At 48.4% G+C, this 142,840-nt stretch overlaps 2 protein-coding genes, 3 long non-coding RNA genes, 4 other non-coding genes and 1 pseudogene across 17 annotated transcripts; 1 reads left to right on the forward strand and 9 right to left on the reverse strand.

The window, feature by feature from the left end:
• Positions 1-17,738: 17,738 nt before the first annotated feature.
• Positions 17,739-18,691, reverse strand: LOC140897242 (olfactory receptor 14A16-like; annotated as a pseudogene).
• Positions 18,692-35,804: 17,113 nt separating this feature from the next.
• TTC5 (tetratricopeptide repeat domain 5) lies at positions 35,805-49,260 on the reverse strand. Of its 2 annotated transcripts, none has more exons than XM_073308537.1 (10): positions 48,673-49,260; positions 40,505-40,637; positions 40,048-40,259; positions 39,595-39,745; positions 39,004-39,095; positions 38,838-38,894; positions 38,227-38,373; positions 37,918-38,132; positions 37,493-37,637; positions 35,805-36,666 (listed from the first exon to the last, which is right to left on the reverse strand). In XM_073308537.1, the coding sequence occupies exons 1-10, from the start codon at positions 48,673-48,675 to the stop codon at positions 36,547-36,549; spliced, it is 1,275 nt and encodes a 424-aa protein (XP_073164638.1). In that variant the 5' UTR covers positions 48,676-49,260; the 3' UTR covers positions 35,805-36,546. The 2 variants fall into 2 exon arrangements, with proteins under 2 accessions (XP_073164638.1, XP_073164637.1); XM_073308536.1 differs by lacking the exon at positions 48,673-49,260 and adding an exon at positions 43,095-43,233.
• A 4,048-nt stretch (positions 49,261-53,308) lies between these two features.
• On the forward strand, positions 53,309-57,608 carry LOC140896624 (uncharacterized). Its single transcript, XR_012154600.2, has 2 exons — positions 53,309-53,840; positions 54,995-57,608. It is a non-coding gene; the product is annotated as an uncharacterized LOC140896624 (long non-coding RNA).
• A 1,574-nt stretch (positions 57,609-59,182) lies between these two features.
• On the reverse strand, positions 59,183-68,760 carry LOC140896623 (uncharacterized). 3 transcript variants are annotated; one of them, XR_012154596.1, is made up of 5 exons: positions 68,691-68,760; positions 65,077-65,158; positions 62,264-62,394; positions 60,340-60,417; positions 59,183-59,371 (listed from the first exon to the last, which is right to left on the reverse strand). It is a non-coding gene; the product is annotated as an uncharacterized LOC140896623 (long non-coding RNA). The 3 variants fall into 3 exon arrangements; XR_012154599.1 differs by lacking the exon at positions 68,691-68,760 and adding an exon at positions 67,957-68,173; XR_012154598.1 differs by lacking the exon at positions 68,691-68,760 and adding an exon at positions 67,926-68,173.
• Positions 59,647-59,794, reverse strand: LOC140897430 (small nucleolar RNA SNORA79). Its single transcript, XR_012154729.1, has one exon. It is a non-coding gene; the product is annotated as a small nucleolar RNA SNORA79 (small nucleolar RNA).
• LOC140897431 (small nucleolar RNA SNORD126) lies at positions 60,690-60,767 on the reverse strand. The gene has a single exon (XR_012154730.1). It is a non-coding gene; the product is annotated as a small nucleolar RNA SNORD126 (small nucleolar RNA).
• Positions 68,761-86,139: 17,379 nt separating the features above from the next.
• On the reverse strand, positions 86,140-89,158 carry CCNB1IP1 (cyclin B1 interacting protein 1). The gene is made up of 3 exons (XM_073308538.2): positions 88,862-89,158; positions 87,323-87,656; positions 86,140-86,339 (listed from the first exon to the last, which is right to left on the reverse strand). The coding sequence occupies exons 1-3, from the start codon at positions 89,156-89,158 to the stop codon at positions 86,140-86,142; spliced, it is 831 nt and encodes a 276-aa protein (XP_073164639.1).
• A 2,019-nt stretch (positions 89,159-91,177) lies between these two features.
• Positions 91,178-110,231, reverse strand: LOC140896621 (uncharacterized). 6 transcript variants are annotated; one of them, XR_012154591.2, is made up of 6 exons: positions 110,017-110,231; positions 106,611-106,692; positions 104,042-104,173; positions 102,158-102,235; positions 96,740-101,191; positions 91,178-93,822 (listed from the first exon to the last, which is right to left on the reverse strand). It is a non-coding gene; the product is annotated as an uncharacterized LOC140896621 (long non-coding RNA). The 6 variants fall into 6 exon arrangements; XR_012154590.2 differs by having other exon boundaries at positions 91,178-93,555; positions 93,687-101,191; positions 110,017-110,229; XR_012154589.2 differs by having other exon boundaries at positions 91,178-101,191; positions 110,017-110,119.
• Positions 101,465-101,612, reverse strand: LOC140897429 (small nucleolar RNA SNORA79). Its single transcript, XR_012154728.1, has one exon. It is a non-coding gene; the product is annotated as a small nucleolar RNA SNORA79 (small nucleolar RNA).
• Positions 102,491-102,568, reverse strand: LOC140897432 (small nucleolar RNA SNORD126). The gene has a single exon (XR_012154731.1). It is a non-coding gene; the product is annotated as a small nucleolar RNA SNORD126 (small nucleolar RNA).
• Positions 110,232-142,840: the final 32,609 nt, after the last annotated feature.

Below are 142,840 nucleotides of genomic sequence, written 5' to 3' on the forward strand. Positions count from 1 at the left end.
AATACGAGTTGAGTTAAAACTACGAGTTAAAACAATTACTTTTAAGGGAGAGCTGGACAAATATATGAGTGGGGTTGTATGATGGGGTTTCTTGTGATGGGGAGGGGGACAGGGTTTAGCAATCCTGAAGGTCCTTTCTGGTTCATTTCTGATGTTCCTAGAAGCTCATGCTTCACAGTTTCAGCTGGACACCTGCAAGGGGTGATGAGGGATTTCCCCTCCCCCTCAGCACCAAAAAATATTCTATTTTTTTTATGAGAGGGGTTGTTTGTGTTCTTGTCTTCTTCCTCCAAAGCATCAGGGATGGCCACTGCTGGAGAAGGGAAATTGAATGGGGGTGGGCATGGCTCGGAGGTGGCACTGAGCATTCTCTGTTGCAGGTGCTTGGCTTGCTGATTTTTGCTCACATGCTCTGGGTCTAACTGGTCACCATATGTGGGGTGGGGAAGGAATTAGCCCCCCAGTCAGATTGGCAGTGACCTTGGGGGTTTTGCACCTTCCTCTGCTGCGTGGGATGCAGCTCACTCATCAGGATTATCTGGGTTTATCTCACTTAATCCTTTCCCTGCTATTGTGAGGCTCTTGGTTCACATCAGTCCCTGCTATTCTCTGCCTGTGGCACATAATAATTTAGTCACCAATGGACTGTCCTATTTTGGTCTAAATTTTGGTCTGCTGGGTGGTGTTGGTGGCTTGTGATTTACAGAAGGTCAGGTGAGGTGAGGTGGCGATCCCTGGTGGGCTGGCTTAAACTCTAACCAATGAGTCCCCACTCCCAGATCCCCTGCTCTAACCCACTAGAGCCCACTGCCCTCCCAGAGCTATGGATAGATCCCAGGAGTGGTGACTACCCATCCCTCCCTGCTGTAAGCCACTGGACCCCACTGCCCTCTGAGAGCTGGTAAAAGAATCCAGAGTCCTGGCTCCCAGTCCAGTCCTCTGACCACTGCACCACATACCCACTGCCTGTGCTGTGTCAGTTCTAGGCATTAACGGAGGCTGTCCATCCCTGAGGGGTGTCCATCTGTTATCTTTCATGGTAGTTAGACCTGATTAATAAATCACGCAGACCAGACTATAAATCCCTTGGCATAATTAGCTTGTTTTAATGTCTGAACATTTCTTGGTCTGGGTATTGATGATTTGGGTCACTGGCAGAGCCAATTTAAGAGCTGAGCTGAAGTTACCGCTGGTTCCTGCTTGAAAAGTTGAAGTCAGGCAATTAAAAGGAAAAGTTATCTGATCTCCTGAGAGAGCTGAGGGCAGAACCAAGTGCTAGGAGAAGGGTGGGGGCTGTGGGTCAGGACTGGGTGGGTCAGGACTGGGTCCCCACCTGGTGGAGAGGGCAGCTGTGTCTCCAGGGTCCATTCAGCTCTTGGTCTCTGGCAATGAGCAGAGCTATTCAGTCTCAGGTTCACATGGACCCCTGCTCTGCTGGGAACGAGCCCACTCATTACACATGGGCCCCACTGCACAGAGCAGGTGGGCATCACTACTGAAAGGGGGTCTAGTTCATCAGGATTCAACACAAGGCGGGTGGGATGAGAGACCCCTGTCCTTGGACTATGCTCCACACTCAGGCACTGTAGAACAGACCCAGCATAGAAATGAACGTTCAGCTACTGTCCTGAGCAGCAGGAAGCCTCCCACTTCCCAACTGATATCGGAGTTCCAGGGGGGATGAACCCAGCACCTGACAGCCCATGGAGGGAGTGGGGGGCGGAGCGCTTGAAAAGTTCACATGACCCTGTTGTCATTCCTGCACGCCCCACCCCCAACCCCCGCCGATCACAGTTACCAGGCTCCCTCCTGTGTCCAGAGACATAAGAGGCTAGATCCACACAGGAACTTGCACCCAGTGGTGCAGCATCTGACGTTTAGGTTCCTGTTGCCCAGTGCAATCCAGAGCCCCCAGGTAGGTGCCCAGGCTCCATAGACCACACACGGGGATAAAGAGGCACCTATAGTCGGGAGCTACCCAAACTAGCCATAGGGAAATGCCAAGGAGAGGGGTGGGGCCAAAGCCCCATCCTTCAAAGGGTCGCAGGCATCTGTAATCAGGATTCGCAGCCGGGACCCCTCTCCGGGAGTAAGGCATCTGGGCCGAATGTGCAAATTTGCCTTAATCCTTCTGTGAATGATCTGTATGGCTCTGTACCGATCCCCTTGGCAGCGCTTGCCCCTGGGGAAGGAATCAGTTCTCTCCCTGGGACATGACAGATCAAGCCAGGTATTGCAGACACAGAGCCACTAGGACCATCTGGGCTGGAACCAACCCATTGGGATGGAAGTCCCTAGCAAGACACTGAGAACCCCAGGGACTGAAGACAAACCCTTAGCTGCAGAGGTAGCTGAACATGTGACCGCAGCCTGGCTGTGTCCGAAGGACAAAGACACTGGGGGGCAGATGGCTGTCAATGAGAGCTGGACTCACACAGACACAACGTGTGTGCTGGGGACAGAGGGCCAAAGACAATGGAGCATTGAGGAGCAGGTCTACGGGCCAGACACACTTTATATAAACAGAGAGCAGGACTCCGGGCCGGACCCACTCTCTACACGCACAGAGAGCGGGGCCCCAGGCCAGACCCACTCTGTACACATGGAGAGCAAGGTCCCTGTGGTAAAGGGAGGGGGGAAGGGTAGCTCCCTTTTATGGACGCCCAGCCAGCCAGTTAGCTGTAAAATCCCTCTTGGTGTCTGTTCTCTGCTTGCTTTATCTGTAAAGGGTTAACAAACCAACAGGTAAAAGAAAAGGAGTGGGCACCTGTCCAAAAGAGTCAATGGGAAGGCTAGCACTTTTTAAAATGGGAAGAAAAACTTCCCCTTTGTCTGTTGTTCTCCAGAGAAGGAGACACGGAACAGCAATGCTGTAAGCAGGATAAAGTGTCTGGGGTTTTCCTTGGGGTATAGTTGGGGCCTTCATCTTCCATACCTAGAAGGCAGGGAATGTTTAAATAGACACGATCAGGTTTATTTCTTTATTTTGGCTTGTGGCTCTCCTCCGTTCTAAACCCCAGGTGCTTTTGTTTGCTTGTAACTTTTAAGCTGAACCCCAAGAAAGTTATTCTTGATACTTAATTTTTGGAATTGCTCTTTTAATATCTAGCAAAAGCCTAAGTTCCAGATGTATTTTCTTCCTTTTTGTTTCTAATAACATTTATATTTTTTAGGAACAGGATTGGATTTTTGGTGTCATAAGAGGTTTATGAATGTTGTTTGATTAGCTGATAGCAACAGCTAATTTTCTTTGTTTTCTTTCTCAGCTCTTCCCGGGGGCGGGGGTGTGTGTGTGTTTGTGTGTGTGTGTGAAAGGGCTTGAGGGTTCTAAGGGTTTTGTTTTTTTGTTTGGTTTTTTTTGCATTTGGATCATGGCAGTGTTTACCAAGCCAAGCTCAGAAAAAAGGTGTAACCTTGGGAATGTAATACAAGCCTGGAGTGGCAAGTATTAATTTGTAAAATCCTTGCGGGCCCCCACTTCTGCACTCAGCGTGACAGAGTAGGGATTCAGCCTTGACAGGGGCAATCATCACTGATGAAGGATCCAAGGCAGAAATTTGGGCAAGAACTGCACAAACAACAGCAGCAGTGGCAAAGCTAACCCTGTGGATGAGGTTGAGGCCAGGCACCGAAACCTTAGAAAATCCAGTCTTCCCAAAACGGCACCGTCAGGCCAAGTTTTCCTCCAGCAACATGGGGATGGGATAATCATCATAGACTTCAAAAGTCCACATTCCTGACCAGCCCTTGTACTGGACCGGCAACCTGGCTGTAGGCAAGTCAAAAGAGTTTGACTGGAAGGGTTGAATCATCACTTGGACCTCTGGGTCGATTAAGTTGGGGTCCACTAAGGATTGGTGAATAGCCGACACTTGTGCTCCGGTGTCCCTCCACGCTGTAACCTTTTTCCCACCCACACTCACAGTTTCCCTCTGCTCTGAGAGTATCTGGTGGCATCTGGGCCTGAGGACCTTCGGTGTGACCCCAGTGCAATGAACTGTAATCTGTTGGGGTTCTTGGGGCAGTTGGCCTTTACATGCCCTGGCTCATTACATTTAAAACATCGCCCACCTGACGGGTCACTGGGGCAAGGTGGGTTGCTGGAGAACGGTGTGGTGGGATGATAAAGTGTCTGGGGTTTTCCTTGGGGTATAGTTGGGGCCTTGGGCTGCCCCCGGTAGTAGGGTATGGTCTGAGGGTGCCCCTTCTGGTATCCACTCAAACTGCAACAGAGTTGTTCTTCTCTCCTCCCTCCACCCATTTTCTTCCGGTTTGCCCTGCCTCTCTGGCAGTCTGGGACTGCTCGTATTGATCAGCATAAGAAGCAAGACTTTCTGGTGAGTCCATTTTCTTATCCCATAAACACTGTTTTATATCATCCTTGGACATATTCAGGAATTGCTCCTGTATCATCAAATCCTGCATTCCTCCTAAGTTAGTTACAGCTCGTCCGTTGAGCCATTTATCAAACAGGTCGGTCATTTGGTTTACATAAGCCACATTACTTAGTCCAGGCCCTCTCTTAAGGGTTCAAAATTTTACTCTGTAAGTTTCAGGTGTAACTTGAAATTGTTTTAAAACCAAATCCTTGAATTTATTATAGTCAGAAGCCTCCTCAATAGGCATCTTATTGAACATGTCCAGAGCTCTTCCAGTCAATTTTGTGACCAATGTGGTCATCTTGTGAGCTTCAGGAATTTGATGGAGTCTGCACAGTCTCTCAAAGGTGAGAAAATATTCAGCAATATCTCTGGATTCATCATACTGTGGACATAGTCGTTCCCATTTGTGGATTGTTGGGGAAGGATTGTTAGGGTTATCCGGTAGATTCATCTTAGCCTTTTCCAGATCTAAGCGCTTCAGCGCTAACTCCGTCTCCAACCGTTGCTTCTCCACCTCCACCTCCAAGCTTTTTGCCTCTTTCCTCGCCTCTGCTTCCAACTCCAAGCATTTTAAGATAGGTAATTCTAGTTGCTGTTGGATACTGCATTTTGCCATCCTAGCTCCTGCTTACCTAGCTTACCCGAGAGCGGGAAAGAAAGAAAAAACCTGCTTGTGATTCCCAATTCGCTGTGCTGTAATCTGATACCTTTGCCTTTGGTACCTTTGCCTGAAGCTGTTCCCAGCTAACAGAAAAATCCTTTTCATTCTGTGCTTTTTCAAAATGATCTTTGTTTCATAATGATCCCATGGCTACCACCACGTCAGGGTTCCTTCCCCACTCTGAACTCTGGGGTACAGATGTGGGGACCCACATGAAAGACCCCCCCCAAGCTTATTTCTACCATCCTAGGTTAAATCTTTCCCAAGAGACAAAATTCCCCATATCTGGGGTTCAGTATGCTGCCACCACCAAGTGGTTTAACAAAGAATCAGGGAAGAGACCACTTGGAGACGTCTTCCCCCAAAATACCCGCCCAAGCCTTACACCCCCTTTCCTGGGGAGGCTTGAGAATAAACCAGATGAGCACAGACCAGCCTTAGGTTTTTAGGACCCTAAAAACCCAATCAGATTCTTAAAAAACAGAACTTTATTAGAAAAACAAAAAAAGGTAAAAGAACAACTCTGTAAGATTAGAATGGAAGATAATCTGACAGGCAGTCAGATTCAAAACATAGAGAATCCCTCTAGGCAAAACCTTAAGTTACAAAAAGACACAAAAACAGGGATACACATTCCCTCCAGCACAGCGAATTTCACAAGCCAAAAACAAAAGAAAATCTAACACATTTTCTAGCTAGATTACTTACTAACTCTAAAGGAATTGGATTGCTTGCTTTCTTGATCTGTCCCTGGCAGAGGCATCACACAGACAGACAGACAGACAAAGAGACCTCGCCCCCCCCGCCCAGATTTGAAAGTATCTTGTCCCCTTATTGGTCATTTTGATCTGGAGGATGGTGTGGATTGCACTCTCAGCAAGTTTGCAGATGACACTGAACTGGGAGGAGAGGTAGATATGCTGGAGAGTAGGGATAGGATACAGAGGGACCTAGATAAATTAGAGGATTGAGCCAAAAGAAATCTGATGAGGTTCAACAAGGACAAGTGCAGAGTCCTGCACTTAGGATGGAAGAATCCCATGCACCGCTACAGACTAGGGACCGAATGGCTCGGCAGCAGTTCTGCAGAAAAGGACCTAGGGGTTACAGTGGATGAGAAGCTGAATATGAGTCAACAGTGTGCCCTTGTTGCCAAGAAGGCCAATGGCATTTTGGGATGTATAAGTAGGGGCATTGCCAGCAGATCAAGGGATGTGATCGTTCCCCTCTATTCAACATTGGTGAGGCCTCATCTGGAGTACTGTGTCCAGTTTTTGGCCCCACACTACAAGAAGGATGTGGAAAAATTGGAAAGAGTCCAGCGGAGGGCAACAAAAATGGTTAGGGGACTGGAACACATGACTTATGAGGAGAGGCTGAGGGAACTGGGATTGTTTAGTGTGCAGAAGAGAAGAATGAGGGGGGATTTGATAGCTGCTTTCAACTACCTGAAAGGGGGTTCCAAAGAGGATGCATCTAGACTGTTCTCAGTGGTAGCAGATGACAGAACAGGGAGTAATGATCTCAAGTTGCAGTGGGGGAGGTTTAGGTTGGATATTAGAAAAACTTTTTTCGTTAGGAGGGTGGTGAAACACTGGAATGCGTTACCTAGGGAGGTGGTGGAATCTCATTCCTTAGATATTTTTAAGGTCAGGCTTGACAAAGCCCTGGCTGGGATGATTTAGTTGGGGATTGGTCCTGCTTTGAGCAGTGGTTTGGACTAGATGACCTCCTGAGGTCCCTTCCACCCCTGATATTCTATGATACTATGATTCTATGATTTTGGTCAGGTGCCAGCCAGGTTACTTGAGCTTCTTAACCCTTTACAGGTAAGAGGATTTTATAGTACTATATCAGAGCTTCTTAACCCCTTTCCTTTATATTTATGACAGGCACACCATGGAAAAGACAGACACAGATCAATCCTAGATATCCAGCTCCATGACAGAAATGCAGGGAGAGGATGGGGGAATGGGGACTTCCCAGGAGCTCCCAGTGCCAGGATGGAGGGCTGCCTTTAACTCCGGTCAAGTTCTAACTGAGGCAGAAAGGAATTTCTACCTAGAGATGATGCGCTTGGAAGCGGAGGACAAGCGCTTGGAGGCGGAAATGCAGGCAAAGTGCTTGGAGGCAGAAGCGGAGGTGAGAAGAGAGGTGAAGCGCTTGGAGTTGGAGTTAGAGCTGAAGCGCTTAGGGCTGGAAAGGGCTAAGCTGGGTCTACTAGGTAACCCTTACAGTGCTTCTCCAGGTACCGCTCCCCATTCCAAGAAATTCCCCACATAGAAGGTAAGTGATGATACAGAGGCCTTCTTAGAAAATTTTGAAAGGGCCTGCCTTGGGTACAGTACCCCTACAGATCAGTATATGGTGAGGCTGAGGCTGCAACTCAGTGGACCCTTAAGAGAAGTGGCAGCTGGTGCCTAAAGAACACATGAATGAGTACGACTTTTTAAACAAAAGGCCAGAATTAGAGTGGGGCTAACACTCGAGCATGCCTGTTGGCGGTTCAGAGCTCTAAGGTGGAAACCAGACGTGGCATTTTCCCAACACGCCGACCACATTGTGAAAAATTGGGATGCCTGGATATCAGGAGCAAGCGTTAAATCTCGGGAAGATCTGTCTCTCCTAATGCAAATGGAGCAGTTCTTAGAGGGTGTCCCTGAGGAAATAGAAAGGTACATCCTAGATGGGAAGCCCAAAACTGTAATGAGGCAGGGGAGATCGAAACCAAATGGTTGGAGGTGGCGGAGAAGAAGAAAGCTAATAGCAGTTGGAGCGAATACCAGAAGGGGCAATCTGAGATGACACCCCACCATTGGGGTCAGCCCAAAGCCCCACCTCACAAGGAGGAGCCCTCCACACAGCCAGGGAGACCCCAGATGCCCTCTCATCCCACCACGCCACTCTCCAACCACCCACCTCGCCGCAGGACACAGTCAGCTGGGAGATGCTTTAAATGTAATGAGCTGGGGCATGTGAAGGCCAGCTTCCCCAAGAGCACCAGCCGACTGCATCTCATCACCCTGTAATCCCACCAAGAGCCTTCAGGCCCAGATGCCTCACAAATACCCCCAGAACGAAGGGAAACTGTGAGTGTGGGTGGGAGGAAGATTACTGCTTGGAGAGGCACTGGAGCACAGGTGTCAGCTATGCACCAATCCCTGGTAGACTCCAAATTCATCTACCCAAATGCCCAAGTGATGGTGCAACCCTTTAAGGCCAACTCTTTTAACTTGGGTACAGCTAGTTTTCCTGTCCAGTACAAGGGCTGGTCAGGAATATGGACTTTTGCAGTCTATGACGATTATCCCATTCCCATGCTGCTGGGAGACGACTTAGCCAACCGTATAGGGCTAACAGAAAGGGTGAGGACGGTCACCCACAGCCAGGCTAAACAGGCCTCCACACCTAACTCCATTCCTGAGCCTCCTACAGGGACCCAGCCAGAAGTGGGGGAACCCGACCCCAAACCAAAGTCTATGGCATCAGTTGTGGATCCAGTTCCTGGGACCCAGTCATAACCATCCCAACAATTGAAACTGGCAGAGCAGTCAGCACCAGAGCCCGTGCTTGCAAACCCTCCAGAGTGAGGGGGGCCAGCTGTAACGATGCTGGTTCTGGCAGGACCCAACTGAGAGTGCCAATTCAGGACAAATTGCTTACAGCAGGGCAGTTACAGCCCAAGGCTGGGGTTTCTATGCACTCCAAGGCAAACCAAACCAGCCAAATAGAAAAGACTTTGGTTTTACCCCACTGGCTAACCACAAGTCACACAAGCAATTCCCTTAGACACTCCAGTTTCCCAGTATCACCACCAATGCCCCTTGTTATGGGGACAGATGGTTATGAAAACCAATACCCCAGTAAAAGGAAAGAGGTTCTCTCGATCCCAAAGGACCAAGCCCCAGACCCAGGTCAATATACAAATCAGATCTTACCCACAAATCACGCTGTTGCCAATCCTTTAGAATCTAAAATCTGAAAAGGAAAAAGATATAGATGAGAGCTAGAATTGGTTAAATGGAAACAATTACATACAGTCATGGCAAAGTTCTTGATTCAGGCTTGCAGCAGTGATAGAATAAACTGCAGGTTCAAATCAAGTCTCTGGAGCACATCCACTGCTGGGATCGCAGAATCATAGAATATCAGGGTTGGAAGGGACCTCAGGAGGTCATCTAGTCCAACCCCCTTCTCAAAGCATCAGGATTGGTCTTTCAGTCCTTTGTTCAAAGCTTCAGTGTGGCAAAGTCCCTCCAAAGGTTTGAAGCAGGATTGAAGACCAGATGGAGAAGCTGCAGCAGCTTTTTATAGTCTCTTGCCATGTGGTCTCTGCTTCCTTTGTCCCAAAGACAAGCTGTCCCTCACATGGCCTGGAAAAACCTCAGAGTTCTGTCCATAGGCAGGTCCCCGCACACCTTGCTGAGTCCCAAGGCATGTCTGCCTTCTCTCAATGGGTCACTTGTATAGCTGATGGTCCTTAATGGGCCATCCAGCAGGCTAGGCAGAGCTGACACCAACTTCTCTGGGGTGTCACCCAGAAGCATAGCATAAGTTTGAAATACACACAGTATAGAGCCAATACTTATATCTTTAAATACAAAAATGATACATGCAAACAGATAGCATAATCATAACCAGCAAACCATAACCTCATCTTAGACACCTTATTTGACCCCCTTTATACAAGATTTGGTGCCACTACAGGACCTTGGTTGCAACAATGTTCTATATGGTCCCAGTTCAAGTCAATAATGTCACACCAGCACCAAAGGGTGCCACAGAGCCTGCACCTGCAGCAGCAGCTAAGCCGGCACAAGAGGCTCAACCAGAGCCTGAAATACAACCTAGTGCACCAGTGGAGAGCAGTTCACAGGCCACAGAAACAACCCCATCACCTGCATCACTTCCAGTGAGACCAAGTCCAAGTCCACCACCCAGCGAGAAACTAATGTCTTCAGCATCAAGGGAGCAGTTCCAGGCAGAGCAGGAAGTGAATGAAAGGGAGCTCAAGGTAGCTTGGATGGTGGCACGGAGTGACCCACTACCACTTAGCTCTTCTAATAGGTCCAGGTTTGTTAAAGAAGGACTCTTATACAAGGAGACCCTTTCTGGTGTGCACAAGGAGGACTGGCATCCTCAAAGACAGTTGGTAGTTCCAACTAAGTATGGGGAAAAGCTCTTGAGCTTAGCCCACAGTCACCCTAATGGCCAGGCTGGGGTGAACAGGACCAAAGACTGTTTGGGGAAGTCATTCCACTGGGAGGGAATGGGCAAGGACGTTTCTACCTCTGTCCAGTCTTGTGAGGTGTGCCCCAAGACCAGGGCAAGTCCCCTTTCCAGCCACTCCCCATCATTGAGGTTCCATTTCAGCGTGTAGCTGTGGATATTCTGGGTCCTTTCCCTAAGAAGATAGCCAGAGGAAAGCTGTACATACTGACCTTCATGGATTTTGCCACCCGATGGCAGGAAGCAGTAGCGCTAAGGAACACCAGGGCTAAAAGCATGAATCAGGCATTAACAGACATTTTTGCCAGTGTAGGTTGGCCCTCCGACATCCTTACAGATTCAGGAACTAACTTCCTGGCAGGGACCATGAAAATCCTGTGGGAAGCTCATGGGGTGAACCACTTGGTTGCCACCCTTTACCACCATCAAACAAATGGCCTGGTGGAAAAGTTTAATGGAACTTTGGGGGCCATGTTATGTAAATTCATAAATGAGCACTCCAGTGATTAGGACCTAGTGTTGCAGCAGTTGTTCTTTGCCTGCAGGGCTGTACCACATCCCAGTTTGGGACTTTTACCCTTTTAACTCTTTTATGGCCATGAAGTTAAGGGTGAATTACAGTTGGTGAAGCAGCAATGGGAGGGGGTTACATCTTCTTCAGGAACTAACTTTTTGGACTTTGTAACCAACCTGCAAAACACCCTCAAAGACTCTCTACCCCTTGCTTGAGAAAACCTACAGGATGCTCAGCAAGCGCAAAAGGCCTGGTATCCTTCAACTAATCTGCACTATTGCTTCAACATTTTAACATTGTATTATGTTTTGTTTTTACCTTTCTGAATTGAAACCTTTCTGAGCTTTTCCTTTTCACTTTTCATCCCAATTCATGATGGAAGCTATTGTTGACATTTTGGAATTTTCCATGGGATGGAAATCCCATTTTCTGAGCAGCTCTAAATTTGGGTTTTTCTTCTGTGTCCTAGACAATCATCAGGCAGCACTAGGGCCTGGCTGAACAGCTGAGAGATAAGAGGAATTTCATTAATTTTAAATACCGGGGGTAACAGCTCTGAGCAGAGGGATTTATACTCTTGTCCATCCTGTGCACTGAATAAAGCAGGAAAATATCCTTTGTGATCATGTAATTACAGTGTATCATAATGCCAATGCCTAAGAATGTTTGCAGTATTTTTATAGTTGTATTGGTCCAAGGACCTGAAGAAGAGCTCTGTGTAGCTTGAAAGCTTCTCTTTGAACAACAGAAGTTAGTCCAATAAAAGTTATGAGCCTTGCCTTTCTAATGAAGAGAGAACAGGACAGAAGAAACCACACTATATTTTTATTAAGAAATTAGAACTTTTAGTAAGTAATCTATCTAGGTATGTGTTAGATTATGATTTCTTTAAATGGCTGAGAAAATAGCTGTGTTGAATAGAATGACTATTCCTGTCTGTGTGTCTTTTTTATAACTTAAGGTTTTGCATAGAGGGATTCTTTATGTTTTGAATCTAATTACCCTGTAAGGTATTTACTATCCTGATTTTACAGAGGTGATTCTTTTTTTTACTTCTATTAAAAGTCTTCTTGTAAGAAAACTGAATGCTTTTTCATTGTTCTTAAGATCCAAGGGTTTGGGTCTGTGGTCACCTATGCAAATTGGTGAGGATTTTTACCAAACCTTCCCCAGGACATGGGGTGCAAGGGTTGGGAGAATTTTGGGGGGAAAGACGTTTCCAAACAACGTTTTCCCAATAAACCCAGATAAATGTTTGGTGGTGGCAGTGGAAGTCCAAAGGCAAAGGGTAAAATAGTTTGTACCTTGGGGAAGTTTTAACCTAAGCTGGTAAAAATAAGCTTAGGAGGTTTTCATACAGGTCCCCACATCTGTACCCTAAAGTTCAGAGTGGGGAAGGAACCTTGACAAGTATATATTGAAATCCCTGTACAGTCTGTTGAGTAATTAGTAAATCTGTAGCATCTATGCAGTAACTTGCATGAGTAAGTCTCCAGTAGCTGTGGAGGGAGCCTGTGGTTAAATGCAGTCATTCTACAGAGTGTATGGGTTTACTCCGTACTTTCTATGGAGTAACTATATAATGAATGTGTAGTATCAATAGGAGATCTGTGGACTACCTATGGAGTAACTCCAGAGTTTACACTACTATAACTGAGAGAAGAAATTAACTCATTCTATTTTATATCTGAATATGGTGCTAGTCCTGGTTAAGAATAATTAATACTCAGGAGATGATCATCACTTGTATTAGTTGTGCTAAAACAAGGAAGGAATTTTGGCCATGGGTCAATTGTCTACTGCTAAATTCATGCCACTTAAAGACTGCATGGTTAATTATTGTCTTTATTTATATTTCACAAAAACAAAGAGGAGTCCGGTGGCACCTTAAAGACTAACAGATTTATTTGAGCATAAGCTTTCGTGGGTAAAAAACCCACTTCAGATGCACGGAGTGAAAATTACAGATACAGGCATAAATATATATTGGCAGGGAAGGGAGTTACCTTACAAGTGGAGAACCAATGTTGAATGCCAATTTAATCAGGGTGGATGTTGTCCACTCCCAATAATTGATGAGGAGGTGTCAATACCAAAAGAGGGAAAATTGCTTTTGAGGTGAGCCAGTCACTCCCAGTCCCTATTCAAGCCCAAATTGATGTTGTTAAGTTTGCAAAAGAATTGTAGCTCAGCAGTTTCTCTTTGAAGTCTGTTTTTGAAGTTATTTTGTTGAAGAACAGCTACTTTTAAATCTGTTGTTGAGTGTCCAGGAAGATTGAAGTGTTCTCCTACTGGCTTTTGTGTGTTACCATTCCTGATGTCTGATTTGTGTCCATTTATCCTTTTACGTAGAGACTATCTGGTTTGGCCAATGTACATGGCAGAGGGGCATTGCTGGCACATAATGGCTTATATCACGTTAGTAGATGTGCAGGTGAATGAGCCCCTGATGGAGTGGCTGGTGTGGCTGGGTCTGATGATGGTGTCGCTAGAGTAGATGTTGGGACAGAGAAGGCAATGAGGGGGTGGAATAGCTCAGTGGTTTGAACATTGGCCTGCTAAACCCAGGGTTGTGAGTTCAATCCTTGAGGGGGCCATTTGGGATCTGGGGCAAAAATTGGGGATTGGTCCTACTTTGAGTAGGGCGTTGGACTAGATGACCTCCTGAGATCCCTTCCAACCCTGATATTCTATGATTCTATGAATGAGGTTTGTTACAGGGATTGGTTCCTGGGTTATTGTTTCTGTGGTGTAGTGTGTAGTTGCTGGTATTTGCTTCAGGTTGGTGGGGTTTGTCTGTAAGCGAGGATTGGCCTGCCTCCGAAGGCCTGTGAGAGTGAGGGATCATTTTCCAGGATAGGTTGTAGATCGCTGATGATGCACTGGAGAGGTTTTAGCTGGGGGCTGTATGTGGTGGCCAGTGGTGTTCTGTTATTTTCCTTGTTGGGCCTGTCCTGTAGTAGGTGACTTCTGGGTACTTCTGAGGGTGCATCTGCTGCACGTGTGCAGCTTCAGACCCAGTCCCTACATTGCTCCCCTGTGTGCTGCTTTGGTCCCTGCACAAGTGATTGCTGATTGGCACAGGAAAGTTTTCTACAGTGAAGGAAGGAACAGAGCAGCTCTGCCAAGGAATCTTCAGCAGAGGATTGGCAAGTACCTCCACGAAAGCTTCCTAGAGGTCTCTCAAAAGGATTCCCATGAAATCTCAGTGTGCATTAACACACTGTTCCACTGCACTGCATAGCTTCACAAGGGAATATGGAACACATGCAAACGCAGCTAGTCGTATACATTTCTATCCCTTCACCCACTTCTACAATATACAAAGGACAGCTCTACCTCATATCACTGAGGAGCATCAACTCAAAAAGATCACTTACCAGGGCTCTCCTCTCCTGCATCATGTGTGGCAGAGACAGGCTTCTGGTACTGGCTAGACCTCTCCGCAGTGGAAGAGTTCCTGACTCACCTCACCACTAGATGACACTGCCATGTGCTCCGCACCATCCTCCAACTCAACCTCCTCATCCACAACTTTGTCCTTGGTACTGTCTGCCACCACCAGTCCTGCCAAAGTATGCCTGGGGCTCTTGACAGTGGAGGTGGTGTCATTGCTGAGGATAGTGTCCAGCGCCTTGTAGAAGCGGCAGCTCTTTGGCACAGCACCAGAGTGACAGTGTGCCTCCTTTGCCTTATTGTATGCCTATCGCAGCTCAGCACTGCTGTGGGTCCTGTTCGTAACCCTTCTCCAACAAGCCACGAAAAATCTGACTGTAGGTACTGAAGTTTCTACTGCTGGAGCAGAGCTGGGACTTGACAGCCTCCTCTGCCCACAGTGCCAGCAGATCCAACAACTCAGGTGAGCTCCAAGCGGGAGAACGTTTGCTCCACGCTGGGAAGATGCAATGTGAGCTCTCCACACTGAGAAAATAGGAACTGGAAATTCAAAAATTCCTTGGCCTTTAAAGGGGAAGGGGCGGATGTCTGTTTACCTGGGTGCAGGGATGCAGAGTTCAAACTTCTCACCAGAGCACTCAAGATGGGCATTGTGGGACACATCCTGGAGGCCATTAACAGCAACATAACCAAGCACGGTGTCTATAATGGCACTTTGTCAATATAACTTTTACCCCCAAGAGCTCTACACCTCTTGTTGAGGTGGTTTTATTTTGTCAGCAAAGCAGTTGGCCAAAGGTTAATTGTAGTGTGTACACCTCCACTGTTTTATTGATGAAACTTGACTTTTGTTGACAAAACCGTGTGGTGAGACAAGGCCTTAGATGCATGTTTCTTAATGCAAGAGGTAAGGGGAATAAAAAGGAAGAACTAGAAATACAAATAAAAAGATTGGTGTTGTGACTCAACTCCTTGGACATGTCATGCGCGTACTCAACAAACATCCCAACCATCCAAACTGGACCCAATCAAACCCATGTGAGCAGCCTCAGCAGAGACCGAGGACCAGTCCTAATCTGAAGGGACCACCTCAGAAATGGGAGAGGGTAGTTCTGTCTCCTAGTGCCAGTCACATCATGTTCTTTCCATGAAGACTGTGAAGCCATCAAAATGGACAATTATTGCCAATCAAATATTGTGGTGGGTTATCATAGAGTCATAGAAGATTAGGGTTGGAAGAGACCTCAGGAGGTCATCTAAACCAACCCCCTGATCAAAGCAGGACCAACCTCAACTAAGTCATCCCATCCAGGCCTTAAAAGACTCAAAGGATGGAGATTCCACCACCTCCCTTGGCTTAACAGTGAAATCCTTGCTGATCTTAAATACAAAAAAGAAGCTTACAAGAAGTGGAAGATTGGACAAATGACCAGGGATGAGTATAAAAATATTGCTCGGGCATGCAGGAGTGAAATCAGGAAGGCTAAATCACACCTGGTGTTGCAGCTAGCAAGAGATGTTAAGAGTAACAAGAAGGGTTTCTTCAGGTATGTTAGCAACAGGAAGAAAGTCAAGGAAAGTATGGGCCTCTTACTGAATGAGGGAGGCAACCTAGTGAGAGAGGATGTGGAAAAAGCTAATGTACTCAATGCTTTTTTTTGCCTCTGTCTTCACGAACAAGGTCAGCTCCCAGACTAGTGCCCTGGGCAGCACTAGTTAATTTTATTAAAAACAAAAAGAAAGAAAATACATCTGGAACTTAGGCTTTTTGCTAGATCTTAAAAAAAACAATTACAAAATTTAAGCCTCAAGTTCGCTCTCTTGAGATTCAGCTTAAAGGTTACAAGCAAAACTAAAGCATTTGGGCTTAGCACAGAAGAGTCTGTCAGGGTTCCTTCCCCACTCTGAACTCTGGGGTACAGATGTGGGGACCTGCATGAAAGCCCCCAAAGCTTATTGCGACCAGCTTAGGTTAAAACCTGGTATGCTGCCACCACCAAGAGATTTAACAGGGAATCAGGGAAGAGCCCACTTGGAGACATCTTCCCCCAGAATATCCCCCCAAGCCCTACACCCCCTTTCCTGGGGAGAGTTGAGAATAATATCCTAACCAATTGGTTACAAAATGATCAAAGACCCAAACCCCTGGGTCTTGGAACAATGGAAAAATCAGTCAGGTTCTTAAAAGAAGGATTTTATTTAACAAAAAGAAAGGTAAAAATCATCTCTGTAAAATCAGGTTGGAAAATACTTTACAGGGTATTCAGATTCAAAACACAGAGGATCCCCCTCTGGGCAAAACCTTAAAGTTTACAGAAAACAGGAACAAACCTCCCTCTTAACACAGGGAAAATTCACATAAAACAAAAGATAAACTGATCCGCCTTGCCTGGCTTACTTATACTGGTTGCAATATTGGAGACTTGGATTAGGATGGGTTGGAGAAGATGGATTTATGTCTGGCCTCTCTCAGTCGCAAGAGAGAATAACTGTGTAAACAAAGAGCACAAACAAAAAAGCCTTCCCCCCCTCCGAGATTTGAAAGTATCTTGTCCCCTTATTGGTCCTTTGGGTCAGGTGCCAGCCTCAGGGATTTTATAGTATTGTATAGAGGAAGGTGGTTTTGCAGGGTGGAACATACTGGTTGAAATTTATCCCTTTATATTTATGACAAGTCCACAAATCAATAAGAAATAAAAGAAATAATTCTAATCACATCTTCCTAGACATTCCCTGATTTACTTACATATCTGGGGTTCAAATAAGTAGTTCTAGGTATGATCTGATGATTTTCCATACCTGGCTTAAAGCTTCTTATAACATTGCTGCTATGTGCCTCCTCTCTCCAGAGAACAACAATAGACAGACAAAGGGAAAGGTTTTTTTTCCCAATTTTAAACCGTTCTAGTCCTCCCATTGGCTCTTTTGGTCAGGTTCCCTCTCCCTTCCCTTTACCTATGCATGCAGTCAGACTTTTTAACTCTTTACAGGTAAAGCAAGTCGAGAACAGCTACCAAGAGGGATTCTATAGCTAACTAGCTGGCTGGGTGTCCATAAAAGGGAGCTTCCTCCCCCCCCATGTAATATACCCCCATTTCATCCAACATGATCCACCCTGCAAATTCCTACCCCAAAAAGCCACTTTGAACAAAGAAACAAGTCAACCAATGAATCAGCAACATGAAAAAGAAAAAAATCAAGCAAACACACAAGCCAAACCTCTCATACCCAAGCAGAGTTTTCATCCCAAAAAGAGAGAAGAGGAAGAGACATCACAAAGCCCACTAGTGAGTTAGCAATAGCTATAGATATTCTGTGCAGCATGGTGATGGTCACAGTATAAATCCCCAAGACAGATAGATACGTGTCTATGTAGATTTATGGATAGACATATAGATTCTGATATTATGTACATGGTGTAATCCTAAACTTACTCATTTGACTTCCATGGAATTAGTGCAGATTTTATGACATCATAAACAGATTGCACCTTATTTCTCAAGGAAGCAATTGATTATTACTATAAAGAAGCCCAGAATGAAATCACAGCCAAGGATCAATGACGGACAATTTTTTTGTTGGTGAATAACCTCCACACAATCAGTTTCTTTAATGCAGCTTTGATCTCCGTATTCCTCATGCTGTAGATGATTGGATTCATCACTGGAGGCACCACAGAATAGAGAACAGCCACCATGAGATCCAGCCCTGATGCTGAGTTGGAGGTGGATTTCAGGTAGGCAAAGAAGCCAGTGGAAAGTAACAAAGAGACCACAGTGAGGTGAGGGAGGCAGGTGGAGAAGGCTTTATGCCGGCCCTGCTCAGAGGGGATTCTCAGCACGGTTTTGAAGATCTGAACATAAGACACAATTATAAAAACAAAAAGCGGTTTAAACTTAAAAACACACTAAAGGCAAGAAGCCCAATTTCACTGAGGTATGAGTCAGAGCAGGCGAGCTTGAGTAGCTGCGGGATTTCACAGAAGAACTGGTTGATGACATTGGACTGGCAGAAGTGTAACCTGAAGGTGTTCCCAGTGTGCAGTGAAGTGTAGACAATACCAGTAATCCAGGCACTGGCTGCCATTTGGACACAAGCTCCCCTGTTCATTATGCTCTCGTAGTGCAGTGGTTGGTAGATGGCGACATATCTGTCATATGCCATGATAGTGAGTAAGGCAAAATCAGCTGCAGTGAAGAGGAAAAAGAGAAACACTTGGGCGACACATCCAGGATAAGAAATCACCCTGGTGTTTGTGAAGGAATTGGCCATGGATTTGGGGATGGTGACAGAGATGGAGCCAAGGTCTAGGATAGACAGATTCATCAGGAAGAAGTACATGGGGGTGTGAAGGTGGTGGTTCAGGGCTACAACCATGAGAATGAGAAGATTCCCCATCAGGGCTGCCAGGTAAATCAGCAGAAACACCACAAAGTGCAAAATCTGCAGCTCCTGAACATCAGAGAATCCCAGGAGAAGGAACTCGGTCAGGATGGTTTGGCTGGACATTTTCTTTCTCAGTTCATTGTGTGATGGCTGTGGAAGGAAGGAGGTCAGGATTAGAGCTACAGAGAAAATGGCCCTGATTCCCCTCATTAATATCTCTTGATAAAAGTGTCAATTGTGCCCAGCACTCGTCATTGCCATTAACAAGAAGTGGTGAGTTAACTCACGAGTGTAAATTGGCACAGCTCCCTTAAAGTCAATGGAGCTGCATCTGTTGACACCATCTGAAGATCTGGCTCAGGATGTGGATTGATAAAATACAGTATGAAGGATGGAGCAAAGCACATTCAACCCCAATGATCTAGACAAGATAATTCCCCTATTGGTCCAGACACCAGGCTGCAAACTTGGGGATGAAGCTAAAATACTAAAAAGCTAATAGAAAAGGAGTACTTGTGGCACCTTAGAGACTAACCAATTTATTTGAGCATAAGCTTTCGTGAGCTACAGCTCACTTCATCGGATGCATACCGTGGAAACTGCAGCAGACTTTATATATACACAGAGAATATGAAACAATACCTCCTCCCACCCCACTGTCCTGCTGGTAATAGCTTATCTAAAGTGATCATCAGGCGGGCCATTTCCAGCACAAATCCAGGTTTTCTCACCCTCCACCCCCCCACACAAATTCACTCTCCTGCTGGTGATAGCCCATCCAAAGTGACAACTCTTTACACAATGTGCATGACAATCAAGTTGGGCTATTTCCTGCACAAATCCAGGTTTTCTCACATCCCCCCCACCCCCATACACACACAAACTCACTCTCCTGCTGGTAATAGCTCATCCAAACTGACCACTCTCCAAGTTTAAATCCAAGTTAAACCAGAACATCTGGGGGGGGGAGGAAAAAACAAGAGGACACAGGCTACCTTGCATAATGACTTAGCCACTCCCAGTCTCTATTTAAGCCTAAATTAATAGTATCCAATTTGCAAATGAATTCCAATTCAGCAGTTTCTCGCTGGAGTCTGGATTTGAAGTTTTTTTGTTTTAAGATAGCGACCTTCATGTCTGTGATTGCGTGACCAGAGAGATTGAAGTGTTCTCCGACTGGTTTATGAATGTTATAATTCTTGACATCTGATTTGTGTCCATTTATTCTTTTACGTAGAGACTGTCCAGTTTGACCAATGTACATGGCAGAGGGGCATTGCTGGCACATGATGGCATATATCACATTGGTGGATGTGCAGGTGAACGAGCCTCTGATAGTGTGGCTGATGTTATTAGGCCCTGTGATGGTGTCCCCTGAATAGATATGTGGACACAGTTGGCAACGGGCTTTCTTGCAAGGATAAGTTCCTGGGTTAATGGTTCTGTTGTGTGGTATGTGGTTGTTGGTGAGTATTTGCTTCAGGTTGCGGGGCTGTCTGTAGGCAAGGACTGGCCTGTCTCCCAAGATCCATTCCAGAGATAAGCGCTCCCTTCTTCAGGCAGGCTTGTGAGAAGTGAAGAACTAAATAGGATTGGGGCAGAAAGCCACTCCCAGCTCTGAAACATATCCTGGCTTGTGCAGGCTTCAAGACAGGGTCACAGCTCTGATCTCACCTCTGGAGCAAACCACCCTGACACCTGCCCTAGCTGACCCTAATTCTACAGTGCGGGATCAGCATTTGCCCCTGCTCTCACACAATGGCAGCAACCATGGATGGATGAGTGGCTAAAAACAAGGCAAGGGCTGAGGCCCAAAGTGTGTGTGAAGGAAACTACAGAATGAACTATATATTTGTAGCACAGACATGTGACCTACAGTAGCTTGGAGTCCAATGTGACCAGAGCTGGTTTCTTCATTAACATCATATAATCAGCTCTGAGAGAGCAGAGATTTTTTTCCCCTGTGTTGCACCAGCAGCTCTTGAGATACAGCCACCAGAGGAACCCACAGCCCAGGCTGCTCTGGCTGTTTGATGTTGGTCACTAAGAAGCAGCCAGAGGCAAACACTAAAAGCTTAGTGCAACGTCCTAAACTGGTGTAAATTGATACAGTTCCATTCAGTTCTGAGTAATTAGGGCTGTTTACACCAAGTGGAGATTTGGCTCTTTGATTTCATTGGCGCAACTTGGATTTCCATTAGCTGGTGATCTGACCCTAAAACTGCCATAGAGCCATGTCAGTTATGACCAGCTGGAAATCTGGCCTCATTAACTCCAATGGAGCTATGTCTGATTTACACCGACTGGGAATCTAGTCCATTACACACTTTCTAATCCATATTCTTTGCCTCTGAATCTGAACTGAAGATGAGACAAAAATTCCAAACCAGTCTGCACTTTCTTAGTAATCTGCCCAATGGGATTGAGTGTAACTTTTAATGGCTACAGAGAGATTCATTCCCACTGGGGACAGAACTTTGGAGGAATTCAGTGTTGCTAAGATTTTCTGTATCTGATTTTCAATTTCTACTAGGATGAATGAACCAACTTTCTTTCTTTCTTTCTTTCTTAGCCATTAAATGTTTTCTTTCTGCAGACAACACTAAAATAAAAGGCTCATGAGGCTGCAGGTGCAAAGCCACATGATATCTTCTAGCTGTTTAATTCACACTAATTGTAGGTATGTCAGAGAGACTGAACAAATATGAAGGGTCAGATCCCCATCTGGTGCAAATCAATTGTAGCTCCCTTGGAGTCAATGGGATTGTCAAAGCGGATTCCCCACTCTGGCACTTTGAGTGCATAAGTTGGGGGGCCAAAAGGATTCTAAAAATTAATACTGGCCACTCCAGGCTGGTATTAAACTCCAGAGGTTACAGTTTTTCTCTGACCTTAGATGGGTAGATGCTGCCACAACCCAAGTGCAAAACCCCTTTGAGGATCCAGGAAGGTGCACTTGGATATTCCTTCTGGTGGGGTACCCTCAAGCCCTTTCACCACCACTTTGGGGAAGAGCTGAGAAAGAAAAACAAAGGAAATCAGCTGTTGCCACCAGCTAACTAAACAACATGTGCACAAACCTCTTAGGACAAAAAAAATCCAATCCTGTTCTTAAAAAGGTAAATGTTATTAAAAACAAAAAGAAAGAAAATACATCTGGGAACTCAGGCTACTGATAGATTTAAAAAAACACTTCTAAAGATTAAGCATCAGGAATAACCTTCTTGAGGTCCAGCTTAAAGGTTAAAAGCAAAACAAAAGCATTTGGGGTTAGCACAGTGGAGTCCTTGTCCTTGTTGAACCTCATCAGATCTCCAATTTGTCTAGGTCACTCTGGACCCTATCACTACCCTCCAGCGTATCTACCTCTTCCCCCAGCTTAGTGTCATCTGCAAACTTCCTGAGGGTGCAATTCATCCCATCATTCAGATCATTAAAAAAAGGATGTTGAACAAAATCAGCCCCAGGACTGAGCCCTGGGGCATTCCGCTTGATATCGGCTGCCAACCAGACATTGAGCCATTGATCACTACCTGTTGAGCCCAACAATCTAGCCAACTTTCTATCCACCATATAGTCCATTCATCCAATCCATACTTTTTTAACTTGCTGACAAGAAAACTGTGGGAGACCATATCGAAAGCTTTGCTAAAGTCAAGATATATATCACATCCACTGCTTTCCCTATATCCACAGAGCCAGTTATTTCATCACAGAAGGCAATCAGGTTGGTCAGGCATGACTTGCTTTCAAGGTTCCTTCCCCACTCTGAACTCTAGGGTACAAATGTGGGGACCTGCATGAAAACCCCCTAAGCTTATTTTTACCAGCTTAGGTTAAAACTTCCCCAAGGTACAGACTATTTTAACTTTTGCCCTTGGACTTTATTGCTGCCACCACCAAGCATGTAACAAATATATAACAGAGAAAGAGCCTGCTTGGAAACATCTTTCTCCCCAAAATCCTCCCCAAACCCTACACCCCCTTTCCTGGGGAAGGCTTGATAAAAATCCTCACCAATTTGCATAGGTGAACACAGACCCAAACCCTTGGATCTTAAGAACAGGGAAAAAGCAATCAGGTTCTAAAAAAAAGAATTTTAATTGAAGAAAAAGTAAAAGAATCACCTCTGTAAAATCAGGATGGTAAATACCTTACAGGGTAATCAGATTCAAAACATAGAGAATCCCTCTAGGCAAAACTTTAAGTTACAAAAAGACACAAAAACAGGAATATACATTCCATTCAGCACAGCTTATTTTATCAGTCATTTAAACAAAACAGAATCTAATGCATATCTAGCTAGATTACTTACTAAGTTCTAAGACTCCATTCCTTTTCTGTTCCCAGCAAAAGCATCACACAGACAGAGAGAACCTTTGTTTCTCCCCCCCTCCAGCTTTGAAAGTATCTTGTCTCCTCATTGGTCATTTTGGTCAGGTGCCAGCAAGGTTATCCTAGCTTCTTAACCCTTTACAGGTGAAAGGGTTTTTCCTCCGGCCGGGAGGGATTTTAAAAGTGTTTACCCTTCCCTTTATATTTATGACACGCCCCCCAAATCATAGATAGGGTGAAATGCTGGCTGTGATTTCTTCCTGGAGCTCTAGGAAAAAACAGAGTTAATAAGACACATGCACCTCTAAATATACTACCAAGTATATAAAGACTAACAATATTTTCCCACATCTCAAGGACGATTTTAACCAGTTGATTCTGGGAAACTTTCACAGGAGAGTGCATCAGCCACTTTGTTATAAGCTCCTGAGATGTGTTGGATGTGGAAATCAAAATCTTGGAGAGCTAAACTCCACCGAATAAGTTTTTTGTTATTTCCCATGGCGGTATGAAGCCACCGTAGCGCAGCATGGTCGGTTTGCAGGTGGAAACGCCGTCCCCAAACATATGGGTGTAGCTTTTCCAGAGCGTAGACAATGGCATAACATTCTTTTTCAATGGCTGACCAGTGGCTTTCCCTCTCAGACAGCTTCTTGCTGAGAAACACAACAGGATGGAATTCTTGATCCGGTCCTTCCTGCATTAAAACTGCTCCCACACCACACTCGGACACATCTGTGGTTACTAGGAACGGTTTGTCAAAGTCTGGGGCCTTTAGCACAGGGTCAGACATGAGTGTCGCTTTAAGCTGGTTAAAGGCCTTCTGACACTCTTCTGTCCATTGAACGGCATTTGGCTGTTTCTTCACAGACAGCTGCAATGGCACAGGAGCCAGCAAACAGCTGTAAACAGGGGAGTTTGAAAGGGGAGTTTGTCTTGTGGTGCTTGTTTGGGGTTTGTTTTTGCTGTGGGGGGTGGTGTTTTGGTGTGGTTTGTTTCCCAGATTAACAGGGTTTAGGTGGAAAGGCTGTGACAGATACAGAGGCAGCAGTAGGAGTGACCCATGTCGTGGAAGACACAATGAAGATGACTGGATGTGGAAGCTGCGGTATGTACATGATCCTGGAGGGGGTACCTGGTAAGAGTTTTGTCTGCATGAAATGCCGTCTGATGGAGCTGTTGGAGGAAAAGATCTGAGGTTTGGAGATGCAGGTGGAAAGTCTGTTTGATTTTAGGAAGGGGTTTGAGCAGATTATGGAGCAAAGACATGAGGTATCTGAAGGGAAAAGCTCAGACTTGCAGATGGAAGCAGGACTGGGGAATTCTGAGGAGAGGCTTGGTGAGGAAAGTGGTCAGTGGAAGCATGTGACTAAAAGAACCAGGCAGAAGAAAAGACGGGCTAGTGCAGGAGAAACAGAGCTCAAGAATAGATTTTCAGAGTTGGAAAATGAAGAAGGGGCTCGGTAGGTAATCACTGAAGGTGGAAAGGCAAGGAAGAAGAAAAGAGCGGCTAGTCCTATAGGAAACGGGGAAGAGTTAATGGAGACTACACCAAATATGAGCCCCAGGAGGATACAGGATGGGTTGAAGAGGATTACAGGGGAGAATAGGACTGGAAAGAACTTGCAGCCAGAGGGAACAGGGGATAGACTGGAGAATAGCACCGTCAATAGGAAAAGGCAGGTCTATGTGATCGGGGACTCTTTACTGAGAAGAATAGTCAGGTCTGTAACCAGAGCTGATCCAGAGAATAGGAGGGTGTGCTGCCTTCCAGGTGCTAAGATACAGGATATAGACCTGAGGTTGAAAAGGATCCTAAAGGGAGCAGGAAAGAATCCCCTAATTATCCTTCATGTGGGAACAAATGATATGGCTAGATTCTCGCTGGAAAGTATTAAGGGAGACTATGCTAGGCTGGGGAAGACGCTTAAGGAAATTGAGGCTCAGGTAATCTTTAGTGGGATCCTGCCTGTTCCTAGAGAAGGGCAACAAAGGTGTGACAAGATTATGACTATCAATAGATGGCTTAGGCAGTGGTGCTATAAGGAGGGTTTGGGATGTATGGCCACTGGGAGGCATTCATGGACAGAGGACAGTTCTCTCGGGATGGACTTCATCTGAGTAGGGAAGGAAACAGATTTCTATGGAGGCTGGCACAACTGATTAAGAGAGCTTTAAACTAGGAATTTGGGGGAGATGGTTGGGAGATGTCCAGGTAATCTCCACGCCGGATTTTAGCATTGAGAGGGAAGAAAACGAAGTAAGAAAGGATACAGCCGTGGGTAGGAGAATGTATATAAGGAGGAAGGACAGTGTGGATTCCAGTCTAATAGGTTATACTGGCTGCAGAATGGCCGGGCCTAATCGGGTACAGAATGTGAGCGAGGCCAAACAGCAAAAATGAAGATGTTTGTTCACCAATGCGAGGAGCCTGGGTAACAAAATGGAGGAACTAGAGCTACTGGTGCAGGAAGTGAAACCAGCTATTCTAGGGAGAACAGAGACCGGGTGGAACAGTCGTCACGGCTGGAGTACGGGTGTTGAAGGGTATGTGCTGTTTAGGAAAGACCGAAATAAAGGTCAAGGTGGTGGAGTAGCACTGTATATCAATGATGAGATAGAATGTAAAGAAATAAGAAGCAATGGAATGGATAAGACAGAGTCTGTCTGGGCAAAACTTACACTGGGGAAGAAAACTATTCGAGCCTCCCCTGGGATAGTGCTTGGGGTGAGCTATAGACCACCGGGGTCTAATTTGGATATGGATAGAGCCCTTTTTAATGTTTTTAATAAAGTAAATACTAATGGAAACTGTGTGATCATGGGAGACTTTAACTTCCCAGATATAGACTGGAGGACGAGTGCTAGTAATAATAATAGGGCTCAGATTTTCCTAGATGCGATAGCTGATGGATTCCTTCAGCAAGTAGTTGCTAAACCGACTAGAGGGGATGCCATTTTAGATTTGGTTTTGGTGAGTAGTGAGGACCTCATAGAAGAAATGGTTGTAGAGGATAATCTTGGTTCAACTGATCATGAGCTAATTCAGTTCAAACTGAATGGAAGGATTAACAAAAATAAATCTGCAACTAGGGTTTTTGATTTCAAAAGGGCTGACTTTCAAAAATTAAGGAAATTAGTTAGGGAAGTGGATTGGACTGAAGAACTTAAGGATCTAAAGGTAGTAGAGGCCTGGGATTATTTTAAATCAAAGCTGCAGAAGCTATCGGAAGCCTGCAGCCCAAGAAAGGGGAAAAAATTCATAGGCAGGAGTTATAGACCAAGCTGGATGAGCAAGCATCTCAGAGAGGTGATTAAGAAAAAGCAGAAAGCATACAGGGAGTGGAAGATGGGAGGGATCAGCAAGGAAAGCTACCTTATTGAGGTGAGAACATGTAGGGATAAAGTGAGAAAGGCTAAAAGTCAAGTAGAGTTGGACCTTGCAAAGGGAATTAAAACCAACAGTAAAAGGTTCTATAGCCATATAAATAAGAAGAAAACAAAGAAAGAAGTGGGACCGCTAAATACTGAGGATGGAGTGGAGGTCAAGGATAATCTAGGCATGGCCCAATATCTAAACAAATACTTTGCCTCAGTCTTTAATAAGGCTAAAGAGGATCTTAGGGATAATGGTAGCATGACAAATGGGAATGAGGATATGGAGGTAGATATTACCATATCTGAGGTAGAAGCAAAACTCAAGCAGCTTAATGGGACTAAATCAGGGGGCCCAGATAATCTTCATCCAAGAATATTAAAGGAATTGGCACATGAAATTGCAAGCCCATTAGCAAGAATTTTTAATGAATCTGTAAACTCAGGGGCTGTACCGTATGATTGGAGAATTGCTAACATAGTTCCTATTTTTAAGAGAGGGGGGGAAAGGTGATCCAGGTAACTATAGGCCTGTTAGTTTGACATCTGTAGTATGCAAGGTCTTGGAAAATATTTTGAAGGAGAAGATAGTTAAGGACATTTGAGGTCAATGGTAAATGGGACAAAATACAACATGGTTTTACAAAAGGTAGATCATGCCAAACCAACCTGATCTCCTTCTTTGAGAAAGTAACAGATTTTTTAGACAAAGGAAACTCAGTGGATCTAATTTACCTAGATTTCAGTAAGGCATTTGATACCGTGCCACATGGGGAATTATTAGTTAAATTGGAAAAGATGGGGATCAATATGAAAATTGAAAGGTGGATAAGGAATTGGTTAAAGGGGAGACTACAATGAGTCCTACTGAAAGGTGAACTGTCAGGCTGGAGGGAGGTTACCAGTGGAGTTCCTCAAGGATCGGTTTTGGGACCAATCTTATTTAATCTTTTTATTACTGACCTCGGCACAAAAAGTGGGAGTCTGCTAATAAAGTTTGCGGATGATACAAAGCTAGGAGGTATTGCCAATTTAGAGAAGGACAGGGATATCATACAGGATGACCTGGATGACCTTGAAAACTGGAGTAATAGTAATAGGATGAAATTTATTAGTGAGAAGTGTAAGGTCATGCATTTAGGGATTAATAACAAGAATTTTAGTTATAAGCTGGGGATGCATCAATTAGAAGTAACGGAGGAGGAGAAGGACCTTGGAGTATTGGTTGATCTTAGAATGACTATGAGCTGCCAATGTGATATGGCTGTGAAAAAAGCTAATGCGGTCTTGGGATGCATCAGGAGAGGTATTTCCAGTAGGGATAAGGAGGTTTTAGTATCGTTATACAAGGCACTGGTGAGACCTCACCTGGAATACTGTGTGCAGTTCTGGTCTCCCATGTTTAAGAAGAATGAATTCAAACTGGAACAGGTACAGAGAAGGGCTACTAGGATGATCCGAGGAATGGAAAACCTGTCTTATGAAAGGAGACTCAAGGAGCTTGGCTTGTTTAGCCAAACCAAAAGAAGGTTGAAGGGAGATATGATTGCTCTCTATAAATATATCAGAGGGATAAATACCAGGGAGAGAGAGGAATTATTTAAGCTCAGTGTCAATGTGGACACAAGAACAAATGGATATAAACTGGCCACCAGGAAGTTTAGACTTGAAATTAGATGAAGGTTTCTAACCATCAGAGGAGTGAAGTTTTGGAATAGCCTTCCAAGGGAAGCAGTGGGGCAAAAGATCTATCTGGCTTTAAGATTAAACTTGATAAGTTTATGAAGGAGATGGTATGATGGGATAACATGGTTTTGGTAATTAAATATTCATGGTAAATAGGCCCAATGGCCTGTGATGGGATATTAGATGGGGTGCGATCTGAGTTACCCAGGAAAGAATTTTCTGTAGTATCTGGCTGGTGAATCTTGCCCATATGCTCAGGGTTTAGCTGATCGCCATATTTGGGGTCGGGAAGGAATTTTCCTCCAGGGCAGATTGGAAGAGGCCCTGGAGGTTTTTCGCCTTCCTCTGTAGCATGGGGGCATGGGTCACTTACTGGAGGATTCTCTGCTCCTTGAAGTCTTTAAACCACGATTGGAAGACTTCAATAGCTCAGACATAGATGAGAGGTTTTTCGCAGGACTGGGTGGGTGAAATTCTGTGGCCTGCATTGTGCAGAAGGTCAGACTAGATGATCATAATGGTCCCTTCTTGACCTTAGTATCTATGAATCTTTTTGGTTAGGTGTGTCAGTGGGGCGGCGATTTGGCTGTATTGCGGTACAAATCACCTGTAATAACTGGCCAAACCTAAGAAGGATTGGACCTGTTTCTTTGACCTTGGGACAGGTCACTTTTGGATAACATCCACTTTGTGCCTGGCACACACCCAGAATATCCACAGCTACTGTAGGGGGCTGATAGTTCCTTGACCCAGCTGGTGTCCAAGGTAAGTCACTCTGTTGATGCCTATTTGACACTTCTTAGCCTTAACAGTTAGTCCTGCCTCCCTTATGCACTCAAAGACTTTTTGTAGATGTTCCAGGTGTTCTGCCCAGGAATCCAAAAATATGGCCACATCGTCAAGGTAGGCGACTGCATATTCTCCTAATCCCACTAGGAGGCCATCTACAAGTCTTTGGAAGGTGGCGGGTGCATTCCGCAGCCTGAAAGGGAGGACATTAAATTCATACAGCCCGAGATGTGTGGTGAAGGCTGACCTTTCCTTGGCGGATTCATCTAGCTGTACCTGCCAGTACCCCTTGGTTAAGTCCAAGGTAGAGATGAACTGGGCCCATCCCAGTTTCTCTAATAGTTCATCTGTGTGTGGCATTGGATAGTTGTCTGGGCGAGTTACAGCATTTAGCTTACGGTAGTCCATGCAAAAACGTATCTCCCCATCTGGTTTGGGAACCAGAACCACTGGAGATGCCCATGCACTTCCAGAGGGGCGGATTACCCCCATCTGTAGCATATCCTGGATCTCCCGTTCTATAGCAGTTTTAGCTTGAGGAGACACCTGGTAAGGTTGGACTTTAATTGGGTGAGCATTACCTGTGTCAGTGGAGTGGTATGCCCGTACAGTCAGTCCTGGGGTGGCTGAGAACATTGGTGCACAGCTCCTAGATCTGCTGTCGCTGCATACGCCCAAGGGTCATGGAGAGGTTCACCTCTTCCACACCACCAGCACTTTTCCCTTCGTAGTAGACACCTTCAGGCCACTCAGCGTCATCTCCTCCCTGAGCTGTAAACTGACAAACCTTTAATTCTCTGGAATAAAAGGGCTTTAGAGAATTAATATGGTACTGTCAAGGTTCCTCCCCCACTCTGAACTCTAGGGTACAGATGTGGGGACCTGCATGAAAACCTCCTAAGCTTACTTTTACCAGCTTAGGTTAAAACCATGACCTGGTCCCCTACTTTGAAGGAACGCTCTCTGGCATGTTTATCATACCAGGCTTTTTGCTCTTTTTGAGCATCCTGTAGGTTTTCTTTCGCAAGGGCTGGAGAGGTTCGGAGGGTGTTTTGTAGGTTGGTTACAAAGTCCAGAACATTAGTTCCTGCAGAAGGTGTAAATCCCTCCCATTGCCGCTTCACCAACTGTAATGGCCCCTTAACATCGCGGCCATATACAAGTTCAAATGGTGAAAACCCTAAACTAGGATGTGGTACAGCTCTGTAGGCAAAAAGCAACTGCTGCAACACTAGGTCCCAGTCACTGGAGTACTCATTTACGAATTTACATATCATGGCCCCCAAAGTTCCATTAAACTTCTCCACCATGCCATTTGTTTGATGGTGGTAAGGAGTGGCAACCAAGTGATTTACCCCATGAGCTTCCGAAAGGCTTTCCATAGTTCCTGCCAGGAAATTAGTCCCTGCATCTGTGAGGATGTCGGAGGGCCAACCTACCCTGGCAAAAATGTCTGCTAGTGCCTGGCACACACTTTTAGCCCTGGTGTTGCTTAGAGCTACTGCTTCCGGCCATCGGGTGGCAAAATCCATGAAAGTCAGGATGTACTGCTTCCGTCTGGGTGTCTTTTTCGGAAAACGACCCAGAATATCCACAGCTACTCACTGAAATGGAACTTCAATGATGGGGAGTGGCTGGAGAGGGGCTTTGACCTGGTCTTGGAGTTTTCCCACTCTTTGGCATAGTTCACAAGACCGGACATAGGTAGAAACATCCTTGCCCATTCCCTCCCAGTGGAATGACCCCCCCAAACGGTCTTTGGTCCTGTTCACCCCAGCATGGCCACTAGGATGATCATGGGCTAAGCTCAAGAGCTTGACCCGGTATTTAGTTGGCACTACCAACTGTCTCTGAGGATGCCAGTTGTCCTGGTGTTTACTGAAAAGAGTTTCCTTGTACAAAAGTCCTCTTTCTACATGAAACCTGGATCGATTAGAAGATCTGAGAGGCGGTGGGTTGCTCCGTGCTGCCATCCAAGCTCTCTGGAGGCTTTCATCTGCTTCCTGTTTGGTCTGGAACTGTTCTCTTGATGCTGGAGATATCAGTTCCTCATTGGATCGTGGACCTATGCTTGGTCCCTCTGGAAGCGATGTAGGGGATGGGGCTGTTTCCGTTGACTGTGAACCGCTCTCCACTGGGACACTATGTTGGGCTTCAGGCTCTGGCTGAGCCTCTTGTGTAGGGTTATTGGCTGCTGTCGGTTCAGGTTCGGTGGGGCCCTCTGGTGTTGGGGTTTCAGGTACTGGATTCAGTGCTGGCAATGGGTCTGGTGCTGGTTGTTCTGCCAGTTTCGGTTCTGGGGCTGGCTCTGTCTGGGTCTCTGGGACTGGATTCACTACTGCTGTTGCTGATGTTGGCATGGGGTCCGGTTTCATCACCTCTGACTGGGTCCTGGTAGAAGTTTCCGGAATAGAGCTAGGCGTCACAGCTTGCTTAGCCTGGCTGCAGGTGACCAATCCCACCCTCTTTGCCCGCTTCACATAATTGGCCAAGTCTTCCCCCAACAGCGTGGGGATGGGATAATCATCATAGACAGTAGAAGTCCCCGTTCCTGACCAATCCTTGTACTGGACAGGCAACTTGGCTGTAGGCAAACTGAAAGAGTTGGACTTGAAGGGTTGAATCGTCACTTGGATCTCTGAGTCGATTAAGGAAGCATGGATAGCTGACACTTGTGCTCTGGTGTCCCTCCACACGGTGACACCCCAATCTAACCCACTCAACCCCACTTGCCACTCATAGCCAGGGATACAACCCAGGAGTCCTAGCACTCTGATCTAACTGAGTAGTTCTCAACCAGGGGTATGTGTACCCCTGGGGGTATGGAGAGGTCTTCTGGGGGTACATCAACTCATCTAAATATTTGCCTAGTTTTACAACAGGCTACATAAAAAAGCACTTGCAAAGTTGGTACAACCTAAAATGTCAGACAATGACTTGTTTATACTGCTCTATATACTATGCACTGAAATGTAAGCACAAAATTTATAATCCAATTGATTTATTTTATAATTATACGGTAAAAATGAGAGTCAGCAATTTTCCAGCAATAGTGTGCTGGGACACTTTTTTATTTTTATGTCTGATTTTGTAAGCAAGTAGTTTTTAAGTGAGGTGAAACTTGAGAGTACGCAAGACAAATCAGACTCCTGAAAGGGGTATAGTAGTCTGGAAAGGTTGAAAGCCACTGATCTAACCCACTCAACCCCAATCGCCTCCCACAGCCAGGGATAGAACCTAGGAGTCCAAGCCCCCCTCGTCTAACCCATTAGTCCTCACTCCCATCCCATTGCATTGGACAGAAATGAGAAGGTCTCTAACCATCAGGAACAGCTTTCCAATGGGGGTGGGTGGGGTAAACCATTAATTTTAAGGGAGAACTAGGCAAATAGATGAGTGGGATTGCTTGTGATGGGGAGGAGGGCAGGGCTTGGCAGCCCTGAAGCTCCTTTCTGGTTCATGTCTGATGTTCCTAGAAGCTCATGCTTCCAGGTTTCAGCTAGTCACCTGTGGGGGTCAGGAAGGGAAATCCACCCCCCAAAAAAAGTTTTGGCTTGAGTTTGGGTTTTTTTATGGGAGGGGTTGTTTGTGTTGTTGTCTCTTCCTCAAAGCATCAGGGATGGCCAATGCTGGAGATGGGACATTGGGTGGGGTGGACCAGGGCTCTGAGGTGGCACCCAGCATTCTCTGTCTCGGATGCTCAGCTGGCTGGTTCTTGCTCACATGCTCTGGGTCTAACTGATCGCTCTGTGTGGGGTGGGGAAGGAATTTTCCCCCAGATCAGATTGGCAGTGACCTTGGGGGTTTTGCTCCTTCTTCTGCAGCGTGGGATGTATCTCATTCATCAGGGTTATCTGGGTGTAACCCTTTCCCTGCTATTGCTGGGGCTCTGGTGCTCGTCAGTCCCTTCTATTCTCTGCCTGTGGCACAAAACAGTTTAGCTTCCCGAGGGCTCTCCTACTTTGGTCTAATTTCAGCCATGGGGTGGTCTTGGTGGCCTGTGATCTACAGAGGTCAGACAAGGTGATCTGGTGGTCCCTTGTAGCCTTAAACTCTAACCCAGGAGTCCAGACTTCCAGACTCTGCTCTAACCCACTGGATCCCACTTTCCCACTCCTCTCCAAGAATGATGGATAGATCCCAAGAGTGCTGACTACCCTTCACTCCCTGCTATAAGCCGCTGGACCCACTGCCCTCTGAGAACTGGTAAAAGAGCCCCAGAGTCCTGACCACTAGACCCACACACCATATCAATTTTAGGCATTAACGGAGGCTGTCCGTCTCTGAGGGGCGTCCATCCGTTATCTTTCAAGGGAGTTTGAGCCACTTAATAAATCACACGGACCAGACTGCAAATCCCTTGGCGTAATTAGCTTGTTTTGATGTCTGAACTCTTCTCGCTCTGGGTATTGATGATTTGGGCTGCTGGCGGAGTCAATTAAAGAACTGAGCTGAATTTGCTGCTGGTTCCTGCTTGAAAAGTTGGAGCCAGGCAATTAAAAGGAAAAGTTACCTGATTTGCTGAGAGAGCTGAGGGGAGATCCAAGTCCTGGGAGAGGGGTTGGGGCTGTGGTCAGGACTGGGAGTCCCAGGCGGAAAAGGGAGCTGTGTCTCCAGGGTCCATTCAGCTCTTGGTCTCTGGCAATGAGCAGAGCTATTCAGTCTCAGGTTCACATGGACCCATGCAATGCTGGGAACAAGCCCACTCATTACACATGGACCCCACTGCACAGAGCAGGCGGATGTCACTACTGAAAGGGGGTCTAGTTCATCACGGTCCAACACAAGGCGGTTGGGATGAGAGACCCCTGTCCTAGGACCACGCTCCACACTCAGGCACGGTAGAACAGACCTAGTGCAGAAATGAATGGGAGCTCCAGGGGGGATGAACTCTGCACCTGACAGCCCATGGAGAGGAGCAGGGGGGGAAGTCACTTGAAAAGTTCCCATGCACCCGTTGTCATTTATGCATGCTCCACCCCTCTAGTTACCAGGCTCCCTCCCACGTCCGAAGACATAAGGGGCTAGATCCACACAGGGAACTTACACCCAGTGTAACGTTTAGGTTCCTGCTGCCCCATGCAATCCAGAGCCCCTAGGTAGGTGCCCAGGCTCCACAGACCATGCATAGGGATAGACGGGTAACTACAGCCTGGAGCCACCAAAACTAACCAAAGGGAAATGCCGAGGGAGGGGTGGGGCCAAAGTCTGACCCTTCAAAGGGTCGCAGGCACCTATCACAACTGGGACCCCTCTGTGGGACCTAGGATGAACCTGTGAATTTCCCTAAATCGTTTTATGAACCATCCGTACGGCTCTGGGCTGATCCCCTTGGCGGCCCTTGCCCCCTGGGGGAAGGAATCGGATCTCTCCCTAGGCCACGACAGACCAGGCCAGGTATTCACAGAGCCACTAGGACCTTCTGGATTGCACGTTAGGATGGAAGACCCTAGAGAGATGCGGGGAACCTCAGGGACCGAAGACAAACCCCTAGCTGCAGAGCCAGCTGAACGTGTTGGTGGCTGTATCTGGAGGACAAAGACATGGCGGGGGGGGGGGGGAGGTAACTCTGTCAATGAGAGCTGGGCTCACCCAGGTAACTTGCGTGCTGGGGACTGAGGGCCAAAGACAGCAGAATGGGGCGTGGGGGAGCAGGGCATGGACAGGCCCCAGCTCTCACCAACAGGAACTGTAACCCAAGTCTGCCTCCCTCCTACCAACCCAAAGCCTGGCAGCCTGCAGCCAGAGGACTGATAAAGGGTCCCCTTGGGTTGAAAAGGCTGTTTGGTGTTGCTGCAGATCCGGCCTGAGGACACTGCGCCCTGCAGGGATGGAACAAGCGTCCCCCAGGAGTTTGGCCCAGCCGGGGAACCCCAGAGAGAGACAGGGATCACTGGTGCCCCCAGGCCAAGATGGGGAAGCCTGGCCCTGTGGAGCTGGGTGGATCCCTGGGGCCAGCCCAATAAGGGGGAACTTCCAGGATATTTGTCCGCAGGTATCCTACCGTGCAGGGGCACTGGGACGTGCAGTGGGGCTGGCCCTTGGTCTCTGTTGTTCCACTTCGTATGATGCTGTCCTTGGCTCAGAGACTTGAGCCTGACTTTCCCCCTCCCGGCTAGGTGCCCTGACCACTGGCCCACAGTCAGTCCCACCAGCTCGTGGCTGTTTGGTTATCTGACACCCATATGAGGCTTAGAAAAGACCTGGATCAGAATGTGTCCTCCCACCAGGCAGGACCCTATAATAAGGATCTCAACTGGGGTCTCCTCCATCCCAGGTAAGTGCTCCAACCACAGAGCTCTAGAGCAGTGGTTCTCAACCGGTGCTCCAGGGTCTGCGAAAGACTCAGACTGAAAACGGACTGACCAGAATCCAGCTACATGTAGAGACGTAGATTTCCAATGGCTCCATGCTGCCACTCAAAATTTCCAAAGAAGTCTGCATCGCCATTCAAAACTTTTTAGGAGCCCGCCAATGAAAAAAGGTTGAGAACCGCTGCTCTGGAGTATGCAGAAGCGTCCCCTCCTCCTCCAGGGCTTAGACTGAGCCAGGGGTCAGGGCTGAGGGGGCTGACGCTGGCCCACTAACCGCAATTTAGGAACGCACCAGGTTAGGCAGCAGCTGAGTGGGATTTGGAGGATAAGTGTATGTCTACACAGCAACTAGATAGCTGGGAACCTCCAACTTCGCAGGGTCCTAGAGCCCTGACATCTACACAGCAGTGAAACAGCTCCGCAGCCTGAGCCCCAGAAGCCTGAGTCGACTGACACGGGCCAGCTGCTGGTGCCTACTCACTGTGTAAACTCTCAATGGATCTGCCCGAGTCACCTCTGCTATCTGAGTAGTTTTCCCTCTGCACTGTGGGGCTGCCTTAGTCCCGGGGGACTGATCAGCTGCTCAGAGTCAGAGCTGACCAGGGCTGCATCTCCATTTGCCTTCCTGAGAGAAATACTCGACACATTGTGACCATCGAACAGTAGTTAAAGAGACAGACAGACAGGTGATTGTGTAGGGGGAGGGACCGACTGACACCACTCACCGACCATGGACCTCATCGATAACAGATTTTATTCATTATTTATTTATTACAAAAGAAAAACAACAACCTTTAAACATATGATAAAACAAAAAGAACCTTCCAAAAGAAATATACCACCGCTCTGTACACACACACACACAGAGCAGGGCCCTGGGCCACACCCACTGTGAAAGGGCCCTAAGGAAGTCCGACCCCCAAACCTATAGGGACTAGGCAGCTACAACACCCCTTAATAACCTTTGAACGTCCCCATGTCATAAGCCAGACAAACCAAGGGGGGTCAGGGCCAGTGATTCCAGCCCATGGGAAGGAAACAGGAAGGGGGAGTGTGGAAAAGGAGAAAAGGCAGGGCACAGGTGCAGATGGAAGAGCCATTGGTGGCCTTGGTAGAGGTCTCCTAGTCCCAGTGCAATTTCTTCACACCTGGGATCAGCTCATTGGAGTGATTTATTGGGGTACCAGGGGCAGAGCCTGGGTAGAGCTCATTGCTATGGGAGATTGGACAATGTTGAGTGGAGAGAGAGTGGAAAAAGAGGGACCTCTGTCCCTCTTTTGGGGGGAGGGGGAGAAATCACTCAGTCCCCATCCTTTGCCTCCATACCCAGTTGTAAATCCCCTGCTGCCCCACAAGCCTCTCAAAGCCATTATACTTATGGGACCCACTAGGGGGCAGCAGAAAACAGGACAAGTCCGACCCCTCCAGCAGCAGCATGGAGGGCAAGGAGCTATCTTTGCACATTCCCTCCCCACAGCATCATTCGCTCTGTGCTCGGTATGCCACAGTAGCTGCCGCCTGGTTGCCAGGTCCCTGCATCTTGCCGTTCACCACCAGCAGGAGTGGGGTATCCAGACGGATCCCAGGGAAGGAGAAGCTCTGGGGGTACCGTGAAGACAGAGAAGTCAGTCAGAAGGGTGGTTAACTCTGAATCCTACTGATGACTGTTTGCACATTATGGGTTGAAAAATTCCCCACCCATCTATGAGGCAGGGCAAATTCCACTGTTAACTCCTACTGATGGTGATTTTCATTTCATGTGCTGAGGTTTTTAAACCTGCCTAAGGGATCTGGGTGCCCAAATTTAACAAGTGTCAAGAGCCCAAATTCCCTAGGCAGCTGTAAAAAACCTGAAGAGCCAGTGTGTCGTCCTCCCACCTTCCTGCAGAAGACTGAGATGTGTTCTAGTGAGGGAGGAGGTGCCCAGTCTCCCAGCAACGGTGTGAAAATTAACTCTTTCCTTGCTGGGCAGTTAGTGGGCTTCTGCTTCCCTGGACATGGGAGTGATTATTGGGGTAGGGAATTGCAACCCCCCTCCCCCAATTCAAAGTCATTTCCTCTACCCCATAACAAGGGGGCTGGGAAAGACACATCGCCCCCATCGTACTGTGACAAAGGCCCCATCTGGCGTCTGTGGCCCTGTAACTGAGGTCTAACAGCTCACATAGGAAGTGATGCACGTAGCAGACAGGAAGTCTCGAGTTCATTCATGCCTTCCGCCACCACAGTGGGGGTGGGAAGATACAACAGGTGGAGGGAGGGGCATGAGGAAAGGGTGGGGATTAATCTTTAAACTGACGAAGAGCTACAGTCCTATATCAACCTGCTATCTCTGGTGTCTTCCCATATCCCTCCACCCACAGGGCCAGGGCTAGGAATCCCACCAGCACTAAGCCAGGGGCAGGGAGGACCGAGCCACACTCACCTTGCCCTGGTGCTGGACGTGGTGATGCCGGAGATGCGGCTCAGGGATGGCCACTGAGTCGCCGATGAGCACACCCCAGCTCTGGACCATGTTATAAACAGTGACAGCAAAACAGGGGCCCTTGGAGTCAGCCAGGCCGAATGTGCTGCCAGAAAACCAGGCGAGAGTGTGAGTAAGGTGATGGGACAGGAGGTGAGGGGATGGATGGATGGTGCTGAGGATGCATAGATGGAAAGCCACATGGATGGCTATGAGAATGGCTGGATGGGTGTACGGAACTGAGGAAACGGATGGATGGAGTTCAGGACACACAGATGGACAGAGCTCAGAATGGACAGAGCTCAGGACTGACAGATGTGTAGCAGGAGAATAGGCAACATCAACAGAAAGCACTGAAGTTGGAGGGATGGGAAGATGGTACTCACAAGGGCACCTTCTCATCCGTGGTGAGGCTGAAGATCACCCTTCCCAGCACTACGGCCCCCGTGTTCACACCTGGCTGTAGGGCACTCAGAAGCCGATGCTCCAGTGCCACCTTCTGGCCTGAGGACCCCTGGTACCGCCCATCCCCACAGGGGCCCAGCTGGGATGGGCGCAGGCTTCCCAACATGCTCTGCAGCTTCTTAACCTTCACTTTGCCCTGCAGGGGGAGGAAGGAGAGCAGGGTCACTGACTGAGACATGTCTCCCTGTAGGCCAGCCAGGGAAGGGCAGGGAGCAGGGGAGATGCTCTACCTTGTTCTCCAGGAGACTGGTGAGTCGCTCCAGGAAATCCAGAAGCTGCTGGTGGCGCTGCTGGGGTTCGGGCCAGGTTGGATCAAGGGCCGCAGCATGGGAAAACCCCTCCAGGGCCTCCGTGTAATTCTCCTCATATTTATGCAGCTATCCCAAGTGAAACACAGCATAGTGCTACTGTTACAGCAGTGGGGCTTGGCACCAGGACTCCTGGGTTCTGTTGCAGGCCTGAGGGGGTCTAGTGGGTTAGAGTGAGGGGGCTGGGAGCAAGCACTCCTGGTTTCCATTCCTGGCTCAAAGTGTGAGGGGAGTAGGGAGAAGCCCCTACTGGGTTAGAGCAGCGTGCGCAGGGAATCAGGATTCCTGGGTTCAATTCCTGGCTCTGGGAGGAGAGTGGGGTCTAGTGGTTAGCCAGAAAGTAGCAGTGACGCACACACACTGGAGCAGGGCTCATTTCTTCCAGCAGGGGGCAGCAGGCACAGGGACACAGAGCCCCCTAAAACCACACTGGGACACTGATGCTGGCACTGCCTCCCAGGGGAGAGTGCCCCTCCTGAGCCCCTGACACCTTTCAGTCACACCTTCCACTCCCCTCCCTCCCACCTTCTCACCGTAGCTCTGTTGAGGTGCAGGTCCGGGTTACAGGATGCTGTAGGATCCACCTTTTCCTAGTGTGGAGAGGAAATCAACATCAGAGCGCCCCCTGCTGAGCCTTCTGCCCTGCTCCCTGCAGCACAGGGCTCCCTTGCAACCAGCAGAAGACAGGGCAGTACCTACCGCCTGGGCATAGGCACTTAGGGCCTGCTGGGAGATACTGGGGTTCTGGCCGGTGTTGAAAAACAGCGAGAGGTAGGCATTTCCCAAGATGTCTGCGGCAGAGAGACACAGAGGTTAGCACGGAGAACACACGGACATCAAAGAAGATGAACAGCTGGCTGGTTGGAGGCATATAGCTGTGAATAGAGGATTAAATGGATGACTACAGCTGAGGATGGGTGGAGAGATGGTTATAGCTGAGGATGGACAGACTGAGGCATATAGCTGAGGGGAATGGATGGCTACAGCTAAGGATGGAGGGATGGCGGGACACTGAGGATGGAGGTTGAATGGATGGAGGGATGGATATAGCTGAGGATGGTGGGTTGAATGGAGGGATGGTGAGACATAGCTGAAAATGGAGGATTGAATGTAGGGATATTGCTGGGGTACATTATCCTCCCCACAGAGTCAGGTGAAGGGCAGGAAGTTGCAGAGCATACTGAGAAGCCTGAGCCCTTCCCAACTGGTACAATGTTGGGTCCCAGTGTCCCTTGAAGCAGGGAGTTAACAGGAGCGGTGCCTGGGGGCAGGAAAGGGGCTGTCACTCACACCACGAGCGGCCATCCCGCATATCCATCTGGACAGCCAGCTTGGCCTGCCGGACACTGTCCATGACATTCTGGGCGTGCTGCTCTGTGCTCTCGGCTCGCAGCTGCCGCAGCACCATCGACAGATTCTGCAGCGAGACCTTGTTCTTCCGCTGTGGAGGAGACACGGAGCCAGGGTCAGCGACTCAGCCCGGCTTCTCGCCTCCCGTCCTCTGCCTTCAGATCAGCCAGCCTTGTCTCTCCTTCCCTCCGCACCCCTCAATCGGCCCTTCGGCCCAACCAGCCCTGTCTCCCCTTCCCAGGATCAGTCCCTCAGCCCAGTCCCCACCTCTCCCCCCAGATCGGCCCCTTGGCCCCAGCTACCCAGCCCTCCAATGGGCAGCTGGGTCTCTCCCCTTTCTATCCCTGGTATTGGCCACCCCAGCCCACCGGTATGCCTGGAGGTGGAACTCACATGCCCCAGGGCCCCAGAGAAGCAGGTGTGGGCTGCTGTGATGTCACCCTTTTTCCAGTAGGCCTCGCCCAGCTGGTTCCAGGCCTCCACCAGCTCCGGGTCCAGCTTCACAGCCTTGGCCAGCAGCTCCTCAGCCTCGGGATTGTAGTCAGGTGTAATGTTCAGAGCCTTCCCCTTCAGCATCAACGCCTGAGCCCGGCCCTGGGAACAGCCTGGAGAGATAGAGCCGCAAAGGGAGGGCATAGCCTGTGGCTCAAATCCCCTCCGGCCCCAGGGCATTGGGCTGGCTGGGTCAGGGAGTGAGGAATGTGGCATGAGGCCTTTCCCTTCTAGGGAGTGCCAGCTCCAATCCAGCCCCAGGGGGCCCTAGGTCTGGCTGGCTCATGGGGGTGGGGAATGGGATACCAGGTTTTCCCCTCTAGGGGAGGGCTTGCATTTCCCTCTTATACCCGGTTACCATCTATCTCGCCCATCTGCTGTAGTGTTTTCTCCATTTCCTCCACCACGTCCTGCTGCTTTCTCCCAGCATCCTCCATGCTGTGGCTTTCAAAGTAGTGATCCCGGAAATAGTACAGGCCATCGACCAATTCCTGTGAGGATGAGGGACAGGTGGATGAGAGAGGCAGGGGTGGGAAGGAGCACATCAGTAAACTACACCCTAGCAGCAGCTGCCTAAGGGGGCATGTAGCCTGGCAGTTAAGGCACTGGACTAGCACTCAAGAAACCTGCGTTCAAAGCCCAGTTTTACCGGAGACTATGCCTGTAACCTTGGGTAAGTCAGTAGGCTAGGAATTTCAAAGGAGCCTAAAGGAATGAGGCCCCCAAATGACACTGAAAGCCAACTGAGCTCCTAACTCCTTTGGCCTCATTTGCAAATCCCTGTAACTGAATCTCTCCATGCCTAGGTTGGGATTTTCAAAGCTGGCTAAGGAATCTGGAAATCAGTTCCCATTATTATATGTATTACCATAGCGCCTAGGAGCCCAGTCATGGCCCAGGGCTCCTTTGTGCTAGATGCTGTACAAACACAAAAAAGAAAAAAGGAGGACTTGTGGCACCTTAGAGACTAACCAATTTATTTGAGCATAAGCTTCTGAAACCTGTACAAACACAGAACAAAATGGCTGTCCCAGCTCCAGAGAGCTAATTCCTGGGAACTGGGCTTCCCAATCCAATACGCTGTTCTGATCTCATCAATTTTTAGATGACAAGCTCTTCAGGGAGGCACTGTCTCACTGTGGGTCTGTGCAGCATCCGGCACAATGGGCCCTCACTTCAGTCAGGGTCTTGGCAGCACCTGGCACAACAGGATTCCGATCTTATTAGAGGTCTGTGCGGTACCAGCACAGCGAGGCCATGATCACACTTGGGTATCATTCTAAGTGCCCAGAGGATCAATCTGTAGATATGAGCCCTATCACCTGACGTATCACCTGTGCAGCCTCTCATGGCTTTCACCACGGTTATTATTAATAATATGTCTTATGGTAGCTCTTGTCCAACGTCAGAGCGCACATTGTGCCGGGCACTGCACAGACCCCGACCGAGATCAGGGCCCCCACTGTGCAGGGCGCTGCACAGACCCCGACCGAGATCAGGGCCCCCCACTGTGCAGGGCGCTGCACAGACCCCGACCGAGATCAGGGCCCCCACTGTGCAGGGCGCTGCACAGACCCCGACCGAGATCAGGGCCCCCACTGTGCAGGGCGCTGCACAGACCCCGACCGAGATCAGGGCCCCCACTGTGCAGGGCGCTGCACAGACCCCGACCGAGATCAGGGCCCGCATTGTGCCGGGCGCTGCACAGACCCCGACCGAGATCAGGGCCCCCACTGTGCCGGGCGCTGCACAGACCCCGACCGAGATCAGGGCCCGCATTGTGCCGGGCGCTGCACAGACCCCGACCGAGATCAGGGCCCCCATTGTGCCGGGCGCTGCACAGACCCCGACCGAGATCAGGGCCCCCATTGTGCCGGGCGCTGCACAGACCCCGACCGAGATCAGGGCCCCCATTGTGCCGGGCGCTGCACAGACCCCGACCGAGATCAGGGCCCCCATTGTGCCAGGCGCTGCACAGACCCTGACAGAGGCCCCCTATTGTGCCGGGCGCTGCACAGACACAGTGGGAGACAGACCCTGCTCTGAAAAGCTCCCCTGTCTAAACAGGCAAAGGAATGACCATCTCCCCATTTTATAAACAGGGAAAGTGAGGCACAGAGGGGGAAGTGACCTCCCCAAGCTCAATGGTGGAAGTGGAAATGGGACCCAAGTCTAGTGCCCCAGATGGCCTCTTAAAGCCGCAAATCTCAGTGACCCTAACACAGTCAGATTCCTCCCCCCTCCATCTGCTAATGATTTTAATTACAAACCCAATACACAGTTGATAAAGGCAGTGTACAAATGTTACATCCCAGGGCATTTTACAGGCTGTTTCCCATTACAGGCCTGTTATTTGCACCCATCTTGGGCTGGGGACTTTAAAGAGCAAAAGGAAAATGGCTAAACCCACCCAGATGCTGAGAGAGAGAGTGCAGGGAAAAACACATGACAAAGGGAAGAGGTTAATTCACACACAGGGATTGCAAAAGCAGAAGGCACTGTAAGGGAGATATAGGGCAAGGCTCCGTGTGTGTGTCTGTGCATGTAACAAAAGGATTTGTGTGTGTGCACCTCTCTGTGTTTGTGCAGGAATCAGTGTGTGTGTCATTGTGTGGGTGCATCGTGTGCGAGCAGGGATCAGTGTGTGCGCAGGGATGAGTGACGGGGTGTGTGTGTGTTTTTGTGCAGGGATCAGAATGTGTGTCGTGTTTCATTGTGTGTGTGTGCACGCAGGGATCAGTGCACGTGCATCGGTGTGTGTCTGTGCTTTGCTCGTGTGTGCACACTGCTTTGTGTGTCTGTATGTGTGTGCATATCTGTGTGCGTACGGGGCGATCGGAGTGTCTGTGCCTTGCTGTGTGTGTGTCTCACAGCCCGCAGCAGCCGGCAGACGCAGAGTTCGCGCCCCCGGCCGTGGCCACTCAGCCAGGCAGCAGCCCCCCCGGTACCTGCAGGGTTTGCAAGGCCTGGCGGCTTCCTCCGGCTCCCTCCTCAGCCATGATTGCGAGCTGAGCTGAGCTCCGCCCCTCCCTGCGCCTCGGCGCCTCGGCGCGCTCCGGGCTGGGCTGCGGGCCGAGCAGGGACATCTACAGGGTCGGCGGGGGAATGCTGCACAGCCCGCTGGCTCTCCCTCCCCCGCGCCCGCAACCACGCCCTTGCCACACCCCCCAGACACAGAGCCCCGCATCGCGACACCCCCCAGACACACAGCCCCGCATTGCTCTGCACCCCCCAGACACAGAGCCCCGCATCGCGACACCCCCCAGACACACAGCCCCGCATCGCTCTGCACCCCCCAGACACACAGCCCCGCATCGCTCTGCACCCCCCAGACACACAGCCCCGCATCGCTCTGCACCCCCCAGACACACAGCCCCTGCACCGCGACACCCCCCAGACACACAGCCCCTGCATCGCTCTGCACCCCCCAGACACACAGCCCCGCATCGCGACACCCCCCAGACACACAGCCCCGCATCGCGACACCCCCCAGACACACAGCCCCGCATCGCTCTGCACCCCCCAGACACACAGCCCCGCATCGCTCTGCACCCCCCAGACACACAGCCCCTGCACCGCGACACCCCCCAGACACACAGCCCCTGCATCGCTCTGCACCCCCCAGACACACAGCCCCGCATCGCGACACCCCCCAGACACACAGCCCCGCATTGCTCTGCACCCCCCAGACACACAGCCCCGCATTGCTCTCCACCCCCCAGACACACAGCCCCGCATCGCGACACCCCCCAGACACACAGCCCCGCATCGCTCTGCACCCCCCAGACACACAGCCCCGCATCGCTCTGCACCCCCCAGACACACAGCCCCGCATCGCTCTGCACCCCCCAGACACACAGCCCCTGCATCGCTCTGCACCCCCCAGACACACAGCCCCGCATCGCGACACCCCCCAGACACACAGCCCCGCATTGCTCTGCACCCCCCAGACACACAGCCCCGCATCGCGACACCCCCCAGACACACAGCCCCGCATTGCTCTGCACCCCCCAGACACACAGCCCCGCATCGCGACACCCCCCAGACACACAGCCCCGCATTGCTCTGCACCCCCCAGACACACAGCCCCGCATCGCGACACCCCCCAGACACACAGCCCCGCATTGCTCTGCACCCCCCAGACACACAGCCCCTGCATCGCGACACCCCCCAGACACACAGCCCCTGCATCGCGACACCCCCCAGACACACAGCCCCTGCACCGCGACACCCCCCAGACACACAGCCCCGCATTGCTCTGCACCCCCCAGACACACAGCCCCTGCACCGCGACACCCCCCAGACACACAGCCCCTGCATCGCGACACCCCCCAGACACACAGCCCCGCATTGCTCTGCACCCCCCAGACACACAGCCCCTGCATCGCGACACCCCCCAGACACAGAGCCCCGCATCGCGACACCCCCCAGACACACAGCCCCGCATTGCTCTGCACCCCCCAGACACACAGCCCCGCATTGCTCTCCACCCCCCAGACACACAGCCCCGCATCGCGACACCCCCCAGACACACAGCCCCGCATCGCTCTGCACCCCCCAGACACACAGCCCCGCATCGCGACACCCCCCAGACACACAGCCCCGCATTGCTCTGCACCCCCCAGACACACAGCCCCGCATCGCGACACCCCCCAGACACACAGCCCCGCATTGCTCTGCACCCCCCAGACACACAGCCCCGCATCGCGACACCCCCCAGACACACAGCCCCGCATTGCTCTGCACCCCCCAGACACACAGCCCCGCATCGCGACACCCCCCAGACACACAGCCCCGCATTGCTCTGCACCCCCCAGACACACAGCCCCGCATCGCGACACCCCCCAGACACACAGCCCCGCATCGCGACACCCCCCAGACACACAGCCCCGCATTGCTCTGCACCCCCCAGACACACAGCCCCGCATCGCGACACCCCCCAGACACACAGCCCCGCATTGCTCTGCACCCCCCAGACACACAGCCCCGCATTGCTCTGCACCCCCCAGACACACAGCCCCTGCATCGCGACACCCCCCAGACACACAGCCCCTGCATCGCGACACCCCCCAGACACACAGCCCCGCATTGCTCTGCACCCCCCAGACACACAGCCCCGCATCGCGACACCCCCCAGACACACAGCCCCGCATTGCTCTGCACCCCCCAGACACACAGCCCCTGCATCGCGACACCCCCCAGACACACAGCCCCTGCACCGCGACACCCCCCAGACACACAGCCCCGCATTGCTCTGCACCCCCCAGACACACAGCCCCTGCACCGCGACACCCCCCAGACACAGAGCCCCGCATCGCGACACCCCCCAGACACACAGCCCCGCATTGCTCTCCACCCCCCAGACACACAGCCCCGCATCGCGACACCCCCCAGACACACAGCCCCGCATCGCTCTGCACCCCCCAGACACACAGCCCCGCATCGCTCTGCACCCCCCAGACACACAGCCCCGCATCGCTCTGCATCCCCCAGACACACAGCCCCTGCATCGCTCTGCACCCCCCAGACACACAGCCCCGCATCGCGACACCCCCCAGACACACAGCCCCGCATTGCTCTGCACCCCCCAGACACAGAGCCCCGCATCGCGACACCCCCCAGACACACAGCCCCTGCATCGCTCTGCACCCCCCAGACACACAGCCCCCGCATTGCTCTGCACCCCCCAGACACACAGCCCCGCATCGCGACACCCCCCAGACACACAGCCCCGCATTGCTCTGCACCCCCCAGACACACAGCCCCGCATCGCGACACCCCCCAGACACACAGCCCCGCATTGCTCTGCACCCCCCAGACACACAGCCCCGCATCGCGACACCCCCCAGACACACAGCCCCGCATTGCTCTGCACCCCCCAGACACACAGCCCCGCATCGCGACACCCCCCAGACACACAGCCCCGCATTGCTCTGCACCCCCCAGACACACAGCCCCTGCATCGCGACACCCCCCAGACACACAGCCCCTGCACCGCGACACCCCCCAGACACACAGCCCCGCATTGCTCTGCACCCCCCAGACACACAGCCCCTGCACCGCGACACCCCCCAGACACACAGCCCCTGCATCGCGACACCCCCCAGACACACAGCCCCGCATTGCTCTGCACCCCCCAGACACACAGCCCCTGCATCGCGACACCCCCCAGACACACAGCCCCGCATTGCTCTGCACCCCCCAGACACACAGCCCCGCATCGCGACACCCCCCAGACACACAGCCCCGCATTGCTCTGCACCCCCCAGACACACAGCCCCGCATCGCGACACCCCCCAGACACACAGCCCCGCATTGCTCTGCACCCCCCAGACACACAGCCCTGCATCGCTCTGCACCCCCCAGACACACAGCCCCTGCATCGCGACACCCCCCAGACACACAGCCCCTGCACCGCGACACCCCCCAGACACACAGCCCTGCATCGCTCTGCACCCCCCAGACACACAGCCCCTGCACCGCGACACCCCCCAGACACACAGCCCCTGCACCGCGACACCCCCCAGACACAGAGCCCCGCATCGCGACACCCCCCAGACACACAGCCCCGCATTGCTCTGCACCCCCCAGACACACAGCCCCGCATCGCGACACCCCCCAGACACACAGCCCCTGCACCGCGACACCCCCCAGACACACAGCCCCGCATTGCTCTGCACCCCCCAGACACACAGCCCCGCATTGCTCTGCACCCCCCAGACACACAGCCCCTGCACCGCGACACCCCCCAGACACACAGCCCCTGCACCGCGACACCCCCCAGACACACAGCCCCTGCACCGCGACACCCCCCAGACACACAGCCCCGCATCGCTCTGCACCCCCCAGACACACAGCCCCGCATTGCGACACCCCCCAGACACACAGCCCCTGCACCGCGACACCCCCCAGACACACAGCCCCGCATTGCTCTGCACCCCCCAGACACACAGCCCCTGCACCGCGACACCCCCCAGACACACAGCCCCTGCATCGCGACACCCCCCAGACACACAGCCCCGCATTGCTCTGCACCCCCCAGACACACAGCCCCGCATTGCTCTGCACACACACACACAGCTCCTGCACCCCCCCACAGACCCGCATTGATCTGCACACACACAGTTTTTACACTGCACCGCCCACAGACCCGCATTGATCTGCACAAACACACACCCAGCTCCTGCACCCCCCACAGCCCCTACATTCATCTGCACTCACATAGCTCCTGCACTACACCCCCCCACACGCACAGCCCCGGCATTACTCTGCACACACAGTTCCTGCACTGCACACACACCCCCAGTCTCTGTTCTGCACCCTCCGCCCAGAGCCCTTGCATTGCTCTGCACACACCCAGCTCTTGAACTGCACTCCCCACAACCCCTGCATTGCTCTGCACACAGAGGGCTCCTGTACTGCACACCACCACCGCCACTACCCCTGTATTGCTCTGCACAAACGTACTCAGCCGATCGCTCCCTCCCCCCACAGCTCCTGTATTCCTCCCCCCCCTTCCACACACAACCCCTACATTCACACACACTCACACACAGTTCTGGCGTTGGTCCCCACACCTCCCCCCATTTACCAGCCCTCTATAGCCGAGCCTGGGGTCTCCACACTGCCCACCTCGCCCACTTCAGGGATCTCTTTTTAATTCCATGCCCTGCTAGGGTTGCCAATATCCATGTTTCTCCAGGATCATCCCTTCGTAGCTGTCCTGGGAAGTCGGTCTGGGAGCCTGGTACGTGCTGCCAGCTGTCCAGTGTGACAGTCTCAGGACCATTGCGGTTGTCCCATGTTTTTGCATCTCAGAGGTGGCAGCCCTACAAACCTCCCAATAGTCTTGGGTTTTGTGGGACTGTCCTGCTTTGATGCCAAGCCCCATGTCCCAGTTGAAGCAGCTCCTGTCCTGGGGCTGGCTGGGCTCGGTTCCCTGCTCCAGGCATTGTGCCCTGACTCCTGGTGCATGGGGTTGAAGTTGTGACTGGTTCCCCCTGTGGTGCCACCTGGAAGTGGGGTTCCACTGAACCCTCTGACCTACCAGCCTGGGCTCCCTCTCACACTGTGCTGCTGTGATAAACTGTAGACCACTCCCAGACTTACACTCTTACCAGCGTTTGCACAGGCAGGGACACACCCAGCTGCAGTTACATGCAGGCTGACCAAACAATAGAGAGGCTACAGCCAAGGTACCCTCAGCTTCCCAACTTAGGACGCCAGAGCTGTACTGCTGTGCCCTGGTCAAAACTCCGACCAGTATGAATTTATTACCTGGAGAGGATGTGGAGAGGAATATGCAACAAACTTGTGTTAACCAAGTTGAAATTTTTCCCCAGACATTTAGTTAAAGGCTCATTGGTTTAGATTAAAACATAAAACAAGTTTATTAACTACAAAAAGATAGACTGAGTGATTATAAGGGATAGCAAAAGATCAAAGCAGATTACCTAGTAAATAAACAAAAATGCAAACTGATCCTAAGATACTAGAAAGACTGGATATGAATTAGCTATTTCTCACCATGACTGATGACACAAGCAGGCTTGCAGGTTGTCAAGGCACAAGCTGAGCTTGCTTTGCAGCTTGGGCTCCGGAACCCCACTCCAAGTCCTTTTCTTCCAGAGCTTCTCTCAGGTGTTGAGTTGTGGGGGAGTGAAGAACAATAGATGATGTCACTCCCTGTCTTATATAGATTTTCCATATAGCGGGAACCCTTTGTTTCAAACTTGGGTCTCAGACCAGTTTGTGGAAAAATACAGGTACCCAAATGGAGGTCAGAGTCATGTGGCCTGGTCACATACCCTTGCAGAGTCATAGCAGCCATTACTTACAGGTTGTCTGGAGCATTCTCAGGAAGGCTCACCAGGTGGGAAATAAACTTCTCCTAAGGCCTGTTGTTTTTCCTAATGGCCCATTACCCTGAATAGGCCCTTCCCAACTATCTAGACTGGAAGCATCTTCCCCAGTGAGTGTCACCCAGGTGTAACTACATTTGAAATACAGATACATAGTCAATATCCATAACTTTAGACACAAAAATGGTAATAGGATAGGATAGGATAATAATATTCACATAGGATAATAATATAGGACACAAAAAGAAAAGGAGTACTTGTGGCACCTTAGAGACTAACCAATTTATTAGAGCATAAGCTTTCGTGAGCTACAGCTCACTTCCTCAGATGCATCTGAGGAAGTGAGCTGTAGCTCACGAAAGCTTATGCTCTAATAAATTGGTTAGTCTCTAAGGTGCCACAAGTACTCCTTTTCTTTTTGCGAATACAGACTAACACGGCTGTTACTCTGAAACCTGTCAATATAGGACACATAGGATAATAATATTCAGCAAATCATAACTTTTCCAATGACACCTCACAAGATTCATCTTGTACAAATTGCATTATAATTATGTCATAATGATCATAATCGTCCCCCCATGATGAATATGGGGTGCAGTGTCACAGAAGCAATGCTTGTATTTAGCCTGGCCCCGTCGAGTGGGGACACAGCCAGGCCATACCTGGACATCGCTGTGACTCTGTACACCAGGAGACAGAGCACAACACCTGGACCGGGGAGCCTAGCCCAGCCATCCCCGCAGGACAGGAGTTGCCACTGTAGCGCGAGCATGGAACAGGCTTGCTCTGCAACTCCCCCCGCCACCCCGTCAGCCACCCACCCTGGGGGCAGCACCTGACCCCCCCAGAGGCCTCCCACCCCCCAGGCAGCACCTAGCCCCTCACATCCCCAGGCCTCCTTTCCCCTGGAGGCAGCACCCATCCAACTTTAGCCACTTGAAATATTGGCATATTGGAAATATGACCCTACCCCAGCCTGTGCTGCTCACCTAGGGTTGCTGACTTTCCGATTTCTGAAAACAGGACACCCCTGCTCCGCCCTCTTCCTTGAGGCCCTGTCCCCTGCTCCGCCCCCTCCCCAAGGCTCTCCCCCAAACTCACTCCTCTCCCCTCCAATCAAAACAAAAACACCGAAATCCCAAAGCAGGAATTATTGCAGAAAATGGCATGTTTCCTACCCCCTCTTTCAATCTTAACCTGTATCACATGTTCTGAGGAAAAGGGGGTGTTTGAAAATTTGCTACAATACTTATATTCATATTTGTCAGGGTGCTCTGGGAAGTGTCAAGGAGTTGCTCATTACTCCTGCAGTAGGTACCATTACCTATATCCCTAACACTGCACTGAACCAGAGATGCTATAGAAAAGAAGAGGGAAAAGACTGCTGCCATAATAACCCTTCAACAGAGAACAGCAGGGATACTGATAGTTACTACACAAGGTACTGTGTATCAACATGAAATATAAAAAAAGAAAATGCATTTCAGCAACAGAAACCTGCTATGATTCTCCCTCTCTCCTCTATACAATGAAAGCAAAACATGGACTTTTGCTTGCTGCATTTTCATTTTGGCTGAAAAGTTAATTCTTGCCCTCTCCTCTGTCCAAAGAGACAGCACCCTAGCCTTACCTTCACCAGAATCACATTTAGATTAGGTGAAACACTCCTCTCTACAGAGATCTCTGTGCTATACACAGAAAAAGTTCCACGGCTCAACTACGCAAGTCCTGTAATAACCACAAACAGGCAGTGGGTATTTAGGACCCTCTTTAAAACACATCACTAAGGAAAAAATGTAGGGAGAAGGAGAGATACTGACTCTACTGAGCTAAACCTCCAGCGCACCCCCCCTCTCCAAAAAAAAGGTTCCTAAAAAAGTTAAAGACCTTTAAATAAGCTCTAATACTGACACAATGACACCCCCCCCCCCAAACACACATATACACACTGGAGGCAAGGATGCAGCATATAGTAATTCCAGGGTGTTGGGATCCAGGGTCAGATTGTGGTCTCTGTGTTTCTCCTGCGAGGGGAGCTGACTCTAGGTCCTGCGGGGAGGTGGCAGGGTCCACGCTCGAGAAGGGGAGTGAGCCTCAGAGCCAGCAGCTGAGGGGCTGGCTGGGGACATGTTGGTTCTGGGCTGTGTGCGCGGGGTGTGGGAGGGGGTTGGCAGCGAAGTGAAATGCTACTTGCAGCCCTCTCCCCACACCAGGGGGCCAGCGGAGCCCCTCCGCCTTCGGAAGCAGGGATCCTCCCGCTGGGGCTGAGCGGGAACCTCCTTCCCTGTGGTCCGCCCCTGGCGCTGGGCAGGAGCTTGCTGATAGGCGGAGGGTGGGGAACGCGTCCTACCCCGGCCACTCACCTGTGCAAGACGGGAGCTGGAGGGTTCCTGCCCAGGGTGGGGTGGGGCAGGGCAGGAGCAGCAGTGGGAACGGGAGGAGTGGCAGAGCCCACACTGCTCTGGGTGCGCTCTCACTGCCTATCACCGCAGCTCTTGCTGCCCGTTGCTGATGCTGCTTCCGCTGGAGGATGTGGCCTGGTGGCAAGGGAGACTCTGTCATGGGCACGTGCTGGGGGAAGCAATGGAGGGGGCATGGCTGCCGGCTCTGTGCCATGATCCCCTTGCAGCGCCTCCTGCCCACCAGCCCGTCTCCTTGGCCCCAGCTGTTCCGGTGCCCCTGCAGGTGGCAACCGGACTTTTGGTGTCTGATTTGTGTTTCAGACTGGACACTGTCAGACCAGATTTTCTGGTCGAACACTGGACACCTGGTAACCCTACCCCCCTCCCCATGTTGTGCACACCCTGCCATTCACCTCCGATGATTTACATCCACTCCCCTGCAACCTGGCCTGTGCTCCCCAAGCCACCCACCTCCCTCCCTCCCGTGATCCTTCCTTGATCTCACACACCCACACCCACCCCACCCTACCCGTGCTGCCCGCCTCCCGCACTGCAGAGACCCTTGATCCAATTAGAAACGAAGATGCAAAAGATCAATTTTTTTCCCTTTCTATTTTTGCTAATCTTATTTCTAAGAGGGTGAACAACCTATTTACAAAGGTGACTTTATACAGTGCACAAATCCATCGGCTGTGAGATGTCAAAACTGACCCTGCTTCTACCATTCTGGGGCTGAAAGATTTTAAATCCTGGTGAAAGTGAAGGGTAAATAATGAATGTGAAATTAACACAGATGAACTTTAAGTGGGGGAGAAATAACTGCAAATGGAATGTACCCAGAGGAACATGCTGGATAACACCGAGAAACACACACACAGGAGGAAACACAAGCATAGATATAGAAGCAAAAACACACCTACACAAAGCTATGCACGTACACACCCATAGAGCTACGCACTCTATGACATTCAGAGATAAACACACACAGCAAAAGACACCTGCCCATGTGTGTGCACACACAAAAGCAAAAGACACACCAGTATACACACAGATTTAAACACACATTGTCTTACACACACACAACACACAACTATCTAGATTTATACAAACGCACCCATGAATAACTTGACCCACATACATACACAGAGGCAATACACAACAGGGTACACACTTGCATAGATTTGCATGCATACATAGAGACAAACACACACACAAATACATTCTCACACACAGAGACAATGATGTAAGTGTAACCCATTGAGCAGAGTACAACGGAACCAGGCCCAGATCCTCAGAAGTATTAAAGTGCCTTTGAGGATCATCTTGGTCCAAGAGCGATGGGATACTAAATTATGCTGTGGCAGGTGCTCGGTATGCCCCATTCCCACATCCGTCTACATCAGAGTCCCCCAGTCTCCCCCTTCAATGGCAGGAGCTGTATGTGTCTGTGCCCCAATTCCCCATTCTTTCCCTCCCCTCATGTCAAGGGCTCTTTCTGCACTCTATTCTTCTCTAGGCCAGGAGCTGTGTGCCTCCTTCCCCCAAACTATTTCCCCCACCAGAGTCTGTGCACTCCCAGTTCTTTGCCCCAGCATGGCGAAGGGGGAGGAGGGGAGATGTGCATGTCCCCCTCTTCCTCACCCCATTATTGATCTAGAAGCTATTCAGGGTGCCAAATGTTAAATTCTGTTGGTAGGACACACAAATTAGATAGGGGCACTGTTATAGGGGAAGGGGTTAATGGCTGCCATCAACCAGTTCTTGAGTCTATCGTCAATTGCAGAGTTGCCTGAATCTGCAGTTGTGCTACACAGCTGGCAAGGGCTCCATGTGTCCATCCACCTCTCTCTCCTCTGCATTTTCTCTTTCTGTTTTCCAATTTTCTCCCAAATGTTAAGGAAAAGTTAGCACATGTGACTCCATTTTGGTTTGGGGCCCACCATTGTTTAAATGCCAGCACATCATACACCAGGAGGAGTAATCCTTAGATATTGAATCCCTGTGAAAATCCTCCTCCTTGTCTCCAGCCTGCCTTGACTCCCAGTATCTGGTTTTGTCAGTCTCTAACTCCCTGTCTCTTGGCCTTGATGTGAGGCCTCCCATCCTGATAATAAAAGTTACTGATGCATGGCTTTAGGACCATGCTGTGTAATTAACATACTGGTATAGCACGAGGAATGCACCAAGCAGGGATAGGTGGTAGATAAGACAAGGGTTTGTTTATTGGCTGAGGTTTCCGATGCACGAGGGCAACATGCTTTGCTAAAAAGTATATAACCTTTGTATAATCTGCATTCAGGGTCCCCTCCTGGCTAGCAGGGGGGCACCACGCTCGAGCGTAATAAACTTAGTGTCTTTTGGGAACTCTGCAGTTGTGGACTTTGTTTCTGTGCCTCAGCCTAGATTCGAACTGTGCGTGACCTATCAGGTATAATTCGCAGCACTGGTGTGCGTGTCCTATCAGGTATAATTCGCAGCATTTGTGTGCGTGTCCTACCAGGTGTAATTCGTAACACTATAAAACAAATACAAGAAAATATGGGTAATTCCTCTGTTTTGCCTGCAATTAACAAGGGTATTTGTATAAAAAGAAAATATTTTAAGCAATGACTGACTGACTGCCCAAAAGGGGTAGATCTGTGTTTTATTTTTGTCTTTCAGAAACTCAGAGAAAACTGATGCCAGCTAAAAAGCAATTCAACATCTCATGAATTTACTGGCACAATAGAAATTCTGTTCTGTGTTCTATGTCCTGTCTTGTGGTGTTTGTCTTGTGGCCAGAATTGCTGTGTTTAATTTTTCATAGGACAGTTTAGTTTAAAACTAAATAGAAGGGTTAAATCAAAATGCAGATACTTGTTTTATTCAACTTGCAATACAAAGTGTTTGGATAATATCAAAAAATGTGATATACTAAAGTTTAATACATTTGCTTAAGTAAAAAAAAAAAAAAAAAAAATTAATTGGCCAGATCTTTTAATTAAAAAAATTGTTGTTAAAATTTGCACACCAACAGTCTTTGGAAGCAAGGACATCAAAGGTTAACCCACTCCCCATATTATACATGAGATCCTTCTGGCTACCTCACATTTCTAGCCAAAGGGCTGGGGAGGGAAAAAAGCTATTGGACACCAGAAGTTGTACCAAGTGGACTCCTCAAAAGTGGGTGTGCTTGTCCTGGCTTGTTGCTCCAAAGCTCTGTAATAAAGTCATTTTCCTAGAAGGGTATATGTGGCATACATTATACAATAAGACTAAAGTGCTGTATAATGGGCAATGTACATGTGTTCCTTTTTAAACAAAAATGTATAAGTAAAAAGTAAAAGTTTCCTTTGCAGGTTAATAAAAGCCAAGAAGGGGAAAAAAAAATAAAACGAAGGACAAGCTAATTCAACACTGTAGCTGGCAGGCTTGGCAGGCTCGGTCCAAAGATAAGACACTGGCCTGCCCAAGGACACTACTCACAGCTAGGATTTGGCTAACAGCCAAGAAAGAGGGGGGCTTAAATGTGCCCAAACAGCTGTGAGATCTGCAACACACTGCCAGACATTAATGAAATGTGTTAGGTCTCTGTATTTACAGGTAAAAGAAGTCCTGCTTCAAGAATCCTGAGCAAACCTGCCATTTGTTAAAACCAGGTGACTGGGTCTACATAAAGGTCCCTCGACAAAATACTACTCTGGCCCCATGCTGAAAAGGCCCTTATTAAGTCCTGCTAACTACCAACACCGCTGTGAAGTGCCAAGGACTGACTGCCTAGACCCATGCTTCTTACTGCAAAAAGACCCCTCCACCTCGAGGTGACTTCACTTCGACTACTGATCAGTCTGTCCCTCCTTCTGGGTTTTTTTTTTCCTTCCCTCCTTTTAAACAGCAAAAAAAAAAAAAAAAACAAGGTGAAGTGCTAGTAACCTCTCCCTTGTCCACTGACAAAGCTAACCTGCATTCAGTATTTGCTAAAGAAACCAAAGCACTACAGGGTGACGTGCTAGTAACCTCTCCCCTGTATAATGCAAAACCATGCCTGTTCCAAGAGAGAAGGAACGCCTGCTCTGCTAAAACCACCAAAATCCAAAGGTTCCTAACTGCAAAAGACACTGAAAATTGGCCCTGATGGCAAAGACGGAGCATTGCACATTGGCAGGGAGAAAGTTGCGGAATGTATTCTTGGAAATGTGAAGTAAAGTGGTGGGGTGGGTTTATTCCAGAGGCTGGAACTGTGCTTGTAGGCAAGTATAAATACCAAAAACGCCTTACAGCAACGAACATTACTCCCACCATCTGCCACCACTCCTTTGCAGGTAAAGGTTCCTGGATCCATCATAGCTACGTTAAGTTGGCGCTGGGAACCCCACCTGACCCTGACAAGCCATTGGATGAGCCACTTCACGAATGAACACCACGACCAACCCATGGACTAAGCTTTCCAGCTACTGGGACCTTCACAGCCCACCAGGACTTTTTGTGTTCCTGTTTATTGGACTTACATTGGGGGTAGTGTTTTTTGTATAGTACAGGGGAGGATGTCGACATTGGTATGGTTTGCCTGGGAGGGGTTCTCTCCCTATTCCCAAGTCCAGTACAAGGATGGGAGGGCAATAGCTTCTTGAATTTAACCCGTGCTATCAAACAGGGTGCAAATCGAACGCAGTGTTGGATTTGTATTCGTACCCCCACATATTTAAGTCAGGGCGTCCCGTTGGTAGGGGTACCTATCCCCCTTAATCGAACACTCCAAGCTAAGCTATGGGCAAACACTATATTTAACTGGAATGTTACAATCCAAATATGGTTTATTGATATGGTGGCCCAGAGTAATTATGCTTTATGTGTGTCACGATGTAAGGGCATAGAAAATACAGTTTTTGTAGGGAATTTTGTAGGGTGCAAGGACACCACTCAAATCAGCTCTGGTGCGGGAGGCCCCTCTACCTACTCCAGAACCCCGTGGCCAGTCCCCGAGGGGTCTGGCTGGTATTGGTTATGCAATCACACAGCCTATAAGGTTCTCCCAGCAGGATGGTGTGGTCCATGTACCTTAGGGGCTATAGTACCCGCCGTGACAGTACACCAGAACCTGACCCGGGGAGAGATCCGCAATCTAGTATGGAGGGACCGACGAAGTATTCCTTTAAACCCCCTTTCTTATCGGCCCAAAGGCTTTCGCTCCTTTGTGCGTTGGTTTCTGCCATGGTTGGGAGTAAGCGAGCTGGAAAAAGCTATAGTTAACATTTCAGCTGCTTTGGAACTAATGGCAAATGCTACTGCAGATGCTCTCTCTGCCCTTCAAATTGAAGTCACCCAGCTATCCCAAACTACATTGCAAAACCACCTAACCCTGGATTATCTCCTTGCAAATCAGGGCGGGGTTTGTGCTCTGGTCAATTCAAGCTGTTGTGTATTTGTAAATCAGCACCATAGGATGGAAACTGACATCCACATCCTCAAGCAACAGGCAGCCCTATTTCACCACCTCAGCCTCGACACTACCAAAGCCGGATTCCAGGAGGTCTGGGACTGGCTCACCTCATGACTACCGGATGTGGGGACTTGGGGACGGCGTATTTTGTATTTACTTTTTTTGACTGTTATTGTTTTTGCGTTATTTTTTGTATGCCTACAATGCTGCAGTATGTGCTGTCGGCAGTTGCTAACCCTGCAGCGCGGTTACTCAGCCCTGATATAGCTTACTGACGTACAAAAAAAAAAGGGAGGACTGTTAAGGAAAAGTTAGCACATGTGACTCCCCATTTTGGTTTGGGGCCCACCATTGTTTAAATGCCAGCACATCATACACCAGGAGGAGTAATCCTTAGATATTGAATCCCTGTGAAAATCCTCCTCCTTGTCTCCAGCCTGCCTTGACTCCCAGTATCTGGTTTTTGTCAGTCTCTAACTCCCTGTCTCTTGGCCTTGATGTGAGGCCTCCCATCCTGATAATAAAAGTTACTGATGCATGGCTTTAGGACCATGCTGTGTAATTAACATACTGGTATAGCACGAGGAATGCACCAAGCAGGGATAGGTGGTAGATAAGACAAGGGTTTGTTTATTGGCTGAGGTTTCCGATGCACGAGGGCAACATGCTTTGCTAAAAAGTATATAACCTTTGTATAATCTGCATTCAGGGTCCCCTCCTGGCTAGCAGGGGGGCACCACGCTCGAGCGTAATAAACTTAGTGTCTTTTGGGAACTCTGCAGTTGTGGACTTTGTTTCTGTGCCTCAGCCTAGATTCGAACTGTGCGTGACCTATCAGGTATAATTCGCAGCACTGGTGTGCGTGTCCTACCAGCTATAATTCGCAGCACTGGTGTGCGTGTCCTACCAGCTATAATTCGTAGCACTTGTGTGCGTGTCCTACCAGGTGTAATTCGTAGCACTTGTGTGCGTGTCCTACCAGGTGTAATTCGTAACACAAATAAACAGGTTCTTAGCCATCAGAAACTCAAACATTCCCTGAAAAATTGGAAAGGCGTGCACAGTGTTCAAAAGTGATCACATTACACATGTACAGACAAATACACGGAAATGCTATCAAATTGAGCGAGACTGTCACACACAGTAAAAAGGCAATCTCGTTAGAAGAATAAAACTGCAACTTCTGCCATAATAAGGAGTTCAAAATTTTTTTGGAGAATTACAAAATTTTTAGATGCATCCTGGTTTAAATTTAAAGACATGATTTTGGGGAAATGCTTGTTTCTTGTGTTCAGCTGAATCCCCACAAGCTAGTTCAAACTCTTGAGGATCAAATGCCTCACGTTTTCTGGGATGGCCCTGGTTTTGAGGGTCCAGCATGGCATCTCTGCTCATGACATTGAGAATCTGTCCTGACTCCCATATAACCCAGGACCATCTAAACTCAAAACCACACGTTGCTGAATTCAGTTCACACAGCCCTAGCGCTCAACTCCATCTCTCTCACTGCCTCCCAGCTGTTCAGCACAAGAACTGTAATATGTAGAAAGAAAAGGAGTACTTGTGGCACCTTAGAGACTAACTAATTTATTTGAGCATGAGCTTTCGTGAGCTATGTAGAAGACCTGCAGTGGTGGCTGCCCACTCAGTGGGAAAGGATCTACATCTGTTTATTTGGGGTGGAGAGAAAAAAGAATGATAGAGGAAGCCAACATTGGGAGCACAAAATAAGGGTCTGAGCTAGTGTCTGACGAGTTTGCACCTATAGGGTGAGGGAGACATAGTTTAAATACGCTTAAGTTAAGGATTTTCAAATCTATGGCATTTGCCTGTTAAATTCCCATTAATTTTTTGAATGGGAACCGAGTGTCCAAATCCTGAGCACATTTGAAAATCTCAGCGTAACCTAAACGGTGTTGGTAGTAGAAAACAGACAGTGGACACGGGAGAGTAAACTCACAGAAGAGTGGAAAGTAATTTTGGACCCAGCAGTAAATAGACCGATGTTGATAATCATCCGGATCCTCAATTTTGTACAAGCCCATGGATATTACAATGACTAGGAACTTTAAAAATATCTGGGCAGATATTGTATTTCAGACATGAGGTCAAACCCTAACTCACTTCACAGAAAGGGCAACTGAAAAGCCTTCAGATAGCAATGGGATTTTCAAAAGGAGCCTAAAGCATAGCATATCTTCTAACTCCCTTAAGCCTCCTTTGAAAATCCCAACCACAGCCACAACTGACCTGGGCTGAATTCAGACTAGTGGATTAGAGTTGAGAAAGCTCCATTTCCCCCTCAGTTCTACCACTGAGAACAAAAAGTTTGTACAAAAAATACCCAACTCTTACACATCCATTCTAGTTTAATTATCCTGTTTTTAGTAATCTTTCCTGGACATAACTTCAAAGAGTCCTTGTAATACAGATCAGAGACGGGGCAAATCTTTTAATCTTCAGGCCCCAAATTCTCTCTTACAGTTGATGCTGGTGGAGAGAAAGATACATTTTCCTTGAAGGTTCATCTCAAATCATCCCTGTAAAGATAAGGAATCTCTCAGTATTAAAGATGCAGAATGCAGCACACAATTGCCTCTTAGAAAACTAAATAGCTTAACTGTACTAACTCCTCCCAGCTGAGGCCAGCATAGCTCCTACTGCTTCAGCTCAGGCAATCTTTTAGCTCACATAGTAATTTTACAGTCTGGTTACTGTAGCCAACTGCCTAAAGTTGACAGAGAAATAGGTACAGAGCAGGTGGTTTTTCAACCCCATTTCTTTCCCTAAAAGTCCAGTCCCCTTCTGCCTCTTTGAGTGTCTGACCCCGCAAAATTCAGAAGGTGCCAACGGACGGCCAAACCCATCCAAGAGCACTCTGAGTGAAGAAAGGCCAAGTTTAATCTGCGATGACAAAAAATCCCACTGCCCATGGTTCATGGCAGCCAGAGGAACGGTCATCGCGGCCACTCTCCCTTAAATGAGCAGCTCTGAAAGCAACAGGATTCTCTAGAGAGATACACCATGAATTTCTCTAAAGAGCAAACCTTTACTAAGCAGTTTCCTTACTAAAATCCTGCAAAAAGGAGTTCCTGTTCATGTGTGCAGAAAGATACAGCTTTCTGAAAGCATCTGCAGCTTCAGGTACTGAAAGACGGCCTGGCAATGTTTGGAAGATCAGTTCAGAGACTGGTTTCAGAGTAGCAGCCATGTTAGTCTGTATCCGCAAAAAGAAAAGGAGTACTTGTGGTACCTTAGAGACTAACAAAATGTATTTATTTATATCTCTAAGGTGCCACAAGTACTCCTTTTCTTTTTAGTTCAGAGACTGTTTGTCACTGTATGCGGAACGCATGTTATACTCTATGCAAGACATTTGTTAACTGCTGTGTCTGCCACAGTACCTCTTTCTTGCCCCATACCTGCCCCCATGGTGACATTGGCGGGGGGTGCCAATATGGGGCCATGCTAACTAACTGGATGGATACGAACTTCCAACAGCACTTACATCTGTGATTCCTATAAGGGATCCAGAGCGAGGAGGGAGAAGAGAAACCAGCCAATTTTGTTTTCAGAGTTCCTGCCCCTACAGATACAAGGAGGAAATGTTTCCAGGTCAACGGAGAGAGAGAGAGAGAGAGAAGAAGGGGGAGGGGGAAGAGCTACCAACTGCATGGAAAACTTTTCCTTGCATCTATGCCCCTCCTTCATTTGCACAAAAACCAGATCCATGTTTCTGAAGAGTTTGCATGGATCTGCTACTTATTCTTCTCACTGTCTGGGACTTTATCCATTGGAGACCATTAGAACATCAGCTTTCTCCCAAATCAGATGTCAGCTGCAGGTGTTTGTTTCATTAGTCTGCTCAGGGCATGTGTGCAATCAGGGTAGATCAGGTGAAACACGGACTGAACATGCGGTTCATCACAGCAGACCCCTCCTAGTCCTACAAGTGGCGATGTGGTTGCCCCTCCCACACACAAACTACCACCCAGGACTCTGAAACCTCAAGTGGTTGAGAATTTTAGCTGCTTCCTCACCCAACTTCCTCGTGTTCCAACATGAGCTCCCCAACTCTACCTACAAAAAGAAGACGGATAAAATCCCTGCATGCATAAACAGGGGAGTATCCAGTAGAAGCAGGGAGGTGATTTTACCCATGTATATGGCACTGGTGAGTCTAATACTGGAATACCGCATCCAGTTCTGGTGTCCCAATTTTAATACGGATGCTGAAAAATTGGAGACGAATACCTTTCTAGGAGGGATGCTTTGCTCAAACACAATCAGCAGGATCGCTAGGTGAAATTCTCCAGCTGGTATTAAACTAGAGATCAGACTAGGCAATCTAACGGTTCTGTCTAGCCTTCAAAATCTGACTTTTCAATAAAGCCATACGAGTAGCTTCTAAGGTCACAGCAGTTCCAGCCAGGGAAATGGCGCAGTGAAGTTAACTGGAGATGCAGTGGGATGAGAAGGGCTAGTGCAGGGTACTATTTAAAAGCAGCATGTGTGGAGAGGGGAGATAATAGTTGAGTTTTAGAAATGGGAAGGAGTCAGGGAGTCATAGTGGGCATTACTAGGTTACTTTCTTTGCCCCCTACGATGCAGGAGGTCAGTCTAGATAGTCATAATGGTCCCTCCTGGCCTTAAACGTTGACCACATCTATTAGATTTCATTGCAGGCACAAAATGGAGAGGGAGTTAATGCTTCTCTCCATCCTTGATGAAATGGGGTCTGCTCAGGGCACGTGTCATCAGGTGAAAGATGGACTGAATATACTCATAGCACTCCACCCATGCCCTCAAACCCAGCTGCGACACCACCAATGGCAAAGCACAGAGGGGGTCTCATGGGTCTGAGAAGAAATTACTTGTGGGCCGGGTCTCCCCTCAACACCCACCCTCAAGACAGTTGTGTGGTTAAGGCTCTGGACTGGGACATCTGTGCTCAGTTCTCAGCTCCGCCACAGACACCCTGGGTGACCTCAAACAAGTCCTTTTAAATCTCTGATTTCGGTGCCTAACTCCACTGGGCTCCTTTGAAAAAATCTCAGCCGTCAGCTCTCTGTACCTCAGTTCCCCATCTGTAATGCTGATACTTCCCGTCTTCCATCCTTTATAACCTAAGCAGACAAAGTCAACAAAAATCTTTGGAACAGGGATGGTTGCTAAGCGTCTGTACAACCCCCAACACAGTAGGGCCTCTAGGCAACAGTGTAACATAACTAATAATAAAACAGTGGATGGGCCCCATCAAGTGAAGCATCCTGCCTCCAGCAACACACCTCTGGCTACTCCCCGCTACCCCTCACAGAGATCAGAGCAAGCCCTGAAAGCACAGGAGCTGATTATCCTTATCTCAGCTCATGTAGGCTGTAAAAGCACTCAGTCCCTTTTCTTTAAGGCCCTACTCAGCAGGAAACCCTTACCCTACTGTACTTGGTGCTCAGATCCGGGGTGTTTCATTTCAGCCCATTTTCAAGATTCAGTAACTTCATTTGTCCACTTCACCCCAATCGTTTCATGGGGTTGGGGAGTCAGTCTCCAGCCTCTCCACCACCTGAAACAGGCAAAGAAACATTCATAAAACTATAACCCACAAAGCCTCTTCCTCTGCCCTGCTGCTGCAGCTATACCAGAGATCAGAGTTGCTTCTGGACCCATCTAAACTGAATTCCCCAGCACACCACAGGCCAGTTCTACCTGGGCACATCTAGGCAGGAAGAGCTAGCACTATACATGGAGAGGAAGACAGCAGGACTAAAATGAAGTCACTTCTGGGGTGGAGAGAGACAGCCAGAGCAAAGTGCAACAGGAGAAAGGAGGGGAATATTTTAGCACAACGATTCTCAACTGGGGGCCCGCGGCTGGTCCATGAAGTAGTGCCAGCATTAGGCTGGTTGGGGCTGTGATAAATGAAGGGGGGCGGGGGGGGGAAGAGCTCCCTTTTATGGACACCCAGCCAGTAGCTATAAAATCCCTCTTAGTAGCTGTTCTCTAATTGCTCTACCTGTAAAGGGTTAAAAAGTCTCACTGCTATGCATAGGTAAAAGGAACTGAGTGGGCACCTAACCAAAAGAATCAATGGGAAGGCTAGAATTTTTAATTTTGAAACAAAGATTCCCCTTTTCTCCCTCTGTGGTTGTTCTCCCAGAGAGTTCTCCCAGGGCAGAGTTATGGTGTAAGAAGCTTGGGGCCAGGTATGAAAAATCCTCAGTATCATACCTTGAAACTACTCATTTTAAACCCCAGGTATGTAAGTAGATTAGGAAATGTTGAGGAAGAAGCATTTAGGTTTATCTCTTTTTATTTGTTTATGGCTTGTGGACTCCTCTGTGCTAACCCCAGGTGCTTTTGTTTTGCTTGTAACCTTTAAGCTGGATCTCAAGAAAGATATTCTTGATGCTTAATCCTTGTATTTTTTTTTTTTTACACATCTAGCAAAAGCCTAAATTCACAGATATAATTTCTCTCTTTTTAAAATTAAAAAAATTTACCTTTTTTAAGAGTAGAATTGGATTTCTGTGTCTTAAGAGGTTTGTGCATGTTGTTTAATTACATGGTGGCAACAGCTGATTTCCCTTCCTCCCTCCCCCCAGCTCTTCCCCGGAAGGGGGTAGGGGGGCTAAAGGGCACCCCACAGGAAGGAATCCCCAAGTGCACCTTCCTGGGCCTCAAAGGGGTTCTGCACTTGGGTGGTGGCAGCACCTACCAATCCAAGGTCAGAGAAAAGCTGTAACCGTGGGACTTTAATACAAGCCTGAAGTGGCCAGTATTAATATTTAGAATCCTTGTGGGCCCCCACCTTCTGCATTCAAAGTGCCAGAGTGGGGAATCAGCCTTGAAAGGGGCCCAAGACAGAAGACTTGGAGCCTCGAGCCCCGCAGAGCTAACCACCGCAGCCCTGCTGGGCAGAAGCCCCTCCAGCTCCCCTGAAGCCCAGACCTCCCCAGCCCTGCTGGACTCTGGAGTTTTAATAGCATGTTGTGGTGACCTCAAAGAACAAGGTTGAGAATCCTTTTTTAGCAGACAACTGGCCAAGCTCCCTGCTATGCTAACAAAAGATCCCATGGCCCTTTTAATGTCCACAGTGAGCAGACAGGATCTCAAATTTTGTTAAGACCTCAAGCAAGAGACCCTCAAGCAAGAGACCCAAACAGCTTCAGACCAATAGCATTAATTTATCTGCAGTAGAAGGGGAAAGAGACGAACCAATCCTGGACACTGAGGATTTAAAATCTGATGTTTACATCACTAAGGCAACACCAGCCTGAAGGCCTCAAGACACACAGGCGAGTAGGTTAGCAAGGTCCAAAAGCCACAAGTCATTCCTACTACACTCCATGATCGTAGCTGAACGCTGGATCGGTCAACACAACTCGTAACAGACACTTGGATAAAGTCAGAGCTGAAAAACATCTGCTACAATCCAAAGGCCAGAACTGAAGATTTGACACACCTCAGCCTGCACTAATTGGGGGAAGGGAGATAGGTTATCTGGCAGGTGGGACCATGATCTAACAGGAATACTCTGGAGTCCTCTCTCCAGGTTGGAAATTACAGGTCTTGGTAAAGCCCTTAAAGAGAGGTAGGCAAATAAAACCCAGGAGTCTCATAGACTCATAGAATATCAGGGTTGGAAGGGACCTCAGGAGGTCATCTGGTCCAACCCCCTGCTCAAAGCAGGACCAATCCCCAATTTTTGCCCCAGATCCCTAAATGGCCCCCTCAAGGACTGAACTCACAACCCTGCGTTTAGCAGGCCAATGCTCAAACCACTGAGCTAGTTTGCTTGCAGATGTAATAAACAGATCACGTACCCACTTCCCAGCAAAGCGAACCCCACTTCCCAGCAAAGTACATTCACCCACATGATCGTAAAACTAAGGGGTTGGGTTTTTGCTTGGTTTGTTTGTTTTTTTTCAGGGGGAAGAGTTCTGTTAGTGACCAAGATAAGTTTGACATCGAAATCCTTCCTGTGGAACATTTGAGAGGGTTATTTTTCTTCTGTTGGAGTCCTGACTCTCAGTCCCCCTTCTCTACAACTAGACTGGACTCCCTTGCTCTAACCACTAGTTTACACTCCCCCAGAGTTGGGAATAAAACTCAGGGGTCCTGACTCCCAGCCCCCCCCGTTCTAACCCACTACAGTTGACATAACAGCAAAACCATTGAACTCTAGGGCGAGTTTAGTTCCCTAGGCAAGGGATTTCCCTTCCTCTGTAAGAAGCCAATCTCATACCAGCTCATTGCTCCCCGTATCTGGAATATGGCATTGGTCCAAAGCAATTGTTTCCTCCCAGCTCATCAATTCCATTTTCAGCCTAAAATGAAGGGATACAAACAGTGGTTTAGGATACACAGACCAAAACCTGGCAAAACAGAATCCAACATCACCACAGCTATGTTAGAAAAGAGGTTTTTAAAGATTACAATAGAGACTGGAGTGTAAAAGCCACTACAAGGTGTGACAAAGCGGGACTGTTCTTAATGTTTCCTCTGAATATTGTGGGGGTGCCTCAGTTTTCCCTATGCAGTTCTTAAGTATCTAGGTGATGGGATAAGGGTGTATGATCATTGCAGAGCCCTAGAGGGCAGGTATGTGTAGGGGTCTGGACACAGAGAATAGCCAACACCTTGTTTCCTGGCAACTGATGGCCTGGCCCTTCCCTCCTGCAAGGTGAGAGCTAAAGGGTTGGACAACAAAGGAATCAGGTGACCTCCTGTCCCAGGAAAGGGACAAAGCCCAGAGGAGGAGGGGCGGGAGAGAGTTTCAGTTTGGGGCTGGCTGGGGACATGGAGTCAAGTGCAGACTTGGTTGTCTGCCTCACTGCCCCCCAAAATGGACCCAGCTGAGGGGTCCTGTTCTCTGCACCTACAAGCTCTGTTTTAGAACATGTTCCTGTCATCTAATAAACCTTCTGTTTTACTGGCTGGCTGAGAGTCACATCTGACTGCGAAGTTGGGGTGCAGGACCCTCTGGCTTCCCCAGGAGCCCGCCTGGGCGGACTCACTGTGGGAAGCACAGTGAGGGGCGGAGGATGCTGAATGCTCCAAGGTCAGACCCAGGAAGGTGGAAGCTGTGTGTCCTGAAGACAGTCTGCTCAGAGAGAAGAGACTTCCCCAGAGTCCTGACTGGCTTTGTAGGGAACAGTTCCAGAGCATCGCCCAGGGACTCCATGACACAAGGACGTTCCCGCCTACAGGGGTAAGTAGCAACTTACCAATAATGCAGAAGCTACACTCACTAAAATTAATACAGTAACAAGGGTTTGGCCTTCTCTAGCTCCTTTCTTCCGAACATCTTCAACAGTGAGGCTTTCAGAGGAGCCTACGGGAGTTAGGTACCTTACCCCCCTTAGGCTGCTCCAACAATTCCAGTCCGACTGCTTTACAAACATTAATTCTCATCCGCCCTGCAAAGTCAATATCATCCCCATTGTATAGATGGGGAAACTGAGGCACAGAGAGGCAAATGACTTGCCCCAGATCACCAGCAAGTGGCAGAGCCATGAATATAACCAGATTAAGGTCAGTCTTACATGGCGCCACCTCACAATCTCTTCCTGGTGATGTAGGGCTCTGCTATTCTCCAAATTTTACAGCTAAAGAATTGAGGCATTGGGCCAGTTTTTAAAATTCTGTGTCTTTAGGTGCTCACAGACATGAAATCAGTAGGTGTTAGGAACCTACATGTTTCTGAACATTCCACTACATATCTATCTGTATCTTTAGTGCCCAAGTACCTGTAAAAATCTGGCACAGAGAGACTAAGACTGGCACATGGTCACACAAGAAATTTGTGGTGGAGCCAGAAATTAAGCCCATGTCTCTCAAGTCCCAGGCTTGCACCCTAACTGCTGAGTCCTCCTTCCTCTCAGCCTCTTCCGCATTTACACTTCTAGTCTCAGCTCTTCCTGACTGACTTTATGGCTTTTAAAACCAGAGTGAACAAAGGGATAGAAAGCAGACTATAGGGAACAATCCTACATTGACCCCAAGAAAACAGGCCTGTTAGGCCACCCATCCTATGTAGCTCCAATCTTCTGTGTTAGAATAATCCTTAATTGAACCCATTGCTGCCCTGAATCAGCCTCCAGACTTTATCCCACTGCCTCATTTGCAGATCCAACCCCCCAGAGCAAGGCACAGAATCTTTCTGGGAAAGCCTGGCTGCTTGCAGCCTATGGTGTTTGCATTCTGTATCTGACATCCTTTGAGGCTTCATAGATCCTGGGCTCAAGGAGTATCTTTCTGACCTGTATAAAAGTGATTGGCTTCCTTTACCTTGGTAGATGCAAAGAGTCTTAAGATGCTACAGATCAGGTAAAGGTTGCTGACAGGGATGGCTCAAAGGCTATGAAGTACCCAACCACCTGTAGCTAATAAGGGGTCAAAACAGATGCAGAAACAACAATATTTAATAATTTGCTCTTTTTCTAGTAACTCCCATTCCAGATTGGAGTGTTTTTATAAGCATAATCATTAATGAATCAAGACTCACCATGCTTCCTTATGAAGTACTAGTCACATTGTACAGTTGGGGAAACTGAGGTACAGAGAGGCACAGGCAAAGTGGCTTACTCAAGGTCACCCCTGGGTCATCTTCAGAGCCAGTAATAGGAGTCCTGACTCCCAGCTCACCTACCATAAGGCCCCTCTACCCTCCCAGTGCTGGGGTAGAACCCAGGAGTCTTGAGCCCATCCATCATGAAACCCATTTTTAAAATGGGGTCTGGAGAGCACCCGGGCTTCAGCAAAGGCACTATACAAGCAGACAGGCGTTTTACCACGGGAGCCACATTGGGCTCAAGATAGCCTCTGAATTGCACGGTGTGTTTCAAAGCCAGCAGAGCCCACTCAACTTTCTTCTCTTGTAACTAAACTTCCATATACTTCCTTCAGTGGAGTTTCACCGGCAAATTATAAAGTGGGGAGAAAAGCCAGAGCAAAATTGAGGCCTGGAGCGACGTTCAGCTCCCACCCTTTCCCCAACACATCCGCCACACACGGAGTGGTCAGCTTCACCATTGCCGCCAGCAGCAGCATTTCTGAACCCCAAGTCAAACCCGCTCCCCGCTCATTCCGCACCCCGAAAGAGGCTGCTAGTCCTAGGACACACCGCGGAAGGCACCTCCCGAGCCCTGCCCCCGCCGCAGCAAGGACGTCCTTCGTTCAGCCTTCACCGGCTCCCCCACCGTGTGCTTTTCCTCTTAAAGGGACACACACTTGTACATAAAACTCCTGCTGTTTATTATGGTTTGGTTATAGCAGGAGGAGCGGGTCTCAGGACTTTGCTCTCCCTCCCGGAGCTGGGAGTAGAGTCTACTGGATTAAAGGGCAAAACTAAGCGTCAGAACTCCCGGGGTCGCTTCCGAGCTCTGCAGCACACTCCCTGCCTGCCCTGAAACAAGTCACCAAATCATGCCGGGGGGGAGAGAGAGAGATAACCAACTCTTTCCACCGCATGCGTGCCTTCGTGCAGGCCTGAAGAGGACACTGCAGACAGACACATAGTAATTCATTAAAACGCAGGGACAAATCATGTCATCTGTTTCGCCCAGATACTGCGAATTCAATGGGAATTTCAGGGGTGTCGCTGAAGATCACACAGCACAATCTCACAGTTTAACAGACCACTTTCCCAATAACCTCCTGCCTTTGGCCCCACTTAACGGGGTGACCTACACATTCTGAATTCACCAGTCCCAGTGCCAAATTCCATCCACGGGAACACTGCTCTCCCCACATAAAGTCTTAAGGACACGTATTCTAATCTTAACATATGGGTGGATGGCAAAAATTAAACCCAGAATGGCAAAGGATTCAAACCGAATTAGAGATCTTGCAACTTACCCACCACACTGGCCTAGGACTCGGAATATAGAAACAAGGATACAGGAAGTATAGTGATGATGAAAGAGAGACAGATAAGAGGAAGTGGTAGGTGGGACAGGGAAGAGAGCGGCTTTGTAATTGGCTGAGAACATAAAGCAGTCAGTGTTATTTCTCTGAATGAGGTGAATGAGATGCAGAAACTTTAACCCATGGCTTTACAGAGCTGGTTTTAGGAAAATTCGTGTGACAGAAATCCATGGTTTTCTGTGAAATCTCAAAGATTTTTCAAAAAGAAAAGGAGTACTTGTGGCACCTTAGAGACTAACCAATTTATTAGAGCATAAGCTTTCGTGAGCTACAGCTCACTTCCTCAGATGCATATAAAGATTTTTCAGTCTGTTATAAGAATGCAATCTTGGGCCAAAATTTGAAAAACTAGCCTGGAGTTTTTGGAGGCACTGTCCAGAAATCCTTATGTGGGGTGTAGATTGGGCTGATATTCAAAAGTACAGAGCAACCCTGCTCAACATTTCTGAAGGTCACTTATTTAGGAGACTAAATCAGAGTTTAGGAATCTGAATTTAGGGTCCTAGTTTTGAAAAATGTAGCCCTGGAATTTTGGGATCATTTTGATTTCCAAACCCCTTACAAAAAATGTAATATCAATAAACATATTTCACATTTATATAGCACTTTGGATTTTCCTCATTCTGAAGTCCCAGGACTGGAAAATACAGAAAGGTACTGGCAGTAGAGAGCCAAATTTCTAAAGGTTGTTTAGGCACCTAAAGATGCTGAAAAGTATCTAAAGTATTTCAAAAGTACCTAGGCACCCTAACTTCCGTAGGAGTTAGGCACCTAATTCATTTAAATGCCTTTGACAATCCTAATATATATCCAGATTCAGAGTCAAAGGCTGTAGGAGGCATCTGCAATGTGGGACTTCAATAACATTTGTGGGTAAAATAAATGTGGGAAATCTTGGCAAAATCTGCAAAGGAGAATAATAAAATCCCTTGTGTACCATGCTTCCTACCAGACTGTGCTCTCACTTACACTGACATAACCCTGTTAACTTCAGTGGAGTTGCTTGCTCCAGGTTTAAACTGGTGTATTTCACAGCAGAATTTTCCTTTCCGTGTGTAGTCCAAAGGTAGCCACCACTGTCGCCATTTTACAGGTGGAGAAACAGGCTCAGAAAGAGGTGAAGGCGCAGATCCTCAAAGGTATAGAGGCATATAACTCGCACTGGGAATTAAGCACCTAAGAGTTTGGCTACACTTGTGAATTAGAGTGCATTAAAGCATCCCCGGGCACACTAACTCATGAAGTGTCCACACTGGCAAGGCACGTACAGCGCTTGGACTCTGCGGCTGGAGCGCTTCTGGTAATCCACCTCGACGAGAGGCATTACACTTGCTGTGTCCCGGCTGGAGGACCACGGCGCCAGTGTGGACACCCTGGTCTGTTATTGCGCTCTGATCGGCCTCCAGAAGTATCCCACAATGCCTGTTCTAGCCACTCTGGTCATCACTTTGAACTCTACTGCCCTGCCCTCAGGTGACCAACCATCAGACCCACCCTTTAAATTCTCTGGGAATTTTGAAAATCCCTTTCCTGTTTGCTCAGCAAGGCGTGGAGTGCTCTTAGCAAATCTTTCCAGGTGACCATGCCTCCACGCACCAGGTGATCCCCAGTATGGAGAAATGGAGAGGTGCTGGACTTCATCAGTGTTTGTGGGGAGGAAGCTGTCCAGTCCCAGCTGTGCTCCAACCGTAGGAATTACAATACCTTTGGGCAGATATCAAGGGACATGATGGAAAGGGGCCATGACCAAGACGCACAGCAGTGCAGGGTTAAAGTGAAGGAGCTGTGGAATGCCACTCCAGTGCTGCCCCCGGGACCTACCATTTCTACAAAGAGCTGGACGCAATACTTGGGGGTGACCCTACCTCCACTCTGAGGACCACCATGGATACTTCAGAGCCCAGTTTAACAAGGCAGGAGGAGGAGGAGGAGGAAAGGGGAGTGAGGGTGCTGAGGAGGAGGGAGACACCCCTAGATGCATGCAGCCAGGAGCTGTTCTCAAGCCAGGAAGAAGGTAGCCAATCGCAGTGGCCAGTGCTTGGGGAAGGACAAACACCAAAGGAGATGCTTGGTAAGCGGCTTTTATTTTGGGACGAATGTTTTTCTGTGCGGGTTCTTGGGGCGAGGAGGGCTAGGGCTGCAAGCATGCCTAGATGCGGAATAGGGTGTTGATATGCTCTCTCGCATCGCGGTAATATACCTCAGTGATCTCTTCAAAGGTCTCATGCAGAAGCTGGGCAATGCACTTGCGCAGGTTCCTTGGGAGAGCTACTGTATTTCTTGTCCCAGTAAGGCTAACATGTCCATGCCACTGCGCCATGAGGAGCGGGGGGACCATTGCTGCACAGAGGCAAACTGCATACGGACCAGGGGAGAAGCCACATTATAGTAGAAGACCCTCCCTTGCTTCCCAGGTCACCCTCATCAGCGAGATATCTTCCAGGATGAACTCCTGTGGAAAATGTGGGGACAGTGTTCAGTATAGGGACCTCTTGCAGCTGTTAGCTCTCCCCAAGGCACAGAAACCCAGAGGACGGTATGGCCGTGAAACAATCCGGCCCCCTTGTCTCTGTGCTTACTCACCATTTTGGGGCTCCTGTGGGTTATATGCGCTCGTTTAGGGATGGGCAAATTCTGCTATTGTATAGCCTGTGCTTGTCTTTAAGTATGGGCAAATCATTGCTCTGTCTGATGTGAACAATGCTGCCTCTGTTAAGTGTTGCATTTTGCCTTTACAGGTGCAACCTTGAGATGTCAGCGGCCCATGTTATCACTGGCTGAAAGACTCCAAAGAATTAGGAAGAGGCCATGTAGAAGCAAAGACAACATGCTGCATGAAATAATGCAGCAGTCCCATAATGAAAATCAAAAAGCGCAGGAGTGGCGGGAGAGTGAAAGGAGGGTCTGCCGGCAGAATGTGGATCACTGGCACCAAAGCATGGAGCGGCTGCTAAGCATTATGGAGCACCAAGAGGACCCGATACAGGCGCTCGTAGCCACACAGGTGGAGCACTACCGTGCCCGCCCCCCCCCCACTGCAGCCCTTGTCCCAAAACCCTTTCCCTTGTGCCCCCATGTCACCTCCAACCCACTTTCCCCACATCCGGGTTCTTATCGACACCAGCTGCCTCCAACACCTGTAGCTTCACCACCCAGCCCTGAAAACTACGACCCTTACCCACTGCACTCAACCCCCAACACCATGCATTTTAGCCATCCTGAAGTGCAGCACTCATTGCACAGCACTCCAGACAGGAAGGCAGAGTATGATAACAGGGCATACACAAATCTGTGATTGAACCATTCACCACCCCACCTCTTTGCCCTTTCTGTTTCCCAAGCAGTTGTGTTTCTTTTCAATAAATGAATTTTCTTTTCAATAAATGGATTTTCTGGCTTTGAAAACATTCTTTATTATTGCATTAAGTAAAAGATACCTTAGCCCAGGAAAGCAACAGGCACTGCAAGTCAGTGTAGCAAACACAGATTCCTACTAACACTGGAACCACCACCTTTCACTCCCGTGCGGGGCACCAAACATTACTGGTGACTTTCAGCCTCAAACTGCTCCCTCAAGGCATCCCCAATCCTTGCAGTCCCGCACTGAGCTCCTCTAATAGCCCTGCTCTCTGGCTGTTCAAATTCAGCTTCCAGGTGTTGAACCTCCGAGTTCCATGCCTGAGTGAATCTTTCACCCTTCCCTTCACAAATGTTATGGAGGGTACAGCACACGGATATGATCACAGGGATGTTGTCATCGGCCAGGTCCAGCTTCCCATACAGACAGTGCCAGCAGCCATTTAAATGGCCAAAAGCACAGTCCACAGTCATTCTGCACTGACTCAGCCTGCTGTTGAACCGCTCCTTGCTGCTGTCAAGGCTCCCCGTGTAGGGTTTCATGAGCCATGGCATTAAAGGGTAAGTGGGGTCTCCAAGGATCACAATGGGCACAATGGGCAACTTCCCATACGGTGATCTTCTGGTCTGGGAAGAAAGTCCTGGCTTGCAGCTTCCTGAACAGGCCAGTGTTCCGAAAGATGCGTGCATCATGCACCTTTCCGGGCCAGCCTGCATTAATGTCAATGAAATGTCCACAGTGATCCACAAGTGCCTGGAGAACCATAGAGAAATACCCCTTCTGATTAACGTACTCGGAGGCTAGGTGGGCTGGTGTCAGAATTGGAATATGCGTCCTATCTATCGCCCCTCCGCAGTTAAGGAAACCCATTTGTGAAAAGCCAGCTACAATGTCATGCACGTTACCCAGAGTCACGGTTCTTCTGAGCAGGATGCGATTAATGGCCCTGCAAACTTGCATCAACATGATTCCAACGGTCGACTTTCCCACTCCAAACTGGCTTCCAGATTACAATAGCCACCCACTTCTTCACCGGCAGGGCAGCTCTCAATCTCGTGTACTTGCGCCGCAGGGTGGGGGTGAGGTCATCACACAGTCCCATGAAAATGGCTTTTCTCAACCGAAAGTTCTGCAGCCACTGCTCGTCACCCCAGACTTGCATGACGATGTGATCCCACCACTCAGTGCGTGTTTCCTGAGCCCAAAAGTGGTGTTCCATGGCGGTGAGCATGTCCATAAATGCCACAAGCAATCTCGTGTCATATGCGTTAAGCGAGTCGACATCGTCGGACTCCTTACTGTCAGTTTGTAGCTTAAGGAGTAACTTGACTGCCAAATGTGATGTTGTCAGGGTTCCCTCCCCACTCTGAACTCTAGGGTACAGATGTGGGGACCCGCATGAAAGACCCCCTAAGCTTATTCTTACCAGCTTAGGTTAAAAACTTTCCCAAGGCACAAATTCCGTCTTGTCTTTGAACAGTATGCTGCTGCCACCACCAAGTGATTTAGACAAAGAACAGGGAAAGGACCACTTGGAGTCCTATTCCCCGCAAATATTCCCCCAAGCCTACACCCCCTTTCCTGGGGAAGGCTTGATAATAATATCCTCACCAACTGGTACAGGTGAACACAGACCCCAACCCTTGGATCTTAAGAACAATGAAAAATCAATCAGGTTCTTAAAAGAAGAATTTCATTTAAAGAAAAGGTGAAAGAATCACCTCTGTAAGATCAGAATGGAAGATAATCTTACAGGCAGTCAGATTCCAAACAAAGAATCCCTGTAGGCAAAACCTTAAAAGACACAAAAACAGGAATACACATTCCCTCCAGCACAGCGAATTTCACAAGCCAAAACAAAGAAAACCTAATGCATTTTCTAGCTAGATTACTTACTAACTTTACAGGAGTTGGAGGGCTTGTATCCTTGATCTGTTCCCGGCAAAGGTATCACACAGACAGACAAAAGCCTTTCCCCCCACTCCAGATTTGAAAGTATCTTGTCCCCTCGTTGGTCATTTTGGGTCAGGTGCCAGCCAGGCTACCTGAGCTTCTTAACCCTTTACAGGTAAAAGGGCTTTGCCTCTGGCCAGGAGGGATTTTATAGCACTGTGTACAGAAAGGTGGTTACCCTTCCCTTTATATTTATGACAGATGTGCTGGCGAGACTCATCAGCATATTCCTTAGCACTTTGGGTTCCATTCCCGCAGACCAAAAGGGAATACAGAGTGCACAGTACAAAAAAGGTTGAAAGATGGTGCCAAATATGGACGGAAGCAGGGAGATTTCTGGGATGCGAAGTGATGCATCTCGGGGCATTGGGACAGGACCCAGAATGCCCTGCAGCCCTCCACCCCCTTCCCACAAGCCACAGCACCAGAATGGGAAGAGGTGCTCTGTGGGATAGCTGCCCATAATGCACCACTCACAATGCTGCTGCAAGTGCTGCAAATGTGGCCATGCCAGTGCACTTGCAGCTGACAGTGTGAACACACTGCAGAGCTTTCCCTACTGTGCTCTCCAAGGGCTGGTTTAATTCACAGAGCTCTACATCTGCAAGTATAGCCATGCCCTAAATATCTATGAGATCTGGGCCCAAGTGACTTGTCTGAGTCACTGGCCCAGCTGAGAATAGAACCCAGGTGTCCTGATTCATTCTTCTCCCAAAATTGGGAATAAAACCTAGGAGTCTGGATTTTCAACCTCCCTTTCATCCTCAGCAGTAAAGCCAGATGCAAAGAATTTATTTAGCTTCTCTGCAATGGCCTAGTCTTCCTTGACTGCTCCTTTAGCACCTTGATTGTCCAGTGACTCCACTGATTGTTTGGCAGGCTTCAGATGTACTTAAACACAAGATCCTGCTTCAGATGTACTTAAACTTGAACAAATGTACTTGAAGATCCTGCTTCAGATGTACTTAAACTTGAACAAATGTACTTGAAGATCCTGCTTCAGATGTACTTAAACATTTTTTTGCTGTTGGTTTTTGAGACTTTGGCTAGTGTGGTAAACCCAGGACAAACAGCTACAAAAAGGGGGTAGTAATTAGTCCCAGGGGTTTAAAAGGCCCCTCCCTATCCACTGAGGAGAGAGAACCAGGGGGCAATAAGGTTCAGCTGGAAAAGGGGTTGCTAGGGAATCAATTAGGTTCAGCTGACTCCAACTACTTGGGACCTTTTTAACCCCTCCCCTGGGTAGTAGGAGGGGGAGAGTGAAGGAGTAGGGAAACTGTTAGTAGGCTGTTTGCAGCCAGAAACCAAACCTTCCCAGTAGGGAGGCTACATTTGCTCCTCAGGAGGGAAGGAAAATAAGCACAAGGGGCTAACTGAGGAGAGGAGTAGCAGGACCCTGTGCCACCTATAAGGATTTGCTTTGCCCCAAACCTGAGTCTTTAAGGCTAAAAAGGACTGAGGCAAACAAGGTATTTTGCCACACAAGTTGCTCTTCAAATTCTTTTTTGACCTGCCTAATTAAACTTTTACCCTTGACCTGCTGGTGTTTGTTTCTTTCTATTTTCCTCAATAAGATTTAACTTCCAATTTTTAAAAGGTGCCTTAATGCCTCTAACTGCCTCTTTAATTTTGTTGTTTAACCATGGTGGCACTTTAATGGTCCTCTTACTATGTGTTTTTTTTTAACTTGGGGTATACATTTAATTTGAACCTCTACTATGATGTTTTTTAAAAGTTTCCATACAGCTTGTAGGCATTTCATTTTTGTGACTATACCTTTTAATTTCCATTTAACTAGCTTTCTCATTTTTTTTGTAGTTTTCCCTTTCTGAAATTAAATGCTACTGTGGTGGGTTTCTTTGGTGTCATTCCCCCTTTTTCCCCCGTACCCCCCCAGCCGAGGATGTTAACATTTAATTATATCATGGTTGCTATTACTGAGTGTTTCAGCTATATTCACCTTCTGGACCACATCTTTTGCTTCACTTTGGACTAAATCAAGGGTGGCCTCCCCACTTGTGGGCTCCAGGACTAGCTACTCCAAGAAGCAGTTATTCATGGTGTCTAGAAACTTGATCTCAGCATCATGACCTGAGGTGACATGTACCCAGTCAATAGGGGGATACAGTGGAACCTCAGAGTTATGAACATCAGAGATACGAACTGACCAGGCTGATGGGAGATGGAGGCAGGGGGTGGGACAAGGGTGTTCAATTTTGTGGGAATAGAAAGTTGGCAATCCTAGCCCTGGAGCATCATGGTAGATATAGTGTCTCCCCTGTCTCCATCTTCCATTAGCCACTGCCAGTCTGGCCCTACCATCTCATTTCTAGGACAAGGGGTCGGTGGTGCGAGGCCGGAAGCAGAAGCTGCTGTGATGCTGGGAAAGGGTCCGTGCTGCTTCGGGAGGTGCCAACCTTGCTTGGAAGGGCCCTCTCCCTATGGGAGATGTTGTCTCCCTGCCCCGCCCTGTGGGCCTCTCTGCACCAGCCCCAGTGCACCACGGGAGTGTAGGCTCCAGCTTGCTGCACTGCAGCAGGGACCCCCACATCCCTGCCCCTCCTCCCTCCCCCACTCCCCAATAGCTGCCAAGTGCCCCTCGTCTCAAAGCCTCCAGCCCTGGCCAGCTCTTCCATTCTCCACTAGCTTCTCATTCCCCTGTTATGGAAGTGGGGCAACCTCCACCCACTGTTCCTGGTGGAAATCCATTAGAGAGATTATTGGGTGATGTCAATTTCAGTCACTATCCCGTTCGGACTCTAATGGAGCGCGCACTGGGGCAATAAAACTTCTGGTCACTGTTTCTGGATGGATTCTAATACCGCGCTCACCAGGGCAATATAACTTCCAGTCATTGTGCCCCCATAGGACCCTATTATGGTGGCATGGGGTCAAATTAACTTCCGCTCCCTGTTCCCCATCAGGCATCTCCCACTGCAAGCCTGGGGGCAGCCAGGAAAGGGAGATGCCCACACTGCCACTGGCAGGTGCTGCTCTGCCAGGAGAGCGGGTTTGGTGGTCTTGAGGGATTGGCATAATCTGGGCAGGGCCTGAGGGTTGCCCTAGACCCCACAGCTGCTGCCCAGCCCCACCAGGGAGCAATCCGGGGGCCCATCCAGCTGTAATGCCTCTGCTGCCTGTTCCCCAGGGGCTAGGGCACATCCTGGCCTGGGAACACCCAGCGCCTGTGGGTAGCACTGCTCAAGTGCACCAGGACTTGCACCAGCCCAGCAAATCATGTAAAGGCCACAGTTCTGCCCTTAGACACCGGACACAGGAGTTATCGTGGGGAGGGGATGTGCAATACAGGGGCTCTGTGTGTGCAGAGCAATGCAGGAGCTGTGGGGGTGTGTGCAGTGCAGGAGCTCTGTGTGTGTGTGTGTGCAGAAAAATGCAGGGGCTGTGTGTGTATGGGTGGGTGTTCTGTCCTCAGACACCAGAGTCCTTGGGAATCCCTGACAACAAAGTCTGCAGCATAAACAAGTATCGAGGCACTGTTAATTAGCAGTTGAGGCTCCTGTCAGGGTTCCCTCCCCACTCTGGGGTACAGATGTGGGGACCTGCACGAAAGACCCCCTAAATTTATATTCCCCCAGCTTAGGTTAAAAACTTCCCCAAGGCACAAATTCCTTGTCCTTGGATGGTATTGCTGCCACCACCAAATGATTTAGACAAACATTCAGGGAGGAGCCATTTGGAGCCCTATCTCCCCCCCCCCCAAGCCCCTTACCCCCTTTTCTGGGGAGGCTTGAGAATAATATACCAACCAAATAGGTCAACAAGGTGAGCACAGACCAGACCCTTGGGTTTTTAGGACACTAAAAACCCATCAGGTTCTTAAAAGAAGAATTTTATTATATTTAAAAAAAAAAAAAAGTAAAAGAAGCACCTCTGTAAAATCAGGACGGAAGGTAATTTTACAGAGTAATAAAAAGACTTAAAACACAAAGGATTCCCCTCTAGGCTTAACTTTAAAGTGACAAAACAAGAATAAAACTCCCTCTTAGCATAGGTAAAATTCACAAGCTAAAACAAAAGATAATCTAACGTATTTCCTTGCTATTACTTACAATTTCTGGAATTTTAGAGGTATCATAGAATCATAGAATCATAGAATATCAGGGTTGGAAGGGACCCCAGAAGGTCATCTAGTCCAACCCCCTGCTCGAAGCAGGACCAATTCCCAGTTAAATCATCCTAGCCAGGGCTTTGTCAAGCCTGACCTTAAAAACCTCTAAGGAAGGAGATTCTACCACCTCCCTAGGTAACGCATTCCAGTGTTTCACCACCCTCTTAGTGAAAAAGTTTTTCCTAATATCCAATCTAAACCTCCCCTACTGCAACTTGAGACCATTACTCCTCGTTCTGTCATCTGCTACCATTGAGAACAGTCTAGAGCCATCCTCCTTGGAACCCCCTTTCAGGTAGTTGAAAGCAGCTATCAAATCCCCCCTCAATCTTCTCTTCTGCAGGCTAAACAATCCCAGCTCCCTCAGCCTCTCCTCATAAGTCATGTGTTCTAGACCCCTAATCATTTTTGTTGCCCTTCGCTGGACTCTCTCCAATTTATCCACATCCTTCTTGTAGTGTGGGGCCCAAAACTGGACACAGTACTCCAGATGAGGCCTCACCAATGTCGAATAGAGGGGAACGATCACGTCCCTCGATCTGCTCGCTATGCCCCTACTTATACATCCCAAAATGCCATTGGCCTTCTTGGCCTACTATCATTTTAGTAGGATCTGGATTACCTGCTTGGACTCTCTCTGTTTCAAGAAGGAACGCACACAAAAGAGCACAAAACAACCCTCTCCCCCCCTCCAGATTTGAAAGTATCTTCTTTCCCCATTGGTCCTTCTGGTCAGATGCCAACTAGGTTAATTGAACTGATTAACTGCTTCCAGGTAAGTGATTCTGTACCTCTGGCCAAGAGGGATTTTATATTACTGCATACATAAAGGTTGTTACCCTCCCCTTTATATTTATGACAGCTCCTAATTGCACCAAGACAAGCAGTCCTCAAAGGCGTGGTGGGGAATTGGGGTCAAGTGTTGGCATCAGCATGGCTCGCTGAGTTCCTCTGCGGGGCTTTTCCTTCACAGGTTCAAAGGCAGGAGTGTGTTGTCATCCCTGGATTAGAAACTGGGAAACCGAGAACTCTTTCTAATAGCCTTCAGAGTGGTAGCTGTGTTAATCTGTATCAGCAGAAACAAGGAGTCCTTGTGGCAATTTAGAGACTAACAAATTTATTTGAGCATAAGCTTCTAGCTCACGAAAGCTTATGCCCAAATACATTTGTTAGTGTGCCACAAGGACTCCTCATTTTTTCTAATAGCCGTTTACTAGCAGGTGGTGTGTGTGATGGAGGCTGTGACATTTTACTCCAGATTCTTTGTGAAAATATGCTTATGATATGAATGACATAACTGAGATATACTTTATGCAAGGTGGCTCATGTGAGGTATCATTGGAAAGGTTATGATTTACTGAATGTGATTATCCAATATGTATGCCTGTATAATTTCTGTATCCAAAGTTTAGGAATATAAACTATTTATCTGTATTTCAAATATGTTACTTTGGGTGTCACCGCAACCAGCCCTTCAGGTACAACAATAGAAAAGCCAGACAGGGCTAATGGGCCATTAGCAATGACAGTGGACTGTGAAAGAGTTCAGGTTTCAGAGTAGCAGCCATGTTAGTCTGTATTCGCAAAAAGAAAAGGAGGACTTGTGGCACCTTAGAGACTAACCAATTTATTTGAGCATAAGCTTTCGTGAGCTTATGCTCAAATAAATTGGTTAGTCTCTAAGGTGCCACAAGTCCTCCTTTTCTTTTTGAAAGAGTTCAGTCTTCCTGTGGACTCTCCAGAAAGCCTGCGAAGTATGGCTGCCACAGCCCTGCAGAAACATGGGTCTGAGTCACCTGGTACTGGACCCACCACTTGGAATGCCAATGTTCTTCCACTGGGAGACAAAGGGTTCCTGCCTACACAAGAACTATATAAGGCAGGGGAGTGACATCATCGAGGTTCTCCTCTGCTTCCCCCACCCAAAGAGACACTGAGGACTTTTCTACACTATGCAGCTTTTAGTGACAAGGCTGTGTCGACACAGCCTTGTCGCTAAAAGTCAGTGTGTGTGAACACTTTTTTGCGGTATTTTGTCAGCCCTGCGAGTGACATAAGCTCTGTTGGCAGGCGCGACAAAGCCACGTTCACATTGCCTCTTGCATTGGCAAAACTTTTGTCTTTCGCGGGGGCGGGGCTTTTTTAACCACCTGGAAGCTATATTACTGGAGGCAGAAATAACTGACAATCAAACCCAGTGTCTTCATTTTAATTTCAAGGGTCAGTTTCCATATTATACTAAATAAGGAGGATTTCTGGCCACATATTTGTAGATTTACTATGAAACAAGCGATTTTCTGTCCTTACAGAGCATCTGCATGCTTTGCCCTAGGGAGAAGGCTATTGAAAAAGAAAAGCAAACAGGGCAAGGCAGTGAAGTAGCTTTCTACTCCGTAAAGCCTCCATCTCACACACACCACCTGCTAGTAAATGGCTATTAGAAAGAGTTCTGTTTCCCAGTTTGTAATCTGGGGATGGCAACACACTCCTGCCTTTGAACCGGTGAAAGAAAAGCCCTGCAGAGGAGCTCAGCCAGCCATGCTGATGGTGCCAATACTTGACCCCAATTCCCTCCCCAACCTTTGATGGCTGCTTGTCTGGGTGCCCTTAGGAGCCTCAACTAATGAACAGCACCTGGAAACTTGTTTATGCTGCAAACTTTGTTGTCAGTGACTCCCAAGGACTCTGGTGTCTGAGGGCAGAACACCCCCTCCCCCCCCCACACACACACAAATACAGCCCCTGCACTGTTTTGCACACATGCACCCAGCTCCTGCACTGCACACACCCCCTCCACAGTCCCTTCATTGCTCTGCACGCAGAGCGAGCTCCTGCACTGCACTCCCCCACAATCCCTGCATTGCTCTGAACACACACAGCTCCTGCACTCCCCACACAGTCCCTGCATTGCTCTGCACGCACACACACACAGCCCTGATTTCTCCCTCCCACCCACAGCTCCTGTATTGGAACATCCTACACAGCCCCTGCATTCCTTCCCCCCATACACACACAACCCCTCCTGGGATCCCTTTTTAATTCCATGCCCTGCTAGGGTTGCCACCTGCCCATTTTTTCCCAGGATCATCCCTTCATAGCTCCCCTGGGAAGTCTCTCTGTGTCGAGCCAAAATATGGGGGGGGGGGGTTCAGATACACTCAATGAAGCCACACCAGGTGTGTAAGTATAACCGGTTTTATTGCCAAAGTATAATAAGCCTTCATGTGTTACTAAATACGTGCTTTCTACCAAGCAAGCAAGAATCAATGCTTACGCTCCTTCTGCTATGGACAGTCCCGGACCTTCCAGCCTTGTCCTTGAGGGCTCGTAGCAAGCGCTGCTCCAACGTGGGGAATTCCTGGGCACCCACAAGACCAGGGTCTGCAGGTGAGACTGTTCATCTAAAGCAATTTACATAGTCATTTTTATCACCATCTCTTTCTCGGGGGTGGGGGTGGGGGTGTGTTGTATTCACCCACAAGCAAACTCTGGCAGGAAACACTATTGCACTCTATTCCCACACTCAACACTCTCTGGCCTTCCTTCTCTCTTTACTTGTTTATCCAGTTGAGTGGCTGCAAGCCAGCCTGGCCTGTAAAAGTCAGTTCACGACTAGCTCCCCCTGAACTATTCTGTGATAATAGGCCAAGGTAACTTGTGGTCAACGCCAACGGTCTGGGAGCCTGGTACATGCTGCCAGCTGTCCAGTGTGACGGTCTCAGGACCATTGCAGCTGTCCCATGTTTTTGTATCTCAGAGGTGGCAGCCCTACAGACCTCCCAACAGTCCTGGGTTTTGTGGGACTGTCCTGCTTTGACACCTACCCCCATGTCCCATTTGAAGCAGCTCCTGTCCTGTGGGGCTTGCTGGGCTCAGTTTCCCGCTCCAGGCGTTGTGCCCTAACTCCTGGTGCATGGGGTTGAAGCTGTGATGAGTTCCCTCTGGGGTGCCACTGAGCCCTCTGACCCACCAGCCTGGGCTCCCTCTTACACTATGCTGCTATGACAAGCTGTAGACCACTCCCAGATATACACTCTCACCAGCATTTGAACAGGCAGGGACACTCCGTTACATGCAGGCTGACCAACCGCTGCATGAACCAACAACAACAGAGAGGCTACAGCCAAGATCGTAATTATGTCTTTTTATATGATAATCATCCCCTCATGATGAATATGGGGTGTAGTGTCATGGAACCAATGCTCATATTTAGCCTGGCCCCGTCGACGGGGGAGTGGGGACACAGCCAGGCCAAACATGAACATTGCCGTGACTCCATACAGCAGGAGCCAGAGCACAACACCTGGACCGAGAAGCCTAGCCCAGCCATCCCCCACAGGACAGGAGTTGTCACTGTAGGGAAGTATGCAGTTCCCCTGCAACCTCCCCACCCCACCCCACCAGCCACCCACCCGCTCTGGGGGGAGCTCCCACCCCCAGGCAGCACCTAGCCCCCACATCCCCAGGCCTCCTTTCCCCTGTAAGCAGCACCCATCCAACTTCAGCCACTTGAAATATTAGCAGGTATGATGTGTTAGGATATAGATATTCAGGCCTGTCTGTAAAGGCCTATACTCTAAGAATTTAGGTATATGTTTATCATTTAGCTAGTAATAGAGGTATACAAAGAATCTGTGTAAGGGCCTTCTCTCACTGTGACAGTCTGAGGCCCTGTTCTTAGGCTAAGGCCTTTAGCCAACCAGCAGAGGCAGCCATAAGCTGGGAAGCATTTCGTCACATCCTCACATTCCAAACTAGTCAATATAGGGCTGTTCGGAAGGTGATCCAATCTATCACCTCCAGAGAAAGGGAAGAGCCTAGAACATGTAAAAGGAAATTTAGGTTGATAGTTTTCTGTCTGGTAAGAGTTCACTGATCAACAGACACAGCTGGGATGTAGTTGTGAAATCCTCACTTCTGTATTGTTTTGTCATTATAGTTCCCACTTTGCTACTGTTTGTTTGCATGGTCTCTGTCTGGTTCTGTGATTGTTTCTGTCTGCTGTATAATTAATTTTGCTGGGTGTAAACTAATTAAGGTGGTGGGATATAATTGGTTACATAATCATGTTATATGTTAGGATTGGTTAGGTAAATTTCAGTAGAATGATTGGTTAAGGTATAGCTAAGAATATTAATATATAAATTAGGGGCAAACAGGAAGTAAGTTGGGATTCGAAAATGAGGAAAAAGGAACTTGGATTTAAGCTTGCTGGAAGTTCACCACAATAAACATTGAATTGTTTGCACCTTCAGACTTCGGGTATTGTTGCTCTCTGTTCATGCGAGAGGGAAGTGGGAGAGTAAAGGAATAAGCTCTCTGATATGACCCTACCCCAGGCTGCGCTGCCCACCTAGGGCTGCCAACTTTCCAATTTCTGAAAACAGTACACCCCTGCCTCCGCCCACTCCCCCTGAGGCTCTACCTCCTCCCCAAGGTTCTACCCCCCCATACTCCTCTCCTCTCCAATCAAAACAAAAACACCTAAACCCCAAAGCAGGAATTATTGCAGAAAGTGGCATGTTTCCTACCCCCTCTTTCAATCTTAACCTTACCTTCACCAAAATCACATTTAGATTAGGTGAAACATTCCTCTCCACAGAGATCTCTGTGCTGTACAGAGAAAAAGTTCCACAGCTCAACTAGGCAATTCCCATAATAACCCCAACAAAGCAGGGGGTATTGAGGACCCTCTTTAAGACATGATTGTGGGGAAAAATGTAGGGAGAAATAGAGATACTGACTCTACTGAGCTAAACCTCCAGCGCCCCCTCCCCCCCCACCCCCAACACACATATACATAAGAGGTGACGATGCAGCATATAGTAATTCCACTGTGTTGGAATCCGGAGGTGGGGGCGGATTATGGTCTCCGTGTTTCTCCTGGGAGGGGAGTTGGCTCTAGGTCCTGCAGGGAGGGGGCAGGGTACATGCCCGAGAAGGAGAGTTAGGCTCAGAGCCAGCCGCTGAAGGGGCTGGCTGGGTACACCTTGGTTCTGGGCTGTGTATGTGGAGGGTGGGAGGGGGTTGGCAGCAAAGTGAAATGCTACTTGCAGCCCTCTCCCACCACCAGGGGGGCCAGCAGAGCCCCTCCACCTTGGGGAGCAGGGATCCTCCCACTGGGGCTGAGCGGGAACCCCCTTCCCTGCAGTCTCCCCTGAGCGCCATGGAGGCTGGGGGGAGGGGGGAAGGGGGGGAAACGTGTTCTGCCCCGGCCACTCGCCTGTGCAAAGCAGGATCTGGCAGCAGGGCTGATGCTGCTGCCACTAGAGGATGTGGTCTGCTGGAGAGGGAGACTCTGTCATGGGCATGCACTGTGGGAAGTAATGGGGGGCATGGCTGCTGGCTGCTGTTCCCCGCTGCTGGCTCTGTGCCTTGATCCCCTTGCAGCGCCTCCCTGCCCCCCAGCCCGCATCCTTGGCCCCAGCTGTTCTGGTGCCCCTGCAGGTGGTAACTGGACTCTTGGAGTCTGATCTGTGTTTTCAGACTGGACACTGTCAGACCAGATTTTCTGGTCGAACACTGGACACCTGATGAAGTGAGCTGTAGCTCACGAAAGCTCATGCTCAAATAAATTGGTTAGTCTCTAAGGTGCCACAAGTACTCCTTTTCTTTTTGCGAATACAGACTAACACGGCTGTTCCTCTGAAAACTGGACACCTGGTAACCCCAGGTTGTGCACACCCTGCCATTCACCTCCCCCTGATTTACATCCACTCCCCTGCAACCTGGCATGTGCTCCCCAAGCCACCCACCTCCCTCCCTCCTGTGATCCTTCCCTTATCTCACACAACCCACCCTACCTGTGCTGCCCGCCTCCCCTGCTGCAGAGATCCTTGATCCAACTAGAAACCAAGATGCAAAACATCATTTTTTTCCCCTTTCTTTTTTTGCTAATATTATTTTTAAGAGGGTGAACAACCTATTTACAGAGGTGACTTTATACAGTGCACAAATCCATTGGCTGTGAGATGTCAAAACTGACCCTGCTTCTCCCATTGCGGGGCTGAAAGATTTTAAATCCTGGTGAAAGTGAGGAGTAAATAATGAATGTGAAATTAACACGGATGAACTTTAAGTGGGGGAGAAATAACTGCAAAGGTAGGATGGAATGGAATGTACCCAATGGAACACACTGGATAACACCAAGAAACACACAAACACAAGCATAGATATAGAAGCAAAAACACACCTACACAAAGCTATGCATGTACACACCCATAGAGCTATGCACTCTATGACATTTAGAGATACACACACAGCAAGAGGCACCTACCCACATGTATGTCTGCATGCACACACAAAAGCAAAAGACACAGCTGTGTACACACAGATTTAAACACACATTGATTTATACACACTGACAACACACAACTATCTAGACTTGTACAAACACATCCATGAATAGTTTGACCCACATACATACACGGAGGCAAACACACACAACAGGGTACACACTTAGAGACAAACTCACACACACAAATACATTCTCTCACACACAGAGACAACAGTGATAAATGTGTAAACCATGAAGCAGAGTACAATGGAAGCAGGCCCAGATCCTCAAAGGTATTTAGGTGTCTTTGAGGATCATCTTGGTCCAAGAGTGATGGGATACTACTGTCAGAGGGTGTCAATTTTACAGTCTGAGAGGGACAATCCAAGGGTGAGAGAGGTTTACAGTATGAGGGCAACAGTCTGTTGGTGAGAGGTTGTGACAATGAAATTGACAATCAGAAGTGACAGGACATTACAGACTAGGATGAGAGGGCAAGACAATCTGCAGGTGACAATCAGAGGGTGATTACATTACAATACCTAAAAGAAATAGCCCAAGTCTGAGGAGAATCCCAGCCCCAGACAATAAGCATTTTTGCTCTTTCCCCCACCGACATATGGGCTAAATTTCCAAGAGGCAGGTGTGAAAGGTGCATTACCAGTTACATCCTCTTCATCTTGTAGGTCCTGCTGGCTCCAGGGTGAGGCTCCAGCTCATTGCTGGGAGAGGAGAAGGTGAAGAAGCTGTTGCCAGATTCTCCCGCAGGTGGGGATGTGGCAAAGAAGGGTTTGAAGTGGAAGTCTCCCTCCCCACACCTGCCCCGGACCGGCGTGGTGTCCCCGGGGAACCTGGCAGCATTACCTAGGAAAGGGGAGTTACAAGGTCAGTTAGATGCTGGATTCTCTATTAGGATACACATTAGTGACTACACTAGTGAGACAATCTGGGGATTGAACATAGAATCTCCAAATTTAAGACCATGAGTGGCCACAGCTTGATTTAAGCGAAGGTTGGGATTGTCACAGGAAATGATGGGATTTGTAGGCCTGACTCACTTAAGCCTTAATTCACTAGCCTGGATTCGTAAACCTTTTGATGGTAAGATAGCAGCCACTAGAGAGAGACAAATGCCAATGCTCAAGAGTCCAGTCCCCAAAATTCATGAGATTTGCTTACAAAATCATGAGGTTCTATAGAAATTTTCCTTCTGGTTCTGTAGCATTTATTGGTCACAATTTCCCTCTTTTCTGTGCAACCATGAGAAACTTATCCTTTTTTTAAAACACATCAAATATCCAGAGACTCACAGTAAAGTTTATGGGTTGGTGACACCACACTGCTAGCTAAGGTTGGAGAAGTTACAAGGGATGTTCAAAGCTTTGGGATTCAGAACATGAATTAACCCATTTTCTGGAGAAATCTCTCTAAGGGGGCGGAAAAGGAGCTTAATCTCCGTGGCCCATTCAGTCCTTGGCATCTCTGCAGAGGCTGCCAAGGAGGGGGCCTGTTAGTGTGAGAGAGGTTTGTAAGGTGGACAACTGTCCCTGCTGGGACCCTATCAACTTGTCTCACACAAAAGTGTCTAATCAAATATTTCACAGCATTCGGAAGTTGCTGATATGGTAGCATTTGGAGACTGACTGCTCTGTGTGAAGTCCTCCTCCTCCAAACACATACACACACATATGTGCCTCCTCCAGCCCTATGGCATGGAAGAAAAGTTCAGTCTTTCTAGCCCACTAAATCCTTGTCCCCTCCACTAACAGTGTCAGTGTAGTGACTCCTTATGCCAGCTTTTGCGTTCTCTGTGAGTAGTGGAATGAGAACCCCCCCACAGGTCTTACCCAATGGGAAGCCAAAGACCACAGGCTGAGGCATCATGGGAGGCTCGTGGGCAGCCTCCTGATTAGCCATGGCAATGTTGCGCAGGCGGAGGCTGTCATAGAGGCCCTGGAGCTTCTGGTATTGGCGGTTGCGCTCCATGAGCTTCTCCGAGAGCTCGCTGAACTTCTTCTTGTATTCCTCCAGCACCTTCTTCAGGGAGGAGACCTCACTCTTCATAGAAGTCAGTTCCATGTCCTTGCTCTGCAGCTGCTGAGTGTACACCTTCTCCATCTGCTTCAGGTGTCCCTCGGCCTTGCTGTAGGTGTATTCCTGGTACAGGCGCTCCTGATGAACCTGCAATGCGGAGATTATGGCAGGTGTGACAGGCTTCTTTGACCACTGATTGTCAGAGGAAAGTCAAGTCACTCTATTTGAGATATAGTGGCATGACTACAGTGCAACAAAGGAAGGATGGTCTGGAGTTAAAGCACTGGACTGGGACTTAGGAAATCTGGGTTCAGTTCCCACTGCTGCTCCAGACTAGTGACTTTGGATAAGTCACTTAAGTCAATATTCTCAATAGGGACCACTAATTAAGCTGGCCAACATAAGACACCTATAGACTGATTTTCAGATGTACTGAGCACTCCACACACCAGCTGAAGTTGATAAGAGCTGTGGGGTGCACAACATCTCAGAAAATCAGGTCATATGGCTCTCATGTTGAGTATTCAAACGTGAGGCACCTAAAAATGAGTGGACACTTATGTTGCTTTAATGTCTATACCTCAGTTCCCTACATGTGAAATGGAGATAGTAATACTGGCCTACTGCTCATAGGGGTTGAGGATAATTCATGAATGCTTGTGAGGTGCTTTTACACTGTTGTGGTGAGAGGAAAGAAAGGAGGAACGTGTAACAAAAATCATCAGCAAACATGGAGGGAACCTTCCACAGTGACAGATGAGAAAGAACGGCATGGCTAACAGAGCAATAACGTTTTATACTGACTGTTGAATAGAGAAGGAGGGAGGGAGAAGTGCAAATGCCACACTGGTGATTCTGAACCAGAGGGTGAGTGGCAACCGTCTCAGTGGTCCGTAGGCCACACGACAAAATCAAACAATGCAGGGGGTCAGGAAGGGATAGCTCAGTGGTTTGAGTATTAGCCTATTAAACTCACGGTTGTGAGTTCAATCCTTGAGGGGGCCATTTAGGGATCTGGGCCAAAAATTGGGGATCAGTCCTGCTTTGAGCAGGGGGTTGGACTAGATGACCTTCTGAGGTCCCTTCCAATACTGATATTTTATGATTCCTTAATCCTATTCCATTCCCTTTGGTTTCTTTCCACATTTTCAGGCCAAAAAATATAACATGGTGGCCCTTTGGAATCACCTAGGTGTCAATTCTGCCCTCCACATATGATATATAGATATCCATAAAGACTGATTATTGGCTCTTTCATTTCTTTAGTAAACAAAATCTCTTCCCAATTATATTTTCAAAGACAGATTTGAAGGTATCTACCTAATTTAGGACATCATCTGAGATGGGTTTACCTGGTATGTCCAGAAGGCCAATGCGCGGGAGCTGATGTCCAGCACAATCTCTGGTCGCAGTCCAGCCAACACCATGGCCTTGTATTCCTCAGAGGGACTTAGCTCAGTGCGAACAATGTCCAGCTTGCCAGAGAGGGTGCTGTTGCAGGCGGGACAGACTGCTGGTGAACGACTGAATTCCCCACTGCCGTGCTGGTCGCAGAAGATGTGTGAACAAGCTGTGACCCAGGCGTAGCCGGAGAGCTTGACACGGCACTTGCGGTAATTGCACAGCAACATGTCCTCACACATGGACATTTTAATGGAGCCAACAGCAACGGTCTTGCCTCCAAAACATACACCACCTGGTGGACGAGAATCTGCCACTCAACACGGCAAACCTATAGAGCAAAATAAATATGCAGGCTGGGATTCTCAAAGGGGCTTAAGAGAGTTAGGTGTCCAACTCCCATGGAATTATGGGATTCAGGCATCTAATTCCCTTAGGCTGCTTTGAAAATTCCATTCTATAGTCTGAAGAGGAAACACTGACACTTTTATGCAACATCAAAATAACCAGTTAGATATTTAGATAGAAGCCCATTTAGATAGTTTAGATAGATAACCATTTAGATAGTTAGATAGAAGCCTCTTGCCTCTGTGATGAGAAAATGACCCAATTTTCAAAAGTGGTGGCAACCAAAATCCCCCATTTGGCCACTAAAATGGACACAGAGTTTCCCCAAATAGCCTTTGAACTAACCTAAGCGTCAATTCTCCTCCCCATTTTTTCAGTAATAGCATGCTGTGACACTTTTGTATTTTTAGTTGATTTTGTACACAAGGAGTTTATAAGTGCGGTGACACTTGAGGATATGCAGGACAAATCGGACTCCTGAAAGGGGTACAGTAATCTGCAAAGGTTGAGAGCCTTTGCTGTAGTGTACCAATGCAGGTTTAGCCTGTACTAATACCAAGGTGTTAGAGCAGGGTGGGGCTCAGTTAGGACTCCTGGGTTCTATTCCAAGTGTAGGAGAGAAATGGAGCTTAGGGGTAAGGACTCTTAGTTTCTATCCCCTCTTCTGTCAAGGTGGCTGGGAGACAATGTTTTCCTCCTGTTGAGCATTTGGTGTTTGCCAGTGGATTACAGGCATGAGTCCATATGGTGGATTTTTATATGTCCAACAGGGTTTCATCCCATGGCAATATTGGGACTTGTGTCTGTTAATGTGACACCAGTGTCTTTCTTGGTCCATGAAGTGGCCTCTTTAGGGCATCCATCTACAATGGCTTGGCATGAGCCAACATCGCCAAATTTGGCATAGTGTAAGCATGCCATGCACCAAAACGGGTACCTCGCTCATCCTTGATTTGACACAATGGGGGTTTGTGGGTAAGGCCCCTGGTGATTTTAGGAGCGTGTGTGTGTATAGGGTAGACGGGGGGTTGCTCCATTGGGTTTGACAGCGCCACTGAGTCACAAATGGCCCCTCACAAAATGGTGGCTGTACCTTAGCGCCGCGTGAGGTGAATTTCACACACGTTGATATTTGGTGGCAAGACTGACATGGGGCAGAGTTAGTATCACCCCAAATAATATGGGGGCTAGTCTCTCATTAAACCGGCTTTTTTAAACCACACAGCAGTTAAAAGCGGTTGGAGGCAGAAAGTGGCGGGAAAACGAGCAACTGCCCTTGGCGGGTAAGGCCTCTGCGCGTGCGCCGCTGCTTCACTGCACTTCCCCCTCGCCCAGGAGCATTGCGGCCCCACCCCCACTCCCTCCCCCTCGCACCCGCCAATGGCAGCTCCTCCTGTCAGCTGCCCAAAATGTCCTTTGTAGGAGGACGGGAGGGGGCGGAGGAGTGGGACGTACCATTGTAGAAAAGGGGGGAAGAGGAGCAGGTGCGCAAAATCCATCTAGCTCTTCAGAATTTGCTGCAAAATACTTTAGCTAGAGGCTGGTATCCCAAAACGTGCCAAAGTGTCTCAGTTTGCTGTTTAAACAAAATAATCCCCTTCTACGGAAATGGTTTGGTCCGAAAGTTCCTCCCTGGCTTCTGCCCAGTCACTGTGGGAAGAGGGTGACAGGTGCGGGGGAGGGGGCATGATATGGCAAACTGAGCCCCAGCAGCATGCAACCTTCCCTGCTGACAAGCACAGACAGGCAGCCCCCTGTGCAGAGAGTGCTGCTGAGCTGGCACCCAAGCCCCACTTCAACAGAGCACCTACATGCTTGCTCCCCTTCCACGTTGTTGCCGGCACCCAGTGCCGAGAGGCTGAACAACAGCTTGAGTTGGTTCGTTACCCGGTGTGCTACACCCAATAATCACAACGGGGTGGAGAAGCAGAAAAGTTTATTTGCAGCTGCAAAAAGGTAGAGGGAGAATAAAATCTCAAATCCTGCACACAGAACAGGAAGTTACACAGGCTTTTATACATCCTTTTTCCCAGCATACTTATCCAATAGCAAGCTGCCCCAAGTATCCATATAGCCAGCCAATCCAGTTCCCAGCTAGTTCCCTGATTCTCTGTATCATTTGTTAAACTATACATAAAGCTGCTTTATTCAGCATTGTTCTTCCATATCTCCCCTGTTTGGCCTTGCTTAGTTTCAGGCAGTCTGACTCTGCAACATATTGTTGCAGATTCTCAGCATAACTGCTGTGTGTGCCTCCAGGCAGGGGTACCAAGGACACTTGGGCCTAGTACGCAGAGCTGCTGCGAGTGCCTCCAGCCAGGAGGGGGGGCCAAGGACACCTGGGCCTAGTGCGAGGGGGCTTCATCGACACTCGTGGTCTTCCATCCCCTCGAGTTACCTAGTGGCCATGCCCCAGTGTCCCCAACAACTCCCCCCTTTGAGAACACTCAACAACCTTGGCTCTGAGTTTTCTCACTTGGGCTACTTATTTCTTTACAATAGGACTTTGCATAAGCACTTTGTAATAGCCTGAAGAGAGTGACTTATTAACTTTTGCAAAAGGGCCCTAACACATGATACTGCACAGCATAATACCAGTAATACAAGCAATACAGGAAAGAGAAGTTTCAATAGCAGGCTAAATAAACCTCCAAGCCAAGACGACAAACCCCAGCCTGAAAACAAGGTTTGCAACCAATCGTTCTCTGGGGCAGTATAAGCAACCTGTGCTCCGGTTCGGGCATGGGCCTCAGCCTGTACCACCTTTTCATAGATCTCATAACTGCTATCATTTACATATACACAACATCGGGGCCCGATGAGGGCACAAACCCCTCCTTGGGATGCCAAGAGATAGTCCAAAGCCAGCCTGTTTTGGAGGGAAAATGTCCTGAGCTGCTGTACCTCTTTATTTAATGTTTTTACTGCTGACCCTAAATCACTAACCGAGTCCTCTAACTCTAAGGCCACTTTCTCAAGTACCTTTTGCAGCCTTATAGTATAGCGGCCTATGCATGCCATGGCTGGTCCGGTAAACAGTGGCACTATTCCCAGTACAGAACACCCTACAAGCTTCTTGGTTGTGAGGGAATTCTTCATATTGCCCTCCAATGCCTTAGTCAGTCGCCGCAGGGTCTTTTCTCGTGACTCAACAGAGGTGTCTCGGGCATTTCTAATCTTTCCTTTGGGCAGTGTGGCAGTTATGGAAAGATGAGGAACTCCATGAGCTATATAACAGCTACCTGTCCAGTTGGCTGGCAGCACCTTGTAAGCCTTTCGGCCACATACAAAATAGTGACCCTGTAGGGCCCAGTAAGGACTGTTTCTTAAGGGGATTCCTGGGATATTTAAGGCTGCTTTTCCAAACAGTTCATATGCCCCTAGGGGGGCATCCCATCCTCCTGATTGGGTACAAGTGGGGGCATTTCTAATTGTGCCATTCAAATTACACTCGCCATAGGGACCACTACAAACCCACCATTGGCTTGCTACATTGGAGATATTAACTGGACGGCAAGTTACATTTCCAAACCCCTTTTTTGTGGTAAGATTATTTGTAAGAGTTTCCCTAAAAGGGGAGGAACCATTACACCCACATTGCTGGCCTCCCCTCTTGGTCTTTATCCAATACCCATCAGCCCACTGTGTAATAACACAGGAGCTTTTTCCCACAGGACGCCCATAATGATCAGATTGGTTTCAGGTAAAACATAACACTCCCTCAGTGAGTACTGCAACTGAATACTCCTGGTTCTGATAGGTGGCTTGCTGTAAAGAGGTCTTGTTCCAGAACGGCGAGTCCATTCTTTCCTGCTCTTTGGTGGTGGCTAATTCTGCTAGGCTCAAGGGCAGCATGTCAAGGGGCATTCCCATTTTGGAGGATAGTGGAGTTGGAGCACATACCCAGCAATCAGTCTGGTTTGTTAAAGTAGCAACATGGTGCGCAAGCAAAACAAAGGAGTTATGCTCCCGATATGCACAGTTTGGAAATACCAATACAGAGAATAACAATGTTACCCAATTAATTATCACCAGAGTCTTCCCAACCCAGGGCCTCCAGTACCTGGGTGGGCCCATTTTAGCATTAAGGTGCCCGCTATTTGTGTCTTTTAAACAGTAGCTTTAGCCTGAGATCGTCACTAGATGAGGAGTCAGCAGGTTGGACGGTCCACTGTTCTGCTGACGAGGGGGCGGGTACTGCCTTCAGACGAGAGTGATGGATCCAGTTCTTGTGTCCCTTGATCTTTGCCGCTGTATGGGAGATCAGCAGGACGGTATAGGGTCCTTTCCACTTTTCCTGGAGAATCATAGAATCATAGAATATCAGGGTTGGAAGGGACCCCAGAAGGTCATCTAGTCCAACCCCCTGCTCAAAGCAGGACCAATTCCCAGTTAAATCATCCCAGCCAGGGCTTTGTCAAGCCTGACCTTAAAAACCTCTAAGGAAGGAGATTCTACCACCTCCCTAGGCTCGTCTTTCCAGGTGCGAACAAGCACAGAGTCACCAGGCTGTAAGGAGTGGACGGGAGAGTCCAAGGGGAGAGGCTGGGAATCCTTGGTATACCTGTGAAGAGACAAGAGAACAGCAGACAGGGAACACATATACTGAGACAAAAAAACATTACCTAGCTCCCATTCCCCTGACAGAACCGGGGTGCCATTCATAGGCCATGCCCTTCCAAACATAATTTCAAGGGGACTGAGCCCTAATCTACCCTTTGGGAGAACGCGGATATGGAGTAGGACGAGGGGCAAAGCATCAGGCCATCGCAGTGAGGCTTCTTGGCACACTTTTGAGAGATGCCGTTTAAAGGTCTGATTGGTACGCTCCACTACACCACTGGTTTGCGGTCTCCAGGGCGTATGGAGTTTCCAGGGGATCTGTAAGGCATGTGAGATGCTTTGAATGATTTTTGATGTGAAGTGTGTCCCATTGTCAGATTCCATCCACCAGGGGAGTCCAAAGCGAGGAATGATCTCCTTAACAAACTTGAGGGCCACTGTTCTGGCAGTGCAGTTATGGCATGGGAAGGCTTCTGGCCATCCGCTGAACCGATCCACTATGACAAGGAGATATTTGAACCCTTGGGTCCGGGGAAACTCAGTAAAGTCTATTTGCCACATTTGTCCAGGGCCCGGAGTGGGTTCTAGGGCAGCTGGTGGCAAAGGATGTCCCAGTCGGGGGTTATTCTTTTGGCGGACTAAGCAGTCCGCTTGTACCTGGGCAGCCAGGGGTCGGAGTCCGGAAGTGATAGAGTATTTTCCCATTAGTTGGATAAGTGCTTCCCTGCCAGCATGAGTGGTTTGATGTAGTTTCTGCAGCACTGGCCAGATTAGGCCCTTTGGTAAGAGGACCTTCCCTTCTGGGGAATGGAGCCATCCCTCCTTTTCCCGGAGACCGAGTTTGTCAGTTAGCTGTCTCTCCTCCCCAGAGTACTGAGGGGTTGGAAGTTCCCCTACTGATGGGATAAGGGCATGCATATGGGCATTCTAAGCCTGAGGGGATGGCAGGGTGGCAGCATGCTTAGCCTCTCTATCTGCCCGGGCGTTACCTCTGGCCACATCTTGATCTTCCCTTTGATGGGCTTTGCAGTGTACCACTGCCACTTCCGAGGGAAGTTGTACGGCTTCTAGGAGCCAGAGGATTTGGGGCCCGTACTTGACTGGGGAGCCCTGGGCTGTCAGCATTCCCCTTTGCTTCCATAGGCCAGCATGAGCATGCAGCACATCAAAAGCATACTTTGAATCAGTAAAAATGTTGACCCGCTTTCCTTTTGACAGTTCAAGTGCACGGGTCAGGGCTATCAGTTCGGCAAGCTGGGCAGAGGTCCCAGCAGGCAAACCTTCAGCTTCCACAGTGTCATGGAGCGTCACAACAGCATAACCCGCCCTCCTTTGCCCATCTATTACAGTACTGCTACCATCAGTGTACGACTCAATCTGCATTTGGGAGGGGTACATCCTTTAAATCTGGACGGCTGGAGTACTGGACATCTATGATCTCTAAACAGTCATGTTTCTGTTCCTCTGTTTCTGGCAAGAGAGTGGCTGGGTTAAGGGAGGGGCAAGGCTGTAAGGTGACTTCAGAGTTCTCTAACAGCTTAGCCTGGTACCGAGCAATCCGAGCCTGGGTGAGCCAAAGCCCTCCCTTTGCATCCAATAAGGCTCGGACCATATGGGGAGTATAGATTTGCATAACCCCTTCCAATGTTAGCTTCTTGGCTTCCTCAAGCAATAGGGCAGTAGCTGCGACCGCCCATAAACATGCCGGCCAACCCTGTGCAACCTGATCCAGTTGCTTAGAAAAATAAGCCACGGGACGTCTCCATGCTCCTAACAGCTGTGTGAGCACTCCTAGGGCCACCCCCCTTCGTTCATGTACATACAACTGAAACGGCTTAGAGAGATCCGGCAAGCCCAGAGCCGGGGCTTCCATCAATTTTCTTTTCAGGATTTTAAATGCCCTGTCAGCCTCTGGGGTCCAATAGAAGGGGTCATGATCTGCTCCTTTTACACAGTCGAACAGGGGTTTAGCCCACAGTCCAAACTCTAGGATCCATATCCTGCAAAAGCCTGCCATACCCAGAAATGCCCTGAGCCGCTTACAATTACTTGGAGAGGAACTTGACAGATAGCTTCCTTTCTTTTTTTTTTTTTTTCGCTCGAACGCTGACGCTCCCCTTGCCTTAGCTGTAACCTGATCCCTCTCCACCTCAGACAACAGGGTTCTCAGGAGGATATTACAGTCGTCTCAATCGGCTTGTGACTACTGAGGCACCCCTCAAAGACTGAAATAAACCTGCTTGCGTTTGTTGAGAATTCCCCAGCCTATGTTTTAAAAGCTGCTAAGTCTATTGGATTGAATGGCACGTGGGTGTAAACTTGCATAGTGGTAGCCTGACGTCCGTCTGCCCCTGGGCAAGCCACAACAGTCTCGGTAAGCAAAGGATAGAGTCCCACCGAGGGGGCAATCTCTGTAACCCGAGGCATCCTACCCTTATACGGTGGGGGTGTGGGGGCCGAAGGGGACACCGGCTCTGCCATTACAGTGGGGGTGGCGGTCTGGGGACTGACATTAGCTGCTACCGAACCAGTCGGAGTCAGATTACAGTGCTGTAAAATATCTGGTCGAGTACATAAAGTCAGAAACAAATGCGCATACATATGTTCATTACATTTCCTTGTTCTCTGACAGAACAGGAGTAACTGAAGGATCGTGTTGTAATTAATTGACCCTCCTGGTGGCCACCACTCCTGGTCCTCTAGTTGATATTGAGGCCAGTCAACTGTACAGAATCGTTTTAATTTGCTCTTAGTCATTGGATCCGCACCAAATACCTTCCAGTTTGCTAGAATGCACTCTAGGGGCGTACACCGTGCCCTAACCCCTGAGCTCTGTCCCTGTCCCATACCTACAGGGTAATTCTGGGCGTCCCCAGGTTCCAACAGAGCATATAATCCGGATTTTAAAAGGTTCCTACCTTATCCAAGGGACCGGTTCTTCACCGCCGTCCACAACAGCTTCTCCACTATATGAGTGCGTTGCACCGTTGTGCCCTCTGGGGTCGATCAAATCGCGTCTCCTCCGAGGCCCCCGATGAACTCACCGGTGCGCACTGGGCGTCGGTTCTCGCTGCAATCCTCGACCTCCAGGAGGGGTCCGGGCAAGGCTAAATTGCAGCCTCGTCGCCCACCCAGGGACGCCAAAAGCTGTTGCCGGCACCCAGTGCCGAGAGGCTGAACAACAGCTTGAGTTGGTTCGTTACCCGGTGTGCTACACCCAATAATCACAACGGGGTGGAGAAGCAGAAAAGTTTATTTGCAGCTGCAAAAAGGTAGAGGGAGAATAAAATCTCAAATCCTGCACACAGAACAGGAAGTTACACAGGCTTTTATACATCCTTTTTCCCAGCATACTTATCCAATAGCAAGCTGCCCCAAGTATCCATATAGCCAGCCAATCCAGTTCCCAGCTAGTTCCCTGATTCTCTGTATCATTTGTTAAACTATACATAAAGCTGCTTTATTCAGCATTGTTCTTCCATATCTCCCCTGTTTGGCCTTGCTTAGTTTCAGGCAGTCTGACTCTGCAACATATTGTTGCAGATTCTCAGCATAACTGCTGTGTGTGCCTCCAGGCGGGGGGGCCAAGGACACTTGGGCCTAGTACGCAGAGCTGCTGCGAGTGCCTCCAGGCAGGAGGGGGGGGGCCAAGGACACCTGGGCCTAGTGCGAGGGGGCTTCATCGACACTCATGGTCTTCCATCCCCTCGAGTTACCTAGTGGCCATGCCCCAGTGTCCCCAACAACGTCAACAGGGCACCCGCCCACCCACTCGTGATCCACATGAAAATGGCACCCATGGGTTCCCAGTGTAAATGGCCCCCCACACCTACTCCCCATTCCACATCAACATGGCACCACATGCCAGCTCCTGACCCACATCAAAATGGGATCCCAGTGAAAACAGCACACATACGTCCGCTCCCTAACCCACATCAAAATGGCATAGAGCCGAAATGCATATCAAAATAGCACTCACACAGAGCGCCCCCCCGAACCCACATCAAAACTGCATCCATGGTCCCCCATAAAAACCTTATCAAAATGGCACCCAGCCACACACTGCCCTCTCAACCATCAAAACAGCACCTATAGGATCCCACTAAGAGCCATGTCAAAATGGTGCTCTTCTGCATGATATGGGCAATACATGAGCAACCATTTCTTTATTGACAGGTTTCAGAGTAGCAGCCGTGTTAGTCTGCATTCGCAAAAAGAAAAGGAGGACTTGTGGCACCTTAGAGACTAACCAATTTATTTGAGCATAAGCTTTCGTGAGCTACAGCTCACTTCATCGGATGTATTCAGTGGAAAATACAGTGGGGAGATTTATATACATAGAGAACATGAAACAATGGGACCCTGCCTCCAACTTTTGGATGGAGCTGCTGCTGCTGGAAGGGGCCAGGTTTGAACATGTGACAGCGGGTGATTTCAGATTCAATTTCCCAGGATGCTACAAGACATCCCCATTTGTCCTGGTCTCACCTCCCCCATTCCCCGCCCCAAAAATGACCAGGTCATAAAATAACTCCACGTGAATTCAATCAGCCACACAACCTGATAACTGCAAACCTTACCATCTGGTTTGGAGGGTTCGATGCTGTTATATTGGACTATTTTGTTAATTTGGATTTAACTTCGTGGTTTGCACATTTCATTGCTTCTGTAGGCTGAGCTTATTGTACACATCAGGGACTCTGCATTTCTCCATGAGCATCCTGTATGCCACCCTCCCATCTCCCTCTAATTCAGGGGCTCCCTGCACCTCCCACGATGCCAGCAGCTGCCCCCTAGATTCTGTGCACTCCCAGTTCTTCTCCCCTCCTCCCCATACTGTGGGCTGTGTGCTATTCAGGGTGCCAAATGTTAAATTCTGTTGGTAGGACACACAAATTAGATAGGGACATTGTTATGGGGTGTCATAACCATAAGGATAGCATAAAATTCCTCCTTACCTGTAAGGGGTTAAGAAGCTCAAATAACCTGGTTGGCACCTGACCAAAGGAACCAATGGGGACAAACAGATACTTTCAAATCTGGGGGCGGGAGGAGAGGCTTTGTTTTGGGTTCTTTGTTTCTGTGTTCGTTTGCTCTTGGGACTAAGAGGGACGGGGCATCAATCCATGTCCTCCAAACCATTCTTAACCAGTCTCTCATATTACAGAAATTGGAAGTACAGCCAGGCAAGGTGAATTAGTTTATCTTTGTTTTCTCAACTTGTGAATTTTCCCTTTCCTCGAGGGAGGTTTATCCCTGTTTTGTTGTAACTTTGAAACTAAGGCTAGAGGGGGTTCCTCTGTGTTTTCTGCATCTTTTGTTACCCTGTACAGTTATCTTCTAACCTGATTTTACAGAGGGGATTTTTACCTTTTCTTTTTTTAAAAATAAAATTCTTCTTTTAAGAACTGATTGATTTTATTTCAGTGTCCAAAGATTCAGGAATTTGGGTCTGTGTTCACTTTGTAACCAATTGGTTAGGATATTATTCTCAAGCCTCCGCAGGAAAGGGGGTGTAAGCGCTTGGGGGGATATTTTGGGGGAAGAGGAACTCCAAGTGGTCCTTTCCCTGATAGTCTAAATCACTTGGTGGTGGCAGCATACTGTTCAAGGACGAGGTGGAATTTGTGCCTTGGGAAAGTTTTTAACCTAAACTGGTAAAAATAAGCTTAGGGGGTGTCATGCATGCGGATCCCCACATCTGTACTCCAGAGTTCAGAGTGGGGAAGGAACCCTGACATGGGGGAAGGGGTTAATGGCTGCCATCAACCAATTCTTGAGTCTATCGTCAATTGCAGAGTTGCCTGATCTGCAGTTGTGCTACACAGCTGGCAAGGGCTCCATGTGTCCATCCATCTCTCTCTCCTCTGCATTTTCTCTGTTTTCCAATTTTCTCCCAAATAAACAGGTTCTTAGCCCTCAGAAACTCAAACATTCCCTGAAAAATTGGAAAGGCGTGCACAGTGTTCAAAAGTGATCACATTACACATGTACAGACAAATACACGGAAATGCTATCAAATTGAGCGAGACTGTCACACACAGTAAAAAGGCAATCTCGTTAGAAGAATAAAACTGCAACTTCTGCCATAATAAGGAGTTCAAAATTTTTTTGGAGAATTACAAAATTTTTAGATGCATCCTGGTTTAAATTTAAAGACATGATTTTGGGGAAATGCTTGTTTCTTGTGTTCAGCTGAATCCCCACAAGCTAGTTCAAACTCTTGAGGATCAAATGCCTCACGTTTTCTGGGATGGCCCTGGTTTTGAGGGTCCAGCATGGCATCTCTGCTCATGACATTGAGAATCTGTCCTGACTCCCATATAACCCAGGACCGTCTAAACTCAAAACCACACGTTGCTGAATTCAGTTCACACAGCCCTAGCGCTCAGCTCCATCTCTCTCACTGCCTCCCAGCTGTTCAGCACAAGAACTGTAATATGTAGAAGACCTGCAGTGGTGGCTGCCCACTCAGTGGGAAAGGATCTACATCTGTTTATTTGGGGTGGAGAGAAAAAAGAATGATAGAGGAAGCCAACATTGGGAGCACAAAATAAGGGTCTGAGCTAGTGTCTGACGAGTCTGCACCTATAGGGTGAGGGAGACATAGTTTAAATACGCTTAAGTTAAGGATTTTCAAATCTATGGCATTTGCCTGTTAAATTCCCATTAATTTTTTGAATGGGAACCGAGTATCCAAATCCTGAGCACATTTGAAAATCTCAGCGTAACCTAAACGGTATTGGTAGTAGAAAACAGACAGTGGACACGGGACAGTAAATTCACAGAAGAGTGGAAAGTAATTTTGGACCCAGCAGTAAATAGACCGATGTTGATAATCATCCGGATCCTCAATTTTGTACAAGCCCATGGATATTACAATGACTAGGAACTTTAAAAATATCTGGGCAGATATTGTATCTCAGACATGAGGTCAAACCCTAACTCACTTTACAGAAAGGGCAACTGAAAAGCCTTCAGATAGCAATGGATTAGGGATGGGATTTTCAAAAGGTGCCTAAAACAGCATATCATCTAACTCCCTTAAGCCTCCTGTGAAAATCCCAACCACAGCCACGACTGACCTGGGCTGAATTCAGACCAGTGGATTAGAGTTGAGAAAGCTCCATTTCCCCCTCAGTTCTACCACTGTCCGTTTGTACAAAAAATACCCAACTCTTACACATCCATTCTAGTTTAATTATCCTGGTTTTAGTACAGCCTTTCCTGGACATAACTTCAAAAAGTCCGTGTAATACAGATCAGAGACAGGGCAAATCTTTTAATCTTCAGGCCCCAAATTCTCTCTTACAGTTGATGCTGGTGGAGAGAAAGATACATTTTCCTTGAAGGTTCATCTCAAATCATCCCTGTAAAGATAAGGAATCTCAGTATTAAAGATGCAGAATGCAGCACACAATTGCCTCTTAGAAAACTAGATAGCTTAACTGTACTAACTCCTCCCAGCTGAGGCCAGCATAGCTCCTATTGCTTCAGCTCAGGCAATCTTTCAGCTCACATAGTAATTTTACAGTCTGGTTACTGTAGCCAACTGCCTAAAGTTGACAGAGAAATAGGTACAGAGCAGGTGGTTTTTCAACCCCATTTCTTTCCCTAAAAGTCCAGTCCCCTTCTGCCTCTTTGAGTGTCTGACCCCGCAAAATTCAGAAGGTGCCAACGGACGGCCAAACCCATCCAAGAGCACTCTGAGTGAAGAAAGGCCAAGTTTAATCTGCGATGACACAAAATCCCACTGCCCATGGCTCATGGCAGCAAGAGGAACAGTCATCGTGGCCACTCTCCCTTAAATGAGCAGCTCTGAAAGCAACAGGATTCTCTAGAGAGATACACCATGAATTTCTCTAAAGAGCAAACCTTTACTAAGCAGTTTCCTTACTAAAATCCTGCAAAAAGGAGTTCCTGTTCATGTGTGCAGAAAGATACAGCTTTCTGAAAGCATCTGCAGCTTCAGGTACTGAAAGACGGCCTGGCAATGTTTGGAAGATCAGTTCAGAGACTGGTTTCAGAGTAGCAGCCATGTTAGTCTGTATCCGCAAAAAGAAAAGGAGTACTTGTGGTACCTTAGAGACTAACAAAATGTATTTATTTATATCTCTAAGGTGCCACAAGTACTCCTTTTCTTTTTAGTTCAGAGACTGTTTGTCACTGTATGCGGAACGCATGTTATACTCTATGCAAGACATTTGTTAACTGCTGTGTCTGCCACAGTACCTCTTTCTTGCCCCATACCTGCCCCCATGGTGACATTGGCGGGGGGTGCCAATATGGGGCCATGCTAACCAACTGGATGGATATGAACTTCCAACAGCACTTACATCTGTGATTCCTATAAGGGATCCAGAGCGAGGAGGGAGAAGAGAAACCAGCCAATTTTGTTTTCAGAGTTCCTGCCCCTACAGATACAAGGAGGAAATGTTTCCAGGTCAACGGAGAGAGAGAAGAAGGGGGAGGGGGAAGAGCTACCAACTGCTCTTTTCCTTGCATCTATGCCCCTCCTTCATTTGCACAAAAACCAGATCCATGTTTCTGAAGAGTTTGCATGGATCTGCTACTTATTCTTCTCACTGTCTGGGACTTCACCCACTGGAGACCATTAGAACATCAGCTTTCCCCCAAATCAGATGTCAGCTGCAGGTGTTTGTTTCATTAGTCTGCTCAGGGCATGTGTGCAATCAGGGTAGATCAGGTGAAACACGGACTGAACATGCGGTTCATCACAGCAGACCCCTCCTAGTCCTACAAGTGGCGATGTGGTTGCCCCTCCCACACGCAAACTACCACCCAGGACTCTGAAACCTCAAGTGGTTGAGAATTTTAGCTGCTTCCTCACCCAACTTCCTCGTGTTCCAGCATGGGCTCCCAGGCTTCCCAACTTCACCCTCAAGAAGACAACAGATAAAATCCCCGCATGCATAAACAGCAGAGCAGCCAGTAGAAGCAGGGAGGTGATTTTACCCATGTATATGGCACTGGTGAGTCCAATTCTGGAATACCGAATCCAGTTCTGTTGTCCAAATTTTAATAAGGATGCTGAAAAATTTGAGACTTTCTAGGAGGGATGCTTTACGCAAACACAATCAGTGGGATTGCTAGGTGAAATTCTCCAGCTGGTATTAAACTGGAGATCAGACTAGGCAATCTAGAGGTTCCATCTGGCCTATGAAGATCTGGCTTTTCAATAAGGCCATACGAGCAGCTTCTAAGGGCATAGCCATTCCAGCCAGGGAAATGGCGCAGTGAAGTTAACTCGAGACGCAGTGGGACAAGAAGGGCTCATGCAGGGAACTATTTTAAAGCAGCATACGTGGAGACGGGGGGCTAATGGTTGTTTTAGAAATGGGAAGGAGTCAGGGAGTCATAGTGGAATTACTAGGTGACTTTCTATGCCCCCTGCGATGCAGGAAGTCAGTCTAGATAGTCATAATGTTCCCTCCTGGCCTTAAATATTGACCCCCATCTACTAGATTTCATTGCAGGCACAAAATGGGAGAGGGAATTAATGCTTCTCTCCATCCTTGATGTAGTTGGGTCTGCTCAGGGCACGTGTCATCAGGTGAAAGATGGACTTAACATACTCATGGCAGACTCCACCCATGCCCTCAAACCCAGCTGTGACACCACCAATGGCAAAGCACAGAGCGGTCTCATGGGTCCGAGAAGAAATGCCTTGAGGGGAGAGCCGGCCCTCAACACCCACCCTCAAGATAGTTGTGTGGTTAAAGTTCTGGACTAGGACATCTGGGATCAGTTCTCAGCTCCGCCACAGACTCCCTGGGAACCTCAAACAAGTCCTTTTAAATCTCTGATTTTGGTGCCTAACTCCACTGGGCTCCTTTGAAAAATCTCAGCCGACAGCTCTCTGTACCTCAGTTCCCCATCTGTAATGCTGATACTTCCTGTCTTCCATCCTTTATAACCTAAGCAGACAAAGCCAACAAAAATCTTTGGGACAGGGATGGTCTGTAAGTGTCTCTACAACCCACAACACAGTAGGGCCTCTAGGGAACAGTGTAATATAATTAATAATAAAACAAGTCAAGCATCCTGCCTCCAGCAACACACCTCTGGCTACTCCTCACTAACCCTCACAGAGATCAGAGCAAACCCTGAAAGCACAGGAGCTGATTATCCTTATCTCAGCTCATGTAGGCTGTAAAAGCACTCAGTCTTTAAGTCCCTACTCAGAGGGAGACCCTTACCCAACCATCCTGGGTGCTCAGTTCCGGGGTGTTTCATTTCAGCCCATTTTCAAGATTCAGTAACTTCATTTGTCCACTTCAGCCCCAATCGTTACGTAGGGTTGGGGTGTCAGTCTCCAGCCTCTCCACCACCTGAAACAGGCAAAGAAACATTCATAAGACCATGATCCACAAAGCCTCTTCCTCTGCCCTGCTGCTGCAGCTATACCAAAGATCAGAGTTGCTTCTGGACCCATCTAAGCTGAATTCCCCAGCACACCACAGGCCAGTTCTACCTGGGCACATCTAGGCAGGAAGAGCTAGCACTATACATGGAGAGGAAGACAGCAGGACTAAAACGAAGTCACTTCTAGGGTGAAGAGAGACAGTCAGAGCAAAGTGCAACAGGAGAAGGGAGGGGAATATTTTAGCACAATGGTTCTCAACTGGAGGCCCATGGCTGGTCCATGAAGCAGGGCTGGCACTAGGCTGGCTGGGGCCCAGGACAGAAAACTCGGAGCCTCAAGCCCCACAGAGCTAACGCCCTGCTGGGCTGAAGCCACTCCCGCTCCACTGAAGCCCAGCCCCCCCAACCCCTGCTGGGCCCTGGAGTTTTTATAACATGTTGTGGGGACCTCAAAAAAAAAAAAAAGGTTGAGAATCCTTTTTTAGCAGGCAACTGGCCAACCTCCCTATGCACCTATGCTAACAAAAGATCCCATGGCCCTTTTAATGTCCACAGTGAGCAGACAGGATCTCAAATTTTGTTAAGGCCTCAAGCAAGAGACCTGAACAGCTTCAGACCAATAGCGTTAATTTATCTGCAGTGGAAGGGGAAAGAGACGAACCAATCCTGGACACTGAGGATTTAAAACCTGATGTTTACATCACTAAGGCAACACCAGTGTGAAGGCCTGGAGACTCGCACAGGCGAGTAGGTTAGCAAGGCCCAAAAGCCACAAGTCATTCCTACTACACTCCATGATCGTAGCTGAACGCTGGATCGGTCAACACAACTCGTAACAGACACTTGGATAAAGTCAGAGCTGAAAAACATCTGCTACAATCCAAAGGCCAGAACTGAAGATTTGACACGGCTCAGCCTGCACTAACTGGGGGAAGGGAGACAGTCTGGCAGGCTGTGATGAAGTGGAGATTTCCCCTTGTTATGTTGTATGTGAGTCTTACTGTTTTGCATGAATGCTGGGCGCAGCTCACTTTCCCTGTGTATGGCACCCATGTCTAGGTGGTGGGTATCAGCATGTGAGACTTTTGTGGGGGTTGCTCCAGCTGCCTGCACGGATGCTATGGCCACCCCTTCGTAGCCTGAGACCCTGGAGGGGGATGCGACCAGGTGACTCTTGGACTGGGAAGGAGACAAAGGCTGGAGGAGGAGCAATGGGCAGTGCAGGGGCCAGGCAGCTGGAAGCTAGTTGCTCTCTGCTGGCTTGGGGCACAGGAGATGGACTTGGCTGAAAGTCACTGATTTGTGTGCTAACAAGTTCTGTTCTACGCTGTGTTCCTGTCGACGAATAAACCTTCTGTGTTACCGGCTGGCTGAGAGCCATGTCTGACTGCGGAGTTGGGGTGCAGGGCCCTCTGGTTTTCCCAGGAGCCCCGCCTGAGCGGACTCGCTGCGGGAAGCACATGCTGTGGAAGGGGATGCTGAATGCTCCTAGGTCAGACCCAGGAAGGTTGAAGCTGTGGAAGCTTCTTGCCCTGGAGACAGTATGCTCAGAGAGAGGAGGCTCCGCCAGAGTCCTGACTGGCTTTGTAGGGAGCAGTTCCAGAGCATCGCCCGGGGACTCTGTGACACAGGCCTAATCCTGCCCTGATCTACCTAACAGGAATACTCTGGAATCCTCTCTCCAGGTTGGAAATTATAGTCTTGGTACAGCCCTTAAAAAGAGGTAGGCAAATAAAACCCAGGACTCCCAGTCCCCCTTCTCTACAGCTAGACTGGACTCCCTTGCTCTCACCCAGGGGTGGCCAATCTGTGGCTCCGGAGCCAGATGCAGCTCTTCAGAAGTTAATATGCGGCTCCTTGTATAGGCACAGACTCTAGCTACAGGCGCCAACTTTCCAGCATGTTTGGGGGTGCTCACTGCTCAACCCCTGGCTCTGCCACAGGCCCTGTCCCGACTCCACCCCTTCCCGAGCCTGCCGTGCCCTCGCTCCTCCCCCCCCCCCCCCAGCTTCCTGCATGCCATGAAACAGCTGATTTGGCTGGGGGGGAAGGGGGGGGAAGAGGAAGAGGAGAGGCAGGCGCTGCAGGGCTGCCAGTGGTTGGGAGGCCCGGGCGGGGGGTGGGGGGGGAGCTGATGCGGGACTGCTGACCTATTACTGTGGCTCTTTGGCAATGTACACTGGTAAATTCTGGCTCCTTCTCAGGCTCAGGTTGGCCACCCCTGCTCTAACCACTAGTTCACACTCCCCCAGAGTTGGGAATAGACCTCTGGGGTCCTGACTCCCAGCCCCCCTGTCCTAACCCACTATAGTTGCCCCTAGATTTCGACAGTTTTGCTGTTATGTTGAGTTTAGTTCCCTGGGAGAGGGATTTCCCTTCATCTGTAAAAAGCCTATCTCATACCAGCTCATTGCTCCCCGTATCTGGAACATGGCACTGGTCCAAAGCAATTGTTTCCTCCCAGCTCATCAGTTCCATTTTCAGCCTAAAATGAAGGGATACAAACAGTGGTTTAGGATACACAGACCAAAACCTGGCAACTCCACCACAGCTATGTCAGAAAAGAGGTTACATTAGAGACAAGAGTGTAAAAGCTTCTACAACAGGATGTTCCCACCTTTAGGGGTAAGAAGCAGCAAGTCCGAATAATGCAGAAGCTACACTCTCTAAAATTAATACAGTAATGAGGGTGTTAGGAAAATTTTAACATGAAGCAGTTATGTCAACCGAACCAAAGTTAGGCCAATGCAGGAATGCTAGGGAAGTTCCTGAATGAGATAGGCAGGATGAAAGAATGCTTGTTAAGTTGCACGGAGTGAATTAAGGAGGAGACCTGCATTCCTGCATTATGGCGCCAGACGTTCTGAGAATGAGAAGGAGACACACTGTCTCCACTCCCTGTTTCTATTTCATGTATGTTCTTAACTCCTTGTCCCCTGTTTGACAACTGGATTGGTAAGAAAGTTGGGGAGGCATAATGACTTGCAAAAAGCTATATACAATAGGGGATAGGTATGCATGCGTGTATGATAAAGAACTTTTAACTAACAAAGGGGAGCGGAGTTTGGGCTATTTCATGAATAATCTGTGCCACGACGGACCTGTCTATAAAAACCTATTAGTTTTGCCTAAGAGGTAGCTGGTTCTCTTTGGAGATGGGCTGCTCTCTATTGTTGTGTGCACTCTTCAATGAGGAGCTTATACTTGGACTTTGCTGGTGTTGCCTGTCTCTCTGCGGTCAGACAACGAACCGTGCCGTCTGGGGTTCAAGTCCCCGACAATTGTTTGTCCTTCTCTAGCTCCTTCCTTCCAAAAATGTTGAACAGTGAGGCTTTCAGAGGAGCCTAAGGAAGTTAGGTACCTTACCCCCCCTTAGGCTCCAACAAATCCAATGCCAAGTGCTTTACAAATATTAATTCTCATCTGCCCTGCGAAGTCAATATCATCCCCACTGTATAGATGGGGAAACTGAGGCACAGAGAGGCAAATGACTTGCCCCAGATCACCAGCAAGTGGCAGAGCCATGAATATAACCAGATTAAGGTCAGTCTTACATGGCGCCACCTCACAATCTCTTCCTGGTGATGTAGGGCACTGCTATTCTCCAAATTTTACAGCTAAAGAATTGAGGCATTGGGCCAGTTTTTAAAATGTCTGTGAGCACCTAAAGACACAGAATGAAATCAGTAGGTGTTAGGAACCTACATGTTTCTGAACATTCCACTACATATCTATCTGTATCTTTAGTGCCCAAGTACCTGTAAAAATCTGGCACAGAGAGACTAAGACTGGCACATGGTCACACAAGAAATTTGTGGTGGAGCCAGAAATTAAGCCCATGTCTCTCAAGTCCCAGGCTTGCACCCTAACTGCTGAGTCCTCCTTCCTCTCAGCCTCTTCCGCATTTACACTTCTAGTCTCAGCTCTTCCTGACTGACTTTATGGCTTTTAAAACCAGAGTGAACAAAGGGATAGAAAGCAGACTATAGGGAACAATCCTACATTGACCCCAAGAAAACAGGCCTGTTAGGCCACCCATCCTATGTAGCTCCAATCTTCTGTGTTAGAATAATCCTTAATTGAACCCATTGCTGCCCTGAATCAGCCTCCAGACTTTATCCCACTGCCTCATTTGCAGATCCAACCCCCCAGAGCAAGGCACAGAATCTTTCTGGGAAAGCCTGGCTGCTTGCAGCCTATGGTGTTTGCATTCTGTATCTGACATCCTTTGAGGCTTCATAGATCCTGGGCTCAAGGAGTATCTTTCTGACCTGTATAAAAGTGATTGGCTTCCTTTACCTTGGTAGATGCAAAGAGTCTTAAGATGCTACAGATCAGGTAAAGGTTGCTGACAGGGATGGCTCAAAGGCTATGAAGTACCCAACCACCTGTAGCTAATAAGGGGTCAAAACAGATGCAGAAACAACAATATTTAATAATTTGCTCTTTTTCTAGTAACTCCCATTCCAGATTGGAGTGTTTTTATAAGCATAATCATTAATGAATCAAGACTCACCATGCTTCCTTATGAAGTACTAGTCACATTGTACAGTTGGGGAAACTGAGGTACAGAGAGGCACAGGCAAAGTGGCTTACTCAAGGTCACCCCTGGGTCATCTTCAGAGCCAGTAATAGGAGTCCTGACTCCCAGCTCACCTACCATAAGGCCCCTCTACCCTCCCAGTGCTGGGGTAGAACCCAGGAGTCTTGAGCCCATCCATCATGAAACCCATTTTTAAAATGGGGTCTGGAGAGCACCCCGGCTTCAGCAAAGGCACTATACAAGCAGACAGGCGTTTTACCACGGGAGCCACATTGGGCTCAAGATAGCCTCTGAATTGCACGGTGTGTTTCAAAGCCAGCAGAGCCCACTCAACTTTCTTCTCTTGTAACTAAACTTCCATATACTTCCTTCAGTGGAGTTTCACCGGCAAATTATAAAGTGGGGAGAAAAGCCAGAGCAAAATTGAGGCCTGGAGCGACGTTCAGCTCCCACCCTTTCCCCAACACATCCGCCACACACGGAGTAGTCAGCTTCACCATTGCCGCCAGCAGCAGCATTTCTGAACCCCAAGTCAAACCCGCTCCCCGCTCATTCCGCACCCCGAAAGAGGCTGCTAGTCCTAGGACACACCGCGGAAGGCACCTCCCGAGCCCTGCCCCCGCCGCAGCAAGGACGTCCTTCGTTCAGCCTTCACCGGCTCCCCCACCGTGTGCTTTTCCTCTTAAAGGGACACACACTTGTACATAAAACTCCTGCTGTTTATTATGGTTTGGTTATAGCAGGAGGAGCGGGTCTCAGGACTTTGCTCTCCCTCCCGGAGCTGGGAGTAGAGTCTACTGGATTAAAGGGCAAAACTAAGCGTCAGAACTCCCGGGGTCGCTTCCGAGCTCTGCAGCACACTCCCTGCCTGCCCTGAAACAAGTCACCAAATCATGCCGGGGGGGAGAGAGAGAGATAACCAACTCTTTCCACCGCATGCGTGCCTTCGTGCAGGCCTGAAGAGGACACTGCAGACAGACACATAGTAATTTATTAAAACGCAGGGAACAAATCTGTTTCGGCCACATACTGTGAATTCAATGGTACAATCTCACCGTTTTAACAGACCACTAATCCTCTGCCTTTGGCCCCAGCTAAAAGAGTGGCCTATGGATTATGAATTCAACAGCCCCAAGGCCTAAGGAAAAGCCTTTCTGCACCACATATAGTTTAACATTTATTCCAAACCTAACACATGGGTGGATGGCAAAAATTAAATTCAGATTAGCAAAGGATTCAAAACGAACTAAAGATCTTGCAACTTACCAAGCATGCCGGTCTGGGAGCACAGGAACAGGAACCACCGTGGGTGAGTGATGATGAAAGAGACAGAAACAAAATGAGAGGATGTGGTAGGTGGGACAGGAAAGAAAGCAGCTTTTGCAATTGGCTGAGAGCATACGCCAGTCCGTCTCTCATTTCCCTGAATCAAGACCAGATGCAGGCTAAATGGTGGAGAGGGATAGTTCAGTGATTTGAGCATTGGCCTGCTAAACCCAGGGTTGTGAATTCAATCCTTGAGGGGGCCATTTAGGGATGTGGGGCAACTATGGGGGATTGGTCCTGCTTTGAGCAAGGGGTTGGACTAGATGACCTCCCTTCCAACCCTGATATTTTATGATATTCAAAACTGCCTAGCAGACATGTTTACCATTTCTAGAAGTCAGCCCACTTATTTAGGAGGCTAAATCAGGATTTCAGAATCTAAATTTAGGCTTCTGGTTTTGAAAATTTAGCCTTGGAATTTTGGGGTCATTTTGATCCCCAAATCCCTTACAAATAGTGTAATATCAATAAACCTATTTCACATTTATATAGCACTTTGGATTTTCCTCATTTTCCTCATTCTGAATTCCAGGACTCGAAAATACAGAAAGATACTGGGAGGAGAGAGCCAAGTTTCTAAAGGTTGTTTAGGAGCCTAAGATGCTGAAAAGCACCTAGTGCAGTGGTTCCCAAACGGGTTTGTGAACCCCTGGGGGTTCGCAAAATGATACAGGGAGTTCTCAGGAAAATATTCCCTAATGGCAGACAGAGCTGTCTCTAGGGAACCCCGGGCAGCACAGGACCAGCAGCCCTGAGCCCCTGGACTTCCCAGAACTAACCAGATCAAAGCAAACATATCTATCACACTGAGGAGATTTAAACTTCAAGACTCCTTATAAGAAATGGAAAGGGCGGTGGATATTTTCTGCTATGTTTAAAATTAAATAGACAGCTAGTATTGTTTTTAAAATGATTATGAAGAACAAGTTTAAGCTTTGTTGTAACATGCGTTGTTTTTCTGGATTGCTCGAGACTTGAATGCTTGTGTAGGAGGAACTCTCTGAGTTGCCTTCTTAAATACCTTCATGCTATTTCACATCTGATACTCCTTGATGAAACATAGGAGCCTTGTCTTATAACAGGCTTATTCAAAGTGATACAAGCAACGAAAGTGAGATCTTGGAAGAGTGTTGCCATTTTCATAACATAATAAAAATACTGTAATGATAAATAATAATAAATAGTGTGTAATAAGCATGTCATAAAAACAATTTTTATATTTCCAAGATCACTGCTTTTATCATTTATATTCAGGTAAAGGAGAAAATCCCTGGAAATATTCATTTTTAGGAGGGGGTTTGTGAGACTTGACATTTTAGTGAAAGGGGTTCACAGGTTGTTAAAGTTTGGGAACCACTGACCTAGTGGGATTTCAAAAATACCTAGGCACCCTAACTTCCATAGGCACGTAATTCCCACACATGCCTTTGACAATCCTAATCTAGATCCAGATTCAGAGTCAACAAAGGCTGTGGGAGGCATCAGCAATGCAGAACTTGGATAACATTTATGGGTAACATAAATGTGGGAAATCTTGGCAAAATCTGCAAAGGAAAATAATAAAATCCATTGTGTACCATGCTTCCTACCAGACTGTGCTCTCACTTACACTGACATAACCCCATTAACTTCAGTGGAGTTGCTCCAGGTTTAAACTGGTGTATTTCACAGCAGAATTTTCCTTTCCGTGGGTAGCCCATAGGTAGGCATCATTGTCGCCATTTTACAGGTGGAGAAACAGGCTCAGAAAGAGGTGAAGGTGCAGATCCTCAAAGGTAATGAGGCATATAACTCCCACTGGGAATTAAGCACCTAAATATCTGTGAGATCTGGGCCCAAGTGACTTGTCTGAGTCCCTGGCCCAGCTGAGAATAGAACCCAGGTGTCCTGATTCCTGCTCCCTTGTAGTAACCACTCGCTCACTCACCTTCCAAAGCCCAGTATATAACCCAGGGGTCCTGACTCCAGGTCCTCCTGTTCCCCAATGGGGAAGAGCTGAGAAAGAAAACAAAGAAAATTAGCTGTTGCTACCAGCTAATCAAACAATATGCACAAACCTCTTAGGACACCAAATAGCCAATTCTGTTCTTTAAAAAGGTAAATTTTATTAAAAATAAAAAGAAAGAAAATACATCTGGAACTTAGGCTTTTTCTAGATTTTTAAAAGAGCTATTCCAAAAATTAACCACCCAAAATAGCTTTCTTGGGGGTTCAGTTTAAAGGTCACAAACAAACAAAAAGCATCTGGGGTTAGCACAGAGAAGTCCACAAGCCTTAAAAAAGTAAACAGAAATAAACCTAATCACGTCTTTCTAAACATTCCTAATTTACTTACATATTTGGGAGGTTTCAAATAAGTAATTTTAGGTATAATCTGATGATTTCTCACACGTGGTTTAAAGCTGATTATAGCGTAGTTATGCCCTTCCTTTGCTCTGTTCCCCGCTCTCCAGTGAACAGCCACAGACACAAATGTTACACAGATAAAATTACACAGGATCGTTTCAGGGGACAAGACAAGATGTCGTGTTTATTATAATAATACAATTTGATTTAAGACGAATAACTAATATCTAATACCTATGTATACACACACACACATCACACATCAAATGTTCTGCAGCTGCTAGATAGTTACCAGTCCTGAATGTAGCTTGAGTGTGTGGCTTGGTTTCGCAACTTGGGATCGTAGCTCGTGGTGGCTAACTGGCCAGGAAAGCCAGGCACAAGGAAGGGCTGGGTCTCTGTCGGGCGCACACCGATGCTCCTTGATGCTGGAGGCAGAATGTTACCCAAAGTCTTCACTCTCACCCATCTTTTTTATAGATTTTTAGTTTGAATCCAAAGTCTATAGGTTTTGCTGTGTCACGCTGCCTCTGGGTTCGGTGTGATTGATCACCCGTCAATTGCAGACATGACTTTCAGCCTGAAACCTGACTTTGATCTTCCTTCCATTGTACTTGTGTTGTTCTTTTCTTTTTAGGGTGGACCCTTCTCACTTGGTTAGGGCTGTTGTCTGCATCTTCAGCCGTTGGTGTTTGAACTTTATTTCATCAGGACAGGCTGGGGCTGGAGGTTGATTCCATCATCCCTACATACCTCATTCACACGTTTAAACTAAAATAATAAGATTACAGCAGGGTTTTGCAAAAATGAAGGTTGCAACAAGCTTTTACAAAATGGAGTGAGCATTTCAAAATGGAGTTTGGGACAAGTTAAAATGGAGTTTGGGTTACAATATGGACAAGTGTAAGGAATGGCAAATAGAGAACAGAAGTTACAATGTTGAAATAGTGCAAGTTTCAGTGATTTAAGCAGCAATTGGATTGAAAGTGAAACTCAATTAGCCAGTTATTGGGGTACCTGGTTTTATGTGTAAGCAGTGTCAGGATGAGCTCCACCCTGACATCTGGTGGTGAGGTGTGGCAAGTTGTGGAAAAGAACTTCAGGGGCCGATCTCATTTGCATAGGTACACCCACCACGCCTAGAATGAGACCATAGCTGCCCAAATGGTCACTTTGGCTGCCGTGGGATCCCCAGTGTCCCTGTTATTGGGGCAGGAAGAATAAATTGTTATTACCCTGATTATGGGAACTGTGCTTGAAACTGTACGTGGCCTTTTGTTATGATGGAGGGATTCACCATCAACTAAGTAGCACTCGCTAGGCAAGGGCCATGGGTTCCAAAACTGTGTGAATGGAGAGAGGCTGGGGACAAGTATTAATACTTGGTGGCATGGGCCCCTTGGTGAGGGCCTTACATGCTGATGGCACTTCCTCCTCTCTCCACTGTGGAATATCAGAGCTAATTTTGATTTCATTAGAAGTCTAGTTATAGGCTGCTGAGCTCACTTTGGGCTGACAGTGCACCAGCACTGGGGCTCCCCTACTATAAGCTGAATTCACCTAAGAGCTGAAATCACTGAGTGTTGTGTTAAGTAGTGGGGGAGCCTGAAGATATATTGTGGAGCAGTTTGCAGGACGGCTGGTGAAGCAGTTCGACGCGGAGCAGTGTGTGGATGGCAGGAGCTGCTTGTGGGCCGTGGAGCTGAGTGAAGGAGTTCGTGGGGCGGCTGGCGGAGCGCAGCTGAGCGAAGGAGTTCGTGGGGCAGCTGGCGGAGCAGAGCGCAGCTGAGCGAAGGAGTTCGTGGGGCAGCTGGCGGAGCGGAGCGCAGCTGAGCGAAGGAGTTCGTGGGGCAGCTGGCGGAGCGGAGTGCAGCTGAGCGAAGGAGTTTTGTGGGGCGGCTGGCGGAGCGGAGCGCCGCTATGGGGCGGTCAGCTTCAGATCACGTAAGGTGCCTCTTACCCCCGTCCCATTTCCACCCAGGTTGGGAGGTAAAGCTCCGCCGATAAACTTTCGAACTCTGGGCTGCCCTGACCAGGGACAGAGACTTTTGGGGCATTGGACTTTTGGGACTTTGGGTGATTTGGGGTTGCTGGACTCAAGAACCAAAGGGAAAAGGGCATGCCCCAATTTGCCTGGGGTGGGGTTGTTTTGCTCATGGGTTGTGTTATGAATCCTGTTGGTGGTGTTTCCCCAACATAATGCCACATTGTTTCTCTCTGTTATTAAAAGACTTTTTGCTACACTCAGACTCTGTGCTTGCGAGAGGGGAAGTATTGCCTCTTGGAGGCGCTCAGCGGGGGTGGTATATATTTGTCCCAGGTCACTGGGTGGGGGCTCGAGCCGGTTTGCATTGTGTTATTGGAATGGAACCCCTAGATATTGAACCCGGCCCTTGTTGCTACCAACTCTGACGGGCAGAAGGGTTACATATGAATGAATGTAGTTTCATTCATTTTACTTATGAAGTTATATTAATAAAGTGAACCATTAAAAACAATTTCATTGACCAGTTCTACACAAAGGGAAAGCTTCCTTCCCAATTTTAAAAAGTTCTAGCCTTCTCATTGGTTCTTTTGGTCACGTGCCCCTTTTCTTTACCTGGGGGACTTTTTTAACCCTTTACAGGTAAAACAAGCAGAGAACAGCTACCAAGAGGGATTATACAGCTAACTGGCTGGTTGAGAATCCATAAAAGGGAGCTACTCACCACCTCTTCATTTATCACAGGGGCTAACAGAGGAGTGGGTGAGAGTGAAAAGGCCTGGGTTTTCTGTCCTGCGCAGGAGGGAGTGGAGAGGTAAGGAAAAACAATTGTCATCCAGCCCCCTGCCCCAGATCAGCACCTCAGCACAGCCACCCTGGTCCCCCTCATCCATTCCCTGCCTCCAAATCAGGCCCTCAGCCCAGCTAGTTGATCTGTGGGGCATGGAAGGAGGTGGGAAGACCAGGCTGGATGGGCTGAGGGGCTGATCCGGGGGTAGGGAAGGGAGCAGGGAGACCAGGCTGTGTGGGCCGACGGGCTGATCAGGGGCAGGGAAGGCACGGCTGGCCTTACCATGAGATGAACTGAGGCGGCCGCCTTAGGTGCCAGACTGTGTGGGGTGCCACTAGGACCCAGAGTGTAGAAAATTGTGGCTGCTGCTGGTGCATATGTATTCTCTCTGCTCTAGATGCAGAGAGATGGTGGAGAGCTGTGCTGGAGGAAAGAGGGCACAAGAGACATAACAGGCAGACAGGAGAAAAGGTGAGAGGGAATAACAGAAAGCAGCAGGAGCTGCAGGGAGAGAGAGGAGGAGGAGCCATGAGAAGGCAGCAAATCACCAGAGAGCATTCCATAGTGGCAAGTATTCCATAGTTGAGATGAGACTAAGGTTAAAGGCCACCACAGATGATCAGCATCAAGAGAAGATTGCATCAGAGTCTCTTTACTGGTAAAATGTTCTGAAAAGGCTCATTGCCATTGTGAGAATGCTTGCTACCCAAAACCTAGCACTGTGTGGCACTTCAGATCAGCTGTATGTGCCAAACAGTGGAAATGTCCTTAAAATTGTGGAGCTGATGGCTGAGTTTGATGCTGTACACTAGGAGCATCTAAGAAGAGTCACCACCCAAGAAATGTACACACATCACTACCTTGGAAAAACAATTCAAAATGAGATCATACAGTTACTGGCAACAAAAGTCAAACAGAAGATTGTGGCAGATCTGAAGTCAGCAAGATATTACTCTGTTATTCTGGACTGCACACCTGACATCAGCCATACGGAACAAATGACTTTAATAGTGTGTTTTGTAACAACAACAGAACCTAGTGAAAATGCCCCTGCAATGGTGACTGTCAGAGAGCATTTTCTAGAATTTATTGACATTGATGATACTACAGGAGCTGGTATGACAAATGTGCTTCTTAAAAAGCTGTAAGATACGGGAATTGCGATAGCTGACACGAGAGGTCAGGGCTACGATAATGGTGCTCACATGAGAGGAAAGAACAGAGGAGTGCAGACACGGACCCAACAGTTAAACCCTCGCGCTTTTTTTGTACCATGCAGTTCTCATTCATTGAACTTGGTGGTCAGTGATGCAGCATCAGCTTCTAGTGAGGCTGCTGAATTTTCTAATGTAATTCAAAGCATCTATGTATTCTTCTCTACCTCAACTCATCAATGGCAAATTTTGAAGCAACAACTGGGAACATCCTCTCTGACACTGAAACCACTGAGTGCCACACAATGGGAAATTTGAGTGGAGCGATAAAGCCTATCAAACCCAAATTGGGAAGATAGATGATGCCATAGTTGCCATTATGGAGAACAATGCTATGACAGGAACTGTTCATGGGAGAACAGTGGCAGAGGGAAATGGAATCACCAGAAACATACATAACTTCAAATTTCTGTGTGGCTTAGTGTTGTGGCTTGACATACCGTTTGAAATAAATGTTGTAAGCAAGCGACTCCAAGGTGTTGACCTTGATATATCTGGAGCAATGGACCAACTGGACAATGCAAAGTCATACCTACAGTTTTACCGCTCAGATTAGGGATTTCAAAACATTCTGAAGAGTGCACAGAAGTTGGCAGAGGAACTTCACACTGAAGCTATTTTCCCACCCATTTAAGAATACAAGAGTCATTGAAGAAGAAGGCATTTTGATTACGAGGCATGGGATAATCCCATACGAGACCCCAAACAACAATTCAAAGTTGAATTTTTTAACCAGGTGCTAGATTGTGCAATACAGTCAGTTGAAGAACGTTTCATGCAGCTCAAGGAACACAGCAGTATACAGTCAGTTGAAGAACGTTTCATGCAGCTCAAGGAACACAGCAGTATATTTGGGATGTTGTATGATATTCCAAAACTCCTCACTATAGCTGAAGAAGACCTACACCAGCAATACAGGGCACTAGAGGCAGTGTTGACACATAATGACATGCGCAATATTGATGCGAGTGATTTCGGTGATGAACTGAAAGCCCTTTCAAGATACATTTCAGCAGGATCAACTCCAAAGGCTGTTCTGGAATGTACACAAATAAGATGACCACCCTCTTTCCAAATGCTTTTGTTGCTCTGCGCGTACTTCTAACTCTTCCTGTAACAGTTGCCAGTGGAGAACACAGCTTCTCCAAGCTGAAGTTGATAAAAACACATCTATGCTCCACAGTGACACAGGAGAGCTGGTTGGCCTTGCAACCATCTCAATAGAGCATGAGCTGGCCCAGCCGGTGGACCTTCAGGAAGCAGTTCAAATCTTTGCAACCAAGAAGGCACGGAAAGCATCACTTTGATTATTCAAACAGATAAAAATGCCAGTGTTTGCTATGAAGACAAGAAAAGTTACATTTGCTGTTCAGGCGTTTGAAAGTTGAGTGTTACTTAACATTTTTGAACAAGGCATTTTAAATTGTTAGTTCTCCTTTATTGGGGTAGGTAACAGAGCAACACCATGAGAGGAATAGAACAGGAAGAAGGCAGAATTGAGACCTTTGAAAGTTTTGGCCCAAGCAAGGGGGTATGGGGGCGTCATTTGAGCTCCAAAATGTTGTGGGCTGGCCCTGAGGGAAGGGAGTGGGGAGACCAGGCTACCTGGGCCGAGGGGCTGATCTGGGGGCATGGCAGGGAGCGGGGAGACTAGGCTGGCTGGGCCGAAGGTCTGATCCAGGGGCATGCCGCATTTATTGAGAATACAGCAGTTAGCATATGCATTCAATTACACAACACACACACATACACACACACACACACAAGTCCTGAAGATGGTCTTTATAGTTACCAGTCTGTTGTAGCTCAAGTCAATCCAATGGCCAGTTAGATTGAGCACGAGTGAGGAGCTGGGCTCTGTCAGTCACGACCCAATGCTCCGAGGCTTTGCAGGACTGAACCCAAAGTTTCATGGCAAAGCACTCTGTTCTTATAGTCCTTTTTCTCCATTGAAGTCTATAGATTTTGCTCTGTCAGTTTATGACAGGTTACTCGTTAATTGGTGTTAACATTTGATGTTAACATTCCAAAACACCTCCGAGAGGGTCATCCTGTCCTGGCTTGATTTAATCAATTGTCTTTAGGGGTGCCAGCCTCCACCTCAGGGTCGTCATGCCTTGCTAAATCTTATAACTAAAACAATCCACATTGGGGCTTCAGGCCCTCGACATTTCTCTAATCTATTTATCATAGACACAATACAATACACAATACAAAATCCTGTCTCTTACTAACCAAACTTTATAACAAAAACTAAAAGGGCCTACCAGGTCCTAATTGTAATACATATGGGAAACAGGATTCCATAGTCTTAAAGGGTCATTCCTTTCTGTTATTCAAAAAGGGTGGCTGGTAGTATAAAACAAAGTTTACATCAATTTACATCAATTCTTATAGTACAATTATAAAGTCCTGCTCCTACAAAGGGGCTGATCCGGGGGTAGGGCAGGGAGCGGGGAGAATAGTTAGGCTGGGCCAAAGGGCTTATCCGTGGCAGGGAAAGGAGCAGGAAGACCAGGCTGGCTGGGCCGAGGGGCTAATCTGGGGGCAGGGAAGGGAGCAGGAAGACCAGGCTGGCTGGCCTGAGGGGCTGATCGGGGGTCAGAGAAGGGAGCGGTGAAATTCAATAAAGACAAGTGCAAAGTACTTCACTTAGGAAGGAAAAATTAAATATACAGCTACAAACTGGGCTTCCTTGCCCCCGGATCAGCTCCCCGGCCAGCAGATCGAGGGAAGTGATTATTCCTCTCTATTCGGCACTGGAGAAGCCACACCTCGAGTATTGCGTCCAGTTTTGGTCCCCCCATTATAGAAGGGATGTGGACAAATTGGAGAGAGTCCAGCGGAGGGTAATGAAAATGATTAGGGGGCTGGGGCACATGATTTACGAGGAGAGGCTGAGGGACCTGGGGTTATTTAGTCTGCAGAAGAGAAGAGTGAGGGGGGATTTGATAACAGCCTTCAACTACCTGAAGGGGGGTTCCAAAGAAGATGGAGCTAGGCTGTTCTCAGTGGTGGCAGATGACAGATCAAGAAGCAATGGTCTCAAGTTGCAGTGGGGGAGGTCTAGGTTAGATATTAGGAAACACTATTTCACTGGGAGGGTGGTGAAGCACTGGAATATGTTACCTAAGGAGGTGGTGGAATCTCAATCCTTAGAGATTTTTAAGGCCCAGGCTGGGATAATTTAGTTGGTGTTGGTTCTGCTTTGAGCAGGGGGTTGGACTAGATGATCTTTTGAGGTCTCTTCCAACCCTAATATTCTATGGTTCTATGAAACTGGAGAATGACTGGCTAGGCAGCAGTACTGATCTGGGGGTTATTATAGTGGATTGCAAATTGAATAGGAACCAACAATGTGATGCAGTTGCGAAGAAGGCCAATATCATTCTGGGGTGAATTAATAGGAGTGTGGTATGTAAGATGTGGGAGGTAATATGTCCTGCTTTACTCAGCATTGGTGAGGCCACAGCTGGAGTCGTGTGTCCAGTTCTGGGCACCACACTTTAAGAGAGATGTGGACAAAATGAGAGATGCCAGAGGAGAGCAACATAAATGATCAAAAATTTAGAAAACTGAAGAAGCCCTTCCATTGGCGTAGGTAGCATCTTCACTGGATGCCGCTGCAGCAGTTTATATGTAGAGAAGCCCTAACTCTAAGGGTGGTTAAGCTCAGAAACAGGCTTCCAAGGGAGGTTGTTGAATCCCCATAGAATCATAGAATCATAGAATATCAGGGTTGGAAGGGACCCCAGAAGGTCATCTAGTCCAACCCCCTGCTCGAAGCAGGACCAATTCCCAGTTAAATCATCCCAGCCAGGGCTTTGTCAAGCCTGACCTTAAAAACCTCTAAGGAAGGAGATTCTATTTGTGTAAATAGAAATGCCTGAATGGTGATAAAGCAGAGTGTAGCACTCTCTGCTACAAACTTTGCAGGTGTATTAGCATGGTGCTGTTCAAGGCATTTTGGAACTTGTATAAATTGCCTCCCCAGTTACCAGTCTGCCATTTTACACGTTCCCTTCTGTGCCCAATTCACAGACTGAGAGTCTGTTGCAGGCCCCAGCTACACAGCTTGGAGGTTTAGCTTAAGCTGTAGAAACTCATGTGTTTAGCAATATTAGAAATACTCTCTTCAATCCCCAATGTCAGCCATCAGACATGCATATTGACCGAGACTTCAGCCTTGAGGGTCTGCATCAGAATGACTTAGCTCAACTTTAAGAGATGGGCTTCCAACCATCTCTTTGCTCTTCCGTCCCATGCCCCAACAATTGGGAATCCTGAGTTTTCACAGAGCACTACCTGTGTTTGGAGTCAGCCACTGCACGTTGCAAATGACATTAAAAAATTGCCTATTTGACAGAGTTTGGGGTGAAATCTTGGCTCCAGGGAAGTCAGTGGCAAAGCTTTCATTGATTTCACTGGGTCAGGCTTTCATCTGAGGCCTTTATGATGGTACATTCCATTGTCTTCCTTCTGTGACACACAGAGGAAAAAATACAGACATCATGATAAGAGTATTCTTACCACAAATGGAATTGACAGTTTTGCCACATTTAGAATGTGTCTGCTGCATACAGTGTGCTAAGTATATTCTCTGCCTGGGTTCCTCCATTTAAAGTGCTCTACATTGCCTAGCGGTACTATTAAATGTAATGCAAAATAAAACAGAGCAATACTTATTTATTGCATGGCAAACTCCCTGGGTTACCATGGAGAGACCCAAGACATCTCCATTTTGTGATCTTAGGCCCACTCTCCCACTGCTTCCACACGCTGCCTTCTGCACTCACTGCTTGTCCTGTCCTGACTACTAGGGAGTGGGATGATTCTTTGCCATCTTGAAAATGCAATCTGCAAAGTGCTATTTCAGCCTCTCTGGATCAGCTGGACCACAACACTTGCTGTATTCATTAGACCACACTGTCTCCCCATAAGAATATAAAAGAATTCCCTTGACAGACTGGACTATGGATGCAAGTTATGAAAGCAATGCAGTATTACCTTTCTACTTTCGTATGTTCTTAAATTCTAACCCTAATCTACAGCATGATACTTAAGTACACTTTTTTCCCTGTTACTGTTTGATGTTCCAATGAGCAATTCACTGAGTAATTGATTTTTGCTTTCTTGCTAAAAACCTTTTGTCACAGTGAAAGAATTCTAGGCAGCCTATGTGTAAATACACAAAACAGCACCTTATTTCGCTAATGAACTATCGAGGGTGGCAAAAATTAGTCTCATTCCAAACACGATACAGTTGTCCTAAAATTTTCTTGCTTAAAAATTTTAGACAAGTAATTTGTAAAAAAGTGAAGACAACATTCAAGGCTCACTTCAAACCAATTGGGCAGTTTTATTTATTTAGTACTTTCAGAAAAAAGGTTATCTGAAAGCTCTTAACGTAAAAATGATTCAGTCAGGCAAAAGCTCAGGACAGTTGCTGCACACGACCATGTCTTAACCACTTTTTTCTGAGGAGGGGTCTCTAACTCAGTCAACAGCTTTATATCCAGTTTTGCTTTATACCGTATGTTACAACTACCATTCTGATTAAGGAGAACCTGTTGGATATACCCTGGGCCCTCATCAATGCTGCCTTCTTATTCTTCAAAAAGAATCATAGAATCATAGAATCATAGAATATCAGGGTTGGAAGGGACCCCAGAAGGTCATCTAGTCCAACCCCCTGCTCAAAGCAGGACCAATTCCCAGTTAAATCATCCCAGCCAGGGCTTTGTCAAGCCTGACCTTAAAAACCTCTAAGGAAGGAGATTCTACCACCTCCCTAGGTAACGCATTCCAGTGTTTCACCACCCTCTTAGTGAAAAAGTTTTTCCTAATATCCAATCTAAACCTCCCCCACTGCAACTTGAGACCATTACTCCTCGTTCTGTCATCTGCTACCATTGAGAACAGTCTAGAGCCATCCTCTTTGGAACCCCCTTTCAGGTAGTTGAAAGCAGCTATCAAATCCCCCCTCATTCTTCTCTTCTGCAGGCTAAACAATCCCAGCTCCCTCAGCCTCTCCTCATAACTCATGTGTTCCAGTCCCCTAATCATTTTTGTTGCCCTTCGCTGGACTCTCTCCAATTTATCCACATCCTTCTTGTAGTGTGGGGCCCAAAACTGGACACAGTACTCCAGATGAGGCCTCACCAATGTCGAATAGAGGGGAACGATCACGTCCCTCGATCTGCTCGCTATGCCCCTACTTATACATCCCAAAATGCCATTGGCCTTCTTGGCAACAAGGGCACACTGCTGACTCATATCCAGCTTCTCGTCCACTGTCACCCCTAGGTCCTTTTCCGCAGAACTGCTGCCTAGCCATTCGGTCCCTAGTCTGTAGCTGTGCATTGGGTTCTTCCGTCCTAAGTGCAGGACCCTGCACTTATCCTTATTGAACCTCATCAGATTCCTTTTGACCCAATCTTCCAATTGGTCTAGGTCCTTCTGTATCCTATCCCTCCCCTCCAGCGTATCTACCACTCCTCCCAGTTTAGTATCATCCGCAAATTTGCTGAGAGTGCAATCCACACCATCCTCCAGATCATTTATGAAGATATTGAATAAAACCGGCCCCAGGACCGACCCTTGGGGCACTCCACTTGATACCGGCTGCCAACTAGACATGGAGCCATTGATCACTACCCGTTGAGCCCGACAATCTAGCCAGCTTTCTACCCACCTTATAGTGCATTCATCCAGCCCATACTTCCTTAACTTGCTGACAAGAATACTATGGGAGACCGTGTCAAAAGCTTTGCTAAAGTCAAGAAACATGGCCCATCATTGGAGGTTTTTAAGAACAGGCTGGACAAACCCCTGTTAGGGATGGTCCAGGTTGTCTTGATCCTGCCTCAGCACAGAGGGCTGGGCCTGATGACTTCTCGGGGTCCCTTCCAGCCCTACATTGCTATGGTTCAGGGATGTCAGCAGAGCTATGGGGTGGAGGAGAGCCCAGGTCTCAGATAGTAGGGGTCTGAGAGGCAGGTCTGAGGTGTGTGCATGGAGAGTCAGTGACAGGAATAGCAGTGGGGGCTGCAGGCTAAGCTGATTCCTTGTGCAGAGCTGGGTAAGTTGAGGCAGAGGTCATGACCAGAAGAATAGTGTGGATAACCCTCCTCCCTTTCTACTCCCAGCCATTGATAGATGACTGATAGATACTACTAGTGCAAATCATACACACCGCACTACAGGCTTGGAGTTACAGGGGGACTGCAGGCTGAGGATCAAGGTGCATCGAGAGGTGTACAGTTCAGAGGACCCTCACACAGCGGCTGCCTGGCTATCTCTATTCTGTTGTTAAGAAGAGGTGTTTTCCCCAAAAAAGTTACCTGTCCCACAGCTCTCCTCAGTAGCTGCATAATATAGCTGTAGCTTAGGAAAGAAAAGTCACTATAAAATACTATTTGATCAGGTATGTAAAGTTAGGAGCTTGAGTGACAGCTTGTGGCAACAAGGGATTGGTTAGAAACGTTCCTGATGGGTGCGGGATCTGCCTTGCACTGGCCTGCAGCCTCTCTCTCCTCTGCTATGTAACCAGCTGCTGCTCCCCTCTGAATTCACCAAGAGTTTTCTGATTCTTCTTGCAGGGGCCTCTGAACAGATGGTGCAGTTTGGTCCCAGCCTTCCTCTGGGAGAATCAGTGATCTTTCCATGAAATGGGGAGGCCAGGATGTTCTGATGGAGTTTGGTAGCATCTCTCTCCAGTGAAGGACAGAGCAGTGGGAGGTGCCTTGCAGACTGGCATCTACATGCTACAATGATGGAGACATTAGATATGCTGTGGACCAATAGGTTCTCCTTTTCCACACTGTGATCTCCTGTTCTGCATCAATACCACTCCGGCACCTCACTAGCTGAGATCTAGACAGGTCCACCCTGTAACAATTAGCAATATGGGAAGGGCAACAGCTTGACAACTGTTTTGTTGACTGTGTGTGAACCGCAAAAATCGACAAGCTGAGAGGTGATATTCCCCCTCTGCTTGGCCTGCCTTCCTTTCCCCCCTCTCCCTCACAACTCTGTCCTCCTTCTCCCATCATAAATGCAGAAGTTTCTTGTCTGCTATCCTCCTCTAACCCCTCCACTTGCCCTAGTAATCCCATCCCTCGATCTCCCTCGCACCCACTCTTATCCCCTCCCACACTCTTCTCCTTTGCCTCTCACTCTCCTTTTGCTATTTCCACTCACAATAAGAACATAAGAACGGCCATACTGGATCAGACCAATGATCCGTCCAGTCCAGTATCCTGTCTTCTGACAGTGTCCAGATACATCAGAGGGAATGAATAGAACTAGGGCACTTATCATGAGATCCATCGCCTCTGATCCAGTTTCTGCTTCAGGCAGTCAGAGGCTTAGGGACACCCGGAGCATGGGGTTTGTTACAAATTACACCTGGTAGGACATGCACACAGTGCTACGAATTACACCTGGTAGGACACGCACATAAGTGCTACGAATTACACCTGGTAGGACACGCACACAAATGCTACGAATTACACCTGGTAGGACACGCACATAAGTGCTACGAATTATACCTGATAAGACACGCACACCAGTGCTGCGAATTATACCTGATAGGTCACGCACAGTTCGAATCTAGGCTGAGGCACATAACAAAGTCCACAACTGCAGAGTTGCCAAAAGACACTAAGTTTATTACGCTCGAGCGTGGTGCCCCCCTGCTAGCCAGGAGGGGACCCTGAATGCAAATTATACAAAGGTTATATATCTTTTAGCAAAGCATGTTGCCCTCGTGCATCGGAAACCTTAGCCAATAAACAAACCCTTGTCTTATCTACCACCTATCCCTGCTTGGTGCATTCCTCGTGCTATACCAGTATGTTAATTACACAGCATGGTCCTAAAGCTATGCATCAGTAACTTTTATTATCAGGATGGGAGGCCTCACATCAAGGCCAAGAGACAGGGAGTTAGAGACTGACAAAAACCAGATACTGGGAGTCAAGGCAGGCTGGAGACAAGGAGGAGGATTTTCACAGGGATTCAATATCTAAGAATTACTCCTCCTGGTGTATGATGTGCTGGCATTTAAACAATGGTGGGCCCCAAACCAAAATGGAGTCACATGTGCTAACTTTTCCTTAACAGTCCTCCCTTTTTTTTTTTTTTTACGTCAGAAAGCTATATCGGGGCTGAGTAACCGCGCTGCAGGGTTAGCAACTGCCGACAGCACATACTGCAGCATTGTAGGCATACAAAAAATAACGCAAAAACAATAACAGTCAAAAAAAGTAAATACAAAATACGTCGTCCCCAAGTCCCCACATCCGGTAGCCATGAGGTGAGCCAGTCCCAGACCTCCTGGAATCCGGCGCTGGTAGTGTCGAGGCTGATGTGGTGGAATAGGGCTGCCTGTTGCTTGAGGATGTGGATGTCAGTTTCCACCCTATGATGCTGATTTACAAATACGCAACAGCTTGAATTGACCAGAACACAAACCCCGCCCTGATTTGCAAGGAGATAATCCAGGGCTAGGCAGTTTTGCAATGTAGTTTGGGATAGCTGGGTGACTTCAATTTGAAGGGCAGAGAGAGCATCTGCAGTAGCATTTGCCATTAGTTCCAAAGCAGCTGAAATGTTAACTATAGCTTTTTCCAGCTCGCTTACTCCCAACCATGGCAGAAACCAACGCACAAAGGAGTGAAAGCCTTTGGGCCGATAAAGAAAGGGGGTTTAAAGGAATACTTCATCTGTCCCTCCATACTAGATTGCGGATCTCTCCCCGGGTCAGGTTCTGGTGTACTGTCACGGCGGGTATTATAGCCCCTAAGGTACATGTACCACACCATCCTGCTGGGAGAACCTTATAGGCTGTGTGATTGCATAACCAATACCAGCCAGACCCCTCAGGGACCGGCCACGGGGTCCTGGAGTAGGTAGAGGGGCCTCCCGCACCAGAGCTGATTTGGGTGGTGTCCTTGCACCCTACAAAATTCCCTACAAAAACTGTATTTTCTATGCCCTTACGTCGTGACACACATAAAGCATAATTACCCTGGGCCACCATATCAATAGACCATATTTGGATTGTAACATTCCAGTTAAATGTAGTGTTTGCCCATAGCTTGGTTTGGAGCGTTCGATTAAGGGGGATAGGTACCCCTACCAACGGGACCCCCTGACCTAAATATGTGGGGGTATGAATACAAATCCAACACTGCGTTCGATTTACACCCTGTTTGATAGCACGGGTTAAATTTAAAAAGCTATTGCCCTCCTATCCTTGTACTGGACTTGGGAATAGGGAGAGGATCCCCCAGGCAAACCATACCAATGTCGACATCCTCCCCTGTACCATACAAAAAACACTACCCCCAATGTAAGTCCAATAAACAGGAACACAAAAAGTCCTGGTGGGCTATGAAGGTCCCAGTAGCTGGAAAGCTCAGTCCATGGGTTGGTTGTAGTGTTCATTCGTGAAGTGGCTCGTCTGCTGGCTCGCCAGGGTCAGGTGGGGGTTCTGTTGCCAACTTGACGTAGCTATGGTGAATCCAGGAACCTTTACCTGCAACTTTTAAAGCAGAATAAGTACATAACAGAACCTGGTACGGCCCCTCCCACCGGGGTTCCAGGGGGTCGGTGCGGGGGATCTTTTTTACCATTACCCAATCCCCTGGCTTAAAGGAATGAACTTGTAACCCTAAGGGTGCGGTTTGAAACAACTGAGCTTCAGACTGGTTGTCAGTCAGCTCCTTTTGCAGTCTAGCAACATATCTGGCCAAAGTTTCATCTCCATCCAAGAGGCTAGCATGTACAGGAACATAAGTTCCCGGGACCAAAGCTGGTCTCCCAAACAGTACCTCAAATGGGGACAGGCCTAGGGGCATGCGTGGCGTTCGTCTTATATGCCATAAAACTATAGGCAAGGCCTCTGGCCACTTAAGTCCAGTTTCCTTACAAAACTTTGCTACCATTGTCTTTATTGTTCGGTTCATGCGCTCCACCTGACCTGCAGACTGGGGGTGATACGGGGTGTGTAATTGTCGAATAATCCCCAAGCACCGGTACAGTTCCTCCAAAATCTTTGCAGTAAAGTGTGAGCCCCGATCTGAATCAATGACTTCAGGGACACCAAACCTGGGTACAATGTCTTTCATTAAGAACTTGACCACAGATCTTGCATCTGCCTTTCTGGCTGGTATTGCTTCAGGCCATCCGGAAAGTTGGTCCACTATAACAAGGAGGTGGTGAAACCCTGAGCATTTAGGCATTTCTGCGTAGTCCATCTGCAAGCGCTGAAACGGGAAGTTTGCCCAGGGTCTCCCCCCTTTTGAGTTGGCATCGAGCCGAGTCTTAGCAGAGAAGGCCAGGCAAGTAGGGCAGGAGCCAAGAACTCGCTTTACCGCGGGATAAACATGCGGTGCTGCCCAGAACTTTAGTATGGCAGCCACCGTGCCCTGAATACCAGCGTGACCCAGGGAATGAAAATAATGAGCAGCTGCGAGTAGATAACGACGGGGGAGAATAGGTTTGTTCCCGATCCGCCAAACCTTATTGGAGCCCTTAGATCCCTCCCAGCGTTTCCAGTCATGCAGCTCCTCCAAGGATACGTCAGCATACAGCAGTGTCCAGTCAGCAGGTGGGAAGGACACATCCAGGGGGAGGGAAGCCGAAACCAGAAGGGGCTGTAGAGCTGCAGCCTTTGCGGCTAAATCAGCTAATGCATTGCCCTGAGATACAACACTGTTAGACTGCCTGTGTGCATAACAATGAACCACCGCCACCTGACGAGGGGCCTGAATAGCTTCCAAAAGGGCAGAGATTAGAGGGCCATTAGCGATTTTTGTGCCTGAGGAGGTTAAAAATCCTCGTTGCTTCCAGAGCTGGCCTGTAGCATGACAAACCCCAAAAGCATACTTAGAGTCTGTATAAATGGTAACAGTTTTTCCTGAAGACAATAAGCATGCCCTGGTAAGCGCGTGTAACTCTGCACCCTGGGCGCTGAAGGAAGGTGGTAGGGGGGCAGCCTCGATAACGTCTGCCTGAGAGGTAACCGAATAGCCCGAGACCCGGTGGCCATTTAAATAGTACGAGGACCCATCTGTGAAAAGAAGTAAATCAGGCTCTACTAAAGGGGAGTCCGCTAAATCCGGGCGGGGCTTACCATTCTGCGCGACGACATCCATGCATACATGGTGAGGGGTACCGTCCTCTGGGAGGGGTAGCATTGTAGCTGGATTGAGGATGTTACAGCGGCGTAAAGTAACGTTGTCAGCGGCCAACAGGATTAGTTCATATTTATGAGCCCGCTGTGGAGACAATGCCTGTGTAGAATGCTGTTTTAAAAGAATTTCAACCTCATGAGGGACCCAGACAGTCAGAGGGTGCCCCAAAACAATAGGTCGTGACCGTTCAACCATGACAGCAGCAGCAGCAACAGACCATACACAGGAGACAGAGCCCTGAATCACAGGGTCCAGTTGTACTGAATAATAGGCTACAGGGCGTGGGCGACCCCCCAGGTATTGCAAAAGGACGCCGCTAGCCACTCCCTGCCGTTCATGAGTGAAAAGAGAAAATGGTTTACCGTAATCCGGGAATCCCAAGGCGGGCGCAGAGATCAGAGCCTTTTTGACGGATTTAAAAGCATTTTCCATTTCCGGGGTCCAGGAGACAGGATCGAGGGTCAGTGCTGTAGTAGCTTGAACTAACGGTTTTACCAATTCTCCGAAAGCCACAACCCAGGGTCGACAGACCCCGCAGCCCCCAGGAAAGCCCGTAACTGCTTTTTTGTAGTCGGACGTGGGTCATCCTGGATTGCCCGCACCCTATCAGGGGATAGTAAGCGCTCCCCAGGTCTAATTACAAAACCCAAATAAATTACCTGATCTAGGCACAGCTGCAACTTGGATGGGGAAGCACGATGACCCTTATTAGCTAATGCAGTAAGCAAAACAACAGAGTCAATTAAACATGCGTTATAATCTGAGGCAGCGATTAGCAAATCATCCACATACTGAACCAGGACAGACGAACTAGGCAAAACAATGTCTTTTAAATCCTCGGTGAGAATCCGGGAAAAAATAGTAGGGGATCCTGAGAACCCCTGGGGAAGACGCGTCCATGTTAGCTGCTGACCCTTCCAGGTAAATGCGAATAAATATTGAGAATCAGGGTGCAAAGAAATACTGAAAAATGCTGCACACAAATCTATGACAGTAAAGCAAGTGGCTGACTGAGGAATTAGCGTTAGAATAGTGCTCGGATCAGGGACAACTGGATGGGGGGCTATAACATAACCATTTATAGCCCGAAGATCCTGAACAAATCGATAGACTGGACACCCGTCTGGTCCCGGTTTAGGCTTCCTTACTGGAAGAATGGAAGTATTACAGGGCGAACTGCAAGGGACTAAAACCCCCTGAGTTAAATAACTGTCAATAAGGAGTGAGATGCCTTCTTCCGCCTCCCTCGGCAAGGGGTATTGTTTTATGGACGGAGGCGGTCCGCCCCCTGTTTTCAGACTCACTGGAACTGCTGATTTAAGAAGACCCACATCAGTAGGATTTGTGCTCCACAAAGCGTGGGGAACACTGGACAATTCAGAGGGCACACCAGGAATAGGGGTAACCGATGTCATAAGAGAAGCAACCGCCGAGTCCGGGACGGACATGCGGAGCCCCTCGGGGGCGCAATATATATGTGCCCCCAATTTGCCCAGCACATCCCGCCCGAGGAGGTTTGCGGGGCCCTCCGGCATTACAACAAATGTATGTGATAGCTTTAAAGAACCAAGCTCGATAGGGACAGGGTAGGATAAAGGGGCCGGGCAGGGATTACCTTCTATACCCTGCACCCAAACCTTGGTATCGGACAGAGAGCCCGGAACAAAAGTTAAAGTGGAGAGAGTGGCCCCAGTATCTACTAGAAAAGGCACAAGGTGTTCCCCAACCTTTAAATAAATTTGTGACTGTAATCCCAAGTCCCATTCCAACTCTCCCAAAGTCCCCAAAACCTCCGCCTCTAGTCACTGGGGGTTAACAAGGTTCTGGGGGGCGTTAGGGGGAAAAGAAGGATTAGCCTCTACCTGGCTCTTCCAAGGAGCCCCTCGGGGAAGCAGGGGACACTCCCTCCTCCAGTGCCCTGGTTGTTTACAATAATTACAATTCCCCTCCCTCATTCTATCCCAACCTCCCCCTCCTCCTGTCCCCCGTCCATGCCCCCTTCCCCTCATCTCTCCGCGCCCTCGCCAGTGCTGGTTTCCCGAAGGAGCCTGCAAGGCAGCAGCTAACATACTTACTTCCTCCTTCTTCTGTTTACGTTTTTCCCGTGCTTTTTCCTCGTCCCTGCCGTTAAACACAAAGGTGGCCAGGCGGACAACCTCCTGGAGGGGTTTTCCTGGCCAATCGGGCACATGCTTAGAAAAATATTTTTTTATATCTGATGCTGCCTGATCAACATAAAAGGAGACCATCATAGGACGGTTTTCCTCTGCCTCAGGGTTTATACCACCCCCATATACACGAACTTGCTTGGACAACCGGGCCAAGAAGGCGGGGGGTGCTCAGTAAGCTCTTGCCGACATTCGCGGATTTTAGACCAGTTAGCCGTTTTACTACCAGCTTTACGTACAGCTTCTAAAAGGCCGTTTCTACCCGCCTTTAAAAGGCCCATCGGAGTAGGCACGTTAGGATTCCAATTGGGATCAGTCAGGGGCCAAGAAGCCCGGGTACTATCCTCCCCTGCCCAGCGCCTATTCGCATCCAGAATGGAATATTTCTCGTCAGGGGTAAAAAGTGTGTCCAGGATTACCTGGACATCTCCCCATGTAGGATTAAATGCGGTAAATACAGACCGAATGGTTTGCAGAACCTTCTCTGGATCGTCACGCAGGCGAGGCATCTGCTGTTGCCATGTTACTAAATCGCCTGGGCCAAAAGGGCGGTGAACATAGGGAAAAGCAAACCGTTCACTTCCGTCCGTATTATGAGTAACAAGGGGTTGCTGAATGGGGGAGCTTGCAGAGTAACCGGTGGGTCAATGGTGGGCCCACACGGGCAGGGGGGTGGCGAGCAAGGAGATGATAGGCATAAGTCAGAAAGCCGAGGGTAAGCCGGGGGAGGGGCAGAAACAGGCCGGGGAGGAGAAGAAACAGGCATAGCACAGAGCGGGGCTGAAGACCCCTGAGATAGATAGGAAAAGGAGGAGGAAAGAGGACGTCCTTTCGCACGCGCATAAGCCCAGTTGTCCCATACATACCAATAATCCATTTGGGCTGGAGCTTTGTCCTCCAGCCTTCTTCTAAGCGTTGTTAATGTATCCCCAGCAAAGGACCCATCCGGTGGCCATTCAACAGATGTTTGAGTTGTTAGTGCTGGCCACTCAACCTTACATAAAATAACAGCTTTCTTCCTGCCTAACCCATGGGTGCCAGAGATATTCCCCCAATTCTCGAGAATTTCAGCTAAAGGGGTCCCCTTACTTACACTCTGCCCAGAACCCATAATGGGCTACCAAAAGAACACAAAATGTGCCACCTTATCGCCTAAGCGACGGCTCACACCCCCCGCTCCTCGGAGTTCTCAAAGGTGAACTCACCCTGTGCCGGCTGGAGCTGTCCGAGAGGAGGAGTGTAGTCTCGCTTGTTGGGGCGAGCCTAGAGTCCCATCTGGGTCGCCAAAACTGTTACGAATTACACCTGGTAGGACACGCACACAAGTGCTACGAATTACACCTGATAGGACACGCACACAAGTGCTACGAATTACACCTGGTAGGACACGCACACCAGTGCTGCGAATTATACCTGATAGGTCACGCACAGTTCGAATCTAGGCTGAGGCACAGAAACAAAGTCCACAACTGCAGAGTTCCCAAAAGACACTAAGTTTATTACGCTCGAGCATGGTGCCCCCCTGCTAGCCAGGAGGGGACCCTGAATGCAAATTATACAAAGGTTATATATCTTTTAGCAAAGCATGTTGCCCTCGTGCATCGGAAACCTTAGCCAATAAACAAACCCTTGTCTTATCTACCACCTATCCCTGCTTGGTGCATTCCTTGTGCTATACCAGTATGTTAATTACACAGCATGGTCCTAAAGCTATGCATCAGTAACTTTTATTATCAGGATGGGAGGCCTCACATCAAGGCCAAGAGACAGGGAGTTAGAGACTGACAAAAACCAGATACTGGGAGTCAAGGCAGGCTGGAGACAAGGAGGAGGATTTTCACAGGGATTCAATATCTAAGGATTACTCCTCCTGGTGTATGATGTGCTGGCATTTAAACAATGGTGGGCCCCAAACCAAAATGGAGTCACATGTGCTAACTTTTCCTTAACAGGTTGCATGCAGCCTTGCCCATCTTGGCTAGTAGGCACTGATGGACCTATCCTCCATGAATTGATCTAATTTGTTTTTGAACTTTTTTTGTATTTTTGACCTTCATAATGTAGGCAGTGTCAGAATGAGCTCCACCCTGACATCTGGTGGTGAGGTGTGGCAAATTGTGGAACTTCAGGGGCCGGTCTCATTTGCATAGGCACACCCACTCCACCTAGAATGAGGCCATAGCTGCCCAAATGGTCACTTTGGCTGCTGTGGGATCCCCAGTGTCTCTGTTATTGGGGCAGGAAGAATAAATTGTTATTACCCTGATTATGGGAACTGTGCTTGGAACTGTACGTGGCCTTTTGTTATGATAGAGGGACTCACCATCAACTAAGTAGCACTTGCTAGGCAAGGGTCATGAGTTCCAAAACTCTGTGAATTGAGAGAGGCTGGGGACAAGTATTAATACTTGGTGGCATGGGCCCCTGGGTGAGGGTCTTACATGCTAATTGCAATTCCTCCTTTCTCCACTGTGGAATATCAGAGCTAATTTTGATTCCATTAGGAGTCTAGTTACAAGCTGCTGAGCTCACTTTGGGCTAATGGTGCCCCAGCACTGAAGCTCCCCTACTACAAGCTGAATTCACCAAAGAGCTGAACTGACTAAGAGCTGAAATCACTGAGCATTGTGTTAAGTAGTGGGGGAGCCTGAAGATATATTGTGGAGCAGTTTGTGGGACGGCTGGTGGAGCAGCGGAGCCGAGCAAAGCGAAGTAGTTCTTGGGGTGGCTGGCGGGGTGGAGCAAAGGCCTATGGAGCTGTGGGGCGGTCAGCTTCAGATCATGTAAGGTGCCCCTTACCTCTTCCCGCCCCACCCCCCATCTCCACCCAGGTTGGGAGGTAAAGCTCTGCAGATAAACTTTTGAACTCTGGGGCTGCTCTGACCAGGGACAGAGACTTTTGGGTCATTGGACTTTTGGGACTTTGGGTGATTTGGGGTTGCTGGATTCAAGAACCAAAGGGAAAGGACACGCCCCAATTTGCTTGGGGTGTTTTTTTTTTGTCATGGGTTGTGTTACGAATCCTGTTGGTGGTGTTTCCCCAACATAATGCCACATTGTTTCTCTCTGTTATTAAAAGGCTTTTTGCTACACTCAGACTATGTGCTTGCGAGAGTGGAAGTATTGCCTCTTGGAGGCGCTCAGCGGGGGTGGTATATATTTGTCCCAGGTCACTGGGTGGGGGCTCGAGCTGGTTTGCATTGTGTTATTGGAATGAATCCCCTAGATATTGAACCTGGCCCTTGTTGCTGCCAACTCTGACAGGCAGAAGGGTTACAATAACATCCCCTGGCAATGAGTTTCACAGGTTTATTGTGCATTGTGTAATGAAGTGCTCCCACATGTTTGTTTTAAACCTGATGCCTATACATTTTATCAGGTGACCCCTGGTTCTTGTGTTATGTGAAGGGGTTATTAACACTTCCCTATTAACCTTCTTTGCACAATTTGTCATGGAGGAACAGGAATTGTGCTATGCTCCCACCTTTGGAATGGTCTCTAGGAGGAATCCCTTCAGTGTGCCACTCCCCCACGGGGTCTCACTCCTCCTCCAGGGTAGGTCATGCAGCCTTGACTGAACCTTGAGGGCTTCAGCACTCCTGCTGAGCTCTGTTCAGCGAGTTCAACCGAGACAGACTCCTGTTAGAGATTTGTCCACTCTTCAGCATCTCACCCAGTATTTGCAGTGACACTCAGGGCCTGGTCTACACTATGAAGTTAGGTGGAATTAAGCCATGTTAGGTCGATTTTATAATAAATGCGTCTACACAACCAACCCCGTTCCGCCAACCTAATGGGCTCCTAAAATCGACTGCTGTACTCCTCCCTGACGAGGGGAGTAGCGCTAAAATCGACCTTCCTGGGTTGAATTTGGGGTAGTGTAGACTCAGCACTGTGCAATTTGATGGTATTGGCCTCTGGGAGCTATCCCAGAGAGTTCCAATGTGACCACTCTGGACAGCATTTTCAACTCCGATGCACTCGCCAGGTACACAGGAAAAGCACCGGGAACTTTTGAATTTAATTTCCTGTTTGGTCAGCGTGGTGAGCTGAGCAGAACAGGTGACCATGCAGTCCCAGAATCGCAAATGAGCTCCAGCATGGAGCGAACGGGAGACACTGGATCTGACTGCTGTATGGGGAGAAGAATCTGTGCAGGCAGAACTCCGCTCCAGCAGAAGAAATGTTAAGAGTAACAAGAAGGGTTTCTTCAGGTATGTTAGCAACAAGAAGAGGGTCAAGGAAAGCGTGGGCCCCTTACTGAATGAGGGAGGCAACCTAGGGACAGAGGATGTGGAAAGAGCTAATATACTCAATGCTTTTTTTGTCTCTGTCTTCACGAAAAAGGTCACTTCCCAGACTACTGCAATGGGCAGCACAGCATGGGGAGGAGGTGACCAGGCCTCTGTGGAGAAAGAAGTGGTTCAGGACTATTTAGAAAAGCTGGACGAGCACAAGTCCATGGGGCCGGATGTGCTGCATTCAAGAGTGCTAAAGGCATTGGCGGATGTGATTGCAGAGCCATTGGCCATTATCTTTGAAAACTCATGGCGATCGGAGGAGGTCCCGGATGACTGGAAAAAGGCTAATGTAGTGCCCATCTTTAAAAAAGGGAAGAAGGAGGATCCGGGGAAATACAGGCCAGTCAGCTTCACCTCAGTCCCTGGAAAAATCATGGAGCAGGTCCTCAAGGAATCAATTCTGAAGCACTTAGAGGAGAGGAAAGTGATCAGGAACAGTCAGCATGGATTCACCAAGGACAAGTCATGCCTGACGAACCCAATTGCCTTCTATGATGAGATAACTGGCTCTGTGGATGAAGGGAAAGCAGGACTTGACTTTTGCAAAGCTTTTGATACGGTCTCCCACAGTATTCTTGCCAGCAAGTTAAAGAAGTATGGGCTGGATGAATGGACTATAAGGTGGATAGAAAGCTGACTAGATCGTTGGGCTCAACGGGTAGTGATCAATGACTCCATGTCTAGTTGGCAGCCAGTATCAAGAGGAGTGCCCCAAGGGTCAGTCCTGGGGCCGGTTTTGTTCAATGTCTTTATTAATGATCTGGAGAGTAGCGTAAATTGTACCCTCAGCAGGTTTCCAGAAGACACTAAACTGGGAGGAGAGGTAGATACGCTGGAGTGGTAGATACGCTGGAGGATACAGAGGGACCTAGACAAATTGGAGGATTGGGCCAAAAGAAATCTGATGAGGTTCAACAAGGACAAGTGCAGAGTCCTGCACTTAGGACAGAAGAATCCCATGCACTGCTACAGACTAGGGACCGAGTGGCTAGGCAGCAGTTCTGCAGAAAAGGACCAAGGGGTTACAGTGGACGAGAAGGTGGATATGAGTCAACAGTGTGCCCTTGTTGCCAAGAAGGCTAACGGCATTTTGGGCTGTATAAGTAGAAGCATTGCCAGCAGATCGAGGGACGTGATCATTCCCCTCTATTCGGCATTGGTGAGGTCTCATCTGGAGTAATCTGTCCAGTTTTGGGCCCCACACTACAAGAAGGATGTGGAAAAATTGGAAAGAGTCCCACAGAGGGCAACAAAAATGGTTAGGAGGCTGGTTCACATGACTTACGAGGAGAGGCTGAGGGAACTGTGATTATTTAGTTAGCAGAAGAGAAGAATGAGGGGGGATTTGATAGCTGCTTTCAACTACCTGAAAGGGGGTTCCAAAGAGGATGGATCTAGACTGTTCTCAGTCGTAGCAGATGACAGAACAAGGAGTAATGGTCTCAAGTTGCAGTGGGGGAGATTTAGGTTGGATATTAGGAAAAACTTTTTCACTAGGAGGGTGGTGAAGCACTGGACTGGGTTACCTAGGGAGGTGGTGGAATCTCCATCCTTAGAGGTTTTTAAGGTCAGGCTTGACAAAGCCCTGGCTGGGATGATTGGTCCTGCGTTGAGAAGGGGGTTGGACAAGATGACCTCCTGAGGTCCCTTCCAACCCTGATATTCTATGATTCTATGATTTTATGAAATGCTGATATATATGCTAAAATCACACAGGGCATGGTGGACAGAGGCTACACCAGGGACACAGAGCAGTGCCACATGAAAATTAAGGAGCTCAGGCAAACCTACCAAAAGACAAAGGAGACAAACGATCGCTCCGGGTCAGAGCCCGAGACGTGCCGCTTCTATGATCAGCTGGATGCCATTCTAGGAGGGGTCCTTACCGGTACCCCACAACTCTCCATGGATACCTGCAACATGGATGAGGATTTTGTGGATGAGGAAGAGGAGGAGGAAGAGGAGGAGAATGCGCAGCAGGCAACCGGCAAATCCATTCTCCCCGGCAGCTAGGACCTTTTCCTCACCCTGGAGGCAATACCCTCCCAGGGCGTATTGTTCCTGGACCCTGAACAATTGGGAGGCATTCGCGGCCAGTACAGCTACTGGAAAAGTCTGTTAATGTGTCTGGGGATGGAGCGGGAATCCTCCAGGGACATCTCCAGGAAGCTCTCCTGAGGTACCCTGAAAGCCTTTGCAGAAGGTTTCTGCAGGGGGACAGCCTTATTGTGTCCTCCATGGAGGACACTTTACCATGCCAAGCCAGTAGCAAGTGGCCTGGGATCATTGCAGCACAAAGCATGGCAGTGAATGGTCCTGGGTTTTGGTCACATTCATGCAACATTTGATCTTTATCTTTCTGTGTCAGCTTCAGGAGAGTGATATCATTCATGGTCACCTGGTTGAAATAGGAGAATTTTTGTAAGGGACCAGTAATCCCCTCTGTTTGGTGATCCCCAACACATTAGACCCTGGTCATGCTGGGCTGTTTGCACTTGGCTAAAAGGGATCATCCTGGAGAATAGCCATGGGGGCGGGGAGGAGGGGTGTGCTGCACATTCACACCAAAACTGCAGCCCCTTCTTTTAAACGGCAACCGCAGCCTCTCCTTTTAAATGGCAAACCCAACCGGCATTGGTTCCTATGGGAAAGGAGGGTGCTGCAGTTTGAAACCATTCCCATATGTTATGAATGCAGAAGAAGCCAACCCCGCGTACCCTTTGGCTTACCATGGCTGCCTGGAAACCAAATTCTGTTGCTCGTCGTGTGTGATGGGTCACATACCTGCAGGCACTCAATATAAAAGGCAAAATGCGAACTTGTACCTAAAACACATGTGCTGTCTGCTGTGAATTGCTTGATTGACTGTGAAAGAGTCTCCCTTTTTCTCTCAGAAATGTATCTGTTTAAAATCTACTCTCCCTTTTTTCCCCTCTGCAGCTGCAAATGTTTCTATGCTCCCCGCATCAACTCTGTCCCTGAGGTTATCGCAGATTAGAAGGCAAAAAAAACGCATTCGTGATGACATGTTTTCCAAGCTCATTCAGTCCTCCGGCACTGATAGGGCACAGCTGAATGCATGGAGGCATTCAGTGGCAGAGGTCAGGAAAGCATACAGTGAGCGTGATTGGAACATGCAGGAGGAGATGCTAATGAGGCTAATGGGGGAGCAAACAGACATGATGAGGTGTCTGGTGGAGCTGCAGGAAAGGCAACTAGAGTACAGACCCCCGCTGCATCCATTGTGTAACTGTTTGCCCTCCTCGCCAAGTTCCATATCCTTCTCACCGAGATGCCCAAGAACACGGGCAGGGCGGAGGGGAGAATGGATTACAGGAAAGTACATTCACCAAAGGGGGCTGGTTTGCATCAAGGACAAACACACACAACTGTCACACCATAGCCTGGTCAGTAATGAAACTTTTTTAAAGCCTCTCTGACGCGCAGCGCGCCGCAGTGTGCTCTTCTAATTGCCCTGGTGTCTGGCTGTTCAAAATTGACCACCAGGCGATTTGTCTCAACCTCCCACCCCGCCATAAACGTCTCCCCCTTACTCTCACAGTTATTATGGAACACACAGCAAGCAGTAATAATGGTCTAAGCTACTCAGCAAACTGCACCAGTGCCCCTTTAAACATCCAAAGGCACATTCTACCACCATTCTGCACTTGCTCAGCCTATAGTTGAACTGCTCCTTACTGCTGTCCAGGCTGCCTGTGTACGGCTTCATGAGCCATGGGAGCAAGGAGTAGGCTGGGTCCTCAAGGATAACTACTGGCATTTCAACATCCCCAAGGGTAATTTTCTGGTCTGGGAAGAAAGTCCCTTCTTGCAGCTTTCCGAACAGCCCAGAGTCCCTAAAGATGCGAGCATCATACACCTTTCCTGACCCTCCCACGCTGATGTCGGTGAAATGGCCCTTGTGATCCACCAGTGCTTGCAACACCATTGAGAAGTACCCCTTGTGGTTTATGTATTATTTTGCAAGGTGCCAAAGATAGGGATATGCGTTCCGTCTATCGCCCCACCCCAGTTAGGGAACCCCATTGCAGCAAAGCCATCCACTATGACTTTCTTAGCAGAAGGGTATTGATTGCCCTGGCTACTTGGATCACAGCAGCCCCCATGGTAGATTTGCCCACTGCGAATTCATTCCCGACTGACCGGTAGCAGTCAGGCATTGCAAGCTTCCACAGGGCTATTACCACTCGCTTCTCAGCTGTCAGGGCAGGTCTCATCTTGGTATTCCTGCGCTTCAGGGAGGGGGAAGCAACTCACAAAGTTCCATGAAAGTGGCCTTACACATGCGAAAGTTTCACAGCCACTGGGAATCATCCCATACCTGCAACACTATGTGGTCCCACCAGTCTGTGCTTGTTTGCCAGGCCCAGAATCGGAGTTCCACGGTATCAACATGCCCCGATGCCGCCATGATATCCCAATTGCCACATCCTTTCCTTTCAGGAACATCTGTGTCCATGTCCTCCTCACAATCTTTCTGGTGCTGGCAGCTCCTAGCCAGGCTCTGCACATACTGCAGGATAATGTGCGAGATGTTTACAATGCTCACAAAAGCAGTGCACAGCTGAGCGGGCTCCATGCTTGCCATGCTATGGCATCTCCACAGATAACCCAGGAAAAAAGGTGCAAAAAGATTATTTGCCATTGCTTTCAGGGAGGGAGGGAGGTGAGACTGACGACACGTACCCAAGACCACCCACAACAATGTTTTTGCCCCATCAGGCATTGGAGCTTAACCCAGAATTCCATTGGGCAGCGGGGACTGTGGGATAGCTACCCACAGTGCACCACTTCATGAGTCGATGCTTGCCACGGTATTGAGGACGCACTCCGCCAACCTAATGCACTTAGTGAGGACATGCACAATTGACTGTATAAAATCGCTTACTAAAGATTGACTTCTATAAAACCAACCTAATTTCATAGTGTAGACATGCCCTCAGTGTTAGGTGTATTAGTTACCTGGTACACAGGGAGCCCTTGGGTTGGCACAGAGATATGAAAGTTAAAGCATAGTCCAAGACCATTCTAGCTAGCTGTCAAGGTTCCTTCCCCACTCTGAACTCTTGGGTACAGATGTGGGGACCTGCATGAAAGACCCCCTAAGCTTATTCTTACCAGTTTAGGTTAAAAACTTCCCCAAGGCACAGATTTCTTTCTTGCCTTGGGAACCAGCTTAGGTTAAAAACCTGATACGCTGCCACCACCAAGCGATTTAAACAAAGAACAGGGAAAGAGACCACTTGGAGATGTCTTCCCCCAAAATATCCCCCCAAGCCCTACACCCCCTTTTCTGGGGAAGGCTTGGTAATAAGAGCCTCACCAATTGGTACAGGTGAACACAGACCCAAACCCTTGGATCTTAAGAACAATGAAAAATCAATCAGGTTCTTAAAAGAAGAATTTAATTTAAAGAAAAGATAAAAGAATCACCTCTGTAAAATCAGGATGGTAAATAATTTACAGGGTAATCAGATTCAAAACATAGAGAATCCCTCTAGGCAAAACCTTAAGTTACAAAAAGACATAAAAACAGGAATACACATTCCCTCCAGCACAGCGAATTTTACAAGCCAAAAAACAAAAGAAAATCTAATGCACTTTGTAGCTAGATTACTTACTAACTTTACAGGAGTTGGAAGGCTTGCATCCTTGATCTGTTCCCAGCAAAGGTATCACACAGACAGCCAGACCCCTTTGTCCCCCCATCCAGATTTGAAAGTATCTTGTCCCCTCATTGGTCATTTTGGGTCAGGTGTCAGTGAGGTTACGTGACCTTCTTAACCCTTTACAGGTGAAAGGGTTTTGCCTCTGGCCAGGAGGGATTTTATAGCACTGTGGACAGAAAGGTGGTTACCCTTCCCTTTATATTTATGACAGGAGAGCCAGAGCCCTGCCAAGCTGTAGTAAACCCGGTGTTCAGGCTCTGTCTATCTCAGGGTATGTCTACGCTGCCCATGATATAGCGCAGCCACAGCAGTGCTGTGACGTGGGCAATGTAGTCACAGGGAGACTCTCCCAGCGGTAAAAAACACCCACCCCAAATGAGGGGTAGTCACTTATCACCAGGAGCACAGCTCCTGCCGATTAAACACTGACTATACAGCACTAAAACTTTTATTGCTCAGGGGAGTGGTTTTTTCACACTCCTGAACAACTAAAGTTTTAGTGCTGAAAGGGGCAGTGTAGACACAGCCTAAGTCTGACCTCCTTGATCAGTTCAAGCCCAGACTCCTTGCAATAGCCAACTCTTATGACTCTCCCACCCTCTTCCCTTCCCAGTCCTTTGTTCACCAGCTGGGATCTTTGCTCAGCTTCCCTGCTGAGAGGTGAGGAAATCTCCTCCCTCTGGGTTGTTGCCTGCTAGGTGTCAATGTCCTGGAGAGATTGGCTTTGATATTGTCTCCTCCAATTTTTCATTGATATGGGGCTTGCCTCCGTTCGTCCTTTTAATGACCCATTCAGGCTCAGACAGCTAGGCGACATTCATACCTATGTCTCTCAGCCTGCCAGCAAACAGTCCTTTTTTCCCCACCTCCATTTCATCTCTAAGCTCACTGAACTTTCTACATAGCTCTGGATTCTAATTGTGATTTTGGGAGGGAATTTGCCTATTGAATAGGGGGACTGACAGTCAACTCTCCTGAGTTATGTTCCTGGCTGTGACAGGAACGTAGTCTAGTGGTTAGCGTGAGGGACTAGGGAGTCAGGATACTTGAGTTTGTTCCAGCTTGGAGAATTGAGTGTAGTCTACTGGGTTACAGGATGGGACGGAGGGGCAGGTTTCCTGAGTTCCGATTGTGGCTCAGAAGGGATGGGAGGTCTGGAGAGTACAGAAGGTGCTTGGCACCAGAGTTCGTGGGTTTTATACCCAGATCAGTCCCTAACTCACTCTATGACGTTGGTCAAGTGATGAGCACCTACAGCTCCCATTGGCTTGAACTGGAGTTGCGGGCACTCAACACCTCTGAAAATCTGGCCTCTAAGTCATCTCAATTTGGGCCCCCAGAAATATGGACACCACTGGTGCCAAAAGTACCAATGGGAGTTAGGCGCCTAAGGCTCTTTGAAGATCTCCCAGGCTTTGGAGGTTCCTGGACACTAAATCACAACTATTATGCCAACACATCTGTTTCCCAAAGGCGAGTCTCTCTCTTGTTTTCACATCAGGTTCCATAATGTCACTGATCCACCATAAATGATCCTCTCAGGTTGGCCTTACACGCTATTCCGTCTGACCATGCCAAGTGTGAATTCCCCCTGGACTCAGAGTCGCAAGAGGTCCTTCTTTCTTTGTGTCACACAATCCTGATCAGGTATTATTTATTTGTATTACAGTAGCAACTAGGAGCCCCATTCATGCACCAGTACTCCCCGGTGTTAGGCACTGTACAAACACAAAACAAAAGAATGATCCCTGTCCCAGAGAGCTTACAATCTAAATATAAGACGAGAGAACAGATGGATACAGACAGATGGGAGAATGCAAGGCAACTGTGAGACAGTATTGGTCAGCATGACAGGCAGTGGTCTTGGCAAACCAGTGGCCTAACCATTGTCACATTTTTTGTAGATATCACGGGAAAAAAGAGCTTCAAGGAGGGATTTGAAAGATGATAATGAGGTAGTTTTCAGCTGTTTACCAGGCACTTCTCCCAAGCATGAGTGGCAACACAAGAGACAGCACAAAGGGTCTCATTTGAAGATGTAACAAGCAGGTGATGGAGGCGGACATCC

The sequence above is a fragment of the Lepidochelys kempii genome, chromosome 13, assembly GCF_965140285.1.
Source record: "Lepidochelys kempii isolate rLepKem1 chromosome 13, rLepKem1.hap1, whole genome shotgun sequence".
Taxonomy (NCBI): domain Eukaryota; kingdom Metazoa; phylum Chordata; order Testudines; family Cheloniidae; genus Lepidochelys; species Lepidochelys kempii.

What these genes read in the sequence shown, in the direction of transcription:
- TTC5 (XM_073308536.1), bottom strand. Translation starts at nt 43,232, where the DNA reads ATGTCCCTGCTCGGCCCGCAGCCCAGCCCGGAGCGCGCCGAGGCGCCG. An exon ending in GCAGATGGGCGAGATAGATG is followed by an intron (nt 40,260 to 40,504) that starts GTAACCGGGTAT and finishes CTATCTCTCCAG; the next exon opens with GCTGTTCCCAGGGCCGGGCT. An exon ending in ACGTCCAGCACCAGGGCAAG is followed by an intron (nt 36,667 to 37,492) that starts GTGAGTGTGGCT and finishes CGGTACCCCCAG; the next exon opens with AGCTTCTCCTTCCCTGGGAT.
- CCNB1IP1 (XM_073308538.2), bottom strand. Translation starts at nt 89,158, where the DNA reads ATGTCCATGTGTGAGGACATGTTGCTGTGCAATTACCGCAAGTGCCGT. An exon ending in TGGCCTTCTGGACATACCAG is followed by an intron (nt 87,657 to 88,861) that starts GTAAACCCATCT and finishes TCCGCATTGCAG; the next exon opens with GTTCATCAGGAGCGCCTGTA. An exon ending in GGTCTTTGGCTTCCCATTGG is followed by an intron (nt 86,340 to 87,322) that starts GTAAGACCTGTG and finishes CCCCTTTCCTAG; the next exon opens with GTAATGCTGCCAGGTTCCCC.